The sequence below is a fragment of the Chiloscyllium punctatum genome, chromosome 27, assembly GCF_047496795.1.
Source record: "Chiloscyllium punctatum isolate Juve2018m chromosome 27, sChiPun1.3, whole genome shotgun sequence".
Taxonomy (NCBI): Eukaryota; Metazoa; Chordata; class Chondrichthyes; order Orectolobiformes; family Hemiscylliidae; genus Chiloscyllium; species Chiloscyllium punctatum.
This window is the reverse complement of record NC_092765.1, coordinates 18,173,492-18,317,670: the sequence shown is the minus strand read 5'-3', so window position 1 is coordinate 18,317,670 and position 144,179 is coordinate 18,173,492. Positions and strand designations below refer to the sequence as shown.

The window sequence follows — 144,179 nt, the reverse complement described above, 5'->3', positions numbered from 1 at the left end:
ATATGCAGGTTAGGTGAATTAGCCATGCTAAATTACCCATAGTGTTAGGTGAAGTGGTAAATGTAGAGGAATGGGTCTGGGTGGGTTGCGCTTCGATGATCAGTGTGGACTTGTTGGGCTAAAGGGCGTGTTTCCACACTGTAAATAATCTAATCTAATCTAAAACTCCATTAATTAGGAAAGCTAAAAGAATGTTATTGTTTATTGCAAGGGAAATTAGATTCAAAAGTTAAAAGCTTATACTTCAGTTCATTCACACCTGGAATACAAGAGCTATAATGTGAGGAAAGGTTGGACCGGTTAGTCTGGTATCTGCTGATGTTTTGAAGGATGGGGTAGCATAGTTACTCAGTGGTTAGCACTGCTGCCTCTCAGGGACCTGGATTCGATTCCACTCTTGGGTGAATGTCTATGTGGAGTTTGCACCTTCTCCCTGTGTCTACTTTGGTAACCTCCCACAGTCCAAAGATGTGCCGGTTAGGTGGATTGTTCATGCTATATTGCCCATAGTATCCAGGGATATTCAGGCAAGATGGACTAGCCATGGGAAATACGGGATTACAGGGATAAGGCAGAGCGTGGGTTTGGGTGGGATGCTCTTCGGAGGATCGGTGTGGAATCAATGGAATAAATGACCTGCTTCCACATTGTAGGGATTCTATGATGAGAGGTGGCATAATTGAGACATTTAAGCTGGGTAGATGTAGAGAAGACATTTCCTCTGATTGACCCTTAGTTATAAATTATCCAATGTTAACAAGGGATTGCCCAAGTAAAATCGCGATGAGGTGAAAGTCTTTTTCTCACAGAATATTGTGAGTCGTTGGAACTTTTCCTGATAAATGTGATGGAAGCAAATCTTTAAATATTTTGAAGGCAAATGTGGATAGATTCATGGTAAGTGAGAGGGTGTAAGGCTGTTGTGAATAGATTGAAATGTGGATTTGAGATTACAGTCAGATAAGACGTGATATTATTAAATGGCAGAGTAGACTTGAAAGGTCAATTGGTCTACTCCTGGTACTTGCTTGTACATTTGTGTGCCCTGCATGTAGCACTGATTCTAAATACCAGCCTTCCATTTAGTAGTCTGGATGCAAATGGGTGAATGGGTTCTCTGGAAACAAGGATTATTGAGGATTAATGTGGCCAGAGTTAGCATTCTGAGGATAAGTCCACACTAAGCAATCACATCTAGTTCAAAGAAAGAAACACCATGTGTTTGTACAGCACTGTTTCAAGGCCTCAGGCTGTCTGAGATTTCTTGGAAGCATACATTCTGAAATGTACTTACTATTGAAATGTGGAGAACATGGGCACCAAATTGAATACACAAAAATCCCACAAACAACAAGATGATTAAATGCAACATTCTCTGTTATTTGAATAATAAATAGTAGATACTGAATTCCTCTGTTCTTCATTAAATGTGGGTTATATTGTGGGCCCAACATCTCAATCAAATAACATTTCTTCACCGGTATTGTGAAAGGCACCATAGCCCCAGAAACTGCTCCCTCACTGGAGAGGGATGACAGCTGGTGAGTTTAATCTGGGAATCACCATGCCTCAGGTGAGGGGTGAAGTTGAGATGACAGAATTTTCATCATGACCTCAACAGGAATGGGGATAGAAGCCTCACTATTGACATCTCCCTGCATTACAAACCCATCATCCAGAGAACGGAGTTAACAAAACTTCAGAATGTAACACTTCCTTTCTACTCCTCTTGTGAAGGTTCGCTCAGGTAATTGTACTCATCTGTCTGGACTTGGTTTTTTGATTGCAATGTAATTGACAATATCTTTACCAATATATTTTCTGACTACCAGGATGGTAAGAGGTGAACTAGCTGGATAATACAGTAAAAGGTAAGGATCTCCTACAACAATTGTATCAAATCTTGCTGAGACCACACCTGGATTATTGGGAACAAGGTTTGGTCCCATTCCCTCAGGAAGAATATCCTTTCCAAAGCAGATGTACAGCAAATGTTCAGCAGACTATTGTACTGGGCTTGTACTATCTATAAGTTAGAAAAGTGAGAGGTACTTTCATTGAAACTAATGAAACTAATAAAACTCCACGAGCTAAAAGCAGCGGGCATGTTCCCCTGATCTGAGGTGTCCTTACCTCAGAATGAGGATCCATGACGTGGAGTGCTGGTGTTGGACTGGGGTGAACAAAGTCATAAATCATATGGCAGCAGGTTATAGTTCAACAGGTTTATTTGAAATCACAAGCTTTCGGAGTGCTGCTCCTTCATCTGGAGGAGCAGCGCTCCAAAAGCTTGTGATTTCAAATAAACCTGTTGAACTATAATTTGGTGTCATGTGACTTCTGACTGAATGAGGATCAAGCATTTTAGCACTGAGATAAAGTAGTACCTCCTCACTTAGAAAGTTACAATTGGTGGAGGAACTGAAGAACTGTGAAGCTTTGGAATTCTCAAGCCTGGTGGGCTATCGAAAGTCAGTTATCGAGTATGCTTGAGACAAGAGTGATGATGAGATACTAATGAGATTAAGGGATACAGCATTATGTAGGAAAATGATGTTGAGGCTATGATCTAGGATAACAGACCTGGATCATGGGCGGACTGAACTACTCTTGCCCCTAGGTTCAGATATTTTCCCTTCTACAATTCCCACCTTCTTCATTGATGTACCATCACAATCTCTTCTGCACATCAGACCCAACTTGTACATATTCCTGAAGCAACCTGAGATCAGACTTTATTCCTTTGTAGGAGTTTTTAAAAAAATGTCTATGCATCTATTTATTTCTGATTTCCTACACCAAAGCAAAAGAACCAGTTCTCTCAGCGCACCAGGTGAAGGAGGCATGCCGTAGGATTAAATAGATTTGTCTCACAAACTCAAACAGCTTGCCAGAATGAATAAGAAGAAGCACACACTTTGGCAGTTAATAATAAACCACTTTTCTATCACTGCACTAACTTTACAAAGAAGCAAAAGGTTGCTTCCTCTATTGTTATCCTGTCTCTGATTCTTTGTGCTGGAAGGTGCAGCCCACTGTTAACTGTGCAGCATTCCTGCTGGCAGTGCACAAGTTAACAGCAGATTCACAGGGCAAGCTTGAGTTTATTTACTAATAATCCCACGTGGCCTGAGGTGGTGATGGGGAGTCTTTTGAAGCACTGAAACAGAGGGGTTTTAAACACCAGTTTGGATAAGAATGTGGAGTAACAATAGCCCAGACTGGGTAGCAGCTTCCCCTTACTACAACATATGAGTGAGCCCATTGGGGTTTGAAAATATTTTGGGTTTTGATTTTAACAACAGGAATGGGAGGCAGACAGCATGCAATTTCTCCAGCAGGCTAGTTCCCCTGATCAATACCTGTCACTTGGTCACTTCCCCAAAGGAAGGACTGGGGTGCTGGGCAGCAGCGCTACCTGCCTACAAGCTGCAGCTTGCTATTTTAATTGCTTACTATTAAAGGTCCAGTTAGGGCTGGGCCATTAAGGTTATAGCAAAACATGTTGTAGAGCTGTACAGCACAGAAACACACCCGTCGGTCAAACTTGTCCATGCCTACCAGATATCCTGAACTGATCTAGTCCCATTTAACAATATTTGGCTCCTATCCCTCTAACTCTTTCCTACTCGTATACCCATCCAGATGCCTTTTAAATGTTGTACCAGTTGCCACCATCTCATCTGGAAGCTCATTCCACACACGCACCATCTTCTGCAGCAAAAGGTTGTCCTTTAGGTCCCTTTTCAATCTTTCTCCTCTCACCTTAAACCTATGCCTTCAAGTTTGGGACTCCCCGAACCTGGCGAAAAGACCTTGACTATTCACCCTGTCCATGTTCCACATAATTTTATAAACTTCTACAAAGGTCACCTGTCAGCCGCCAACGCTCCAGGCAAAAGAGCCCCAGCCTATTCAGCCTCTCCCTATAGCTCAAACCCTCCAACGCTAGCACAATCCTTGTAAATCATTTCTGAATCCGTTCAGGTTTTACAACATTATGTATATTATGAAGGATATTCAAAGCTGGGAATCTGGGAATTAAGCGATGGGGGAGATGTCAGGAAAGTGAAGTGGAGAATATATGGATCAGCCATGATCTGACTAAATGGTGCAACCATCTCATGGACCAAATGGCCTACATCTACTCCTACTTCTTATGGCTTGACTATCATTTTCAGATTCCAGATCCTTGTGTAATACTTGATTGCTCCATTGTTCCATGTTAGAATGTGTGGACTGGATTTTACAGAGAACATGTTCCCCCCTCAAACTGCCCAACAAAAAAGTTGAGTTGGAGCCCGTCCATAAGAAAGCTGCTGTGTGGCAGCCCCTTTACACTGAAAGGGCAATAACTGGCTCAAGCCAAAACTTCTGCCACTCACCTGGGCAAGAAGATTCATCTTTGGAGCTGGGAGTCGGTGAGTGCAAGAATCTTAAGTGATTTTTTTTTGTCAGAAGTTGTTTATCCTTCAGTTTAGCAATTAACTAAATGTTACATTTTAAATGAATGTTTTGCTGCAGTCTTAATTCAGGAGTTTACTAGCTCCAAGAGATGGAGTAGTTAGTTAGTGAGTGGCTCACTTTAACCCTTTACTTGAAGCTTGAGTCAGTAGTTTTCAGTAAAAGTATAAACAGAGGCTGATCATTACTACTGTCTTGTCTGCACTGATCGCTGCTTTGGTTGTACAGAGTGTAAAGTGGGATTTTGTTGAGCATTAAAGAGTTTAGTAAGAGGGAAGAGGAGGTGCTCATTTTTATTCTATGGTTTTCAGCCAACTATAGTTGACTCTTACTTTGATATGGGGAAGAATAATTGAGTGTTGGTGAGTGAATGTACTATTCTTATATTATTTCTGGATTAGTGGTGCTGGAATATATTATGTCTTGCAGATGTGTGATATACCTTTAAGCAACAGGCTCAAATTGTCAGCAAGTAGGTCTGTGACCTAATGATATAAAGCTCTCAGACTGCATCTTACGGTGTTCTTTCCTCTTAGAGCATGACAAGCTGAAGGAAGCTTCCGAGAATACACTGAATTTCTTAGCTTGAGTCCAGACATGCAACTACTTATGATAGTACTTGCATATGCAAGTACAAGGAACGGTTTTTAAAAACGTTTGAACTATTTAGTATGATTTAGTATGATGAACTAAATAGTATGATGTGTAGGAGCTAATAAAAATATAACAGTTCGATAAATGAAGATCAACAACTATCATGCCATGATTATCATGGAAATTCTCATTGTAAGCAGTAGGTTTTAAAGCTACAGGATGGTAGGTCAGTTTGGCGAAATGAAGTGCACATCTTGCAATGTATGTGAAATCATGGAGGTGTCATATGTCCCAGGTAAATCTATCTAAAGGAAGTGTCAATGGCTACACAATCTTGAGGTCCATATTCAGAACTTGAGTGACAGCAACCTTCATGATTGTTTATTCAAGAAGCAGATGATTACATTGATGGCAAGTTTAGGAAGCTGGTCACACCACAGTTAACAACTGTGCAGGCGGCAAGGGAATGGGTGACTGCAAGCAATTTAAGAGAAGTAGGCAGTCAATGAGGGAGTCTCCTGAGTCTATAATGCTTGCTAATTGGCATTCTACTTTGCATAGTGGTAAGAGCGACAATTCCTCAGGAGCATGCAGCCAGAGCCAAGTCATATGGCATCACTGGTGGCTCAGCACTATGGGATGAAGATGAAGAAGAATGGAATCAGGCAGGCATTTCTGCAGCAGTCTGTGTGACTCAAGATGGCAGGTTTCCTCCCCAGTGCCAGGGTAAAGGAAGATACAAAGTGACTGCAGGACATTCTTCTGGCGGACTGTGACGGGCCAGAGGTCGTGGGCCACTTGGTTCCAATGAAGAAGTAGGAATGGGCATGAAGTCCTTGAAAGTCAGAATCTCGAAAGAAGTTTTTATAAATACATTAAGGACAAAAGGGCAACTAGGAAGAGAATAAGGCCCCTTAAAGCTCAGCAAGGGCAGCCTTTGTGTGGAGCCACAGGAGATGGAAGAGATACTAAATGAGTATTTTGCATCAGTGTTTACTGTGGAGAAGGAAATGGAAGATATAGAATGTGGAGAAATAGATGGTGACCTCTTGAGAAATATCCATATTACAGTGGAGGTGGTGGTAGATGTCTTGAAATGCATAAAGGTGGATAAATCCGCAGGACCTGATTAGGTGTACCCGAGAACTCTATGGGAAGCTAGGGAAATGATTGCTGGGCCTCTTGCTGAGATATTTGGATCATCGATAGTCACAGGTGAGATGCCAAAAGATTGGAGATTGGCGAACGTGGTACTTCTAGAAGAAAGGTGGTAAGGACAAGCCAGGGAACTATAGACCAGTGATCTATAGACCAGTGAGCCTGACATCACAGGAGGGCAAGGTGTTGGAGGGAATCCTGAGGGACAGGATTTACATATATTTAGTAAGACAAAGACTGATTAGGGATAGTCAACATGGCTTTGTGCGTGGGAAATAGTGTCTCATAAACTTGATTGAGTCTTTTGAAGGAGTAACCAAGAGGATTGATGAAGGCAGAGTGGTGGACATGATCTATATGGACTTCAGTAAGGCGTTCAACAAGGTTCCCACTGGGAGACTGATTAGTAAGATTAAATCTCATGGAATACAAGGAGAACTAGCCATTTGGATACTGAACTGGCTCAAAGATAGAAGACTGGTGGTGGTGGCTGAAGACCTGTGACTAGTGGAGTGCCACAAGGATCGGTGCTGCGTCCTCTACTTTTCATAATTTATTTAAATGATTTGGATGGGAACATAGGAGGTATAGTTAGTAAGTTTGCAGATGACACCAAAATTGGAGGTGTAGTGGACAGCGAAGAAGGTTACCTCAGATTACAACAAGATCTTGACCAGATGGGTTAATGGGCTGAAGAGTGGCAGATGGAGTTTAATTTAGATAAATACCTGGTGATGCATTTTGGGAAAGCAAATCTTAGCAGGATTTATAAACTTAATGGTAAGATCCTAGCGAGTGTTGCTGAACAAAGAGCCCTTGGAGTGCAGGTTCATAGATACTTGAAAGTAGATAGGATAGTGAAGAAGGCATTTGATATGCTTTCCTTTGTTGGTCAGAATATTGAGTATTGGAGTTGGGAGGTCATGTTGCGTACAAGACGTTGGTCAGGCCACTGTTGGAATATTGCGTGCAATTCTGGTCTCCTTCCTATTGGAAGGATGTTGTGAAACTTGAAAGTGATCAGAAAAGATTTACAAGGATGTTGCCAGGGTTGGAGGATTTGAGCTATAGGGAGAGGCTGAACAGGCTGGGGCTGTTTTCCTTGGAGCGTCGGAGGCTGAGGGGTGATCTTATAGAGGTTTACAAAACCATGAGAGGCCTGGATAGGATAAACAGACAAAGTCTTTTCCCTGGGATGGGGGAGTTCAGAACTAGAGGGCATAGGTTTAGAGTGAGAGGGGAAAGATATAAAAGGAAACCTAAGGGGCAACATTTTCACACAGAGGGTGGTACATGTATGGAATGAGCTGCCAGAGGAAGTAGTGGAGGCTGGTACAATTGCAACATTTAAAAGACATCTGGATGGGTTTATGATTAGGAAGGGTTTGGAGAGATACGGGTCAAGTGCTTGCAAAAGGAACTAGATTAGGTTGGGATATCTAGTCGGCATGGAGTACATCTCTATGACTCTAAGTGTTCTCAGAATTGCTCCCAGTCCCATGTGTGAGCGAATATCAAATTAGGCAAATTGAGTAATTCAATTCATATCTGGAAAGCTGGTGTAAGAGGTTGACCGTCATATTTCTGGAGCATTGGGACTCTGTTTGGGAGGAGGTTGGAACAGTCCACACATGAATGGGACTCGGATACATATCCTTGCAGGAAGATTTGTTTGTGCTTCTGGGAAAGGCTGAAACAAAATTGATAGGGAATAGGAACCTGACATCAAATTGCAGGGCAGGAAATTGGGGGCAAAAACTTTGCAAGCAACTCAGAAAGATAGAGGAAGCTGAGGTTAAAACTATGTACAGCTCAGAAAAAAGGCAATATTTTAAAAAGTATATATGTCAATGGAAGTAGTATCGTTAATAAAGCCGATGAGTTTACGGAATAGATAGACACATGGCAGGAAGATGTCATTGCCATTACAGGAACTGACTTAAAGAAGGGGAAGAATGGCAGCTGAACATTCTGATATAGTTTTCAAGTGGAATAGAGAAGGGGATCAAAAGGTGGTCACTTCGCATAAAAGTACAACTCATAGTTGTGAGGAGGAGTGATAAATTTAATTCAGCATCAAATGAGGACATATGGTTTAAAGCAAGAACAAAAGATGTATAACCACAATCATACATGTATCACAACCCCCCCCCCTCCCCCAAATAGTGGGAATAGTTGCAGAAGAAAACATTTAGGGGATTTCTAAGTCCGAAGACAATAGCCCAATTATAGTTGAGGATTTTAACTCCCCAAATATCAACTGGGATGCGACCATTGTGAAGGGCTCTGAGGGCACCACTTTATTGAATTGAATTCAACAGAACCATTTTTAGCCAGCATGTAACAAACTCAATAAGAGAGGATATAATCCTAAATTTATTCTTAGGAAATTAGAAAGGGCAGGTGGATCACCAGTCTGGAGGCAATATCATAATTCAGTTAGACTTAGCATCATTGTGGAAAAGGATTAAGGCAGAACAGGAGGAAAAGTTCTATACTGAGGGAAGACAAACTTTACTAAGCTAAGGGATAGTCTGACAAAGATAAACTGGTTACAGTTACTTAAAGGAGTGTCAGTCAGAGGCATTCAAAAGCAAGATTCTATGGGCACAGTGTAGACACATTCTCGCAAACAAATGTGGTGGCATTGTCAAATTAAAGTTGCCTGTTTATCCCATAGGATATTGTGTAAGTTAAAACAAAAGTAAAATCTTGTAACAACCTCAAAAATAAAACCCAGGAAGTTTAGAGGAGTATAGAAAGTACAGAGGTGAAGTGAGGAAGGAAATTAGAAAGCAAAGAAAAACATGAAAAATATTGGTCAGTAAAATAAAAGGAAAATTCAAAGATGTTTTTCAGTGCATTAAAAGCAAGAGGATAGTTAAAAGGGTTGGAGCGATCAGAGATGCGGGTTGTAACTTGTGCATGGATGTGGGCAGGCTCCTAAGTGCGTATTTTGTCTTTGATACAGTAATATCTGGCTATGTTACTGTGGGGAAGCAGTGACCCAGCTACAAAAGATTGCTTCTCTATTTCAAAATTTGAAAAAACTGCAGAGAAGGCACTTTCATTTTGGGCCACCCTCTACCTCTATTTCCTTAAATGACATCCCGCTGCTACTTCAATATTGGTGGATCGCCCCTTGGCCCTCAAGCTTTATGAGCAGCACATCACCCTTAAATGAATGGTTACCCTCAGCCTAACCCTCTGACTCCTAATTCATCAATTGTGGGAAAATGCACACAGTCCTAACCTCTCACCCCCATTTGAACCAGAGAATGGGATTCAGAAGCTCGTGGTGAAAATCCTGCATGTGGCCACTTTTATTTACATCACCTTCCAAGTTTATTATAAACTGAATTCAAATCCACAGGATGCAGTATTAGCTTTTGAACTCCTGTCTGTGATTAGGCCACTGTAGCCTGATAACATGGGTCGAGAGTGTGGTGCAGGAAAAGCACAGCAGGTCAGGCAGCATCCAAGGAGCAGGAGAATCAATGTTTTGGGCATAAGCCCTTCATCAGGAATGACATCAAGACTCATTCCTGATGAAGGGCTTATGCCTGAAATGTCGATTCTCCTGCTCCTCGGATGCTGCCTGACCTGTTGTGCTTTTCCAGCACCACTCTCATCTAGACTCTGGATTCCAGCATCTGCAGTCCTTGTTTTTACCTGCAAAACAATCCTGTTCTTCACACTGATGCAGGCAGAGTGAGAATCCTGAAGACTTGCTTGAACTAGAGAGTAAAAGCATCAGCAGCTGTTGATGGACCAAGAGGATTGCTGCACCAACATTGGACTTGATTCATGCAAAGGATGCCTGGATGATCATATTTTCTATGCACATTTTCTAAATTAGCTTCCCTAAGCATCACCAGCTGGTCCTCAGCTAGTATTAATGTTTATTCATTGTGAAAGTCTTGCATTATTAAATTCAAATTCATGTACATCACCCCAGGTCCCAACAGAAATTGCTGGAATAACTCAGCATGTCTGTCCACTTCTGAGGAAAGGCCACTGGACCCAAAATATTAACTCTGATTTCTCTCTACAGATGCTGCCAGAGTTTTTTTCTAGCTATTTCTGTTTTGTTTCTGTTTTCAGGCTTCCACAGTTCTTTTGATTTTTCCTTTCTGGAATTTCTCTGTTGTGACAAGGGATTTTGTCACTGTACACCCCTGAACTTCTAGTTTCCAAACTTGTTCCCTGGCCAACATATCTGTCTCAGGCTTGCTGCACTGCTCCAGCGAAGCTCAGCATAACATGGAAGAACAGCATCTCAATTTCTGCCTGCGAACTCTCCAGCCTTCTGAACTCTATATCAAGATCAACACCCTTAGGGCTTGAGGTATCTTCCCCCATGCCCTTATCCCAGCCCCCATACACCCGTCTTGTTATCACATGGTCTGCTATTACACACCACCCATCATTAGCCACTAATAGTCCCCATTACTAGCTATTCATTCTCCTCGGCTGTCTGTTATCTACTCCTTTGTCTGTCCAACTCTCTCGGAGCTCTATTTCCACCTATCGTTTACTCCTTACACCCTCCCCCTACCCAAGCTTCTCCAAAAGAACAACATTTTCCTGGAATATTGCGTGCAATTCTGGTCTCCTTCCTGTCGGAATGATGTTGTGAAACTTGAAAAGATTCAGAAAAGATTTACAAGGATGTTGCCAGGGTTGGAGGATTTGAGCTATAGGGAGAGGTTGAATAGGCTGGGGCTGTTTTCCCTAGAGCATTGTAGGCTGAGGGGTGATATTATAGAGGTTTATAAAATCATGAGGAGCATGGATAGGATAAGTAGACAAAGTCTTTTCCCTGAGGTGGGAGAGTCCAGAACTAGAGGGCATAGGATTAGGGTGAGAGGGGAAAGATGTAAAAGCGACTTAAGGGGTAACCTTTTCACTCAGAGGGTGGTATGTGTATAGAATGAACTGCCAGAGGAACTGGTGGAGGCTGGTACAATTGCAACATTTAAAAGACATTTGGATGGGTATATGAATAGGAAGGATTTGGAGGGATATGGGCCAGGTGCTGGCAGGTGGGACTAGATTGGGTTGGGATATCTGGTCAGCATGGACAAGTTGGACCGAAGGGTCTGTGTCCGTGCTGTATATCTCGATGACTCTACCATCAGTTCTGAGGAATGGCTACTGGACCAAAACGTTAACTCTGATTTCTGTCCACCAATGCTGCCAGACCTGCTGAGCTTTTTCAGCATTTTGTTTTTGTTTCTCTCCTATTGTGTTTCTATTTTGTTGTCTTCATATGAGGCATATAATCTTCTCCTAGTCATCTCTAAGAGGCTGAGGGGTAACAAGGAAATGTCAGTTTTTAAACTTTCACTGACTACCTCTCCCAGCTTCTTAGGTTCGTGAGTTCCAGATTATTTCTGTGTAAAGAAATAGTTCTTGACATTTAGGCCGAACCAGCCCAGTTCTAAATTTAAAGTTTTACCACTAAATTACAACAGAACATGAAACATTAACTCTGCCTTCTCTGCCCATATGATGCCAGACCTGCTGAGTTTCTCCAACAATATCTGTTTTTGTTTGCCAAAGTTTTGCTTTTTTGTCTTCAGCATTCCTACCACAGAGAATCACCCTCTTTATCTCACCTATCAATTTCTTTAATCATGTTAAACACCTTGGTAAAATTACCCTTTAACCTTCTATATTTGAGGGAAACATAAATTAGCCTATGCATCCAATCCTCAATTCAATCCACCAATCCCTGGTTTCAAATGAGGGGAATGGATCTATTGGGGGGAAAAAAAAACACTACCAGGGCTTAGATAAAGAATGAAAATTAGCTTCACCTACAACACATTAGCTTCCAGCGTGGTCATTTCCATAATCCATGACTGGCCAGAGGCATCTCTCTCCCCATTGGGGAAATTGGTTATCAAATATTCAGCAGATATCCATAAACTATCATAAGCATTTCACAGATTGAACCCATGCTGTTGCTGGCAAAATTCTGCACCACATTGTGTTAATTAATCCATGACATTTCAATTTGAAAATTTTTGACCCGGTTTTCAAATCTCTCGATCACCTCACCCCTGCCCTACCTCTGTAACCTTCACCAGTCCAACCACACACATTTTTGTGGTCCACCAGTTTTGCCCTCCTGCGCAACCCAATTTTAATCACTCCATGATCGTTTCGTGTTTTCAGCTGCCTGGGCCTTAAATCTTTGGAGTTCGCCAACAGTCCCTGATTGAAACTCAGATCGCCCAAAAGTAAAACCCAAAACAGCAAGTGGAAGGGAGAGTTAAAACATTGACAAAGATTAGCAAGTCATCCCAATGCAAGGTGTGTCTGGAATTACCCCTTGGAATGTTTTTCAAATGTCAGAAATCTGCAGATCTAATTGCAGTAACTGGGTAGGGATCTGTTTTTACAAATACAAATTTACTCCCGTAGCAACTGGATAACTTTCAGTATTCCCTGGGTATGACAGGGTATCTCCAAATCTATAATGGTGTCAAGACTTAGCATGTTTCCTATTATGGTTGTTGTCTGGCAAATAATCTGTGTAATTCTGTTGGTAATTTTCTTGTCAAATGCCATAAAATGCTTTATCACATCAGAAGTGCTATATAAATAAAAGTAGTTGTTGTTCTTGTACTACATTCAGCGAGAAGAAGTGACAAAAGAGGGAAAATAAAACAACGGCAGCTGTTTTAATTCCAGGAGTGGTGTTAGTTGGAAGGATAGAGATGTGATTTGGAAACTCACTCACTATCTCGGAGTTAGAGGAAAGGAGGAGGGTTTGGAGACCAGCAGTGATGGAGCAGTTGGCGGTCATAGGGTAGGGCTTGAAGAGAATGGGGGTGAAATTAAGTTGGAGATGACTCAGTCAAATCCCATTGACAGCTGTATTATACCAGAGTTAATAGTTAAATGCTAATAGCTAGACTCCCTCAGTGGTGTTTGATCACATGGTAAGGGGAGATGTTGGAAGGATATTGGATTGAATCCATTCCCTCTCATTTCTCATACAGCAGTGGGTTCCTCTGAGGTCCATATACAATAGCGGCTTCTGAAGCTGGAGCTCAATGTGTCCACATGCCGCTTGGCCTGGGCCAAGATCTTCAAAAGGCTGTACAGCTTAGAGAGAACATTACTGGAATGCATTGGCGGAGCTTAATGATTAATTGCTCATCTATTACTCATCAAAAGATGGAAAATTATAGGCCAATCAGCTTAACCTCGGTTGTTGGTAAAATTCTAGAATCCATCATTAAGGATGAGGTTTCTAAATTCTTGGAAGAGCAGAGTCTGATTAGAACAAGTCAACATGGATTTAGTAAAGGGAGGTCATGCCTGACAAACCTGTTGGAATTTTTTGAAGAGGTAACAAGTAGGTTAGACCAGGGGAACCCAGTGGATGTGGTCTATCTGGACTTTCAAAAGGCCTTTGATAAGGTGCCACACGGGAGACTGCTGAGCAAGGTGAGGGCCCATGGTGTTCGAGGTGAGCTGCTGGGATGGATTGAGGATTGGCTATCTAACAGAAGGCAGAGAGTTGGGATAAAAGGTTCTTTTTCAGAATGGCAGCCGGTGACGAGCGGTGTCCCGCAGGGTTCGGTGCTGGGGCCACAGCTGTTCGCATTATATATTAATGATTTGGATGAGGGAACCGGGGGCATTCTAGCGAAGTTTGCCAATGATACAAAGTTAGGTAGACAGGCAGGTAGTACTGAGGAAGTGGGGAGGCTACAGAAGGATCTAGACAGGTTGGGAGAGTGGTCCAGGAAATGGCTGATGGAATTTAACGTGAGCACGTGCGAGGTCTTGCACTTTGGCAAAAAGAATATAGGAATGGACTACTTTCTAAATGGTGAGAAACTTAATAAAGCCAAAGCACAAAGGGATCTGGGAGTGCTAGTCGAGGATTCTCTAAAGGTAAACATGCAGGTTGAGTCTGTGATTAAGAAAGCGAATGCAATGTTGTCTCTTATCTCAAGAGGGTTGGAATATAAAAGCAGAGATGTACTACTAAGACTTTATAAAGCTCTGGTTAGGCCCCATTTGGAGTACTGTGTCCAGTTTTGGTCCCCACACCTCAGGAAGGACATACTGGCACTGGAACGTGTCCAGCGGAGATTCACACGGATGATCCCTGGAATGACAGGTCTAGCATATGAGGAACGGCTGAGGATACTGGGATTGTATTCGTAGGAGTTTAGAAGATTAAGGGGAGATCTAATAGAGACGTACAAAATAATACATGGCTTTGAAAAGGTGGATGCTAGAAAATTGTTTCTGTTAGGCGAGGAGACTAGGACCCGTGGACACAGCCTTAGAATTAGAGGGGGTCATTTCAGAACGGAAATGCGGAGACATTTCTTCAGCCAGAGAGTGGTGGGCCTGTGGAATTCATTGCCACGGAGTGCAGTGGAAGCCGGGACGCTAAATGTCTTCAAGGCCGAGATTGATAGGTTCTTGTTGTCTAGAGGAATTAAGGGCTACGGGGAGAACGCTGGCAAGTGGAGCTGAAATGCGCATCAGCCATGATTGAATGGCGGAGTGGACTCGATGGGCCGAATGGCCTTACTTCCACTCCTATGTCTTATGGTCTTATGGTCTTATCTATATGCATGATGTCCTGTCTGTCTGAGGGTCCCAAATCTTTCCTTAATATTTCCATAAAATGAGGTTGATGGGTGATTGGGGGGAATATCTCGCTTGCTGATTACAGTGGAACATTGGGTTAAGACTGGGGAGTGGCCTCACCATCAGCTGGTGAGAGTGGAAGTGGGGGATTCACAGCAGGAAGAACCCACTCTTATGAGGTGTGGTGGAGCCCTCCTCAGTTTCCTTTGTATCTCACAGGGAAAATAAGTAATAATTTAAAAATGGATCCTTCAAGATCTCTCCTTGTACCAACTCACTCCCTCATCGGGTCTCGCTTCACCAAGTTGTTAACACCTTCAGGGCTCAACTTAAACAAGTTATAAATAACCCACTTGACTCTGCAACAAAAAAAGCAATCAATCAGCTCCAAGATCCGTCAACCTGGGGTTGCATTCCCAAAACCAGATTTGGCTAGAATCCATCCCAATATTTTTTCATGGTGTGAGAAGGAAATGCAAAAGCCTGACAGTTTGGCATTGAATGATTTCAAAGAGAATCCAGCATATCTGATTATATTACAATAATACTGCAGCAATAGTGTTAGTATCAACAAGCCAAAATCTAAGGCAAGCACTGGGGAGTTAATGTCTTAATGCATGTGTTTCTACAGCCCAGGTTTGGTCAACTGGCTAGCATTACACCCAGAAGTTGTGAGTTCAAGTGCAGTTACAAAGACAAAATGAAACCTGTGGTGTCATTCGAAGAAAAGCAATGGATTTCTCAGGTATCTTGCTCAAGCTTTGTCCCTCAATCAACTTCTCAAATACTGGATAAATTGTCTGGTCATTATCTTCTTGCTGTTTGTGGGATCATGCTGTGCAATTTAGCTGCCATAGGGGCTACTAGTCAAAAGCATTCTATTCGCTGTGGAATCTAAGAGTTGCCTTCAGGATGTGAGAGCTACTACAGAAATGGATGGTCTTTTTCAAGATTGTTATACTCCTCAGTCACAGGCTGTGTTTGCAAATGACAGATTTACACTTTGACAAGAATGTTACAAATACTTTAATTGAAACCAAATGTTGCACTTAAAGGGATGATTTTGTTATTTTAAAGGGGCAATGTCCCTGTAATAAAACTGATGGCAGCACAACCAAGGCTTTGCACCACTCATGGGGAAACCCCACAATCTGGAAATGAAAGTCATAGTTGTGAATCTTATACAAACTTATATCAGCATTATAATTGTCCGTTGCTAACCCTTGTGATTCCCTATTGCCCAACGCAGTACGGCCACTGCTCACTCTAGTCACAATCACTGCCCAACACAATGTCACTCATTCACAGACAGTGATGGTTACTACCTACCTCCACGATCATGACTGCCTGACATAATGATTCTCTACTGCTCACCTCATTGATGACCAACTGATTAACACAAGCGAGTGTGCGTGTGACAATATGAGTGTCAACATGACTGAATGTATGTGTGTGTCTGTCTGTGTGTGTGTATATTGTAAAGGATGTTATTCTTGTGAAATTGTCTATTGTGTGTCTTTAATGTTTCTATACTTTAGTAACTGCCTTAAAGTCTTTTTACAAATTTACAGTGAGTGATGTGGAGATGTTGATGTTGGACTAGAGTGGACAAAGTCAAAAGTCAGAATTCCTGATGAAGGGCTTTTGCCTGAAACGTCGATTTTCCTGCTCCTCGGATGCTGCCTGATCTGTTGTGCTTTTCCAGCCCCACTCTAATTTTGACTCTAAAATCAGAAGTCACTTGACCAGGTTATAGTCCAACTGGTTTATTTGAAATCACAAGTGTTTGGAGTGCTGCTGCTTTGTCAGGTAAAATCCACTTTAAAGAAACCTGCTGGAATATAGCCTGGTGTTGTGTGTCTTCTGACAAATGTACAGAACGAGTTCACCACATTAAATTCATTGTTTTCTGTATGACTCTGAATTATAGGGGAAAAAACTGGTCTATATCACACCCTTTTTCACCTGGAACAATGTTGTGAGCTGTATTTTTTACTTGAAGACCTTGGACAATGTCTGCACATCCTTTGAGTCAGACTGAAACAGGTGTGAGGCTTCTGGTCATTCAGGTAGTTCAGAGGGTGATTCTGGACAGGAAGGTGTGTAATCTCAGAAACAGTTGGTGAGGGCAATATAACCCAAGAAACATCTGGAGATAAATGATGTGAACCCACAAGCAGCACACCACTGCAAAAGGAATGAGATGCACAGAGGACATGAGTGGGTGGATTTATGATACACAGAAAAATGATGGTTTCTACATGAAATTCCCTCAAAGCCCCAACAGAATAAATTTCTGTGGAAAAATCTGCTGATCTCATGAGCAAGCAAAGTATATTTCATCACTGCCAGGAAGAGTGCTGTGACATACTTTGTTTGATATCCTTCCTGGTTCCCATCCAGGAGAAGAAGAAGAAACTCTTATCAGGAACACTGCACCAAAATTGCTTCATGGCCTCTCCCTCTAGCCACACAACTGAAACTGAGCAAGGGTGTGGGGAGAACCGACAGTGTGTGGTATGTTGAACCCTGAGTTCAAGAGAAATGTTTTATTTTGGATACAACTCCTGAGGCCAGCAGGACTGAGTCACAAACAATGGGGAAATAATTAATACCTAACGTGCGGTTGATTAGTTGAGTGGAAATGATCTTTTCTTTCAAAAGCCTTTTTATTTCAGAAGTCTATTTTTATGTTAAAATATCAGGACTATGAAGCAATTGATGAAATCATTCAGCCAGAACATTTTTTAATCTCAGTTTGTTTTAGGCACATTGAGAGTTGGAACAACACTCATTAAATTCACAGTATTACTACAAATGAAAATAAGCTGGGAAATATTTAAATGATGACCACAGCCTTGCACCATTTCCATACTCCTGTTTAACCACCACTCCTTGTTCTTATTAGCCTATAACTCTTTCTTGCCTAGCAAGACATCAGATATAAAATTCTTATAATTTTTGGCATTGTGAAACTCCTCCCAGGTCTTGTCCCTCATGGTCCCTCCAAACTCCTTCAACCCAACAATCCTTTGAAATCTCTGCATTCTTTCAATTCTGATCTCTTGCCACATACAATGTTAATACTACAACATTGGTGGCCATACCTTCAATTGCCAAGACCCCAGAATTCCTATTTGAAACATCTCTGCCTTTCTCCTCCTCCAAGACTGATATAACTGCATAAGGGCCACTATCCAGTCACCAAATCACCCTTCATTTACTTGTGCACAGTACACTAGCTGTGGATGACCAGCTATCCAAACTGAGATGTTATTCTCCTGGGTATATAATACACAGTTTACAAAACAATTAACATTAACAGCTGTATAGAGAGGAGCAGCATAGCCAGCCCCAAACCCTCCTGTTCAACTAGTTCTCATGGGTATTTTGGTAGCTAGGGCTTTCCTGATTGGCCCAGGTTAACAACTCCAATCAACTACCTTATAGTCAACAAGGTTAACCTGGTTCCAATCACTGCAAAGACCTTTGTTAGAACCTAACTCCTTGACTAAGAGTTTAGCTGCATATCCTAAACTCTTTATGTGACTCGTGGTCAAATTGATGCTTGATAACACTCTTGCAAAGCAGCCTAAAGTACTTTACATAATTAAGGGAATTGCAAATTGGTTCACCTTTCATCTCTTGAGGTCTCCAAAAATGATTAAGCACTTTCCTCCAGTCAAAACCATCACCCATGGAATAGATAATTATGGGCATAGCAACAATGCTCGTGATGTTTTCATCCTGAGATCCTGATTTCCATGTTATAAGCAGCCTCATGCTCACATCAAGAAGGCACACTGGATGCCATTTGGACTCTTTCAAAATGGCTACAGCTCCTGATCCACTAATACTTTACTCATTAATTCACTAGGTGATGGACAATCAAGATACATCTCAATGACTTTTTACTCCTAACTATGGCACTTGTTAATTCTAGTTTAATGCATTTCTGGAGATTTGATCATTTGATAATTGATCACATTGTATTATTTAGGCCTATAGCCTATGATTACTAATTTTTACAATTTTATTTCTTTTCCATTTTACTTCTGTTGTGCTCTTGATTTTAAAAGAAACTGTATTGATTATTTTTATTCCACTTTGTAAACGTGGAATAATCAATCCATTACATAGTCACTAATGATATTATTAACTGTGGGTCTTCAGCATCCTCAGACCTTGGTTTTATCATTCACTGTGGACATTTTTAACCAAGGGCAATTGTACTTACTGTATTCAATGACCCTTGAATTACAAGCCAGAACAATGAATAATCTTGCACACATAGTGACCAGCCATGGTGTGGTGTCAGAAGGTGGAATCTGACTAGATGAAGAGTCATCCAGACTCAAGACATTAGCTTGCTTTCTGAGCATGGATTTTGTTTGACCCACTGTGATCTCCAGCACTTCTTTTGTTTTCAGATAGAATTTGACTGACAGACTTTTAAACTCGAAAGATGAAGATGGGAACCATCATCAAAAAGATTCAGGAACAGCCTGAGCTCTATGGAGTCTGAACGCCTCACAGTGCCTAGGAAAAGAATTTGGTAAAGACTCATGGTTTTCAGACTGTTGTTTTGAGAAAGGCTGGGTGAGGGACGTGAAAGGCTGGAGTGTAGGCAGGAATCAGGACTGAAAGAGAGGTTTCCCCCAGCATTCACTGCTGCAACTGAAGTGCACTCATCAACCACTGAAGATCACAGAGGAAAGAATGTCAACAATGACTAACCAAAGAGTCCACTCCCATGTTAGATTATTCAGAGACTTGGTGAAGTGTGAACCAAGAAGAAATACACCACTTTAGAGAGGTCTCATGAACACACTAATTTGAAATTACCATTTGTGTTATAATCCTTACTTCCTATATATAGAATTTTTAATCTTCCTTTCTTTGTCTTAGATAGAGCCACCTGGCTTTCTTACTCTTTTCATCATTTGCAATTGTTTCACAATTAAAATAATTGTTTGAACACATTTGTTGATACTGAGCAACTAATTCTTATTACATCTAAATTACAGCTATAAATCTAAGTGAAGACTCCACAGGAGACCCTCACACTCAGGAGTGTAAAGAATTTATTTTATCCCATGTAACAGGCTTCCACTTTCTGATGACACATTGGATAAAATAAATACTTCCCAGGCTATTGATTAGCTGAAAATTTTTGTCACTGAGATACTCATTCTGTAAAACATCTGATTAACTACTATTAAAAAAAATTCCTGAAAATGAGCACATTAACCGCAGACGTTACAAGTGATTAGTTGACAGTCCTGATTTTAAAAAATTGTTATTACAATGGAGGAAGTGAAACGATGAATAAGGCTTTGTTCAGACGTGTGACCTGTTCACTTGAAAGTCAATTTATTTCATAAAAGGGAGAGACAAAATGGTGAATGGAAAAGAAATTATCAACCAGAATAAGTTTGATTTATGCAACATACAACACCATTCTCCTCCTTTCAGAAACTGCCCTTAAGGTTCAAATAAGTTATTTTGAATGGCAATAATTCATCTTTCATTTGCAAATCTAGCAGAAGAGAGAGTAAACCACCACAGAAAGACTCAAACACAAAAATAGGCCCTTTAGCCCAACTGGTCAATGTCAGTGCTTAGACTCCAAATAAACCTTCTCCCATATTCCTTCAGCTAATCGAAACAGCACTGTAGTTTAAGAAGAACATAAATGCAGGAGTAGGCAATTCAGCCCCCAAGACTCCTCCACTGATTAGTATGCGATTAATTAAATCATGAAGATGTAACTGATGTTCTGACGCTGCCATCAATAAGAGAGAAGACACCAAAGTAGAATGTGAAGTGTGAGGTCTTAGACATTACACTAGAGAGCTGTATTTAAGGATGTGAAGAAAGGAGTGCTGCATTGCATAATAAATTGAAGAGAGTTACTTGGAGATAAGGAGCCAGCAGTCACAGAGACAGTGCGCAGAAATACTCCAGACTAGCATCTGAATCTGCAATACAGGTTTCATTTTATTTCTCTCCTATGTGCCTATCTAGCTCCCCCTTCCATTAGTATTACTCACTTTAGCTATTCCACATATTAGCAAGTTGCACATTATAACCACTCTCTAAGTAAAATAGTTGCTCCTCTATTCTATATGGAGTTAGTAATTTTATATTTTCAACCCCCTCATAAGTGAAAACATCACCTCGATAATTCTCTTTATATATATCCATGGTTTTAATGACCTCTGTCATAGAGCTCTTAAAGATAGTGGAGTCAAGGGTTATGGAGATAAGGCTGGAACAGGATACTGATTGGGAATGATCAGCCATGATCATATTGAATGGCGGTGCAGGCTCGAAGGGCTGAATGGCCTACTCCTGCATCTATTGTCTATTGTCCATTGTCTGTCAGGATACTTCTCAGTAATCACTCTTTGAAACACTCTCAATCACCCTCTCCTGATAGGCATATTCTGTCAGATTCAGTGGCTTTATTGTGAATCCTTTTCAACGCTGCCCCGAAATCCTTTCTCATCATAGTAGACCAGAACTGCACACATTACTCCAAATGTAATTTGACAAATGCTGTACTTATGTTTTACACAACTTCTCTGACTTTCAATTCCTTCCCTTCAGAAATGCATTACAATGCTTTATTGTGTTTTTAACGGCCTTACTAATTTGCAACACTACATTGAGTCATCCATTCATATATACGTCATATCTCTGGAAATATGGATCATCCTCTAAATGTTTGTGACCTGCAATTTAAATGCAAAGGAAAATTTTGAAAGAATATATGAAATGAGTGGGACCAATAGGCTGAACTTTCCCCACCTGGAGGTGTAGTGGGTAAACTAGGAGGGAGCAAGATAGTTCCCCAATGAATTCTGCCATTGCATAATCTTCCCCAAATCATATTAAGAATTGAATCAACTGCCTGAGCCATGGAGGCAGGAAGCCAATTAACATCGAGGCAGTTATGTGGCCATCTCAGCATTTGCCAGTGATGGAACAATCTACAACCCGCCTACTATGTTCATCAGCCACAAAAAGGCCATCTAAAAGGACAAGAGCACACATAAATGGGAACACCACCTTCAAGTTTACCTTCAAGTCACTCACCATCCTGATTTGGAAATATATTGCGATACTTTTATTGTCGCTGGGTCGAAATCCAGAAATTCTCTCCATAATGGCATTGTGGATCAACCCACAGCACATGGACTGTAGCAGTTCAAGAAGGCAGCTCACCCCCACCTTCCCAAAGGCAACTAGGGGGACAGGCAATTAATGCTGGCCGGCCAGTGGCACCCATATCCCACAAATGAATTTTAAAAAGCTCAATGATTGAGGCCTGGCTGAAAAAGGCTCAAGGCCTATCAGGTAGGTAAAAACAATGACTGCAGATGCTGGAAATCAGATTCTGGATTAGTGGTGCTGGAAGAGCACAGCAGTTCAGGCAGCATCCAAGTAGCTTCGAAATCGATGTTTCGGGCAAAAGCCCTTCATCAGGAATAAAGGCAGTGAGCCTGAAGGGTGGAGAGATAAGCTAGAGGAGGGTGGGGGTGGGGAGAAAGTAGCATAGAGTACAATGGGTGAGTGGGGGAGGGGATGAAGGTGATAGGTCAGGGAGGAGAGGGTGGAGTGGATAGGTGGAAAAGGAGATAGGCAGGTAGGACAAGTCCGGACAAGTCATGGGGACAGTGCCGAGCTGGACGTTTAGAACTAGGGTGAGGTGGGGGAAGGCGAAATGAGGAAACTGTTGAAGTCCACATTGATGCCCTGGGGTTGAAGTGTTCCGAGGCGGAAGATGAGGCGTTCTTCCTCCAGGCGTCTGGTGGTGAGGGAGCGGCAGTGAAGGAGGCCCAGGACCTCTATGTCCCCGGCAGAGTGGGAGGGGGAGTTGAAATGTTCGGCCACGGGGCGGTGTGGTTGATTGGTGCGGGTGTCCCGGAGATGCTCCCTAAAGCGCTCTGCTAGGAGGCGCTCAGTCTCCCCAATGTAGAGGAGACCGCATCGGGAGCAATGGATACAATAAATGATATTAGTGGATGTGCAAGTAACCTCCTCCCTCACCTTTATCCAAGGCCCTAAAGGAGCCTTCCACATCCATCAAAGTTTTACTTGCACATCCACTAATATCATTTATTGTATCCATTGCTCCCGATGCAGTCTCCTCTACATTGGGGAGACTGGGCGCCTCCTAGCAGAGCGCTTTAGGGAACATCTCCGGGACCCCCGCACCAATCAACCACACCGCCCCATGGCCCAACATTTCAACTCCCCCTCCCACTCTGCCGGGGACATAGAGGTCCTGGGCCTCCTTCACCGCCGCTCCCTCACCACCAGACGCCTGGAGGAAGAACGCCTCATCTTCCGCCTCGGAACACTTCAACCCCAGGGCATCAATGTGGACTTCAACAGTTTCCTCATTTCGCCTTCCCCCACCTCACCCTAGTTCTAAACTTCCAGCTCAGTAACTGTCCCCATGACTTGTCCGGACTTGTCCTACCTGCCTATCTCCTTTTCCACCTATCCACTCCATCCTCTCCTCCCTGACCTATCACCTTCATCCCCTCCCCCACTCATCCATTGTACTCTATGCTACTTTCTCCCCACCCCCACCCTCCTCTAGCTTATCTCTCCACGCTTCAGGCTCACTGCCTTTATTCCTGATGAAGGGCTTTTGCCCGAAACGTCGATTTCGAAGCTACTTGGATGCTGCCTGAACTGCTGTGCTCTTCCAGCACTACTAATCCAGAATCAAGGCCTATCAGGGCCAGACACTACATAACCTATCAGCAAGGCCTCAGTAGTGAAAGATTTTCCTTCCATCCTGATGGACATGTCATCTTTTATGTTGTGCTTTTCCGTACTGCTGTATACAGGCCAGAGCTGGCTCCAAGTGAGGCACCCTCGCAGTCCCATCCTGCCCTAGCCGTGCTGATGCTCCTGACCTGCCAGCCCCACTAACTGGGCCGACAGCACCAACATCCTGTCATCAGACAGCTCATTAGCCTGCTCCCCCACTGAGTGCCTCATTGCAGTGACATGTCAGTTCAGGACCTCCAATCAGACCCAGTGTGTTTGCAAAGTGCACCAGGAAATCCGGTCCAGTGAGCATAATGGTAATACTTTGCCATGACGAATTATCAGCACGGATAACATTATCCTCCAAGTGGAAAATAGTCGCCTGGTGGGGGATGAACATCAGTGCATATACCATCCAGCACACCCAACGCTCTGAGGTAGGTCACAGTCAAGACACATCAATGCCCCAGGCACATTGCACGACAATCTGCATTAACAGCTGTTGGATTGCTCCCAAAATGCCCTACAACGCATTTCAAAGCCTTGGATGTTCTCAACTGGAATATAATCTTTGCACAATTGATTAAGTACACTGTGTCCCAACAGTGAGAGTTTCTGCATCAGCTAAACTCAAACCTTGTATGGATTTCTCAATCAATTATTTGAAGCCATTATTTAACACCCTACACAGGAGTCATTATTGTGAATGCTGTGAACCCTAAATGCTGTTGAGAATGTAGTTGACTTTACAATAGCATTTCATGCATTGAAGCAATATATCTGAAGTGATCAAGGGACATGTCTGTTGCAATATCCCACAACCTGAATCCAATATCCAGTGGTGATGCAGGGTTAATGAAATTTGTTATCTAATGCAGAGTTTGTATGTTTTGCTTCAAATATCAATGCCTGACTAACATGAACTACTATGGATGCCTCATACACCAATGTTACCTATATGGAGGGGTAGTACTTTACCTTGATTGCTGATTAAATGAACTTCATTTAAATGACCATCATTTATTTACCCAGTGAGCAATTAAGAGTCAACCATATTGCTGTAGGCCTAGAGTTACAAGTAGGCTAGGCCAGGTAACTACAGCAGTTTCCTTCCCTAAAATGTATCAGTGAACCAGATGGGTTTTTCCCCAGTAATCATTCATGGTCATCATTAGGCTCTTAATTCCAGATTTTTAGGAAATGCAAATTTCACTATCCATCAGGGCAGGATTGTCAACCCAGGTGCCCAGAACATTGTGTGGATGTCTGAGTTAATAGTTTAGCACTAGTAGCAATAGGTCACCACCTCCCCCTCTATGATGGGGTGACTGAGGTGTCAATGGGGGAGCACTTTGGGCCCTGTGACCATACTTCTGTTAGTTTCAAAATAGTGATGGAAAAGGATAGACCAGAACCAACAGTTGAAGTTCTAAATTGGAAGAAGGCTAATTTTGATGGTATTAGGCAGAATCTTTCAAAAGCTGATTAGGTGCAGATGTTTGCAGGTAAAGGGACGGCTGGAAAATGGGAAGCGCTCAGAAATGAGATAACGAGAGTCCAGAGACGGTATATTCTTGTTAGGGTGAAAGGAAAGGCTGATAGGTGTAGGGAATGCTGGATGACTAGAGAAATTGAGGGTTTGGTTAAGAAAAAGAGGGAAGCATTTGTCAAGAGAGATTGAGTGAATCCTTAGAAGAGTATCAAGACAGTAGGAGTACACTTAAGGGGGAAGTCAGGATGGCAAAAAGGGGACATGAGATAGCTTTGGCAAATAGGTTTAAGGAGAATCCAAAGGGTTTTTACAAATACATTAAGGACAGAAAGGTAACTGGGAGTGAATAGGGCCCCTCAAAAATCAGCAAGACAGCCTTTGTGTGGAGCCGCAATAAATGGGGGAGATACTAAACTAATATTTTGCATCAGTGTTTACTATGGAGAAGGACATGAAAGATATAGAATGTGAGGAAATAGATGGGAAATAGATCTTGAAAAATGTCCATATTACAGAGGAGGAAGTGCTGAATGTCTTGAAACACATAAAGGTAGATAAATCCCCAGGACCTGATCAGGTGTACCCTAGAACTCTATGGGAAGCTAAGGGAGTGATTGCTGGGCCCCTTGCTGAGATATTTGTATCATCGATAGTCACAGGTGAGGTGCCAGAAGACTGGAGATTGGCTAGCGCAGTGCCATTATTTAAGAAAGGTGGTAATGACAAGCCAGGGAACTATAGACCAGTGAGCCTGACGTCAGTGATGGGCCAGTTGTTGGAGGGAATCCTGAGGGACAGGAGTTACACGTATTTGGAAAGGCTAGGACTGATTAGGGATAGTCAACATGGTTTTGTGCATGGGAAATCATGTCTCATGAACTTGATTGAGTTTTTTGAAAAAGTAACAAAGAAGATTGATGAGGACACAACGGTGGACATGATCTATATGGACTTCAGTAAGGCGTTCGACAAGGTTCCTCGTGGGAGACTGGTTAGCAAGTTTACATAGAGTCATAGAGATGTACAGCATGGAAACAGACCCTTCAGTCCAACCCGTCCATGCCGACCAGCTATCCCAACCCAATCTAGTCCCACCTGCCAGCGCCCAGCCCATATCTTTCCAAACCCTTCCTATTCATATACCCATCTAAATGCCTCTTAAATGTTGCAATTGTACCAGCCTCTACCACATCCTCTGGCAGCTCATTCCATACACGTTCCACCCTCTGCGTGAACAACATCTTTCCGATAGGAAGGAGACCAGAATTGCATGCAATATTCCAACAGTGGCCTAACCAATGTCCTGTACAGCCGCAACATGACCTCCCAACTCCTGTACTCAATACTCTGACCAATAAAGGAAAGCATACCAAACGCTTTCTTCACTATCCTATCTACCTGCGACTCCACTTTCAAGGAGCTATGAACCTGCACTCTAAGGTCTCTTTGTCCAGCAACACTCCTTAGGACCTTAACATTAAGTGTATAAATCCTGCTAAGATTTGCTTTCCCAAAATGCAGCACCTCACATTTATCTGAATTAAACTCCATCTGCCACTTCTCAGCCCATTGGCCCATCTGGTCAAGATCCTGTTGTAATCTGAGGTAACCCTCTTCACTGTCCACATCTCATGGAATACAGGGAGAACTATCCATTTGAATACAGAACTGACTCAAAGGTAGAAGACAGAGGGTGATGGTGGAGGGTTGTTTTTCAGACTGGAGGCCTTTGACCAGTGGAATGCCGCAAGGATTGGTGCTGGGTCCACTACTTTTCGTCATTTATATAAATGATTTGGACGTGAACGTAAGAGATACAGTTACTAAGTTTGCAGATGACACCAAAATTGGAGGTGCAGTGGACAGCGAAGAATATTACCTTGGATTACAGAGGTATTTTGATCAGATGGGCCAATGGGCTGAAGAGTGGCTGATGGAGTTTAATTTAGATAAATGTGAGGTGCTGCATTTTGGAAAAACAAATCAGAGCAGGACTTATACACTTAATGGTTAGGTCTGAGGGAGTGTTGCTGAACAAAGAGACCTTGGAGCGCAAGTTCATATTTCCTTGAAAGTAGAGTCTAAGGCAGTTAGGATAGTGAAGAAGGCATTTGGTATGCTTTCCTTTATTGGTCAGAGCATTGAGTATAGGAGTTGGGAGGTCATGTTGCGGCTGTACCAGATGTTGGTTAGGCCACTGTTGGAATATTGCATGCAATTCTGATCATCCTATTGGAAGGATGTTGTGAAGCTTGAAAGGATTCAGAAAAGATTTACAAGGATGTTGCCAGGGTTGGAGGACTTGAGCTATAGGGAGAGGCTGAATAGGCTGGGGCTGTTTTCCCTGGAGCATTGAAGGCTGAGGGGTGACCTCATAGAGATTTATAAAATCATGAGGGACATGGATAGGGTAAATAGACAAAGTATTTTCCCTGGGGCGTGGGAGTCCAGAACTGGAGGGCATTCATTTAAGGTGAGAGAGGAAAGATATAAAAAGAACCTAAGGAGCAACTTTTTCATGCAGAGGGTGGTGCGTGTGTGGAATGAGCTGCCAGAGGTAGTGGTGGAGACTGGTCCAGTTGCAACATTTAAGAGGCATCTGGATGGGTTCATGATTAGGTAGGGTTCAGAGGGAACTGGGCCAAGTGCTGGCAAATGGGACTAGATTAAGTTGGGATATCTGGTTGGCATGGATGATTTGGACTGAAGGGTCTGCTCCTGTGCTGTACATCTCTCAGACTCTATGACTCTATGACTTTGTGAGGTAGCATTTAAACTTGTTATGACCAGCTTCTGAGTGGCTTTCTAATTTGTTATGTTAAACTGCTGATTGAGGAAGAATGAAGTGGTCGCACGCGCACGCGCACACACACACACACACACACACACATAAACACATGCACACAAACACACATACACATGCACACAAAAACACACACATACTCACACATGCACCCGATTAATTTAGAAATGAGGATGCCTCTCTCCCAAACCCAAATGACCTTTTGTAAAAGGAGTCATTTTTACCATGCTTTTTGGAATTAATGAAGATTTGAGTTTATAAATAAACTACTAGATATGAAAAAATTAGTATCTCAACATCCATACAGATAAGAAATAAGAAGTCAGTCCAAAAAGATAAAAGTAAGAAAAGTAAGAGGTAAGAAGAAAAATAAGAAACAAGAAATTATTGGTTGGCGTTGATGTTGGCAGTTGAGCAATTGATTTGAAGATTCTTTCTTATGAGGGTTGGCAGAAATGTTGTTGTTCTGATTCTTTTCAGCAATGCCTGCATTCCAAAATTCAGAGACTTTAGCTTAGTTTAACGTTCAGTATCTAGGTGTCTCAAATGGTTGTTCTCAAAGCTTTAGCTGTCATGTTATTCTAGTCCATATGCCAGGACATCTGGCCAATGATGCACAGTAGTGTTAGAGTCAGTTTTTAACGCCTTCCTTTTACAGGCAGTTCCTGGGATGTGAATCAGTTATATTCTACAGTCTGTTCGCAAATCAATTTGTACACAAGTTGGAAAATAATGCAAGACAATATAAAGGTGCCATTCATAAGTACAGGAAGTGTTGGGTCTTCAAAGTTACGCCCCTGTATGAGATCGCATTTTAGAAGTACAAACGTTCGTAATCGGATGTGCAGAAATCGGGGACCCCTGTATTTTCCTGCAGGGTAAAACAAGTAAATATGCAAGAGGAGACTTGCTGCTGAAAGGAGGATGACCCCCTTTGGTCATCTCTTTTCATTAAGTCTATCTCTGTATCTTTCCTTGACACTTTACAGCTGTGACATTGCATGGCCGTCATGGCATGAGGACGTATTCAAAACCATAGATTTTCTTCCAATAACAATCCACTTTTTAAAAAAAATGCATATTTTGAAATAAAAGTAAGAAGTTCATAAATACTTTGGGGTTATGATTTTTCATTTTGGCACTTTAAACGGAATGTTATCCACAGACTAGCAAGCTGACATGCAGGGAGGCAGGATTTTATTACTTACAGGAAAGGTGGGAATTACAAGGGAGAAAAAGGCAAGCTTTATTTATCTGAGACCTTGTATTTCTATCATCTGTAAATTCATTTCCTTCAGGCTGACGATTTAACATTATAGAGAGATGATTTAATTTCCTTTCTAGCCAACTTGCTCGCTTGCATGTTTGTTTGTCACCTCAGGCCAAGTGTGCAGGTCTCCATATGGAGTTATTAATAACTTGATATTTCTCACCTAGTTGACGATTGTCATCTTGCTTTAAGGCTGCAAATGTAATTCTGCTCACGAGTCTAAGAAGAGCATATCACATTCTCTGGGCAAAGTGTTTCATATTCAATTCAGGTTTGGACACTATTGTTTTGCAGGCAAGCAGTTTCTGCACAGGAAGACCCAAATGAGTGGTCATCTGACTTTAACGGAATATAATTCAGGAAGTAACAGGGATCCTTTGGCTTGTTCCCTCCAGATTGTTAAATATCAAGGCTGTGTTTCTGGATGGTGAAGTGCGTAAGCTGATTTCCAGCATTATAAATCCAGTTGCTGCTCATTTGATGGTGCTCGTCAGAAAACTTGACGACATGAAGTCAAGTGTGAGCATTGCAACACTTGCCACCCACAACTGAGATGCTATCAGCAACAAAGCCAATAAGGTTTAAGTTTCGCACTCTTAAAAGGCATGGTGCAGAAGATGCAACCAGCTCTCTGTCCCCCTTGCCTCTGAGCTTACAGAGCTAGTGGTTAGTGACAGCTTTCACAGAACCTTGCTATCTGTGTGAAATCATCACAAACTAAGTCAATGAAAGACTTTTCATTCCCTGTTGGATTTCTGGCGAGCACTCTCCCAATTCTGTGCCTTTCTATTTGGGGACATTGTGTTGTTGAGTTGACAGGAACAGCATTGTAACTGGATTGGTTAAACTCTCACAGTCCAATAGTACAGAATCGAAATTCATACATTCCTTAAAATGTGGTAACAGGCCATTTGGCCCATTAAGTCAACACCGATCCTGCAAAGACCATCCCACCCAAACCCCACCCCAAATTTCCCAATAACCCACATTTCCCCACATATCCCACTAATCCACCTAAGCTAAACACCTTTGGATACTATGGGCAATTTAGCATGACTTAATCTTTGGACTGTAAGAGGAAACTGGAGCACCAGGAGGAAAGCCGCACAGACACGGGGAGAATGTGCAAACTCCACACAGACAGTCGCCCGAAGCTGGAACCAGGTTCCTGCTGCTGTGAGGCAGCAGTGCAAACCACTGAACTACCATGCCAACTTCTGCGGGTTGCGGGGGAGGAGTTCGACTTAACTAATTGTGTTTAGCCTAACCTTCCCTTTTCTTATACTAACCAGGTCCCTCAGGGAGGTAAAAACAATGACTGCAGATGCTGGAAACCAGATTCTGGATTAGTGGTGCTGGAAGAGCACAGCAGTTCAGGCAGCATCCAAGTAGCTTCCAAGGAGGAGAGGGTGGAGTGGATAGGTGGAAAAGAAGATAGGCAGGTAGGACAAGTCCGGACAAGTCAAGGGAACAGTTAAGCACAGAGTCTATCAATTGATTGGAACAGGCCTCCTGGATCACCATTAAATGGAAGAATTTTACTTGTTTGCCTCCAGGATCAATTGGGACACAATGAAAGCAAAGAAAAATATCGGTAATACTCTATTTGCTATTGAACATAAACTACCATTTGTTCATAGTCACTGTATCAAAATCCCTAATAGCTCCCTCTAGAGGAGTAGCTGTGCCATATAAACTGCAGTAGCTCAAGAAAGTTCCCAACACCTTCTTAACAGCTATTACTATGACATTAAATACTCGCATCATCAGCAATATTGAAATCCTGCGAAATCATTTTTAAAATGTTGACACCTTGGAGGTAATGTTAAGTCCAAGCTGTGTCAGTGTGCTGCAGTTTGTTTCCCCCCACATTCCTGACTGCTGTATGACCGCAGTGTAAAGAGAGGAAAATGTTATTTCCATTGTTCAGTATATTGACAATAACCAGATGGCATTAAAATTAACAATTTAAAGGAACAAAACAAAAACTTATATTTATGTAGCACTTTCACAATCAATGGATACCTCACAGTATTTTATAGCCAATGAAGTGCAATGTAAAGTGTAGTCACTGTTATATAGGAAAGGCAACTTCTGTACAGCAAATTCACACAAATGGCAATATAATAGTAACCAGATCATCTCTGTTTCATAATGGTGGTTGGGGAAATGTGCACAGGCCTCTACGCTCTCCGAACTGGTTCATGGGAGATTTGTGTCCACCCAAACAGTCAGATGGGACTTAGTTTAACATTCCATCTAAATGTCACCCTTTTGATAGTGCAGCACTCCTTCTATACAGCACGAGACAGCCAACTTCGTATGTTATGTTCAAGTTGTAGAGAATTTAGGAGAATCTAATTCACACAGAAATTATTAGGAAGTGGAATCTCTTATATGGTGGAGACATAAAACCATTTTAGATAGATAATTTTAAAAAAAGAGGAGGAAAGGGATTGAAACAGTGTTAAGATCTTAAGCCTTAGGATGAATCAGCGTGAGGGTGATGGGCTGAGTGAAGGATCATCTTGAGCTATAAAATATTCCAGAAAAACAAGAGGGAAGAAGTTGGAGGGAAGGTAGATGGACCATCTCCCATTGAGAACAATCCAAGTTACACAAATTTCAATTGAGGTTCAAATATGGGATGCTGTGGAGTTGGGATACAGCAATTTGGAGGAGGGGCATTTATTTTGCTATATAACATACCCATCCATCATCCTTCCTTACTGACGTCTCTGTGCTGTGGTAGCTGGTACAGATACCGAACACTTCCTGCTGCACACTTAACTTTCATTAGCTGTTAGCTTTGTGGCTGTGAAAACAAAATTCAACTTCAAACAGCTTTAGCACATTGCCTGTGGCAGTGGCTTCGAGATATTAAAAGGAAATGTGTTGAGGGCTGGGTGGCCCAGAGAGCACAGTGGTTAGAAGATTCACTTTATGTCCTGTGGTTCGCTGGCCGGGTTCAATTATCTGATATATCAATTGTCCCCTGCTGCACCCACGCAGATTTTCGTGGGCCTGTGGGGCTGGATTAGAACGGGAAGCATTTCATTCCCTACAGACAGCTGCAGGGATGCAGTCAATATACATGCAAATCATTGGAAACCTGATTGTTTACTGGGCTGGTAGAGTCGCAGTGTTAGAGTGCTGAGCTTTGAATGTCTGAATCATTTGTGCTTGTTGCTGACCTTTCTCACCTCAGCTTAAATCATGACAATGTTATGGAGGTTTAAAAAAAAGGCCAGCAACCTTGTCTTAGATCAGTGAGAAGAGAGCTCAGTTAATTTGAATAAATTCATACTCCAATTATATAAGTAATTTCATATAAGCAAGAAACTCACCGAAGGGTCTGTTCCCATGCTGTACATTTCTATTACCCTATGGCTCTAATGCAACATCCCAAAAACATGGTTGTGTTTTACCTCTGCCAGCACTGAACACAATGGACAGCCTTGTGCTGGCACGGCAGCAGTTCCTGATGAATAAGAGTGGTCTCCAGAATGTTGGCCCCACTCTGAGCCCTGGTCAATAGTCAACCCTTGAGGATAAGGCATTGACAACAAGAAATTTGACCAAAGCAGAACCAACAAGAATTGCATCAACAACAAGTATGACAGCAACCGTACCAGCAACAACAATAGCATCACCAACAGAAATTGCAGTGCCAACAACTGTAGAGGAAGCTTTATTCTAGATTTAACCAGTATCCGATTTTTGTGGGGCAGTACAGAAGGAATTTTACCCTGTATTCAAATGCTGTACATGCCCTGAGAATGTTTATTGGGGCAGTGTAGAGGCAGTGCTACTGGTTGGAGTATCTAACTAGCACTTTTGATGAGTCGGTGCAGAAGGAGCATTAGCTTGAACCCAAACCACACTGTACCAGCCTGAGGAGTTTTGGTGGGGCAGTGTCTCGGGTGATTTACCTTGAAGCTCACCTGTAATATGAGGTAAAGTCTCCACAGTGCTACCAGACCACAGGGCTAGTCTCTCATCAGAGAGAGACAACTGGTGGCGGTTTAATCTGAAGGGCACCATTCTTCAGGTGAGAGGAGAATGGAAAAGGGAGGTTCTTCTTGGTAATCCCAAGTAGTGCAGAAGTTGAACCCATTCTGACATCATCACTCTACATAGCCAACTGAGCTAACTGTCTCCTGCTGTACCAACGCTGAGAGTGTTAGATTGGGTAATATAGTGGGAGCTGAAAATGTGTTGCTGGAAAAGCGCAGCAGGTCAGGCAGCATCCAAGGAGCAGGAGAATCGACGTTTCGGGCATGAGCCCTTCTTCAGAAATCCTGAAGAAGGGCTCGTGCCCGAAATGTCAATTTTCCTGCTCCTTGAATGCTGCCTGACCTGCTGCGCTTTTCCAGCAACACATTTTCAGCTCTGATCTCCAGCATCTGCAGTCCTCACTATCTCCTAATATAGTGGGAGCTTTACCCTGAATTTAACCTATATGATATCTCTACCCTGACAGTGTTAAATGGGCATGACCATGCATCTGACCAATAAGACCACTTTTGGAGTACTGCGTATAGTTCTGGTCACCCTATTACAGGAAGGACATTATTAAACTGGAAAGGGTGCAAAACAAATTTACAAGGATGTTACTGAGACTGGAGGTGTAGTTATAAGGAGAGGCTGGGTAGACTGAGACCCTTTTCCCCCTGGTGTGTAGGAGGCTAAGGGGTGAACTTATAGAGGATTATAAAATCATGAGGGGTATAGATAAGGTGAATGGCCAAGGTCTTTTTCCAGCACAGGGGAGTCCAAAACAGGTTTAAGCTGAGAGGAAAAATATCTAAAATAGACCTCAGGGCAACTTTCTCACACAGACGATGGTGGGTATATGGAACAGTATACCAGAGGAATTGATGGAGGAACGACAACATCTAAAAGAGATTTGGACAGGTCCATGAAAGGGAAAGGTTTAGAGAGACGTGGGACGCACAGGAAAATGGGATTAGTTCAGTTTAGAAAAACCAGTCGGAATGGACAAGTTGGACCAAAGGAGCTGTGTCTGTGCTGAATGAATCTATGATTCTACCCTGAGTTGTGTATCACTCCTGCCATTCAAAGTTGTAAAATTCATCAGATGGTCTTACTCCAGCACTCCCCAAACTTTTTTCTCTTTGATTCCATTTCAGGGCTTGAAAATTGTCATGACCTCATGGTAGGAACTGGAGAACTGAGAACATGAGGTGGTTCATCCATTGCTTCTTCTGAGCTTGTGACCCTAAGACATCAGCACATGACGTCTCATGGGGTCCTGATCCCTGCTGTGGGAAACCCCTACCCCTTCGAATACAGCTTCAGGAAAATTGATATTTCAAACCACACTCACACTACTTTGTGAACCAAAAGTATAACGTTCAGAGGTTAACTTATTTTAATTGTCCAAGTTTTCATTTCAAAACCAAACTGTTCCATATTATGCGATGACAGACGTAGATGACTTGATGATGGCATTGAGTACTGGATCAATTTACCAGGATTAGAGGCTGAACCTGCAAACTCAGCAACTCAATCTATTTTTGACTTCAAACCCATGACATGGCTTTGATGTCACCAGAATAATCTAGTTCCTGTTTATTGACAAATGGTGGGGGGAAGAGAAACAGGAAATCAGCACTGTATCTCACAACAGACAACTAATGTTAGTGAGAGGCCTCAAGAGTATGGATATCAAATTATACACATTTCAACACTAAACCAGAGTAGAAATGGAGACAAACAGCACAGAGACTGGGATAAAAACTAGGATCAGGATAGAAATAGGGATTCAGATAGTGACAGAAACTGGGATTAAAACAAGGATAAGATACAAAGAATGGGCTAATGATAGGGATTGAGATAGATTGTGGGTGCGATAGAAACAGGGATTGGGATGGAAACAAGGATTAGTTTTGAGAAGGGACTGTGTTAGAGAGAAGGATTGGGATCTCGACAGAAAGAGAAGAGGTTTAAGTAGAGGCAGATTTCACAACATGTGGGAAGTTAAAAGTCCAAATACTGACATCATACTGGGATCCTGACAGCTGCCCTGGTTTTCCCGAGAGCAGGTAAATATGAAAAGCCTAGTGGATCTGGGGGGAAACCAATTCAGGCAACTGAGCCTCTTTTTACCCTTGTCTTTTCACCCAGTTTGTCTATTTGTAAATAATACTCAATAAAACCTAATGGATGGATTTCAATAAAACCTGATGCTCACATTGGGTAACACCCAGGGGTTACTTTTGGCTAAGCTACAGATCTAGACGTTAAAAGGATTTATTCACATTGGGCAACTGGACTTTTTTAAGTGAGTTGTTTTAGAATGTGATGGATTGTCTCAGCTGCGTCAATGAAATTTGTTACAGCCGTGAAACGTGAGCAGAGTATTAGAGCAGGTTGTTAGATGTGGAAGGGACTGAAACCTCCTTGGTGAATTGAAATTGCTTAATGAAAAGTCTACTTGCTTTGTGCAATGTGCAGTGAGAGTTGAAGTTGTGCGTTACACAGAGCTCTCTTCACCCACCAATCTGTTCTTTCACAGCCTCGTGAATGAATTCTATGCTGTGTCTGCATCAGAGATCATGAGCATTTTTTCTGAAGGCTCCTCAGGGCTCTGTTAGTTTTATTTCCAGGGCTACCTTTTGATTTTTGGGGCTATTTTTCAATGCTACTTAACTAATTTGTTTGATAATAGACTCACATAGTAACAATACCTTCTCCATCTGAGGTAGACAAAGACTCATATTGATGTATTATCCAACTGAGGGCAACTCCACCAATGCAGCGGACATAAAGATCCCTTGGCATTATTTGAATAGAAACCTAGATCCCCCTAATGTCATGGCTATCACTTATCCCACAGGAGCAGTCATTTTCTGACCCTGACTGTGGAATCCTGAAGGAGGGGGAAAGGAAATTTTGTGAAAGCAAAGCAAGAATAAAGACAAAAAAAGTCACATCATGGAGATGTAGAAATGAACATGTTTAATTTAAGTCACAGCTACATAAGAAATTTAACATAAATAAAGTGTAAACCACACGTAAACATAATTTTACAAAAGGTTTTTCTGTACAAAACACTTCAGTTGATACACAAAGTATGTGAGGTTTGCAAAAAAGAACTACTCTGTAACTTTGGTGCAAATCTGTATGTCAATCTGTCCCTGTGATATTTTTGACCTGCTGTTTGATTTAAGTTAAAGGAAGTCAAACATCTCAACTAAGAACAGCCTGATTTCCATCTGTTGACCCCAGATACTTATTCAACAACATTTGGTTTTCTTGAGAGGAAGAGATAGAGGTGCAGTCACTCAGGGTAAACTTCCTTAATGTCTTTGGGCAGGAATTTGTTGATCAATTATTTTTAGATCTGTCACTGCTGTCCATATCCCTGCTGACAATTGTCATTTTATGTGGGGGAGTCTTAAATGTCCTTTAATCTAGAATGAAAACACCACTACTAATGTTTCTGCTGATGTAAGTACTATTGACTCTTTATAACTGCAAGTACGCTAACTGGGTACGTAGATCATAGAGAAGACGTTACCACCAGAACTACTGTCATCAATACCTTACATGTCTGATTATGTCTGTTGTTGCAATATTTAGTGGTAATCCAAATAGCAGTGAAATGTAATTTCTAACCATTTGACCACAAGCTAAAACTTTGTATGGAAGAGACTTTATACTTGTTCATGCTTCTCATCATGAGGCCTTTTTAACTTATTTGGGACTGAAGTGCTATAAAAATTAAACTGGTTTATGATGTAAAGGGATCCACAATTGATTGCCTAACACGGGTTGAATATTACCATTGTTTTTGCAGAGAACTATCCAATGTGGATTTTTTGCCTTGCTGCTCTGATCATGATTCTGGTCTCCTGACTAGTTTGGTTAGGTTCTTTACTCACTTTAAGCCAATGATTTCTTGAGTGATTGGACAATGCTATATAAGGAATTAAAGATATTTTATCTTTTAAAAGTTTGGTTTGTGACTGAATCTATCAAAGATGCTGTGAAAATAATTACAGAGCATTTGCCTGCAAGGGAAGCTGTGCATGAAGAGGAAGCAGTCACAGGAAATACTCCCCAAAGCAGACAGCAGATCGTTCTGACATCCCTTCAGCTTCTGTCCCAGTTGTACGTGTGCAAAGGGAGCCACTGGCTGCTGTGGAACATCAATCAGCAGATGAGAACAGTAGGGTAGACTTGGGCCTGCTCATACCAAACAAAATCATCTCCTTACTGTGGTTGGATGTCTCTTTAAAGATAAAGGTAAAATCACTATAGACCCACTCTCTCATTAGACAGTGATAACTCACAATGAGTTTAACCTGAGGGTCATCACTTTTCAGGTGAGGGAGGTCTTTGAGAAGACAGACCTTCATTGTAACCTCAGCTGGTGGAGGAATAACCCACATTGTTAACATCATCTGCATAACAAACCAGCCAATCAGCCAACTGAGCTAACCAACTTCCAACTTCTTAAAGATAACAGCTAACTCTAATAATATAAATTGACACTGAGCCCTATGAAAATTGGTAGCCCTCAGCTAGTTCTGTGAGAACACTGAAGAAATAAAGATAAAGGTGGAGGTAGATACTGATCAATCTGTTTAATCAGACAGATTTTTCTTTAAATCTTAAACCTGAGTCACATTTAGTCAAGGAAAAGCTGGAGAGCATTAATCATTGTTATTAATTTGGTGTGTGTGTGTGTGTGCGTGTGTGGCCTACTCCTGTTCCTTTATCACACGTACTCTGCGTGGAATAGCTGAAATCAAAGGTGTGGCACTTCACAAAACAGGCTTTTTAGACCATTGTACTATTTGGTCAAAATAATCCAATTGTTCACCCCTAACAATCTGAAGATATTTGAACCAAAGCCCCTATATTAAGATTCTATAAGATCCCTGATCTTTGCTCACTGAACCCAGAGCTGAATGGTTTGGAATCCCATACTGCAAAGGCCCAATGGCACTTTGTAAATATACAGTATGTTCTGTGTAAACCCATGTGGCAGCATATTTCACAGTTAATGGATCTTTGACCAAGAGTCAAGGAGGGTCATGAAGTATTTAAGTGAATTCACTGCACCTCTAGTAAACAAATGCATCAAAAAGGAATGCTTCAAGTGGACCCAGTTCGAAAACAGTACTGCTTTGGTTTACATATTGCCAGGGCTTTCATTTTGCCACAGAAACCACTGAAGCCATGGCTCTTTCAGAATTATGGATGCCACCCAACAAATCTTGTGGAATCATGGGATTCAGAGGAGCTATGGACATTACTTTTAAAACCTTGAGTAGTCATGAATACCACATGTTGACTCCTCTTAAATTGAAAAAAAATTACAGGATGCTTTTTAACCAGAGTAGACATATGGCCAATAGTAATCACTGATGCTATGAATCTATAAAGTCTATAAAAGTAAAGCGAGAAGACGTCTATGTTTTCTCGGCCTTTAGGGAATCAAAGATGAATTCAGGCACAACTATTCAATTGTAATGTCAATTGGATTTGATTTTCCCTCCGTATGTGCACAATAGCACTCCACATAGGCGACACTGGTGGTTTCCATGGCAATATCACTCAAAAATATTCAAATCTTTTCCAGTGTAAAAGACAAAATATAATTTCATGCTCTCAAAGCAAACAGTAAACTGAGAAATGAAATCTCTCCGTCAGACTACCACAGTCAGGTTGAAAGCACAGCGTATGACTATTGGGATTTTCTGTGAAATGTAGAAATTTTCTACATTTTTATTTACAAAAGCTAACTTCTAATTATCAAAAGTAGCAATTTTTTTACAGTCTTTATTTTCAAAAAGGATTTTGCCCTGAGCAACCTTTACTAGTTACCTACTCACAATAATTAGCAACATGTTTGAAGACGAATGCTCTACTTAACCATTCTAGGACTTGCTTAAACCACATTATTGCCAAGTCTTAGCCTCAAAGGTCTGTCTTTTTGGTACATGTACACTCATGTAAAAAATAATATATGTATTTTTAGTCTTGTTGCTTCTGAATCTATTTTGACTTTACATCATTCAGCCTACTATAAAGTACTCCAGAAAAATAGAGGAACTTTTGTTTCAGCAGCTTTTGGCTTTAAGAGGGTGGATGTTATGTCCCTTCTATCTGATACCTACTCAATTTGAGCAAAGTTAGCTCCAACACTAATGCAAAGCTCACAGCATTCTGTGTAAAAACACAGGCTGTGCCCCATAATATGCCCTGGTCTTAACAGCGATCTTATAAAGGTAAGGAATGCAATTCATTTTATTTTTCTAGTTTTAACAGTGACTGGCAGCTTACAGGTGCATAATGAGATGAAGCTCTGTCTCACACTCAGCCCCTGTAAAGACAGAGAAGTGCATCATATAATGGTGGGAGCAGAGCACTAGAAGATCAAAGGGACATAAAGGTTTAGAGTTGGAGTAATTTTGTGTTTCTATTGGTACGGACTTTTGTTTTGAAGATATTGTTAGAAGCCTGAATCATTCATTGCAGAATGGTCAGAATGTGAATGAATGAGCTGAATAGGAGGCAATTAACAAGAAAAAACACAAACAAGAAACTAATCCCCTGTGCAAGTATTGGAGGATAAAGGATTTACTATCAAAATGTTTTCCTCTTCCAACATCAATCTATCCTCACTACATTCTACACACACCACACCCTGTGAATTCTCCAGTCCAAAACCAAAGAGAACGTTCTTGATATTTGGTAGAAAAGGAATTATATAACAAAATCGCACCCTCCTTTTGAACTTCACCCTCACTACCAAAACAGCAAGAGTTCAATTGTTGAGACTTCATGCAATTTGCTGGCTGAATTCAGAAGGATCCAATCACTTCCATTCATAGAACCTTTGATCCTCTCAGCCCATGCAAGCTTGGCCAATAACACTGTGTTACACCTGATTGTCACTACGTTATCTCACACAAACATTAGACTGAGAGTAATCAGGACCGTTGGATAAACTCAATGACAGGTAGGGATATCAAGGCCTGAAAGACAATTTGTTCTTCTGATGCCAATTTTTCACATTGAATTTTGAAATAATTCAATTTTCTCATCAATATTATCACAGATATCAATCAATTATCCCACATTTTAGTCACTGTGAACTTTATTTAAAATAAAAACAATGCTTTATCTCTTAATAAATAAGATATAGACCTTAGAAGAATAAACTCATATCTGATTGTCTCTTAACTGATAAAAATATATACCATTTTTGGTTGCATAAATATATCTAATACACCCTGAGAAAGCATTGAAAGCACAAAAATTACAGCAGACGCTGAATCTGTGTCACCCAGACCCAGTAAGGGCTGCATGTTTGGGCATTTTGTTTTTGGTCTGACTGAATCAATAGGAACTCACAAGGACAAGAGAGTGGATTCTCAATTTACCAGGTCCTATAAAACAATTCAACTGAAACAAACACACATGCACATAGATACATATAAAACAGAGTCAGATAATTACTATTATTACTGGAAGTACTTAAATCACACAAAACAAGGCGGGGATTCAATTTCCTCACTGCCATGAATTTTCCTTCTAAGTTTCCCAAAACAGTCAGCTATGTCACATGAGCCCCAGTGGTTAACCCTGTTTGCTGAAGAATTCATCAAATTAGTCCTGGCACATAACTAATGTGCAATTATAAACTGGCTTCTTGTTTGACCCTGACAGGCGGTTGAGGTGGTGAAATATGATGGTATAACATTAGATTTTTGGTCCTCTCATGGAAACCAATGGATGGAGGGCTGTCTCCATTGCTCTTGTGACATGTTGTTTTGCATGGCTCCTCTTTGTGGCCGTTCTCTAGGCCAGCGGCTAGAAGCTGCTCAGTTACCACTTCCATCTCTGCTACCGTGGCACTCTCATCCAATCTTTCTGCATGCTCGCTCATGTCAAAGTTATCAATCACATCGTCAATCCTGAGGAGTTCCTCCTTGGACAAGCTGCTCACTGAGGCCAGGGGACAATTGCCTTTCAGGTGGATTTTCAGGCTGCACTGGTGGATGTAGCTCTTGGAGCAGAAGTGGCACTTGTGTTGCCGTTCCTTGTTGTGCAGGCGTCTGTGCAGCTTGAGGTGAACAAACTGGGTGAATTTTGCAGAACACTGCTTGCACTGATAGGGTTTTTCCCCAGAGTGGAGACGGAGGTGAGTCTTCAGGTTACTGGTGCTACTGAAACGTTTGTGACACACCTAGTACAGGGCAAGATGGAAAAGACAGTCAGGCCAACTGGACCAGAACAGACACGATAAACAAAACAAAGGAGTCAGACAATTCATTTCTTAAATTATCACATTCAGTGATTATCCTTGACACTTAAAATAATAATCAAGAGGTTTATTATGTGTAAAATCCTGAGATGACATCCTGCGTTATCCCCCCCAACCCATCAACACCCACCTCAGTTGACAAAGAAGGAGATAAACAGACGAACATCAGACAAAGTTGAACAACCCAAAGCTGCTCCATTCCCACAGACTGTGATAGGTCAAAAATAGAGGGGCGAAGATTTTAATGTTAAGTATTTTGTGTTCAACTCCTGCTTCAAGTTTCATGGTATTAATGTCCTACATTTTATGGACATTTATATTCTTACTTTTCTACCCTTTTCTGAAGCCACGGATCTGTGTTGTGTTTGTGAGATCCCCGGACACTAGCTATGTTCTGGCAATTCACTTAAATGAGAATTCTGACAATGTGGTGTAGAATCTGGTATGTGCTCAGGTGTACAATGGGCATAACACAGGCATAATATTGACAATTTAGCAATGCAGGTGGTCTGGGCCAACATCAGACACTGCTAAGTTTGTCCAGGCCATTTGATTACATGGCTAAACACTGCTCTATGCCCTGGACATATTCCTTCAGTTGTCCCCCAACTCCCCCCACCAAGTGTCCAGACAATGTTTAGCAATGGAGTGTATCACAGTTGTGCTCAGCTGTCACTTTGCACTCAGCAGTAAAACTATGGTCGCATTCATTCTTAGTCACTGAAAATTCCATTGCTTCAATCACCAACTATTTGTTCTTACCTGGCACTGGTGAGGCTTTTCTCCGGTGTGCACCAGGTAATGCTTCTGGAGATGAGCCAGCTGTGTAAACGTCTTATTGCAGGTGTGGCATGAGAAAGGTCTCTCTCCACTGTGGACCCTCAGGTGGACCTGCAAGAAACCGTCATGACTGAGTCCCATAGTCCATCAAAATTGCATCAGAGATGAGGTAGTCATCACCTTTATGAGACAGTGATTCATTCTTTCACAGTTTGCATACTGTCACAGGCTAAAGTCTTTATGCCATCATAGCTCCTCACCAAAAAAATGCTATTTGGCAAATTCACTTGAAGAAAGAGTGAGTTTGAATTTATTTAGCTCCTTTCAACTCCTCAGGACATTCCCAAGTGCTTTAGAGCCAAATAAAGTACTTCATTGTCAAATGAAAGAAACGCAACAGCTAGTCAGTGATGTTGCCTGAGAGACAAAGATTGTCCAAGACCGTGAGAAGAATTTATCACCTTGCTTTAATGTGGTTCTATGGGATCTTTTACATCCCCACTGAGAGTACAGACAGCTAACACCTCTGTGACACCTCTGACACTGCGGCACTCCCTTGCTTTTTTTTGTTGTAGTTTCAATCCTTCCACGATGAAATTATTTAATCAATGTACCTCTGACCCATAAGCAGAGTCCATGTGAGTCACTATGCAGGCTGAGATGAATTATAATAAACTTTTGAACTTCAGGCCATTTCAGTTGTATCATCTTAAGGAATGTGCCTTCTGCTTGATTATATATCAGATTATTCAAGACTTACTGTGTCAGAAATACTTTGCCAAGCAATTCTACTTTAAAAAGACAGAGCAACATGTTTTAAGTTCATCTGCAGGATGTGGGCATTGTTGCCAAAGCCAGCATTACTGCAAATTTCTAGTTCCAATTAGGCCATCTCAGAGGGTAGTCAAAGATCATTCTCGAGATCAATTGTTTCAGTGACATAACCATTGTCCAGATAAAATGCAGTTGCTGCTTTCTGTTGAACCCAATCAGTTCACTGCACTGGGGACAGTTTCATGTACAATTGTGACATTTCATAGACTCATAAGTCACAGACATAAGAGATTTAGCACATGAGTTTTAAAACAGAATTATATCAGATCTGAAACACTAACTTTTTTTTTCACTCCATAGATGATGCCTGATTTGCTCAGGTTATCCAGCATTTTCTACTTTCCTTTCAGATTTTCAGCATCTGCAGTATTTTGCTTTTAATTGGTTTGGCTCATTTTCTCTGTGCATTGAAAGAGCTAGTCAAATAAGCATTTTCCCCATAGCCCTGTAATTATTTTCCCCTTCAATTATATTTGGGCAATAAGTCAAATAATGCAGATGTAAACCACGGTATTGCACATTGTAACAAATCACAAGCCAGGACAGACAGACAGGCAGTTTCAGGTGAACATTAATCTCAATCTCTCATTGCTGAACCATTATCAGCGAATATTTAGACTGGTGAGACAGACAGGTTGCAGAGACAAAAGTATCCCAGAATATCTGAGCACAGCCCTAATGCTGAGCACAAGGATTGTGAACATTTCAATGAAACATGGTTTGTGCTTACAGATATGGACAAGGGTGGTGGGAATTAAGTGAGAATCATAGAATAGAATCCCTACAATGTGCAAACAGGCCCTTCGGCCCAACAAGTCCACACCGACCCTCCGAAGGTTATCCCACCCGGACCCATTCCCTTATTACCCTACATTTACCCCAACTACTAACCTAACCCACGCACCCCTGAACACTTTGGGCAATTTAGCATGGACAATTCACCCAACCTGTACATCTTTGGATTGTGGGAGAAAACTGGAGCACCCGGAAGAAACCTACGCAGACACTGGGAGAATGTGCAAACTCCACACAGACAGCCGCCCAAGGCTGGCGCTGTGAGACAGCAGTGCTAACCACTGAGCCACCGTACCACCCCTTGATTTGGTTAAAGAAATCAGGCCATCAACCAACATCACCAACAGGTGTTTGCCAAATCAGTTTTTGTTCAAGGTTTTCAAAGAACAAAGTTTCATTTTCATCTTCAAAGTGAAGTGTTACCATGAAAACTGCATTGACTATGAACACGGGATTAATCTAAACATCGAGTAACCCCAGCAGTGTATGAGTCTGAGTACTTTGTAACTCAGAGCATTACATTACTTCCCAATGTCATATTACTCCCAATGCTGATTTACTCCACTAATTGTGAAGCAAAACAATAGATCCTAACTTGATGGCTGCAACAATTTTTCTCAAATATTAGTCATTTATCTTTGGACTATACGGATTTTTACGGATTTAATTTTTCTCAGGAGAGGGAAGGAGCAAGTAATATACTTCAAAGGAGTTACATAGTCCTAGCTAATCCTACCAGTGCTAACACGGAAGGAACAAACTGAAGGTTCACTACTGCTAACTCCTAAGAGAAGTCAGAGCTTGAGGTCACTGTCTCTTTTGCAAATACATTGCAAAGAACACTTACTTTTAGGTTTGAGAGCTGGCCGAAGGTCTTTGAACACACGTTGCACTCATACTTGATCTTTCCATTCTGTTTCTTCAGTGGGTATGGAAGTGATTTATAACCAGGGGAATCTGCTAGAGAAATCTTTGGTTTGCTCAGATTTATCGCTTCCTCACTTGCCGGAGACCAGGAGGTAGCCTTTAGATGTACCTGCTCAGACGTTATTGAGGAGCCTGATGGTGGTGAATGGTCAAGAAGAGTTTCCTTCAGACCTGTAGGTGAGAAAGCACTGGTCGGAGCAGGGATAAGGAGGCGCCTTGGCTGCTCAGGAACATGGAGCCTTTGGCCTTCTTCATTTGACAGTGTGATGGGCAAAACAGGCTGGCTCATCATGGGATGAGGCAGATAGTCTCTGCTCACAAAATTGCCACAGACTGGGGCCATCCTGCTAAAGAGGCTAAGATTGTTCACATTGTTCAAGGTGCTTGGACTGTTCAGCGTGTGAATACTGTTGAAAGTAGGTGAATAGTTGGGCAATATTAATCTAGGGTAGTGAGGAGACAGAGTGCTATATGGATACATATACTGATGCTGGATGTGACTTGGAGGTGAGTACATCGGGTAAGAGACCAGGCCCTCAGCATGGCTGTGACATCCATTCAAATGGAGAGAGAGTTCTTTCTGAGATGAGGTAGTTGAATTGAGAGACAAAATCTGAGGGTACTGTTCAACAACAGGACTTTTTGATCTTTGGTTTGGACTGGTTCTGGAAAAAGGGCTGGTTCTCTCCAATGGCTTTTCTTTGTCATTAACATCATTTATCTTCGAGCTATTTTCTTCTGGTTGATGTCTGGTCTCTACACTTGGATAAAGCTTTTTACTGAAATCCACAATTTGGTCATCGGGAGTGATGGGTGGTGTATCTCTGTCAATTATCTCCACATCCATTTTTTCTTCCTCATTCTTTGTGTCATTAGCATACTGTTTTTGGCCTTCGTGTATGTCTTCTTGGTTCTGAGGTAGCTGGCCAGTGAATTCAGACACCAGATCCTTGTATCCCTTGAGATTATGTTCTAGAAAGAAAATCCATATGGTTAACCTTGGGAAGAGTGAGCAGAATTATTACTGACAGGGGAAGGGAGATGGGAAGAAACAAAGAACACAGTGGAAGGTACACCAAAGGTGAAACTGGACATTGAGGAGAGAAGTTGCTCAAGAAGTTATAATTAAGTGAAACCACGTGAATGTTCTAAAAGACACGCAAGTTTCAGTTGTAACTCCCTCACCTGTGTCAGTAGGTTCTGGCTTCAAATTCTACTCCAAAGACTCAAACCCATAGTTTAGGGCAATGCTTTACCACAGTTGTAAGGGAATGCTGCACTGTCATAGGTGAGAACTGTCAGATCAGATGATAAACAAAGGGCCTGACTGCTTTCCCAGCTGGACTTAAAAGACTCCTTGGCTTTAATGAAAGAGGAACAGAAGTGTTCTCCCTAGAGTCCCAACCAAACATTCATCCCCTCAACCAGTATCAGAAGAACAAATAATCTGATCATTGTCACATTGTTACTGGTAGGATCTTGCTGTGCATAAATAGATGACTGCACCTGCTATGAGGAAAGCCGACTGCACTTTCAGAGGGCAGTAACATAATCTGAGATGTTTGCAGAGCAAAGTTGAAGTATTTAACAAGTTGTGGTTATTTTCAACCTTGATGTGGTCCTGCATTGTAGAATTTACAGTATGTTTTGATATTATTTCCAGTGATTAAAGAGAGCAAAATTGGTGGCGAAAAATCAGAAACTCGTGGTTTCAATGCAAACACACCAGGGAAATAGTTTTTAAAAATATTATCCTATGTCATTAAAAACTCATCTTTGCACAGATGAGCTTGATGGGAACAATTTCTCTTCCATTTAATATGTTTTGCCATCCTAGTTCACATGATATTACTCTTGCTGCTGGGGCTGGAGGCTCAAACTCCAATCCCCAGTTATGTTAGCACTGGGGTTGACAGAGCTAAGTGAGTTGGAATATCTTTCCAAAACTTAATGTCCAGAATCACAGATGAATGACAAAATCAGAAGCACATCTAGAAATCAGCTTATCAGGTGGGGTGCAGTGGGATCGGGGAAGGCCAGTTAGGAATTCAAAGATCTTCAGTCACTTCACCCAGAAAGTGAAATTTGACCAAACATCTCGAGTCATATGTAGACAAGATGGTTAAGATGGTATTCAGCATGGTTGCCTTTGAGTATAGGAGTTGGGACATCATGTTGAGGTTGTACAGGATGTTGATGAGGCATCTTCTGGAGTACTGTGTGCAGTTCTGGTCACCCTGCCATAGGACGGATGTTATTAAGCTGTAGAAGGTTCAGAAAAGATTTACCAGGATGCTGCCAGGAATGGAGGGTTTGAGTTGTAAGGAGAGGCTGGATAGGCTGGGATTCTTTTTACTGGAGCATAGGAGGTTGAGGGGTGACCTTATAAAGGTTTATAACATCATGAGGGGTATTGATTAGATAAATGGCAAGTGCCTATTCCCTAGGATTGTGCATTTCAAGACTAGAGGGCATATTTTTAAAGTGCAAGGTGAAAGATTTAAAAAAGACATGGGGGCAACTTTTTTTTTACACAAAGACGGTTCCTGTGTTGAATGAACTTCCAGAGGAAGTGGTGGACGTGGGTATAGTTACAACATTTGGATAAGTACATGAATAAGAAATGTTTGGAGGGATATGGGCCAAACACAGGAGGGGAGACTAGTTTAGTTTGGGATAATAACCGGCATGGACTGGTTGGGCCAAACAGTCTGCTTCTGGGCTAAAAGTGTCTGGGCTATGACTCTAAAAGCATTTCTGCTTCTACTTTGCACCAAAAAGAGAGATTAACCGCACTTTGATCTGTGACCAAAGATGAGCCTCCAGATAGGAGACAAGTTGAGGCAAAGACACAGTGAACCAGAGCTTCCTCTTTCACTGGCCGAATCATTTCTGAAGAGCTTCAGGTGGGTGGGGTCTTGGTGTAGGGGGCTGACTAACTGGAGAGATCACAGTCATTCTGAATTTTGCTGAATCATATATTGCAACTGCGTGGAATTCAGTGACTGAAGGCAGTGAGCTGATGCCTTAAAAAAACACTGACACAGATAGTTTTAACACAGAAACAAGAGAGAAGTGAGAAAGCAACCAATTATACTGAGTCATTAAATCTCAATCCCCCGCACTCTCAACCGACAGTGTGACAGCTACAACTTTTATTCAGTTTAAAAAATTTGGTGTGTACAAGTTCAGTGAAATAATTTAAACATGGAGTTGATCTACCTCAGATAATTATCAAGGTGGTAAAAACAATGACTGCAGATGCTGGAAACCAGATTCTGGATTAGTGGTGCTGGAAGAGCACAGCAGTTCAGGCAGCATCCAAGTAGCTTCGAAATCGACGTTTCGGGCAAAAGCCCTTCATCAGGAATAAAGGCAGTGAGCCTGAAGCGTGGAGAGATAAGCTAGAGGAGGGTGGGGGTGGGGAGAAAGTAGCATAGAGTACAATGGGTGAGTGGGAGAGGGGATGAAGGTGATAGGTCAAGGAGCAGAGGGTGGAGTGGATAGGTGGAAAAGAGATAGGCAGGTAGGACAAGTCCGGACAAGTCATGGGGACAGTGCTGAGCTGGAAGTTTAGAACTAGGGTGAGGTGGGGGAAGGGAAAATGAGGAAACTGTTGAAGTCCACATTGATGCCCTGGGGTTGAAGTGTTCCGAGGCGGAAGATGAGGCGTTCTTTCTCCAGGCGTCTGGTGGTGAGGGAGCGGCGGTGAAGGAGGCCCAGGATCTCCATGTCCTTGGCAGAGTGGGAGGGGGAGTTGAAATGTTGGGCCACAGGGCGGTGTGGTTGATTGGTGCGGGTGTCCCGGAGATGTTCCCTAAAGCGCTCTGCTAGGAGGCGCCCAGTCTCCCCAATGTAGAGGAGACCGCATCGGGAGCAACGGATACAATAAATGATATTAGTGGATATGCAAGTAAAACTTTGATGGATGTGGAAGGCTCCTTTAGGGCCTTGGATAGAGGTGAGGGAGGAGGTGTGGGCACAGGTTTTACAGTTCCTGCGGTGGCAGGGGAAAGTGCCAGGATTGGAGGGTGGGTTGTTTGGGGGCGTGGACCTGACCAGGTAGTTGCGGAGGGAACGATCTTTGCGGAAGGCGGAAAGGGGTGGGGAGGGAAATATATCCCTGGTGGTGGGGTCTTTTTGGAGGTGGTAGAAATGTCGGCGGGTGATTTGGTTTATGCGAAGGTTGGTAGGGTGGAAGGTGAGCACCAGGGGTGTTCTGTCCTTGTTATGGTTGGAGAGGTATGTTATGGTTAACCTGTATGGCCAAGTCCCAGTATATTGCTTCCAAATCTGTGCAACAGTATCAGGGCAAACTTCCTCTGCAGGATTGAATGGGCCACGTGAGTGGAGGTTCTTGAATCTAAATCTTTTGTAATATTTAAGCAAGCCAGTGCCTATGTCTGAATCAGCTGAGTTTCTACACGCTGCTCTGGCAGGATATTCATTCTTTCCAAAGTTTGAAAAACCAGGAATGATGTAGCTGTGTTGGCTAATGGAAGAGCATGACTGTTGTCACCCATTGTGGATGGTGACCTTATTGATGGGATCATTGAGAATAGGAGAATAGCAATCTGCAAAGCTGAGCTTATGGAGAATGATGGGATCATACAGCAAATGGAGCTATTCAGTCCTTTGTGCCTGTGGAACTGTCCAGTTTGACCCAGTCCCTCAGACATTTCTCTCGGACTCTGATACTTTCTCTCCTTCAAGTATTTATGCATTTTCCATTTCTAAAAGATATTTGGTGTGTTTCCACTACCCTTTCAGGCAGTGCCTCTTAAGTCAAAGAGCGTGGTGTTGGAGCCGGTCAGGCAGCATCTAAGGAGCTTGGCAAATGGTGGAATTTAAACTAACTTCTCCCAAAGATAGTGTTATGGCAATTGCATTGGACTAGTAACCCAGAGAACATGGGTTCAAATCCCTCCTTGGCAGATGATGGAATTTAACTCAGTTCCTTGGATGTTGCCTGACCGGCTGTGCTTTTCCAGCACCACACTCTTCAATTCTGATCTCTGGTATCTGCAGTCCTCACTTTCTCCTAGTGCAGCTTAACTCACAGCTTAACTCATTTGCTCCCTTTTATTCTTTTGCCACAATGATCGTAAATCTGTGTCCTCTAATGATTGAATTTTCTGTCAGTGGAAACTACTTGTTATTTACTCTATCAAAAACCTTTCAGCATTTTAAATTGTAAGTATCAGAAACGTCAGTCAGTGAGACTGTTGCTGTGTAATGAAATAGGTTTCTAGCTGTTTGGGTAGCCTTTCCATTACTACACTGCTTTTTCTTTTACACACAATTAATTTTTCCATGAAAGCTTCTTGATTGTGGATAAGCAACCACTGATACCTCAGTGAGACTCTGATCCTCTGCACAGAACGCTGCAGCAACCCTACAGCAGAGCCTTTGAATAACAATGGGACGAAGTGCCTGTGTCTGAATCAGCTGAGTTTCTACACGCTGCCCTGGCACGATATTCATTCTTTCCAAAGTTTGAAAAACCAGGAATGATGTAAGCAGATCAGTCATTACAAGGCAATCAACTCTGGGCTGAAGTTCAGTTGAGATTGGAATGCCACATAACCACAGCTGTAGTTCCAAAAACATTCCTTCAGCACTGGAGAGACCGCAGTATGTTTAAAAAGTCTATCACACCCACTCATAGGTTATACAACTGTGTATCCTAATTTGACCCGCGTTCCATTCATTTATTTCCACATGTTTCCCACATGACTTCTCATTCAGAAATGCTTCGATATGAAAATTCTCCTCCTAATCTTCAAAACCTTCAATGACCTTCCTCTCTCCCTGCCTCAGGAACCTTCTCCAGTGCTATGATTCCACCAATTTGCAAATACCTAATTTTCAACACTCCACTGCTGGTGCCTGTACCTTCAGCTGCCTTGGCCCTCAGATGTGGAGTCCTCTTCCAAAGCTTTTTCTACCTCTCCACTGCATTTAAAGGTGCTCCTTGAAACCTACCTCCTTGACCAAACTTTTTGTCACCTGTTCTATTATTTCCTTGTTTGGTTCAAATGTCAGACCTCATCAGAACATAGCCCAAAGAAGCACATTCAGATGATCTACTACATTAAAGATGCTGTATAAATAGATATTGCTGCGTCAGTCAATATGCGGGATTATTTTCAACTTGCCACGTTCACCTTAAACATGAGTCACTGTTTTCTCAAAGTGAGAGTCAATTTTGTATGTTCTTTGCTACTTTTGAACTCTCAGTAGCTGCCTGCTGTTTCAGAATTAATTAATTTCTATCTTGTTTTACGAAGATAATGTTGAAGGTAATGTTTTTATTGAAAACAAATTAAACAAAATATGAAATGAAGCAGGCATGTGTGTAATTTTAATGCTTGGCATCAAATCTGACTCAGATTCCTGAATTAAACTTCTCCTGTCTGATGTCTATAAGGATTCTATAAAATATTTTTGACAAAACATTAAATAAAGGCCCCATGTGCCAGCCCAGATGGACATAAAATACGCTCTCTTTCAAACAGCAGTTAGCAGGGTCCCTCTAGTTACAGGGTAACATTTACACACCGAACAACATGACAAAAAAACAAGTTCTCTGAACATTTACTTCAGTGCTGCTGTAGCACCTTGCCGTGCATAGGTTGATCTCAGCATTTCCTACAATGGGTGTCCACACTTCAGAAATACTTCATTGGCTCTAAAATGCTTTTAGTGTCCTGAGGCAGTGAAAGGTGCTCCATTCATGCAAGTTTTTTGCATGTTGAGTTGAGGGTGGAATGGGAGCAGGCAGTGATTAGCAGTTCAAAATAAGAACTCGCATGTTGCATAAAAGTGACCATGAATTGAGAACCTCTTCTAGTGATCACATTGGTATAATTGGTGGAGGAACTGAAGAAATTTTACGCCGATGTAGTTTGGCACAGTGCTCAGTCACACAGATTGGGGATAAGGAATGAATTTAAAATTTGGCTCTTTTTTTCTTCAGAAAAAGGTCAACTCACTTTGGCACACCTCTGCCCTGTGTTAATATCTGAACAACAGTCGTCACAAATAGTTTAATCAACTGACACCAACTCCAGAAACACAAGCCCACATGCAATCGAGGTCATCCTGGGTTCAGGCCTTTCGAGCCAACTTTAGCACTGATTTCCCTCATTGAGATATTCTGCCGTTAAATAACTGAAGGCGATATTTGAGTCAATTAAAACCTCAAATTGTTTTTGGATTCTGCAGTGATGTGGACTGACTAGCTGACATTCAGTGCTGCTTTCTGTTTCACTTTGAATGTAGTGAAACTGGGGACAGCGGCAGGAGGCTATATTACTGGAAAGGATCAATACTGCAGCTTTCTGCACTGAAAACACTGTATTTTGAGATTCACCTCCTCGGAATATGAACAGAGTCCCCTTTTTCTTCCAGCACTTTGTTTATTTATCCTCTCCTTTGATTGGAATTGAATGTTACTGAAGTAAAGGAACGGTGGGCGGCACGGTGGCACAGTGGTTAGCACTGCTGCCTCACAGCGCCAGAGACCTGGGTTCAATTCCCGCCTCAGGTGACTGACTGTGTGGAGTTTGCACGTTCTCCCTGGGTCTGTACGGGTTTCCTCCGGGTGCTCCGGTTTCCTCCCACAGTCCAAAGATGTGCAGGTTAGGTGAATTGGCCATGCTAAATTGCCCGTAGTGTTAGGTAAAGTGTAGATGTAGATGTAGGGGTATGGGTGGGTATGCTTCGGCGGGGCGGTGTGGACTTGTTGGGCCGAAGGGCCTGTTTCCACACTGTAAGTAATCTAATCTAAAGAATATATTGGTACAAGTGCACATGTGCACTGAAGCATTCAACATTTCAACATTTCATTCAATTGAATATCATTGTCGTGACAGTCTGGACAACAACTAGATTTACATAGCAACTTAACAAAGCAAAACATCCAAAAAAGCTTCAGATTTTAGTTATCAACCATAATTGATATTGAGCCACATAAGCAGACATTGAAAGAAGATACCAAAATTGGTTAATCAAGTATATACTAAGAATTGTCTTAAGGGATGAGGGTAAAGATACAGAAAGGGTGGGGAGGAAATTTCAGAGATTAAGGGTCAGGCAACTAAAGGCACAACCACCAACAGTGGAGTGAAGGATGCAGAAGACCCAAACTCGCAAGAATGTGGAGGTCTCAGAAGCTGGTTAAACTGGAAGAGGTCTGCAGGTAAGTGTGGGCTATGAGTCTTGGACAAACTTTCAAATACGAATTAGAATGATTAACTTGTGCTACTAATGCACCAGGAGCCAATGTAGGTTGATGAATACAAAGTCATAGATGAGCAGAACTTGTTGAGAGGCAGAATATGGCTAGCAAAAATAAGAACACTCAATGCTAATATATCATTAGAGCTTTAGTAGGTGGAGGTATATACTGGAGGACAATTCCCCACAATCTTCCCTCCCATACCCCACTACCAACATCTACATGTGTATGCTGACAATGATTTCAAACAGGCATCTTATTTGATTTCTCTCTCTCTAAACAACTGCAAGCTGTAGTGACAAAGCCAAACTGCCCATTGTGCAAAAGGAACTGAGTCAATTTGTGATGACTAATAAAAGAGTAAATTACTGAGAGAGGGAGCTCGGACTTACTAACACCCCAGGGTAGGGAGAGTGGGGAGTGTGAGGACAAATTAACTTTTCAATTTGTGGCTGCAACATGTAATAGAAACCTGTTTAGCAGGGCAAACACTTGTCAAACCACATTTCAAGACAAAAGAGAATTGTTGCTTGTTACTCAACCAGCAACAGTAAGGCGCCAGCTCAAAAACAGATATCATAAAAAAGAAGACTGCATGGGATGGAGTCACCGAAGTGTAATAGATTGATGACCACAGGGTGAGGTGTAACCAGGTAAATTAAAAACTGGAAGAAGCTAAGCAATATGTTAACCATGAAACATTTCAAGTATATGGTGGACACACACACACACACTAATGCATACTAACAGCAAAACACACACAACTAATACACAGCTAACCTTCATTCTTGTAGTATAAATCATACACACCTTTCCCCACTCTCAGTCACTCAGCCTTACTCACCCTTTCCCTCAGTACTGTCACACTCACTCTCACTCTCTCTGAACATGTTTGAACTTGATTGCTTTGGGATTGAAGTTTCTGCTCACAAGTTTCAGAAGTGTTACTTTTTGTAGCTAAATATCAAAAGGGTAGAGGAAGGCATGAGAACAAGTAGTCCTGCATCTAACAGTTTTAAAAACAGGTTCTGTTAAAATGCTGTTATGTGAACTGTCCTAGAATGACAGGAGTTCAATGCGTCCCCAAACTCTCCAGTATATCAATTAGTGATAGAGTTAACCAAAGCACAGTACTGAGACCTGCTGAATATGTTGCCCTTTGTTCAGTGATAGTAAACTAAAGGGAATCAGGTTAATTCTCTCCAAAAAAAAAACCTGACAAGTGGGAGGGATAAAAGGAAACAAAGTCAGGGAGGAACACAAACTGGTCTTGCTAAGAAAAATATGAAACAATAGAAAGGGGGAAGAAAACATTGATGAGCATTGCTCCAGGAATGAGGAACTTCAATTCCACATACAGATTGGAGACTTTGGAGCTCTTTCGTTTAGAGAAGATCAAAATGAGATTTTCAGAGAGAGTGGAATTAATGAGGGGTCTGGACAAACTGCAAACTGTTCCTATTGGTGGATGTATCAAAAAGCAGGAGGCCGAGTGAGTAGTTTACATTTGGAGTCTGGGAGATTATTTCAGATGGCATTAGATGATTATTTACATAAAAACAAGGTGCAGGGTTAGGAGGTAAAAGGCACTAAGTTCAAATACTCAAAGAGCCAGGTGTGAGGCAATGGGTTGAATGGCATCTTGTACACCTAAGACTTCCATGACTCTGGCGCAAGAAACAACGGTGAGATGTGGAAAAGTGCAGCAAGTCATAAGGACTGTGAATGTACTGCCTGAGAGTATAAAGAGGATGGTTCAGTCGAGGTAATCAAGAGGAAGTTAGATTGGTATCTGAAAAGGAAGAGAATGTGGCAACTCCACCGGGAGGAGGTGAGAAAGTGGGAGAAGGTGGGAAAGTGGGAGAAGGTGGGAAAATGACACTTTCTCCTTCAGAGAACCAGCACAAGAACCACAGGCTGAAAAGCTTCATTCTCTTCTGTGACCACTCTCTAATCCTGTTCTGTAATTTTCAGAAGTGTCCCAGAACTCTGGACCCCTTCTGATCACAGAAGAAAATGATGCCTTGCCCCTTATAAAGCCTTTAAAGCATTTTTTAAAGGGATGAATCTGTCAACAGATGAAAGTTCAAGGTGAAAACTGTTCAAACATGTATGTAATTTCTTTAAAAGAGCTTATCTCCACCAATCATACCTCAAGTTAAAAGGAAAAATTATCAAGCAGTCAAATCTCCTTCTTGCATCCTGCACTGAGTGATTACTAGAATCAGGTTACAACAAAAGCTTCAAATCCCATTCTCTCCCTGTGAAATCTCCACTTCATATTTTAGTTCCAAGTATTTGGAGAACAAACCAACAGGAGAATGAGCAGACCTTCCTGTGGGCTGTCTGCATCAACAATGAACAGATAAATCTAACCCTAGCCAATCTCGTTACTCTGACTTCAGAGAGTGTTTACATTAGAATCCTGATGGAGGGCTTTTGCCCGAAACATCGATTCTCCTGCACCTGGGATGCTGCCTAACCGGCTGTGCTTTTCCAGCACCACTCTAATCTAAACTCTGATTTCCAGCATCTGTAGTCCTCACTTTTGCCTTCAGAGAGTGTCTGACAGTCGGACAGTACTTGAGGAGGGTGCCCCTGCCCAGGTACCATTGCTGGCAATGTGCACTCTCGCTCTTAATGGAAGGGGTTGCGGGGGATTGGAGGTCGGTGAATTGGAGCCAGCCATGTGTATCCCAAATGACAGTGGCGTGGGTTCCATTCCCAGCTCCCATCCTTCAGCACTTGTTGACGATCAGAGCTCAATGCCTGGCACGGATTCTGAAAGGGGGCTGCTGTATTTGACCCAATGAAGAGCAATACGAATGGAACGGATTCACGCACACAATCCCAAATGGTTAGGAATGCTCACTGTAAACTGGTCAAGAAAATCAGCCCATCGCTCATTTTCAACAGCGCATCCCTACAAGTGCCCCCTTCCCCGGACACTTGTTACAATCTCAGCAGACTTGCTGTGTGTATAGTTGACTGAAAATATTGCAGCGTGCTGTTATTAAAGCGAAGTTCAGGCTGGAGATACTGATTTGAACCAGGAGCGGGCGGGGAATTTAAAACAAAAGCCACAACTAAGAACGAAGAGGTGGGGAGAAGAGAGAGGCAGCAACGCATTCAATTGGAGAGAGGGAGAGAGAGAGAGGAGCACTTAACCCCAGGAGTGTACCTCACCATTCCCGTTCAGCGCTCCTCTGCCGGGGTGTTTTTGGGAAGGTGAGGATTGCATTATCTGGGAAAGGTGGGCGTGGGGTGGGCTTGAGGGTGGGAGGGCGCAGGTCTTGCATTCCATTGACCACAGTAAACTAGAAATGTTATATCGCCATCATGTTAGCGGTGCGTGGGCAAATCTTTCAGGTCGAAATCGTGTCCGGGTGGGCACTTTGCATTGTTACAGAACGTGGGGAGGTTCAACTGCACACAGACAATCGATCAACTTCGGGGAGGGGGGAAAAAAAGAAGGAACTCTTCCAACTCCCCCCCCCACCCCCCAATCCCTGCAAAGGATAAAAGGAAAAAGACTCACTGAGTTTTAACATCACCAGGTCCCGGGTCGGAGGGTAGTTTAATCGCTCAGCGAATTCCCGGCTGTACCAGACCAGAAGCTCATTGCTGGGAGGGATTGGTTTCACCGTGTAGAAATAAATATCGGTGCCATTCTGACAGGCGACCAGGTTCTGATCTTCCGCCGACTGTGCGGGATTCACGTACCGCATCCAGTTACTTTTACACACATTATACCCGTCCAGAAAATGACTGAGACTCCCGGAGGAATACACCTAGCGACAGAAATCAGACTCAGTTACAATTTAACAAGAACTTGTTGTGTTGTGTTCCCCCCGACCCCCGAGAAAGACATCGCTTGCAATTGTGATTCATGCTAAAAATAAAATGTTGATGTTTGATCGGTAAATTAACCTGCTCCATGTAAAAACCCAGCAGCAGCAGCAGCACAGCCTCCTCGCTTCAGTCAGTATCTAAGAAATGCTGCCCTCCCTGTTGCCAGTCAGTAATAGTTTGCAGACTGTAATGAAGCTAACACAAAGTCATGATAACTGAGCTATTTATGACAGCTGTCACATGGTAACAGTGAGCTCATTTAGTGACATCATGTTTCTGAGGGTTGGATCTTCCTGTGCGAGTGTGACTGGCTATTTCGCTCTCGCTCCCTCTCTCACCTCGAGTTTTCACAAACCTTTCCCCAGCCTCAGGCATTTCATTTTCACAACAAGATCCAGTTCTTGTTCATATCGTCAGAGAAAGTACAAGCTTTCCAGAGCCGGAAGTAACAGTCACATTAGAAATGCTGCTGTAATTTGTGTCTGTTTTGGAATTGCTGGATGGCACTAAGCCAGGGGGTTTTGGCGGAGATAGGAATCACTGCACAAATACCGATGGGATCTGTCTGAGCCCTGCGCCTTTTTCCAGCTGCACTCGGAAATGGGAAAATTTGCAGGAGAGACTCACACTGGAACAACCCCCTCACTCTCCCACACACGGATCTTTGCTGGGTTTTTTTCCCGAAATTATTCTATCAGTTGCAGGGAGCTGTGCAGCAAGATGTTCCGGATCACAGACCAGGGGGAAAACTCATAGCTGTCTTAGAGTACTCGGAATGTTTCCGAGATTGGAGTAGCACCCAGCTCATTCCCTTCATCTTCAATGAAGGCGGCGGCGAGTCGGAACTCCAAAACTGGTGCCTCTTCCGCTTCCAGGTTTTCCTTCTCCCAAGCCCACAGTGGCACGCTCACCTGGACACCAGTTCCCGCAGACACTGACCCTCCTCTGGGTACAGTTCCACAGACACTGACCCTCCCCTGGGTACAGTACCACAGACACTGACCCTCCCCTGGGTACAGTTCCACAGACACTGACCCTCCCCTGGGTACAGTTCCACAGACACTGACCCTCCCCTGGGTACAGTTCCACAGACACTCACTCTCACTGGGGTACACTTAGACACTGACCCTCCCCTGGGTACAGTTCCACAGATACTGACCCTCCCCTGGGTACAGTTCTACAGACACTGACCCTTCCCTGGGTACAGTTCCACAGACACTGACCCTCCCCTGGGTACAGTTCCACAGACACTGACCCTCCCCTGGGTACAGTTCCACAGACACTGACCCTCCCCTGGGTACAGTTCCACAGACACTGACCCTCCCCTGGGTACAGTTCCACAGACACTGACCCTCCCCTGGGTACAGTTCCACAGACACTGATCCTCCCCTGGGTACAATTCCACAGACACTGACCCTCCCCTGGGTACAATTCCACAGACGCTGACTTTCACTGGGATATAATGATTGTCCCACACTGTCGTGACTTTCCATGTGGAAATAGGGCCTTGTGGGTGACCGATTGACGTCCAATCCATAACCCTCCTTCGCCCACCCACAGACAATGGCCTACGAGACCCTTTGGAACACTGACTGGGACAAGAATCACCCTAACATACCTCAGACAATGAACCAAAGTCTTTAGCCATGGCCTCCTGGATGACTCCATGTTACATAATGCACATCCACTATCTACAAAACATGTGTAAAGATTAAAAGGTGCATGTGTCAGATCCAGCTAGTACAGTGCTCACTATTGGACTCATAAAGCATCCTGCAAAGCTTCCCAGAGCCTCAAAGAGTGAACACAGGGGGCTGGATCTGAAATACTGCAGGATGAGCTGTTCAACCCATCTCGTGCCTGTCTTCCACCTGAGGCGCCTGGCCTCAGGTCTGTGGAATTGTACCCAGGGAAGGGTCAGTGTCTGTAGAACAGTACCCAGGGGAGGATCAGTGTCTGTGGAATTGTACCCAGTGAAGGGTCAGTGTCTGTAGAACAGTACCCAGGGGAGGATCAGTGTCTGTGGAATTGTACCCAGGGGAGGGTCAGCTTCCTGAGTCAGGAAGACATCTTTTGGATCAAAATACAGAAAGTCACCAACAAGTTCCTCTGACAAACCCATCTCTCAAATGACATGCTATGAACTAACCAATGATTGCAAATTGCACCACCAGGGCCTCGCTATAAACCTGTTCAGGAGTAAGGCACCAAGTGTGCTACACATCACTGAGGACGTCTCTCCCCTCCAGATCTAAGGGAAATGGACCTTGTGGTAGTGTAGTTCCAGTTTCAAGTCCCACCTGCCCCCAAGTGTGTACATACAGACTGATTTAAATGACTGCAGTTCCCAATAATGATGATCAATGGACCTGACTGTGTGACATACATTCTCAAAGGGAGGGGAAGATGCAGGAATTACCCCTAACAGTATCTGTTTGGAAAATGAGGAACATCAACAATTGCAAAGAACAACAAGAGAAATGCAAAGCTCAGAAGCCGAGGGAACGCCACACTTTGTGAGATATTGGAATCTGTCGGTCCCGTGATACCCAGTGAGTCAGCATTGAGGCCAGAACAGGACCTATCCCAATTATACCGTCCTCCTCACAGCAAAACCAATCCAAACTGATTGTTATTATTATTGCGTTGAAGTTTCATATTGTCGAACCAAAACCATAACTTGCTTCCCTCAATGACAAGGTAGCAATTTCGAGATTATTCCTGGCACAGACGTCACCAGAATTTTTTTTTTGTAAATGGACTGTACTGCACGGGGTCCATTCCGAAAACTGCAGCTAAACATGTGAGAATATTCCCTCGGGGGTCACGGTGCTTCCGCTCAGTTCCTGTGGAATATGACAGGATGCTGTTGGCCGCTGAGGCTTTATTTCTCTCACGTACCTGCTTTACACCACGGTGAGGATATGATCGGGACTTATGAATGTGAAGCCTCCTGCAGTCAAATAGCTTGCCAGCACTCACCATAGTGACGCAGCCAATGTGTGACTTGGCAGATAGGATTACAGGGACTGCACAACAGAAGGGCGCGGGGTGGGGGGAGTGAAGGGCAAGAAGTGAAAGGGAGAGAATTTGGGATAAAATGAGGAACGGAAACTGCAGCACAACGAGAGGTGAAGTTTCTCAGCGCCTGAATCCTAACTCTGTGGATCAATAGTAAAACCGTCAGTCACGTTATTGTACAAACCCTGAACGGGCCCGTATGGATTTTCCTCAGTGATGCTCTCAGCAGCGCAAGAGACATGCAGCAACATTTCCGTTAGGGTGGAGAGAAATTGGATGCGAGCGGTGTACATTAACCAGGGCCAGACATTTCTAACAGCGTGGGGTTAAACATTTACTGTGTGTTTGAGGGGGGGGGGGGGGGGCAGCTCTTTATATTGGGATCCCCTTTCCAATCAGATCCCGCATTCAGGTGGCATGGAAGGCAACACCAGAGCAACAAGTTACGAGGGAATAAGTAATGTTCACAGGGCAATTTTTGAAAAGCAGCATAAAACACTCAAAACACAACGGGAAATGTCCAGAACACAAGAGAAAAGAATGATAGAACGCATTTCTAGAAATCTCGTTGAGAAAACAGAGCGATAAATGAGCACAGGAGGAAAGAAGGATGTGGTAACAGGGTGGGATAAGGGCGGTCAAAGATGGAAGATAAAACCCCGAGGTTTGTGGAACACGTTTCTAACAATGAAATACAGGAGAGAAACTAGATTGACAGATAAAGAAAGATCGGGAATGTGGCGCTGGAAAAACACAGCAGTTGAAGCAGCATCCGAGGAGCAGGAGAATCGACCTTACGGGCAAAATCCCTTCATCAGAAACGTCGATTCTCCTGCTCCTCGGATACTGCTTCAACTGCTGTGCTTTTCCAGCACCACACTCTCGACTCTGATCTCCAGCATCTGCAGCCCTCACTTTTCGCCTGGATAAAGAATGGTGCCTTTCACGATAATCCCCAGTGTATCCACCAGAGGGCAGTGAGACCGATGTCTGAATGAGTTGGATCATAGTCACCTCAGAATTAGGATCTTACAGCAGAGAGGAGGCCATTCGCCACGTTGGCAGTTACTGGCCCTTTAAATGAGTTTACCAATGAACTGCCACAGCCCAGCGTTGTCCCCTACCGCCGCCTCCCCCAGTAACTCTTATCAACAATATTAATCTTTTCCTGCATATGCCCAGCCAACTTTTGAAAGTTCTTGTATAAATTCTACCTTAGTTTGTTAAAAATTTCATGCATGAAGACACCTCTCCTCATGTCTCCTCGATTTTGCCGATTGTTTTAAAGGTGTGACCTCTGTTCGCCAAACCACTTGCCACACAACCAGTTGTTCCCCACCTGCTCTATCCTAACCCTCTATCATTTTGAATACATTTGGTAGATCTCCCCCTAACACGCTCTATTCTAAAAAAAATTGCAACTTTCCCAGTCTCCATAGAAAACGAGGATCTCGGCAAGATCAGTAATCGTTGCCCATTCCGAATTGTCTGCAAGAAGGGCATGTCTTGCTGAAGAGGAACAGACACAAATTCGAAGTAAAACTGAGTCAGACATGAGAGGCACCCAGTGAGTGTGTGTATACGTCTGTGCATCTTCCTATCCTCCAGGATGCTGAAGGTGCAGTGGGTGCGAATTGTACTGTTCTCAACCTCTCAAGCTTAATGTAGTGAAACTTGAAAAAGTCCCTCTTCCCCCTCCCCCAACCAGCCTGCTTTCAGTTTGTTGATCTCATTAGGGCGCTGCCTTGCAATCCATCACAATTCCAAACTGCGATGATGAGCTGCGTAAAGATCTGCACGAAATCCAGTTCCATGGGATATTCCTACAAAAAGGGGGAGAGGGACGCCTGCAATCTGTCGATGCTCAGAACTCACAGTCTATCACATTTCTCTTGTTGCCTCACGCTCATTATCCACAGATTTCCGAGGGAGGTCGAGAGGCTAATCAAGAAGGAATGCCAACCTTCCGGGTCTCCAGGAATTTAAGATCCATCTCTAGGACATTGCTGCATGTAACCTTCGAAAATATTTACAGGGGCATCTTCTTTGAACGTTTCCCTTTTCCAGATTTAAAACGTTGACTGACAGACAAGTATCAACAGTTTGCTTTTCAATTGGCATTAGAAGGCAGTGTTGACTTATTAGTGGCTAGAAGCAAGTCAGGTGATGACACCTCAAATAATTTAATTAATCACAGTCAGACCCCATCAGATTAATCCCACCCTCCTCCCCCATTCTCGCTGCATCTCTTGCTCCTTCATCCCACCCTGTTAATCCGTCCTATTTTCCCGTTAAAGCTTTAAGGTGACTGCTGGGGGCCACCACCAGAGAGATTTTCCAGGATCCACCAGAGGACTAAAATTGAAACCCAATTTGTCAGGGAACTCATGTCAAATGTAGCCAGAGGCCCAATATTTGATTGTCCATCATTTATTCCTGTCAATATTGGCAACCACTTTTCTCTATATATCCATGTGCCATTACTAATATCAGTGAGTTATTGAAGGACTGCAGATTGATGTACTACTGCTCAGCTGAGTTGATGCCCAATGTAAACAGATAAAGCCATGACCAACCAAGGGCAATTATCATGGAGCAAGAGTGGACGGAAGTTGTCAGGCTCCTTGTCTATTGACTTGAGCTATAATGCCTGGGAAGAAGTCTCAGATAGCCTGATGCACCTCCAGCAAAAAGGAAAAGGACATAATCCCTACAATTGTGTAAGGCTGATACCTACCTGACCCAGTGACTGTTTATAAGGAGCACTGGAGCTTGGTGCTGAACAATTATATTCAGGGTCCAGTTGGAAAATGCCAGCCCAGCCTGCAATGTCTGCTTTGCCTTTGGCATACGTTTGAATCCACCATCTCTGAGATGACAATGTCTGACCCACTCTGCTCTTCTTACCAAATCCCCCCTGATCCATTCTCTCACCAGGAGCAGATCCACTCATATTTACACTGAATGTCCTTCCCTGATAATTAATTCCACAATTCACTTTGAATGAAAATTTTCCTCTCGCTTTCTTTCTTATTTCTAACTTCCTCATTTTTAAGCAGTAACCCCAAGATTTGAACTTTTGCCACACTGTAAAATCTGCCCAGATCAGCCTCGTCAGAATCCTCCAGAACCACAAAAACCTCAAACAGCTCATCTCACCTTCTTGCCAAAGACAGTAATCTCAATTTCCTGAAAAACTCAGAACTGAAAATGACTGATCCTAGGAATCATCTTCAATGCTTCCCTCTTGATTCTTTCAGAACTAATAGTATTTGTTTAAGAGCTCAAAACTGATCACCATGAACAGTACCTCATCCAGGGGCAATATATCACGTGTTCTGCCAGTAACTCATTTGCCTAAAGAATATGCTGTCAGTTTTTTTGGATTAATCTGTAACAGCATTATTATATCATAGTCCATTGCTTCTGAATCAGAACACCATGGATCTCAAATCAACTCCAGGGCTTTGGGCACCTAATCCAAGCTCACAGCCCAGTACCTGTCTGGAGGGTGTGCTGCGATGTCAGATGTGCTGTATTTGGCATGAGATGTTAAACCGAGAGTCTGTCTGTTCTCCCTCAAGTGAAGGAACAGATTTCACAGAACTGTTATGAAGAGGCAGAGAGCTCTGCCTGGTTGCTGCCTCATATTTAAACAACAAAACCAGGCTGATTATCCAACCACCATCACATTCCTGTTGTGGGAACAAAGGTAAATTGGGCCTTCAGCTTCAGTCATGGGCCTTAACTTACCCTCCAGAAATATTTTCGGCTTATGTTCTTTGGGACATTGTCTTTGGTGTAGATATCCCCAACCAATGGCCCGAAACGTGTCCCTTGGGGGATGTATTCCCTGCTAATTACTCCAATCACCTACAAGTCGGAAGGAAAAGGCACTGGTTAGAAATATCATGCTCACCCAATTCTCTAAGACCCTTAATGTACTCACCCTACAGTCTTACAGTCAGACTATCAAAAGAACACAAAAAGGAAACCATAGGTTATTCAGCAGCTGAAAGGAAAAACGTAAGCAAGCATGTTAAATGTTGGAGGTGTTCATTGGCTAGCACTTTCATCTCAGACTCATTTGAGCAGAGAAAAATCTAATTGACTTTACTGGTGCAGAACTGAGGGAGCTGAATGGACTCAAACTCTTAACATTTGCCTGTACCTGTGTTTTTTTTATATTTCAAAAATATACTTTATTCATAAAATAATTTGATGGTCTGTACATTTGGTTATGCCATACATATGTCAACATTTACATACACAGATCAGAATTTATCATTGTTATGTACAGGTCTGTGCATTTCTCAATCATATGCCTATATATTTAGCTGAGGCCTCAGCAGAGCCCAAACGACTGTATGGGCCCCCCGTTCTTCTTTAGGCAGGCAGATGTTACATGGTGGTCTTTCCCCAAAGCGCCTTGGCGGCAGCTGCCCCAAGCTTCAGCACGTCCCTCAACACGTAGTCCTGGACCTTGGAATGTGCCAGTCTGCAACACTCAGTCAGGGTCAACTCCTTCAGCTGGAAGATCAACAGGTTTCGGACCGCCCAGAGAGTGTCCTTCACCGAGTTGATGATCCTCCAGGCGCAGTTGATGTTCGTCTCGGTGTGAGTCCCGGGGAACAGGCCGTAGAGCACAGAGTCCCGCGTCACGGCGCTGCTCGGGACGAACCTCGACAAACACCACTGCATTCCTCTCCAGACTTCCTCTGCATAGGCACATTCCAGAAGGAGGTGTGTGACAGCCTCGTCCCCCCCAGGATCCGCTTCGAGGGCAGCGTGCGGTGCGGCAGAGAGTCCGGGCGTGCATGAAGGATCTCACCGGCAGAGCCCTTCTCACCACCAGCCAAGCCATGTCTTGGTGCTTGTTGGAAAGTTCTGGTAATGAGGCATTCTGCCAAATGGCTTTGACAGTCTGCTCAGGGAACCGCTCGACAGGATCCGCCCTCTCCTTTTCCCAAAGGGTCTCAAGGACACTACGTGCTGACCACTTCCTGATGGACTTGTGGTCAAAGGTATTTTTCCTCATAAATTTCTCCACGAAGGACAGGTGATACGGAACGGTCCAACTACACAGAGCGTTCTGTGGCAGCGAGGCCAGGCCCATCCTTCGCAACACCGGGGACAGGTAGAACCTCAGTACGTAGCGACACTTGGTGTTTGCGTACCGGGGATCCATGCACAGCTTGATGCAGCCACACACAAAGGTGGCCATCAGGGTGAGGGTGGCATTGGGCGTGTTTTTCCCCCATTGCACCGGTCTTTGTACATTGTGTCTCTATGGACCTGGTCCATCTTTGATCTCCACATGAAGTGGAAGATGGCCCGGGTGACTGCGGTGGCACAGGTTCTGGGAAAGCAATACTGAGAGTACCTCACACCTGATGACCAGGTTTTTTCCTGCGATGGAGAGTGACCGTTGCTCCCAACTGCCTAGTTTCTGTCTCATCTTCTTGATCCGCTCCTCCCAGGTCTTGGCGCACGTCCCAGCCCCCCCGAACCAAATACCCAGCACCTTCAAGGTGGTCAGTCCTGACGGTGAAAGGGGATAGAGGATTGGTCGGCCCAGTTCCCGAAGAGCATGGCCTCGCTCTTGCCTCGGTTTACTTTGGCCCCCGAGGCCCGTTCGAACTGGTCACAGATGCACATGAGTCTGTGCACGGACAGCGGATCCGAGCAGAAAACGGCAACGTCATCCATATACAGGGAGGCCTTAACCTGCAGGCCCCCGCTGCCAGGAATAGTCACCCCTCAGGCTCACATCCTTCCTGATGGATTTGGTAAATGGCTCTATGCAACACACAAACAAGGTGGGTGAGAGGGGGCATCCCTGCCTGACTCCAGATCTTACAGGGAAGCTATCTGATTCCCACTCATTGATTGAGACTGCACTGAATGTTGGTGTAGAGCAGTCTGATCCAATTTCCGATTCCCTCCCCAAAGCCCATTTTGGAGAGGATGTCCCTCATATATGTATGCGATATCCTGTCAAAGGCTTTCTCCTGGTCCAGGCTGATGAGGCAGGTGTCCACCCCCCTGTCCTGCACTTAGGCAATTGTATCTCTGAGGAGTGCAAGACTCTCAGAGATCTTCCTGCCCGGTGCAGCACAGGTTTGGTCAGGGTGGATCACCGATCCCAGAGCAGACCTGACCCGGTTGGCAATGACCTTGTACCTGTGTTTTTGTTTTTGCTGCTGTTTACCGATTATTTACTAATCTATGCTACTTAACTCTGTGATCTGCCTGTATTGCTCGCAAGACAAAGCTTTTCACTGTGCCTCAGTACACGTGACAATAAATTCAATACAATTCAATTCAATTTAACACCAAAGCATCAATCTTCCCCTATGATTATATCTTCAAAAAGTATTTCATTGGCTTGAAAGCACTTTGGAATATACTAAGATCATGACAGTTACTTTACAAATGCGAGCTTTTATTTGAACCAACACTCACTCTGCATTAACACCGTCTCAGGCTTTGTGATAGGAGCTACATGTAGACAGTGTCAGAAGCTTTTGGAGCGCTGCTCTTTCATTGGATGGTGTGAACAAAGGCAGCACTTGCTTGCATTTCCAGTCTTCCACGATCCTTTTGTTGAAGCAGTTGTGATAGGCATGGTTGGGAAACTTGCAGACAACATAAAACTGGCTGGGTAGCTGTTAGTGAAGAGAGTAGCAGTCAACTGCAGGAAGATATCAATGATTTATTTAATTGGGCAGAAAAGTGGCAAAGAAAATTCAATCTAGGTGTATGGAATGAGTTGCCAGAGGAAGTGATGGAGGCTGATACAATTACAACATTTAAAAGGCATCTGTATCGATATATGATTAGGTGGGGTTTAGAGGGATACAGGCCAAGTGCTGGCAAATGCGACTAGATTAATTTAGGATATCTGGTCAGCATGGACAAGTTGGACCAAAGGGTTTACATGCTGTATATCTCCATGACTCTAGTGTTGTTTACCTTAGAACAGAGGGGGCCAAGAGGGGAGTTAATTGAGGAGGACAAAGTAATTGGGGCTTGGATCAAGTTGACAGGGAAGATCTGTTCCCCCTAACAGATCAATTACTAGGAGGTTCAAATTTAGCCAATTGATAGAAGGATTAGAGGAGACAGGAGGAAAATCCTGTTCTTCTCGGGAATGGTAGGTGTCTGGGGATGGTAGGTGTCTCGGGGATGGTAGGTGTCTCTGGGATGGTAGGTGTCTGGGATGCGCTGCCCACTTTAGTGGTTGTGGCTGAAAACCCTCAAGTCATTTAAAAGGAGCCTGAATCTGTACCTGAAGTGTTGTAACCTGCAAGATCAGAATCAAGTCCTGGAAAGTGGAATGAGAATGATCAGCTGGTTTATTCAGCCAACACAGATACAGATGGGCTGAATGGTCTGCTTTTGCACCATAACCTCACAGTGGTTTGAAATGCTCCCTGATGTCACATCTGAATGGCTGAACTCTAATTTTATGATAATGCCCCACCCTCAACCTGCTCAGCTCCAGGGAATACAAGCCATGTTCATTGATGTAAGTTTGGTTAAGTCCAATGTGTTCATGGCATTTAGGCTTTTCAGCATCTGAGCCACCTACTTTGCACCTCTCTCCAGATCCAGCAGGCCACCAGGATCTACTTATATCTCATTCTGGATAAATTTGCCAGCCCCGTGCTTAGTCTGTTGTGAGAAAACCCAGGAGGAGGAGCCCAGTCAGTTGCCCTCTACCCATGAAAGACAATCAGGAAGGAGCTTCAATCATGGATAAATATGGGCTTCACAGGGTGACCGATAGAACCAGGGCTGACAGTGCTGTCCCGAAGATGCAGGGGCCTGGGAGGACTCTGAAGTGGATGATGTTTAGCAGAGAATAAACACTCCCAGCAGCACCGAACAAATGCTAATCAGGTGCTGAAACCTCTTTTTCCAATCGACCAGCAAAGACAGCGCCATCTATCTGAAGCTGAGAGGCAGGCACCTGCTTGGGTGTGAGTAAACTTTCAGAAACAGGCACATTCGAGGAACAATTGTAATTACAGAAATGTTTCCAGACTGAAAGGATAGCAAAGCGATAACAGCGAGTAATTGCTTTTGTGCTTAGTGGGAAGCTGCCAGGAGGTATTTTTCCCATTGATTAGGGATACAATTTGGTCGCTGAAGAAAGGCTACTTTAGCCTTTTTATAGAAGTATTGAGGTGAAAGCAAATAAGTTATGCTAAACCTTTGTAGGTCACTGGATAGGCCTTTGCATGAGCAGTCTGTTCAATCATGGGCAGCACACTTTAGGAAGAGGGTGTAAGGGAGATGTAGCAGAATAGCACCAGGAATCTGGAGATTCCGGTATACGCAGAGACTAGAGAAGCTGAAATTGTCATCCATGGAAGTAAAGTTAAAGGAAGATTTAATAAAGGTAACCAACATCATGAGGAATTTTGAGAAGGTAAATTAGGACAAACTGCTACAATTGGCTGAAGGATCAGGAGTAAAGCAGCACAAATTTACCAGGGGTGACTTTGATAGAATTGTGGCTGATTCTGTGGTCCCAATGTCTGAGGCAGCTGAAGAGAAATCTTCTAGTTATGATCTGGAATGCATTGCCTTAAACGCCATTGGAAGCAGATTTAGAAATAACTTTTGGAAGGGGACCACATTAGTATGTGAAAAGAGAGGAAGAAATAAAAGGCTAGCAGGTACTGTAGGGGTGATTGAATAGTTGTATAAAAGAGCAGGTGCCAGAATGATGGGCTGAATAGCCTCTTTCTATGCTGTGCCATTTTATAATTTGTTTTAATCAATAAGTGAGATCTTAACCGATTCAAAACCCAAGCACATAGATCAATTCAGAATCAGGCCCAAGATGTCATCAAGTAATAGTTAACATTCTAGCTTACAAATCAGGCCATTCAGCCCTTTGATCCCCCTTCACCACTGATCATGGCTGATCTGATTGTAACCTCAAATCCACATTCTCACCTACCCTGATATGTTTATAGCCCCTTGCTTAACAAGAATCCGTCTACCTCTGGCTTAAAATATTCCAAAACTCTTCTTTCACTGTGTTTTCAGGAAGAGAGTTTTAAAGATTCACAATCCTCAACAGCATACATTACAGTTCAGCAAAACAGTAGTGGGCGGCACGGTGGCACAGTGGTTAGCACTGCTGCCTCACAGCGTCAGAGATCCGGGTTCAATTCCCGCCTCAGGCGACTCTCTGTGTGGAGTTTGCACGTTCTCCCCGTGTCTGCGTGGGTTTCCTCCAGGTGCTCCAGTTTCCTCCTACACTCCAAAGATGTGCAGGTTAGGTGAATTGGCCATGCTAAATTGCCCGTAGTGTTAGGTTAGGGGTATGGGTGGGTTGCGCTTCGGCGGGTGCGGTGTGGACTTGTTAGGCCGAAGGGCCTGTTTCCACACTAATCTAATCTAAAAATAAATATCTGTGCTTTGATTTATCCTAAACCCTTCTTTTGTTCATCATTTCTTTCACTATTTTTCTGCACTCAACATTCTGTCTCCTTCTCAAGAGAATCAGGATCTCAGAACTTGGAATTTGCATCCATTTGACAGGCTTAAAATGGCCACCTAATATGGTGACTGGCACGTATGTAGGCATTCCATGCCGAAACACTGTCCTCCATATTACTAAAGGCTGAAGTAAAGGTGTCCAGCAACTGTATTTGATATAGTCTTTAGGCGAACAGAAGTTGTGCAGCTTTGGTCAATATCTCCAACCCTAATCCTAGGACTTCTGAAGTTACCTTTCCTCCATCTTCCACAAAATTATACATAATTCTTGATGCAGAAAATGGGATTTTCTGCTTTATTTAGTTCTACACTCTGGGCTAGCAATTTTCCAGAATTATCTTGGACACTCAAAGGAAGGAAGATAAAAGAGTCCAGCTTACCACTGAAATCAAACAGGGGGAAGACTCATAATTGCATTAAAAATATTGAAAACTTTGGTTGATTCATCAAAATAAATATTTCAACAGACAGGCAAGAATCATTCAATCAATTTCATTCTCGAAAGTAATAGGATCATAAGATGTTGGAGTTGAAGTAGGCCATTCAGCCCCTCAGGTGCTCTGCTATTCTAGGAGAACATGGCTCAACTTTATTTTCCTGCCTTTACCCTGTAACCCTTGACTCATTGACTAATTAAAAATCTCAGCCATGAATATCCTTAATGATCCACCTTCAACAGCCCTCAGAGAAGAAATTCCCCCTCCTCTCTGTTTTAAAATGGGTGACCCCTTATTCTGAAGTACACCCTTGAGTCCTAGACTCTTCTACAAGGGGAAACAGCCATTTTTTTGTCAAAACACAAACACTATTTTCTACTGTTTTGCTGAAGTATAATTTATTGGCCTGAAGGCCATGAGTCTCTGGAACTCTCTGCCCAAGGCAGAAATAGACACATTCTTGTTAGTGGTTCTGAAGGGTTAATGTTGGTGTTCCACTGACTCCATCCATTCTATTGATGTTGCATACAGTCTGTACGTGGAGGCAGGGAATTCTGCTCCAGCTTTTAGAGGGAACAGATGTATCTGTATCAGCTCTCTAATGTAATTATGACTAACCAAATGAGTTGTCATGCAATAAACTTGCTTGTTATTTCAGAACAGCGACTCTTCTGGAGATACTCTGTGATGTATTTTGTTTTAGCTGCAAAAAATATACTTTGATTTCTAAAAGTAGTGACTTGCAAAGATGGTCAGGGTGAGGATGGTGTTGGGTATGTTCTCCTTCCCCCTAATGTTATATCATCTACCAGTCATTATATACATCCATAGTCACTAATGTAGTTTGGTTCTGTACAGTAGCATATGAAGAAACAAAGGTTGGAGTTTGAATCCAGCCAGTAAACATAGCAAAGGCATCCCTTACTTGTCCAAGACTATATGTACATGCATGTGAGGTTCGAAGTGTCTGATAACAGAACAGACTCCAGAGGGTGGCATGACGGCTCAGTGGTTAGCACTGCTGCCTCACAGCACCAGGGTCCCAGATTTGATTCCAACCTCGAGCGACTGTCTGTGTGGAGTTTGCACATTCTCCCAGTGTCTGCGTGGGCTTCCGCCGGGTGCTCTGGTTTCCTCCCATGGTCACAAAGATGTGCAGGTCAGGTGAATTGGCCATGCTAAATTGCCCATAGTGTTAGGTGCATTAGTCGGAGGGAAATGGGTCTGGGTGGGTTAATCTTCGGAGGGTCGGTGTGGACTGGTTGGGCCGAAGGGCCTGTTTCCACACTGTAGGGAATCTAATCTAATCTTAACTTTGGCAGAAAGACCTTAGACAGTGGTCTTTCCCCACTGTGCCTTGGCAGCAGCTGCCCCAAGCTTTACTGCGTCCCTCAGCAAGTAGTCCTGGACCTTGGAATGTGCCAGTCTGCAACACTTAGTCAAGGTCAACTCCTTACTCTGGGAGACCAACAGGTTTTGGACAGACCAAAGAGTTTCTCTCACCAAGTGGACAGTTCTCCAGGCGCAGTTGACGTCTGTCTCAGTGTGCATCCCGGGGAATAGCCCATTGAGTTCAGAGCCTCACGTCACAGAGCTGCTCAGGATGAAGCTCGACAAGAAGCACTACAACTTTCTCCAGACTTCTTTTGCAAAGGTACATTCCAGTAGGAGGTGTGTGACTGTCTCAACAACCCACATCTCCACTCCCTTCCCCCCGCAATCACTTCGAGGGCAGAGCGCCGTGGTGCAGAGAGTCTGGGTGTACGTAATAGATCTCACAGATAGTGCTCTTCTCACCACCCAGCCGAGTGATACCTTGGTGCTTGTTAGAAAGTTCTGGTGATGAGGCTTTCTCAGAGAAGAACTCGATAGGATCCACTGTCTCCTTTCCCTCAGAGTCTTGAGAACACTATGTGCTGGCCACTTCCTGATGGAGTGGTGGTCAAAGATATGTTTGTTTGCAAATTTCTCCATGAAGAACAGGTGATACAGAATGGTTCAACTACTTGGAGCATTCCACAACAACGAAACCATCACACCCTTTGCAACACCAGGGAGAGGTAGAACCTCAGTATGTAGTGACACTTGGCGTTTGCATACCGAGCATCTACATACATCTTGATGTAGTGACTTGCAAAGATGGTCATCAGGATGAGGATGGTGTAGGGTATGTTCTCCTTCCCCCTAATGTTGTACAATCTACCAGTCATCATTAGACAAGGCAAAAACAAAGGAGGATTTGTGGCACCGAACTACTTCAAACATCTCTTATTTGTATCCCATACTGGTAGAGGTAGTAAACATCACAAGATATTAGAAATAATGATCTGGAAAAATATTGCAGTGCTTGCTTTCGGATTAGTCAGATGAAGATGAGATGCCATTGAGGTGGCCAGGTCAGTCAGTGAATGGTGGGGGATGTGGGTCAGTGAGTTTGAGGGAGGAGTCAAAAAATGTGATGCTGAAAAAGCACAGCAGGACAGGCAGCATCCGAGGAGCTGGAAAGTCGACATTACAGGCATAAGCCCTTCCCAGGAATGTGGGGGAGGAGACCAGGTAATGAAAACACAGTGAGTCTGTTCAGACAAACTTGACAGATCTAAATACGCCAGACAGCGGAATCAACATTTCAGGGATTCTCTTAGTAATGGAATAGACACAGGAAAAGAGCTGATTCATCCTGGTGTAATTGTGTAAGAGACAATCTGACTTTGCGTAAACCTTTTCCCTTTAATAAGTGACTCATTAATTGGGAACTCAGAATAGAGTACCATTGGCAGAATCCAGAGTTCAGTTTCATTTTTAATCATTTTTAGACTTTGTGGTGTAAAGTTTTCAATTTAACAGTAGTCATGTATTATTTTAATCGACACAGACTGGGCAAACCACATTAGCCATAAAACTAAAGGATGTGATAACGCTGCACTTAGAATCAAAAATTGGGTTATACAAATTCTTTATGGATTTATGATTGGGAAATCATGCTTGATAAAACTTCTGGAATTTTTTGAATACGTAACTACGAGAATAGGTAAAGGAGAATAAGTGTTGTATTTGAATTTTCAGAAGACTTTAGAAAAGGTTCCACCTTAGGGTTAGTGGTCAAAATCAAAGCACATGGGATTGGAGTAACATATTGGAATGGATTTAGAATTAGTTAGTAGACAAGAAACAATGAACAAGAATAAATAAGTCATTTTCAGAGCGGAAGGCAGTGACTGGAGAGGTAACACATGGATCAAAGCTTAGATTCTAGCTACTCACAGGAAATATCAACGATTTGGATGAGGAAATCATAGATAATATTCTTAAAGTTTGTTATGCACAAAAAGAGATGAGCTTGTGAGTGGTAAGGAGGATGTAAAGAGGCTTCAAAGTAATTAGACTGGTTGAGTGTGTGGGCAAGTACATGGAAGATGGAGTAAAACATGTATAAGTGTGAAACTATCAGTTTTGGTGGGAAAGACAAAATAGCGGAGTATTATTTACATGGTGATAGATGAGAAATAATGGTGGACAAGGGGACATTCTGTCTTTGTTTATCAAAACAAGCTTGTGGATGCAACAAGTGGTTTGGAAGGCAAATGATATGTTGCCCTTCATTGCAATTGGTGGAAAGTATATTAAGCAGATAATGCAAGACGACTGACAATGTATTTCTGCCCAAATTGAATTTTTACTTCAACGCTGGGACTGTACACAAGCATTGTAACTTTCACACTCCAGTGACAGCCATGTGGGTCTTGGCAAAATAAAAGGTTTCACTGATCAAAGACTTTCAGGTGAAGTTGAACAAATAAAAGCCAAAGGTAAGAGACTGAAATCAAACATTTATTATTGCTTCTGCTGATGAGATGAGTTGCTTTATAAATAGTGCTCTTATTAAATTTCACTGGTTGTGACTGCTTGGCTTATATATCTATAGCACTGCATCCATTTTCAGTAGAAAATGGGTTTCCCAGGCTTAACTATCTTCAGCTGCTTCATCAATGACCTTCCCACCATCATAAGGTCAGAATGGGAGATGTTCACAATATTCAACACCATTCATCACTCCTCAAATATTGAAACAGTCCATGCCAAAATGCAGCAAGACCTGGATAATATCAGGCTTCTGCTGAAAGAGAGAAGTAACATTCATGTCACAGAAGTGCATCAGCAGCAAGAGAGAGAATATAATCATCCTCCCTTGACATTCAATGGTATTGTCATCACTGAATACTCCACTATCAAAATTCTGGGGGGTTACCATTGTCCAGAAACTGAACTGGTCTTTGTTTATAAATGCAGTGGCTACAAGAGCAGGTCAGAGGCTAGGAATCCTGCCGCAAATAACTCACCTCCTGACTCCCCAAAGCCTGTCCTCAATCTACAAGGCACAAGTTAGGAGTGTGATGGAATATTGCCCATATAGCTGGATAGATGCAGCTCCAAAAACACTCAAGGATAAAGTAGACCTTTTGACTGGCACCACATTTATAAACATCCATTCCCTCCACCACCAGTGCTCAATAGTACCACGAGTACTGTCTACAAGATGGACTACAGAAATTCATGAAATATCCTTTGACAGCAACTGCCAAGCCCATGACCACTTCCATCTAGAAGGATGTAGGCAGCAGTTACATGGGGACACCTGCAAATTCCCTTCCAGCCAGTCACCATCCTGATTTGGAAATATATTGCCATTCATTCAGTGTTGCTGGAATTCTCTCCCTCAGAGCATTGTGGGTCTACTTATAGCACTGCAGCAGTTCAAGAAGGAGCTCACCACCACCTTGGTAAGGGCAAATACAGATGGGCAGTAAATCCTGGCCTGGCCAGCGATGCCCACATTCCATGAGTGAATAAAAAAGGTACCTACTGGATGAGACATGCTTACATAGATAGTGGATGAATGCTGCCCACCATATTGCTGAAGCCAGAAAAAAAAATTGTTAAGTGTAGCAGGAAGCCAAAAGTCAGACACTCCCAGCTGGCTGGCATTGAGTCATACACCACAAACACACCCTTCCCTCCAACCTGTCCATACTAAACATAATCCCAAACTAAACTAATCCCATTTGCCTGCTCCTGGTCCATTTCCCTCCAAACTTTCCTGTTCATGTATCTATCCAGAAGTTTTTTAAAAATATTATAATTGTAGCCACATCCACCATTTCCTTAGGAGGCTCATTCCACGTGAACCATGCTCAGTGTAAAAAATTTGCCTCTCATATCTTTTTAAAATCTCTCTCCTCACACCTCAAAAATGTGCTCCTTAATTTGAAATCCCCCAATCCTAGAGAAAAGACAACTACCATTAACCCTATCTATACCTCTCATTATTTTATAAAGTTCTATCAGGTTGCATCTCCTACGCTCCAACAAACCTTGCTGGTTTCCCTATCGTCCACCCTCCATAAATTCAAACAAACTCTGCTGCCTGTGAACTTGCTCAAATAACCATCTTCATCTAGTGCTCACTTGCCAACATGACTCCCAACTGGCATATATATAGTTCCCATCCTTATTTTCAATTTTCTCAATTCTCTTTGCTACTTTCTTCTTTTGAAGTTTTCTCCAGCCACCAAGGATCTCTGTGATACTCCAGCTCTGACTTCCAATTATAATTGTCCATGCCTTTAGCTACAAGGGCCATAGCTCTGGAATTCCTTCTCTCAACCCTTCCTCCTCTCCTTTCTTTTTTGAGATGTCCCTGAACACCTATCTCTTTAACCAACAAGTCCTAACATTTGGTTCTGGAGCTCAGTGACAAGGAGTGTGCTGTCAGTTTCACAAACTTGTACAATTGCATTCTGAAGTGCCTGCAGATATTTCTACTATGTTGAAGAAGTTGGATAAAGTTATTTGCAGGATATGGTATGGACGAATTGAAATAAAATCCAAAACCATTGGAGTGTGGTCAGGGAAGGCATTAGACACACAATCAATTGAGATTATAAATTATTTTTTAGTCAGCCTGTGCAGCCATTTTATGATGCATCTCTGGGTATAGGTAAGGTTTGAACCCACGCTTCCTGATCCAGAGAATAGGAGGCTGCTACTCAGATCTGTCGTTGTAAAGTAAAACGGAGCTTTGGTGCATTCCTCTGACATTTTACACATTGCTAAGAAGGCCAGGAAACTACACGTTATCACAGGTTACACCAAGCTACATTTCAAATGTAATTTTGTAATAGAATTGACTGGGAGAACATAGATCATTATGCTATTAAAACGACTTTCAAATTTGACCCTGTTGACAGTTAATTGGGAGCAGGACATTGATTTGCCAATGTTTTTGCCAACATAATCTCTTGAGCACTTGACCACTTTTTTTCTAACAAAAGTCATTAAAAAGGGCGATTAGACTCCTGTAAGAACATCTTCTGAATTGTAGAAATTTAAAAAAATTCCAGTCAGTCCTTCAGGATGACTAATTGTTGCTTTTCATAAGAAAACGTATCTTTCACGGTACTGAGATCTACCCTCTTTTATGCTTTGGGCTATGGCTTAGCTATAGGCTTTATTCTTAACAATAAATTATTTTGTGGGCTTTCTGTTGCTGGTTACATAAATCATGAGCAATCATTCATCTGCTGTTTAACCAATGACGTAAAAATGAAACGTCAACCTGAATTTCCCTGTTTGAATAGTGTGACTTTGCACACACCGTCACATCAGCTTGCTCAGCCCCGACATCTAGTTTGTTGTAAAGTCTGAAATTTTGGAAGTATGTGGAATAGCTTTTATAAGGTATGGTTATACCAGTGGTTGATACACCTGGTTAACTTCAAAAAAGCCATCAGTTCACAATCTTATAACTATAGATTATGAAACTTGGTTCAAATAGATTTGCACTTAATGCAACAAAAATAGGAGGAGAAAGCTTGAAAGCCATCAGCTGGTTCACTAATGTCTTACAGTGTGCAAAATGGTGGCTCACAGCGCCAGGGACCCAGGTTCGATTCCAGCCTCGGGCGACTGTGTGGATTTTGCATATTCTCCCTATGTCTGCGTGGGTTTCCTCTGGGTGCTCCGGTTTCTTCCCACAATCCAAAGATATGCAGGTTAGGTAAATTGGCCATGCTAAATTGCCCACATATGTAGGTTAGATGCATTACTTATGGGAAATGTAGAGTAATATGGTAGGGGAATGGGTCTGGGTGGGATACTCCTCGGAGGGTTGGTGTGGACTTGTTGGGCCAAATGGCCTGTTTCCACACAGTACAAATTCTAATTCTATTTCTTCTAGTTCTAAAAACAGACTTTGCAATCCTTGACTGCTCTGATTTACTTGTGACTCCAGTGCCCCAGCATGTAATTTCCTCTGATTTAGATCATTGAAGGGTAGATTTCCAATTGTTCCCTGGTCTGGTGCAGCACAAATTATATCCAGAAAAAAAATTCTCTACATTTTGCCTCTAATGATTCAAGGTGCTTCACATAGACAGAACCAAAATTGGAAGATTTTTTTCCTGTGCATGGATTTCATCCAGTGTAAGAGATACACGAGTAAGAGTGTGAGATACAGGAAAATGCCACATACATATATATAGTTGCAAAATTTCAGACTTTACAACAGATTAGATGTCAGGGTTGCGCAAGCTGATGTGAAGGTGTGCAAAGTCACACTATTTGTACGGGGAAACTCATGTCAAAGATTGTGAGATGCTGATAATGACTACCATAATACATAAAAATGTATCAGTGACACTAGAGAAACAGGTCATTCAACCAAATCAGTTGGTAACAGCATTTCCCCTCTACACAAGAATCTAATCACAATTACTTCTACTAGTGTTAATCTACCTATTTTACTGAATCTTGAATGTTGACAGAGCTCCTGCCTCAATTCCTAATCTTGAAAAAGAATCCCACAGTGTCATAACTGTGTAAAAACAAGTTTCTTCTGCCTCGGTTCTAAAATGCTAATGTTTAATTTTCTGTCTAGGTGTTCTTGTTCTAGATTCCTTAACTACAAGTAACCTGCACTCTCTTTGCCTGGCCCACCCTTCCATGATTCTAAACACTTTATCATATCATCCTATAATCTGGGACAAACAAAAAGAAGGCTCAATTTTTCAAACTTTTATGTGTGAGAGGTTGTCTCATAATAAAACTGCACTGTACATGTTGTAAAGTCACAACATCTTCCTATTGAGGCCAACACCATATTTAGTACTCCAAGACAAGTGTTTTTGTATTAGTTGGTGGGATAAGGGTGTTGCTGGCTGGGCCAACATTTACTTCCCCTGAGAAGGTGGTGTCTTGGTGAATTGTTGCAGACTGTTTTCTGTAAATAGACCCACAATGCTATTCGGAAGAGGATTCCAGGATGTTGGCCTAGCAACACTGAAAAAACAGTGGGATATTTCCAAGTCAAAATAGCCATGATATGGAGGTGCCGGTGTTGGACTGGGGTAGACAAGGTTAAAAGTCACAACACCAGGTTATACTCCAACAGGTTTATTTGGAAGTGCTAGCTTTCAGAGTGCTGCTCCTTCATCAGATTGCTAGTGAGGAAGGATCATAGGACACAGAATTTATAGCAAAGATCACAGTGTCATACAACTCATGCAATATAGTTAACAAACCTGGACTGCTGTTAAGTCTTTCATCTTTTTGAATGTTTCAGTTCATTAATATGTAAATCCAGAACTTCTTTCAAGCTACGTTCCCGAGATAACTTAAGGTTCTATAAAAGAAGGTGACAACTCAGCTCAGACAATGTATTAAAAGTGTGAGGTTAGAGTCTGTCTGTATTCCAATCTTGAGTCTGACTTGTTCTATTTCTAAAGTAGGATTTTAAAAAATGTTATATGGATTGACTGCCTACAAACTGTGTGCTTTTTGTTCAATTCTGCAAATGCAGATTCACCCCACAGTCTTGTGTGTGTGTGTGCATGCATATGAGGCACAGAGAAAGCGAGAGTGTGAGTGTGTGGGGAGAGATGGAGAGAGTGTGAGTATGTGTCTGTGTGTGCACGTGTGCGTATGCGTGTGCGTGTGCTTGATATAATGAACAAGAGTGTGACAGTATATGCCTGTAAGAGGGCGTGCACGTAAGTGTGAATGTGGGGATGTGTGTGTGTCTGAGAGAGAGCGTATGTGTGAGAGAGGGTCTGTGTGAGTGAGAGAGGGTCTGTGTGAGTGAGAGAGGGTCTGTGTGAGTGAGAGAGTGAGTGAGTGAGTGTATTGTATTGTATGTTGGGGTCACCTGTAGTGTGACTTGAGCCCAAGGTCTTGGCTGAGGCCATCTTCATGGATACTGAACTTGGCTATCAGCCTCTGCTCAGCCACTCTGCGTTGTTGCGTATCCCGAAGTCCATCTTGGAGGATGGTCACCCGAAAATCCAAGATCAAATGTCCCTGACTACTGGGATTTACATATTAATGAATCAAAACCTGCAACCCATCCTAAAAGATGAAAGACTTAAAAGCAAGCTAGGTTTGTTCATTATATCACATCAGTTGTTTACTATAAATTCTGTGTTCTATGATCTTGCCCCACTAGCTACCTGACAAAGCAACAGTGCTCCAAAAGCTTATACTTCCAAATAAACCTGTTGGACTATAACCTGGTGTTTGTGTGATTTTTAACCAAGTCAGGATAGTGAGAGGTTTGGAGGGAAACTTGCGGGTGGTGGTGTTCCCCTGTATCTGCTGCCCTTGTACTTCTAGGTAGATGTGATTATTCATTTAGAAAGTGCTGATCGTGACCTTTGGCAAACTTCTGCAGCGCATCTTGTCGATAGTACACACTGCTGCTACTGAGTGTCCCCATAGAATACACTGCTGCTACTGAGTGTCGATAGTATACACTGCTGCAACTGAGCGTCCATAGTAGAGTGATTGAATGTTTGTGGATGTGTGCCAATCAAGTCAGCTGTTTTGTCCTAGACGGTGCCGAGCTTCTTGAGTGCTGTTGGAGCTGTACTCATCCAGGCAATTAGAGAGTATTCTCTCACACCCTGACTTGTGCCTTTTAGATGGTGGACAGGCTTTAGGGAGTCAGGTGAGTCACTCACTGCAGTATTCCTAGTCTTTGACTTGCTCTTGTGGACACTATTGATATGGCAAGTCAAGTTCAATGGTGGTTCTGATCAATGGTGAACACCAGGATGTTAATAGTGAGGGATTCAGTGATGATACCATAATTGAATATCAAGAAACAGTAGTTATATTGACTGTTAATGGGAATAATCATTGCCTGGTATTTATGTGACACAAATGTAACTTGCCACTTTTCAACCCAAGCCTGGATATTGTCCAGGTCTTATTGCATTTGGACACAAAGATGAGGATAATTTAACTGAGGACACTACCCTGAGGAACTCTTACAAAGATATTCTGCAGCTGAGATGTCTGACCTCTAACAACCACAACCATCTTTGCAAGTGCCAGGTTTGACTCCAACTAGCGGAGAGTTTGCCCCCAATTCCAATTAACACCAGTTTTGCCTGAGGCCGCTTCATGGCACATTATGTGAAAAAAATAACACCGAGGGTGGCTAGAATGTGGAATATTCAGTCACAAAATATGGTGAGACCATAAATTTTTTTTCAAAAGGTTTTCAATAATTGCTTGAAACAGAGGAACATCTGATGGTTAGGGGAGCAGCAGGAAAGCGACATTTCACATGTTTTGGGAGAAGCAAATTGCAGGCATTGACTGGATGGGAGATGAAGAGTTAGTAAGATTGCAGATTTAGAGTTGAAAGTAATTTGTCGTGTCTGAGGTAAAGTTACACAATAAGTGAATGTACTCGAAGAAAATGATAATACTCAAATATTTCAGCACCTCTGGGTCTTTTCCCCAGGATTTCTTCAGATTGCTCTTCAGATTTCCGGAGACTGTCAGATAATATTGGAAAGCTAGGAATGCTGGTCTGAAGCTGTGTCTGGCTAAATATTATGTGGAATATGTTAAAATTCAAAGGAGAGGAGAACTTTAGTCTGATGTGAGCGGTTTCCCAGAGAAACACATTCTCACTTCCACGTCAGAAGGCCATGGGGTCAGGACCCACTCCAGAAACTACAATGGAAGATCCAGGCCAACACTTCCAGGACCATAAGGATTCAAAGATTGCTGCTCTGCTTTAGGTGCCCTTTTCAGTTATGACTTGAAACCCAGGTACTGCCTACCTGCTCCAATGGATGCTAAAGATCGCAGGGTGACAACAGGCAAATCTCCAGAATGTCCTGGCCAGTATTACTGCTCAATCAATATCACTAAAACAAAACTATGTTGTGCTCTTTATCTGATATTGCTGTGCAGAAATTGGTTGCTGTATTTTTGCAAAACACAGCAGTGACCATCCTTCAAACTCGCTTTGTTTTCTGTGAAGCGCTTTGGGATGTCTTAAGATTGCATTTCTATAGCATCTATACAAAGTTATTTCGTTTTGCTTTCCTGTGGTTCGCAGCCCATGCATTGAACCTATGTGGATCTGCGAATAGGAAACACTGGGGGATTGTGAGTGCTTCAGTGCCAGTAACCCAACAGCAGCTACTAGTGCAGTGTAGGAAATCCCCACGCACAGCAACAAACAGAAAAACTGACAGGCCATAGTAACTATATTAGTTGAGCAAATTCAAAGGAACAAGCAGCTTCCTGTTTACGCTCCAACTGACTGGAGCTTTCTATTTTATGATACAATTGGACTTCTGAGAACTTCAAGCCTGTCACAATCTTTGAACATTGTTTACAACCTCTTCTGGCACCTAGGGTTTCTCATCTAGACCAGAGTCCAATTTCAATTTCAAATGTCCTGCTACATGTTAGAAATATATTATGCACCCTCCATGGAATATAAAATCATAACAGTGCAGCACAGAAAGAATTGACTTTATCATGGTTCTTTCAAAGAACAATCCAGTAGTCCCACTTTCCCCCTCTCGCAGTAAGTATTCTTTTCCATTTTGAAAGCTACTAAATCTATTACTACAACCCTATCAGCCACAACCATTTGTCATGTAAAAATGCTTTTCCTTACATTGGCAAAAAACAAGGGACAATCATCTGAAATCTCTCCCCTCTGGTTACTGACCCTTCAGCCACTGAACAGGTTATTTTTACTATAGCTAATCCTTCATGATTTAAAACACTTATGTTTCCTCTTAGCCTTCTCTGCTCCAAGGAAAACAACTTCAGCTCTTTCAGTCTATGCATGCAATTGTACCTCTGTATTGCCAGCAATAATTTTGTGATTCTCTGCTACGCCTTCTTCACACCTTTCCTCAAGCCTCATGGCTCAAATTGAACTCAATACTCCAGTTGGTGCTGGACGAATGTTTTCTTTAAAAAAGCATGTTCAGTATAACTTCAAGAGTTTTGTATTCAATCATATCAGACTCAATACGTTAACTATGCCCCTTTCTCCACAACAACACTCAGGAAGTTTGATACCTACCAGGACAAAGCAGCCTGCTTGATTGGCACCACATCCACAAAAGACTCAGTCACTCCAACACCAATGCTCAGTAGTAGCAGTATGTATCATCTGCAAGGTGCACTGCAGAGATTCACTAAATCTCCTTGGATGACACTTCCAAGCCTATGACCACTGACATCTATTAGAACAAGGCAGCAGATGCATAAGAATACCACCAACTAAATGTTCCCGCCAAGCTACACACCATCCTGACTTGGAAATATATCGTTGTTCCTTCACTGTTGTTGAATCAAAATCCTGGAATTTCCCTCCCGAATGGCACTGCGGTCTACCCACACGGAATATATTGCAGCGGTTCAAGATGGAAGCTCACTCTACCATCTTCTCAAAGGCAGCCAGGGGCAGGCTATAAATCCTGGCCCTGTCAGCCACACCCAAACTCCAAAACTGAATTTTAAAAAATGATGCTACCAGATTTGCTGAGATTCTCCAACATTTCCTCTTCTTATTTTAGAGCCAATGCCTTTGTTTATTAAGCTCAGGGTCTCATGTGCTTTGTAAGTTGCATTGTTAACCTGTTTTGATCAAAGATTTTTGTACAAATACCTGCCAACCAGAAACCCTTCTACCTGTATTCTGTCTTTAATGTGGTGCTGGTGAGCTCCGTACTCACCAATACTCATTGTTTCTGAGGCCAAAAATAAATCCATGTTAAATTCTCTTCCTTGTTGACAATTCCCTCCATGTCCTCACCCATTCCTATCTCTGTAACTTTTCCGAGTCCTACAAACCTCCAAGATCTTTTGGCTGCTATGATTCTCGCTTCATGGATTCCCTCAATTTAAGATTGGCTTTCAGCTGCTAAAGTTTGGAATTTCTTGCCCAAACCAAACCATTCTGCCTCCCAAGTTCCCTCTCCTTACTTAAGACAATATTTAACACCCACTTAAGGAGCTCAGTCTCAAATTTCATCTTGTAACTTTTCAGTGAAGTACCTTGGGACATTTTATTACGTTAAGAGGTACTATATAAATGCAAGCTGTTGCAATTTTATTAGCTTTACCTTGTATCTGACATATGCTGTACCAGGCCTGTGAGTGTTTGATGGGAAAATATAAAGGTTGTTTCACTTTTATGTCTAACCTGTGCCTTAAAACATTCAATGGCCTACAAAGTGGGATGTTTCATTTAAAATGCCAGGAGAAAAATCACTCACTCATTATCTGAAATGCAGAGATAAATTTCTCTTTATATATTATCCGTTCCACCTAGGCCGCAGGGTAGGCCAGACTGTAATCAACAGGCAGGGCTATGTCACAAACTGACTGTCACTCCAAAATGCATTGTTGGTCTCACTTTTACTTATGAAAAGGTGAGTGCTGCTCTCTTTGCTTTATTCAGGTGGTATCCACCACCATGACAGCCTGTCTTGATGACTCCACTAGTTGCTCACCAATGACACTCTGGGGAACATTCTACATATTATATTGCCAATGGGAAGAATCTCTTTTTATGCTGTTTTTTTCAATTTGCATGAACGTCCATCAGACAACTCAGTGTACACACCCTTGGGTGTAGTAAACCATGAGTAAGTGTTGCTATAATCATAAGGATTTTCAAAACCAAAACATTGTGCTATTCATCTTACACCTCGAAGGAAATATAATGCATCTCAAATAATGGCCAATAGTTAATTCAATTTTCTTTTTCTCTGAAAAGTTCAGCTCGAATCTTTCTGTGACTAACCTACTGGAACACAACTGATGCTTGCCATAGCCTCTTCCAGACCCTCACCTTGGTCAGAACCCTTGTGAATTGAGTTACATGTAAGGGAGCAGATATTTTTCCTTTTTGGACTATAAACTGAAATGATTGCTGAAATACCTGGGGGGGGGGGGGGAGGTTCCTGCATTTTGGAAAAATCAAGTGGTACGTGGTTTTAACTGAACACACAATGTTGCCTTTTAAAATCAATGAGATTATTGCTTTGAGGCAGAGTGATGCAGCAAGTCTTTGAGTTAAGTATGGATAAGGTGAGGGTCTTTTCCATAAGGTGGGGGGAGTTAAAACTTTAAGTAGAGAGGAGAAAGTTTTTTTAAAGACATGAGGGCCAACTTCTTTACAGAGAGAGTAGTTTGGAATGAACTGCCAGAGGGAGTTGTGGATGCAGGTACAGTTACAACATTTAAAAGACGTTTGGTTAAGTACAGGAATAGAAAAGGTTTGGAGGGATATGTGTCAAATGCAGGCAGGTGGGACTAGTTTAGGTTGGGAACATAGTCAGCATGGAGTGGTTGGACCGAAGGGTCTGTTTCTGTGCTGCATGATTCATTGATTTTGTAAAGTCTGCCTGACAAGAGTCCACTGATTGGTTCAGGGACAAGCAGTTTGTTAAAAAGCTGAGAGTGCAGGCTAGACAGGGATCTCCAGAGGTGTCAAACAGAAAACATCTCTCTTCCTCTCTCTCCATGTGGGTGAAAAGACAATGGTGAATGATCATTTCTCAAATAAAAAGGAATTGGAAGACAACTTAACTCCCCTTTGATAGATGGACTTTTAATTTTCAGAATTTTGCTTTCACTGTTTACAATTTTTTTCCCACCTAAAGTGTGTCAAATGGTTTGCTTTGGTGTACCGTAGTCATGAATGAGTGTGTGTGAATTTGAGTTTTTAAAACAGGTTGTATAATTTAAGTTGTATAATAGTAGATTTGGAACCCTTTCTTTTCACTGTCACTTGTTAACATTAAGTGTATGACAATAAAGAAGGTTGTTTTCTGTTAAAGATGAAATCCACTGTGAATCGCTTTTGTCCTGAATAGCAGCCAGTCAGGCAAATTGGTCACCTTGGCAATCTCAGTGGGATTACGTAACATCTTGTGGGAGAGTGGGGCATGGTTATCAGGGGGTTCTTCCCAATTATGTTTCACCAGAGACCTATTTTAGTTAGCTCTGTACTGCTCTGTCCAGCTGAATCTCAATGACAGTGCAGGTCTCTTATTCTTTAACTCAAACGCTGATGAAATTCCCTCAGCCATCTCATATCAGCCTTGGCAGTTAGTGAGAGGAAACCCTGGCGACTGATGGGGTACTGCATCACTGGATGGGGCAGCTCAGGTGGATATAAAAGACCCCACCGCAATATTCAAAGAAGAGCAGCAAGGTTTTCCTGATGTTCTGGTGAGCATTTACTCCTCATTCACCAGAATATGTGGTCATTTGTCACACTGCTCCTCATGGGAACTTTGTTGTATTATCTGCATTTTCATAGGATGTTCTGAAGCATTTTACAACCAGAGATCCTGAAGGCATTAAAAGATTCTTTATTTGGTAGTTCTTCATTTTATCAGCCACAGTCATAGCAAACAAAAACAAAATCAGTTAGCCTTTCAGTTGATGGAAATTATTTCTCTCTCAGACTTTCGATGCAAGCCGAGCACACAAAGCCAATAGGCGCTAGTTAATCAAAGGCCTTGGATATAACTTACCAACCTGCTTTGAGGATCATTCTCAGCAATTAATTGAAGCAGCTTTGATTGTTTCTGTTGTGTTGCACAGAGTTCTTTCTGCACTGAAATTTTGTATATTTTCGGTGTGCCTTGGTTGGATCATTGGTTTCACATACAACTCAAGGGCATAATGCACCACTCATTATGAACGTCACCAGAAAATTACTCATTGACATTCACTCTGCTGGCAAGGAAACTCCACAGCCAGACATACATGGTTCACAAGCAACCAGTTTCCGACACCCTTCCATTCCTCACTCTTAACTGGGAATTTCATAAATGTTTACTGTTGAGGCAGTCACACACGGACTGTTGAGGACAGAAATCCCCATAAGAAGCGTGCTCACTCTTTCAAACTCACCTATTAGTCTGGCTACTTCATGACATACAGGATTTCTATTTGGATTTGAAACTGTTGCTAGCACAGATCTGAGAATCTGTCTGTTACAGTTTACCTTGTTTCACGGTTTGTTAGCTCAGTTGACTGGGTAGCTGGTTTGTGATGCAGCGTGATTCCAACAATGTGGGTCAATTCCTGCAGTGACTGAGGTTACCATGAAGGTCCCACCTTCTTGACCTTGCCACCTGCTTCAGGTGTGGTGACTCTCAGATTAAACCACCAGCAGTCATCTCTCCCTATTGAGAGAGACTGGGACTATGGTGACTTTACATTTACCTTTATTAGGAACCATCAACGTGTTGATGCGTTACACAGTAACACACATTTGTATACAAAGGCACGGCTGCTCTCAATGCAATCTGAGGGATTTCACTCAGGGAATAGAACTTTCTCACATTGTATTTCTCAGCTTCTGCACCAAACTCTCCAAATATCGCAGGTTACATAGAGTTGAACTCCCTCTACGCTGTCCATTTAACATATCAACAAGGCTCAGTCTCTCACGACCCAGTTTGAGACACAACCACTGAAACAAATTTCCATTTCCAAACTCCAATCCTCCCTCTCTCCAAGTCTCCCTGTGATAGATTGCTTCCTTGGTGCATGTTTTCACTTGAAACATAAGAATTTGGAGAGAGCCATTTCAGCCCCTTAGGCCAGCTTTATTATTAAATTATATCATGTCTGATCTACAGCTTCAACCAATTTGCCTGCCTTAGTTCCATATCCCTGGATAACTCCCCGATAAAAATCTACCAGCCTCATGGCCCCGGAGATCCAAATCTCCAGTACTGTTTGTGTAAAGAAATACAAGGTTCGAGGGTTAACTCTTATCTGCTGGCATACAATTCAACCCAGCCTAATAACCATTGGTCCTAGTTGGTTACTTTTCATTACAGCCCTTTATAAATATAGTTTGCACACGACCCTTTGTGTTCTCATTCAGAAAAATTTCAGTTTTCCTAATTTTCAACTTGCTAATTTCAGTCCTTTATGGCCTAGCTCAAAATCTAAAATAAAGTCATATTATTATAGAGCATGGAAACAGACTTATCCATACCAATCAGGTTTCTCAAACTGCGTTAGGCCCATACCCTCTAGACATTTACTATTCCTGTACTTGTCCAAAAGTCTTTTAAGTCTTGCAATTATATCTGCATCTACCATTTCCTCTGTTGGTTTATTCCATATCCACGCCACCACTGTGTGAAAAAGTTGCCCTTCAGGTCCCTTTTAAACCTTTCCTCTTAAAATTATGCCTCTAGCTTTGAACTTCCCCACCCTGGCAAAAAGATCTTTGCTATTCACAGTATCAATGCTCCTCATGATTTTATGAACCTCTATAAAGGTCACCCCTCAACCTCTTACCCTCCAGTGAAAACAAGTCCCAATTCTTCCAGCTTCTCCTTCTGACTCTAGTCTCATAATATCCTTGTAAATCTTTTCTGTACCCTTTCCAATTTAACAATATCCTTCCTATAGCAAGGTGACCAGAATTGTGTTCAGTGTTTCAAAAGTGGCCTCACTAATGTCCTATACAGCCTCAATATGACGTTCCAACTCAAATGTTCTGACCAATGAAGGGAAGTTTGCCAAACACCTTCTTCACCACCCTGTCTAACTGTGAAGTGACTTTGAAGGAACTATGTACCTGAACCCCTAGGTCTTTCTGTTCGACAACACTCCCCAGGGCCCTACCATTAACTTTGTAAGTCCTGCCCTAGTTTGTCTCACAAGCCAAATTTTTTCTCCATATCTGGAGATAACTGACTCCTCCCCAAGTTATTTTGTCAGATCAGCCCTCAGTCATCTAAACTCAAGGGAATATGTCAAGCCATGTTTGTTTACCTTTATGATAGAGGGTTTGGCTCCACTTTAGGATTTCAGCACATTATCTATGCCAATGCTCCTTAATGAGTGCTGACATTGACCACTCAAATTAGGTATTTATACTGAGCCACCATGAGACTCTCATAACTTTATTGTAAGAAAAGCAGGCAATGTTTCTCAATAGGAAAACAAAGGGTGGTTACGTAAACTATCTTCGTAATGAGCTTTGGGCAAGTACCCAAAAGGAATCTAATTAGAACTAGTTTGGGTTAAATTGCTTGCCAGCAGATAAAAGCTAACCCTTGACTCTTGTATTACGCACCGGAGACAGTGTGTACACACACATGAACGTACTTCAACCTAGAGACAATTCAGCTGGATATGGAGCTCAGCTCCCTGTGACACAGACATACCAATTGCGTGTCAATTCAGAGACTACTCTGTTAAGATAATCGTCACAAATGTAGGTAGAACAACAGAGTAGCCTGCTATTGGCAGTGCACACTGTCTGGCAGCTAGATGACTTGTCATACTCACATTGCAGTTATTTTGGTGAAACTTTAAATATTCCATTAAGTGCAGTGAAATCACCCAAGCCAAAATCCCCTCAAGAGCTGTTGTCAGTTTGTGGCTGTGTATGTGAGCCTTTTCCTGTCTTGCACTCATCTGATACGTGTGCAATGATTGTCCCTCACCTCTTGGGGTGAGGGGTTTTCAACCACCAAAAAAGTGGCAAGGTGGTGGAAGGATTGGGCAGAGTTGGTTTACCGAGGAGTCTCAGCAAAATCTGGGATCTCCACCTGCAAGAGCCCAGAGAAATAGAACCGCTGATATCCCGTCCCCACCTACTGGGTTTTCCACCTTCACACATCTGCTGTGATCCAGGAGCAAGGTGTAAAAGTCAGGAAATGCCAAAGGATTTTGACTATTCTTGGGCCTTGTCCATCCAAGACCAACCTGATGCTAGTTTCAATTTTGATATGTTATTTAACATCTATCAATCAAAAGATAACCAATTTAATCATAAGCAGTATTTGCATTTCCATGGTACCTCTTCCAATCACATTACAGAATATTCCACAGCTTTTTACAGGCACTGGAGTATATCCAAACTGTGGTCAATGCTACATCATTGGAAACAAAGCAGTGGCTTCGTGCACAGCAACGAAATAATGATGAGATAATCTATCCAGGTGCTGACTGAGAGGTGGATATCGGCCGTGTGAAATGAGGGAAAGCTCCCCTGTTCGGTTTTCAAATTGTGTCATTAGATCTGTTATGTCCACCCAAGATAGAAGGCTGACACAATTTCAGCATTCCCTCCATACTGCAAACATTTGAGGGGAGGTGGTGTGATGATGATATTCCTAGCAATCCTGAATCACAGAATCCCTACAGTGTAAGCAGCCATTCAGCCCATTGAGTCCACACTGCCCCTCTGAAGAGCATCCCACCACCTACCCTATAACCCTGCATTTCCCATGGCTAATCCATCTAACCTGCACACCATTGGATTGTGGGAGGAAACCGGAGCACCCAGAGGAAACCCACACAGACAGGGAGAATGTGCAAACTCCACACAGACAGACAGTCACCCAAGGCTGGAATCAAACTTGGGTCTCTGCCGTAATGAGGCTGAAGTGTCAACCACTGGGCCGTCCTGCCACTCCTTATGCCCATGCAAATGCTTTTGAGCCATAGGTTCATAGCACAATATGGCAGCTGATGGAATTTAAAATCTACTAAAAGTTAATTAATTGAAGCAATTTGGAGTTGAAAACTGGTCTCAGGAAACTCAGTTATTGTCATAAAATCCCAGCTGGTTCACAAATGTCCTTGAGGAAGGGAAACCTGCTGTCCTTACTGGGCGTAAATCTGACTTGATCCAGACTCACTGCAACACGGCTGGCTCGTAATTGCTCCCAAGAAATCAGGGGTGTACAACTGCAGGCTGGTCAGTGAAGTTCCAGAACTTACAAATGGATACAACTATAGATTTCAGAGTTCAGTCTCAGGAGTGGAACGTAAACCTACAACTTTTGGACTCAAAATGCATAAATGTTGCAGCTATCATTTCCAGTTACCTTCCTAGCAAAAAGCATATCCTGCTTGTTATGCCAAACACTAAGTAGTCTAATCAGCAGTCCCTTTATTTCTGTTGGGGCTAGGGGTTTGCAGTGGTGTCTCTCCCAGACCCACAGGGAAATGACACCAGCTTGCATGTGAGTGGGCTTTGCCTGCTCCTGCCTACCTATGATACCACCCATTTCCCTGAAATCTGGCAGAACGTCTGGGCAATGTACCAATACAAATGTGGCCAGTCTGGAAATGTACAGCAATCATATAGCACAGGATGAGATCATTCAGCCCATCATGCTTCTGTTGGATGTTTGAAATAGTTATCCAATCAGTTCCACTTCCCTTACTTTTTAAACCATAAAACATAAATGCTTCCTTCTCAGGTATTTCTTTAATTCGCTTTGGAAAACTTGGTTCAATGTGTTTCTCCTGTCCAGACAGACAGTAGATTTCTGATCACAACAATCCACTGCAGAAATTTTATGTTCATCCTGTCTCCAGTTCCATTGCTTTCACTTCAGTCTACAATACCTGTCTGTAGATCATGCTTTGGACATCACACTGCTTCGAATGAAAGTACAAAGTGATCCTTTCTGTAATAGCTTTGACATTGGACCATCAAGAGAAAAGCAATGCATACTGATCTGTCAGTGACCAATCCCAAGAATAACAATGAACAAGTCCTTGCAAGCAGAAATTGACAGTGTGACATATTTATATGAATTTGAATTTATTTTTGCAATATACACTTGACATTACTGTGTGTTGCTCAGAGATATTAGGTCAGTTGGGCTCAGAGGGACTTACCTCATTGGTAGCTGCGTACTTAAAGATAAGGTTTCGGGGTATGGAAGCTCTGGCCAGAGGGATCTCAGCATATTTTACTGGGTCTGCAGGTTGGTCATTTACAATGTAGGTGCACTTCTCTTCCAAATCCACCTCTGTCCACTGGCTCATATCTGAGATCTCAGCTTTCATCTTCCTACCTTCTCAGTGTCTCACTCACTCCAAGGTGACAGGACCAATAACATCGGAAAACCTGCAAATTGAAAAGCATGGGATATATATTTTAAAAAAGGAATGAAATTGTGTTTCTATAGCACCTTTCGCAACATCAGGATGTCTCAAAAGGCTTCACAGCCAATGATGTCCTTTCTGAAGTCTAGCCACTGAGGCAACATAGGAAACATGACAGCCAATTTGCACACAACAAGCTCCAAGAAACAGTTGTGCGATAAATGACCTCCCTTAGTGAGTTAGGGTGAGGGAAATGTATTGTCCCCAAGCTACCAGCGAGCACTCCCATGCTCTTCTTCCAAGTAACATTCTGCAAGCTTTTACAACCTCCTGAGAGGGCACATGTGGTTTAATGACTCATTGAAAGGAATACATCTTCAACAGCATAGTAGCTCTACACTACTGTACCGGAAGTTTCATTAGATGCTCAAATACTTGGATCTTCTGACTCAGGCAAGAGAATGATGTCCATGGCTAACAGTTAGTTATTATTACTGTTGAATGCATGATGCAACGTCACACTGGCAGTTGTGCAAAATTCAATATCTTCCATGCAGGAGGAAAGCAAGAGAAAGATAAGCGGTGCTACGAGATGTTGTGAAAGGTGACGTGTCCCCAGCAACTTTATCAAGACTGCACATGGCTGCCTACCCTAAGGAAGGTAAAGAAGTAAAATACCTGACCAGATCCTACCTCAACATCTTTCCACAGTTTATGCAACTCCACAACAAGGAAAGGGAGCAAAGAGTTGTAAGGCCAGGGGTGGACAATTAGGGGATGGGGCCGGGGCTAGGAATCAGAGCTGTAGATAGTTGCCAAAGAAAAGTAAGTGAAGTGTAGCAATGCCAACCCCGCTGCACCCCCCTCACCATGTTATTGTAGACAGCAGTAGACATCCGTTTGATGTATTTTTTCAACCCATTTCAAAGAGGTGCCCTCTTGCCCAGAGGTGGCTTCCCTTTGGTTTAGAGATAGAACAGTTGGACGACCTATTTATTAAAATAAAAATCGCTCACCTCCACCCTAAATTAATTTCTAATTTTGCTTCACTGACCAGCCAAGATTTGGAAATAGAGCATTTGATTGGGTACTATTTGTATCTACTGGCAAATACCGGAGACCATAGGTCCTCAAAATTCAGCAGCTGCCACCATGATTTTTCAACAATCAATTCTCTCCGCAACAGATGAGAGGAAAGCATGGGACAACTACAGGTGTAAGTTAACCCCAGTCTTTTTACTCCTATTTGCGCAGTTCTTTGTTGAGTAAGGATATCTAGCGATCTCAGTCTGGGGATGACTTTTAACCAAAAATGGTTTTTTCCATGGAGTTTCATGGAGACTCTCTCTTCCTGAGCTCCAGCAAGTTACCTCAAACAGTACTCTGCTACTCCACTCACTGAGTGTGTGCCATGTTTCCATGTCATCATTCTTATGCTACTGTGCACTCTGTACCATTAAACCTTCTGACATTTATGCCATGGGCACTTTATTTAAACATCAGCTACACACTACGTCAGACACTGCCAGCTTGGTCTGAAGTTGCCAGTTGAATCAACACAGTGTCCATAGACTGGAGGACCACCCAGCAACACTGCAAAAAAAGGTTTTCAGAGTCACTGGATTCAAAACATTAACACTGCTTTCTTCCCACAGATGCTACTAGACCTGCTGAGTTTGTACAGTAATTTCAGCAATATAAGGTGTCAGGTGAGCTCCAAAGTACAGTAGTATAAGTTGAGCCCCAAATATGCCAGGATGATGAGATGCTTTGTCAATGACAACCTACATGAATAAAGGTATTGGTGGTTACTATGCATGGAGTGGGCACTGAGGTGTCGGAGAATGTTGGCCAAGATACACACCCTGAGAAGAGCCAGCGAGTTGCAGCTGCCTGTGCAAGCTCTCGTGTTGGGAATTGTTGCTGTCTAGTTTCTCTCCTGTGGGAAAATGGTAAATTGCGTGTAAGTGAAGGAAAATTAGATAATAATGAAATGTTAATGCATGCAGATAGGCTTCTCACCGTTTCTTAGTGAGATTGCCATCTTGCAGTTGAAGGCTTGAGAGTAAAATTTGATTTTGTTTCCTGAAGCATTGAAAATCTCCTTTTCCACAGCTGTCATACTTTGCTGACTGATGCTGGCAAATAGGACTAGGTCAGATTGGGATGTCTGGTCAGCACGGATGAGTTTGACCGAAGGGTCTGCTTCCATGCTGAATGACCCTATGACTTGCCATGTCCATATTATGGAGAGTCTGGAAAGAATCTGCCCTTTAAAACGGTGATTGTACCACTTCCTGATTTCACTTATGTTCTAATGTTATGGTTGTCCCAATTTGGTCACTGGCTTTCACTGGAAGTAGTGTCTCTGAATCTATCCTATTGCAAGTTATAATTTTAAACAACTCAACAGAATTACTATTATATGTGCTACATAGCGAACGCAACAAGTTGCTTTTACATAACACCTTTAACGTACAACAAATTCCCAAGGTGCTTCACAAATGGATTAACAAACTGAATTTCAAATCAATTCACCTAAAGAGGTGTTACCTCACCTGGCTGATAACCTGGGTGCAGGTTTTGAAGATTGTCTTCAAAGCAAGGAGATTGAGAAAGGAAATTTCATAGCAAAAGGCGGAGGCAGCTGAGTCAGCAGCAATGAAGATCTTCAAATCCAAATTGTGCAAGAGGCCATAATAGGAAAAGCGCAGAAATTTCAGAGGGTTATGGGCTGGACACAGGGAAAGGTGAGGGATTTGAAAACGAGGATGAGAATTTTTAACTTGACACATTGGTTAACCTGAAACCAAGGTAAGGGGGAGAACAAAGGGTGAACTGAGTCAGAAATGGACAAAGTTGGGTGATTCAAGTCAATATGAGCTAGACATCCTTGGAGGTGCCTGCCTTATTATACTGTGCTCCACCCAATGATGCATCAGTGAGGAACATTCTGATGAAGGATTCCCATCCAAGGTGTTATCAGTCAGTTCTCTCGACACGTACAGCCAGACCCACTCAGCACAAGGACAATGTCTCTCCAAAGCGGATGGAAAGTAACGATCAGGTGAGATTTTCTGTAAGACGCTTTAATGTTCAATCCAACAGGTAAATGCAGTGACTGATCTGGATTTAACGAGGATTGGCTACTTGATCCGGTTCCAGCTTTCCGCTCCAAGCCCTTATGGGATTTCTCAACTCGGATAAGTATTTTGTTAAACAGAGTACAGCTCCAATAACTTTCTAAATAAATCCAATCCTACTTACTGAAACAAAGCAGGTATCATTTTAACCTGAGTGCCCAGTGGGTGACCAATTGGATTTACTTTCCACCAAGAACAACTTACATTTCTCTGGCACCTTTGATAGCACCACAATTCTTCACAGCAGTGAACAGGTAGAATTTGTTGCCAAAACATACAAGAAACTATTAGGATAGGCCACCAAAAGCATAATCAAAGAAGTAGCTTTTAAAGAACATCTGAGGTGCAGTGAGGGTTAGAGAGATGGAGAGATTTAAGTAGGGAATTCCAGACCACTCCAAGTTACATACACACACACGCACATGTGCACATACGTCAAACTGGGGACTGGACGCAAGATGTTCCTGTTATCCATTGCTCAATATCAACAGCAGGCAGTGTCCATTAGCTTATCCATTTATCCATATTCATCCATCAAAGCAGTGTTCAATTCTCCTTTAAAGAGGGCAACACTCTGGAAGGATCCTCTGTGCCATCAGCTATTGTTAAACATTACTCACTCATGTCAGATCACAGAACAGTTCAGCACAATGTCTGAGGTCTTATTTCTGAAAATATATTTTGCATTAAAACTTGACAGTAAGCACTGACATGTACCGAGGAGTTGCTCCTGCGATGATGTTTTGGCTGATTAGGCCTCAGGAAGATAGCAATTGTTCAGTATTATGGCGAAGGGCGAGGGTGTGGGGTGCGTACTCTTCACTCTGGCTGCATTACATCACCTCTAGCCTCTTACCATCCCACCCCATAGTGCTACCATTGACTGCTCATCATGCCCACCCTCACTATGCTCATCTTCCCATAGTCAATGAGAAGATAAACAGTCACTTCATTACCTGACGGATAAGTTAACGAACTCCCTTTCTCCTTATCTCCAATATTAGGAATAATTATTTAAAAATTCAAACTCTGATGCAGAGACTACAGTTCAAGAAGACAGCTCACCATCACCTTCTCAAGAGCATCTCAAGGTGGACAATAACTGTTGGCCCAGCCAGTGATACCCATGTTCTTTTTTTAAAAAATAAACAGCGCTATCCCTACATTTGTTGCAGCACTTTCACTGGATTTATGCACCAGCTTCTCTCAGGGGGTCATCAGTCTTTTGAATTCCTATCTTCAAAAAGTGGTGGAAGCAGACTTTTTGAATATTTTTAAGGCAACAGTGGATAAGCAAAGGAGAAAGGTTATGGAGGAAAGGCAGGAATGTGGAGTTCATGTTACATCGGCCATGACCTTATCAAAATGGTGGAGTTAGTTCAAGAGGGCAAATGGACTACTCCTACCCCTAACTTGTAGGTTTATTTGCAATTATTCATTTTATTTTGAAACTATTCTTAATAATTTTCTTCCCCACCAGTTTAACAAATGAATTGCTCTCTCACCATGATTCCCAATATAGCATGCACTGTGATCAAGTCAGAAGGTCATGCTCCATGCCTCTCATTCTGTCCTATAATATACACAGAGAAGGCACTGGAAAAATAGGTCAGATTACCAGCACCTAAAATCAAGAACAATAGATATTTCAGGTGGGGAAATGTTTCAGTTCTGTTACAGGTGTCACCTGCAGTAATATTATCATCTATCCTATCTCTTTCAGGCTCTGATCCAGTTTGTGAATTTTTCAGCACTTGTGAAATTTCCTTCCATCTCAGGACAGTCAGGGACTTCGTTAATTGGCTGAAGCAAAATACACTCACAGGTAGTTATACAATTGCATAAAGGAAATATAGAAGTGTTGAAATGGAGAACTAATTTACTATGGTTAGTTTCACATTGCACATTTGAGAAAGAAAGTCCTGTCACTCAAAATGTATTAGAACTGATAATCTGACATCTATTCTCGGAAGTCCTTTTAGAACTTTTTTACTGAGGGAGCCTCAATACCAGAAACCTATCTCACCAGAACTGTATCTTTGGAAACATCGAGGCTGCATTAGTTGGGTCTGATCTCCAACTCTTCCATGTCCATAGCTCATCCATAATTTGAACACAACAGAACAGTGACCCGAAGAGAATTTTATTAATGTTGTGGGTCTACCTACAACAAAGAGACTGCAGTTCAAGAAGGCAGCTCACCATCACCTTCTCAAGACCATCTCAGGATGCACAATAACTGCTGGCCCAGCCAGTGATACCCATGTTCTTTTTTACAAATATAACATTGCTGTCCCTATGTTTGATACAGCACTGGCACTGGATTTATGCACCAGGTATACTCTGAACAAGTACATCATAGTCACTGTATTAATTACCCTGGGCTAATAATTTGCACACATCAGTTTAAATACAACCAAAGGACAATGTGATTTGGAATTCAGTTAATTAATTATATCTAGAATGAAAAAAGGTACCAGTAATTGTCAGCATGAAATGGACTGGATTGTTGAAAATCTAGTTCATTAACATCCTTCAGGGAAATTAATCTGCTGTCCTTCCACAATATGGCCTATCCGTGATGCCATATCCATAGTATCATTTTACTGCCTTCTAGTTGATCCAGCAAGTCACTCAGTTGTATCAAACCATTTACAAAGAAATCACTGTGGCTGTACATTCAAAGGTGGTTCACCCCAGCTTCTCAATGGCACTTAGAGATGGTCAATAAATACAGTTCTTTTGGCAATATTCACATTCCACTGATTAAAATAATGGTGGTGGCAGATCTGTAGAATGACAATGGATAACAGGATACAGGATACTGATCCACAATAATTACACATACAAACATGACAGGATGACAGGGACAAGAATAGCATTAACCAGATTAACAACTCCCAAGTTAGTGCTCTATGGCATAAAGTGCTGGTAAAGTCAAGGGCTGTGAATTGGTGTTTTCACAGAAAATGTACAGAACCATAGCATTGCAAAATTTCCACCAATTCCTTAATCCTCCTACAATAACAAGAAATAGAGATTTTGTTTAGGTTTCTTAAGTCATGAAGCAGTATTTATAAAGTGCCTCAAGTGCAGTTTATCACAAATGTTAAAGAAGTTCAGCTGTTGGTCAGCCAGTTATTAAAATGCAATTTTATTATCACAGTATATTCTGCCATGGGTGTGCCTTTTGTACAAGACTCTGATTGCTTATTTCGCAGGTTAATATTTAAATTGGTGGAGCATATGGGGCAGATAGCTCACCTCCCTGAGTCCCCCAACCTCCCAGCCCCAATGGAAAGTCAGTAATGAGCTAACAGATGAAGAACAAGCCTGTCCCACTGTCTTAAAGCACTGCTGGTGGGCTAACTGAGTGCTGAGAGTGACCTCTGCCCCTCATTGAGGGGAAGCTCAGCTTTGAGAGCTGTTGGCAGAAACCAGCAGCACCAGAGCTTCGTAGTGGACACTGCTGGAACTGCAGGCAATATCCCAGTTATAGCATGGATCAAGACTAGCCAGGGGCGTTGGGCAGGGGATATTTACCACTTAAGGGAGGGAGCAAAGAGGTTGGATCACTGTTTGAAATTGAAAGACCATGTGGGTAAGTCGGAAGAGAAGGTACCAAATTCTGAGAGGGGAGGGGAAGTGCCAAGGATTGGGCCAACTGCACTTTTAATAAGATGTATGGACTCTCAGCTATTTATTTACACAAGGGGGGATGAGCTGCTCGTTTAGCTGTCCACCCACCCTCTATATTATAGGACTGAGCTTGGATTGGGAGGTGGGGGTGGAGAGCAGTGAAGGTGGTACCCTGGTCACCTGATGGTCAGACATATTTTACGTGCACCTTCACTCTCCTGCAACCTCTCGCCAATGGGGTTATGTAATGTGCAATGGTGGGAATTTCAAACTACCCCCATTAGCAGAATATTTGTCACGAATGTGCCTCATTGCAACCACTGTGTCAATGATCTTGAGTAACGTAATTAAAGGAGTTATATGGTAACTCGTCCACTGTATGGAGAAGCCAACACCATTATAAAGTCAGGCAGCAACAGCAATGGAAACTGAAACATTCAACTTATTATAAGAAGAGAAATGTAATCAGGCTCGATCACACTAACAGCAGACACAGATAACGTGTATAATCACTGGCCTTGAAGTGATCTCACTGCACCAAGTTGATAGGAAGGGATGATCACAAATCAGAACAATGGCCTTGAGAAAAGCATGACTCAGCAATTTGCCTGTGAAACCCACTAAATGCACTGAAAATTCCACCAACAAACATCATCTTTTACACAGTGGTTAACTCTTTGGCCTCTGAGTTAGAAAGCTATGCAGTCAAGTCCAACTCCATGACGCTGATCACATAGCCCAGACTGACAGTCACAGCACAGTAGAGTCAGAGTCATAGAGATGTACAGCATGGAAACAGACCCTTCGGGTCAACATGTCCATGCTGACCAGATACCTTAACCTAATCTAGTCCCATTTGCCAACTGTTGGCCTCTACACTCTTCCTATCCATCCAGATGTCTTTTAAATGCTGCAATTGTACCAGCCTCCACCACTTCCTCTGGCAGCTCATTCCTTAAGCACACCACCTTCTGCATGAAAAGTTGCCCCTTAGGTCCCTTTTATATCTTTCCTCTCTCACCCTAAACCTATGCCCTCTATTTCTGGACTCCCCCACCCCAGTGAAAAGACTTTGCCTATTTATCCTATTCATGCCCTTCATGATTTTATAAGCCTCCATAAGGTCACCTCTCAGCCTCCAAAACTCCAGGGAAAACAGCCCCAACCTATTCAGCCTCTCCCTATTGCTCAAATCCTCCAAGCCTGGCAACATTCTTGTAAATCTTTTCTGAACACTTTCAAGTTTTACAACATCCTTCCGATAGTAGTACTAAGACAATACTGCATTGCTGGAGAGGCCTTCTTTGAGAAGACATTCAAACTTGGCCATGTTAACTTCTCGGTGGATATAAAAGATGCCATTTTGAAAACAAGCAGGGTATTTATGTTGGTGTTCTGGCCATAACTATCCATAAAAAAACATTGCTCAAACTGCTCATCTGGTTATTATCACCTTGCGGTTTTGGGAGCTTGCTGGGTAGATGTTACATTCCTGTATATTATAACAGTAACTACATTGCACAAAGTACTTTGTTAACTGTACAACCTTTTGGCGTGTTCTTATATCAAGAAGCATGCCATACTAATATGAATGATTTCTTTTATGATGTTAAACAATTCCATAGAAAGTGCAATTGTACCCCATACATGAAAGTCCCCACAGTCACAATGGAGGGAAAAAATACATAGGCCACTGTGCACTGACTAAATCTCAGGCACACATGGGTTTGTCTGATCAATGAGGAGTCCACACAGCACCTAGGACACAGTAATAAAGGAATGCATGTTGTCTTTGTACTCAATGTAATGATACACAAGCCAGGGAAATCCTTTCAATACAATATAGGAAATTATTCCAATCTTGATTTCAAATCTTGCAACTTTAGCTTTGAAGCTAAAAATGATCAATAGGTATGGCTGTCGCCTGAAGGGGTCATGTCTGTGTGAGGGGATGGTGGAGTTAACGGGTTAAGTGTCCAGCAATAGTTTTATTATTTCAAGAGAATGAATAGCAGCAAAATGTAAGTGGCACTTTGTTTGTGATTCAATGCCCGTTTACATCATTGTCTTTTGTGGCTGTGGGAAAAGAAACTTAAGTTTTTTCAAAGCTGGTAGGCCATTATAAAAGCTACATTCATTTCTTGTTATTAGTTATTCAACCAATCAGCTGAGATTTGACAGGGAATTAATTACAGCTTGTCAGATAGCCTCAAATTCTGTATCAGCCTTGTTTGACTTGAGCAAGGGGCAAAAGTGGTTGTTGAATGCAGACCAACTAAAGGTGATTTCAGACTTGCCAATTCTTTACGTCTTGATTTGTGAAGAGTGCACGTTTTTAAATTCCAAATCACTACTATTCCACCCTCTGCTGTCCTGCTCTCTGGCATTTCACCCTGTACCTAAACTCCTCATTCAAACAGACATTGTCCACTTGTGCCAGACATAAGCCACAATGACTACATACACTACAACACAAGTTCTGCAATATCTCTAAATAATATTGTCAATGAATGTCCTTGTTTCAGATAAAAAGTACTTACATGCCAAACTTTGCCTCTACATTGCCGTCATCAACCTCCCTTCCATACCCCGCTCCCTGCTCGAACAATTTAAATCCTCATCCTTCCTTCGTGTTTGGAGTCCTCTCAAAATCACCCTCGCAGTCCTGGGCTCCCAAAACTTTAGGCAGCACAGGGACAGTCTCCTGATTCACTCATTGGGCTAGAGTCACCCAATCAAATGGGACCCAAGACGACTCTATCGACATTCAGTTTTGTTATAGGCTGCCAAGGATCCCAACAATCAACAGATTATTTCAGATTATCCAATCAAGTGGGCATTAATGATTTAGTCAAAGGAAGCTGTTCCTTTCTCTCTGCTCCCCCAAAAACTAGAACAAAGAGCAGAAGCAAATGTAGCACTTGGACAGTGTTAAGTCTGATTGATGCTGTCAGCGACCTTGTTTCACTCAATCAGGCAATGATCTTAACCCATTAAGTACAAAGTGCCCAGAACAAACCAGCAAGCGGGAGCTGACCTACATTCAAAAACAATCAAAACACAATCAATTATCATATTTAATAATCTTGGATTATTATCCCTCAGTCAAGGATGTATACACACAAAAACACAGCATGGTGCTGCTCAGCTCTGGATGCCAGCAACCATCTGGAGGCTAATGAGGGGCCTGTGGGTTTGTTATTTTTCTGTTCTTTTCTCCAGTGTTGTCAGTTACTGTTTCTGTCTTATTTCTCCTCCATCACAATTGTCGCCCCTCTCCTCCTGTTAGCACAGGTGTCAGTCACTATCCTGTACCTTACCCCAGCACAAGACAGCTAGTCAGTTAACTATTTAATCACTGGGTGCCACACCACAGCTAGATCCTGTCCTTATTCCTGGTATCTATCCCAAGCTTGGTGATCCCTGTGTAATAATCACTCGCAAGTGTCCTGCTGAAACTTCCCTTTTGGAGCCAAGAGAATCGCAATTGCTGCTCAAAAGTTGCAACCAGCAAGCTCACAACTCAGTTTTTGGTTCTGTTGCAGCATACACACTTACTGACGATGGGAGTGGAGACAGGTTTTGGCTATTGTAGAATGAGCCTTTGTTGCAAGCAGACACATTCTGAATCAGCTCTTTTACACTGAGTCCAAATCAATTGTAACAATTTTTTTTTAAAATCAACCTGTCTGAACAGATCACTACACATGTCTGCGGCAGGTGGGATTTGAACCTAGACTTTCTGACTTACAGGACACTACCATTGTACTATAGGAGGCAACAGTCATAACAGTATGCATAAGCTCCTCCTCAATTCCTTTCATTAGATCTCAATTTATAATTTACTCCAGCTATCTGTTACCCTATATATAGAGTAGATTCTATCCTGTAGCTCTCTTTCTGCTGGGCTCAGATTTTTGGAGCTATGAGTAAAATCTCGAACAAGCTAGACACAATCCCCATCCTTTGACACTCTAATGTGTACTCTATCACAGACTGTGGATGATTGTTTCTGTAGCTCATGCGCTGGAAGCTGTTGCTCATGAGGTTGGGCTTTCCTGTCTCACTGTTTACTGTTGAGGCACTCCCTCATAACCACACACATTTCCCATCAGTTGAATTATCCCTCTCTCCTGAAACTGCACAGATTTTCAAACCACAAACTTCACTGCATCACAGTTACGTTTTCCTGTGGCACACATATATCTTTTATGTCCTGCCTGTGTTGAATCTTTTAAGTAATATTATTTCTTCACCTCTGTCACACAGTCTGGCTTCTCACTGGGGAGACACCTCGCTACAATTCTTAATATTTCAAGGGCAAGGTGAAGACAGAATGAGGGGATTCATGGGGAGGGGGTGGTCAGAGGTGCTGGCTGTTGCACAAGCGATGACTGTATGAGACCTGAGGAAGACAGTTACTAACTGGGCATGTGGTAGCATATGGACATTAGCAGATGTTCTTGAAACTGGAAAGCTGTGGTAACTGGGAAAGGGTTAGGAGACAATTGGACCATTCAATCACCGGTGGCAGAAGAAGACTACAGTGAAAAGATCAAAGGTTGCTATCCAGAATATTTTTTCATTTGATTGAGTTATTATCATCAGGTGTATCTAGGTACAGTGAAAAGTTTTGTTTTGCATGCAGCACAGACAGGCCATAGCATACAAAGTGCATTAGGGTAATAGAACATAGTGAGAAATACAATGCTACGGCTGCAGAGGAGGCTCACAAAGAGATCAACATTAAATTTAAGGTTTGAGAGGTCCATTCAGAAATGTAATAACAGCAGGGAAGAACCTGTTGATACGTGTGTTAGCTTTTATACCTTCTGCCTAACATAAAAGGTTGGAAGAGATCAGTACAGGAATAGGCAAATAGCTTTGAAATCACATACGTGAAGGCTAAGATATTAAATTTAATGCACTGGCACAACATCACCAAATATCACCAAAGGAAAAGGGATGAGGATGGTAAGTACACAGAATTCAGCAGCAATAGTAACAGGTCCATTAATGCAAGAAGATCACTGCACTGTTTATTGGCTGTTGCCCCAGAACACCATAGCAACATGTCAAGCAAGATCTAACCTTGACACTACAGGCCAAGTGTCAGTCAAGGCCAATTGAGAACATTCTTACCTTGAAGTGAGAAAATTGTCAGTTTAAAGCAAGAGATTGGAGAAAGTAGGAAAGGCTGACCCACCCTCCCATTACAATACTGAGGAGTGCTGCATTGTTGCAGGTACAGTCCTTAAGATGTAACATTAAACTAAAGCTGTACCTGACCTCACAAGTGGATAGAAAAAGAGCAGGTAAGATATCCTGGTGCGAAGGAAAATATACATCCCACAAACAACATCAAAATCAAACTGTCTGATCATTTTTGGGAGCTGACAAACTGATTTCTATGTTTCGATCAGAGTGGTGCTGGAAAAGCACAACAGGTCAGGCAGCATCCAAGGAGCAGAAAAATCAACGTTTCGGGCAAAAGCCCTTCATCAGGAATACAATCAAACTCATTGTATATGTTGAAGCCCAATAGTGGCACACTGGTGATTTCTATGTTTCTCTACCTTACAGCTGTGACTCAATTTCAAAAGCACTTTAAATACCTGCTGTGTTGTTTTACAATGGAAATGGAAATATCCTTGCGCCTTGTTCCAAGGACATCTATGTGAACCAACTTACAGACAGTCAGAGTTTCATTCATCTGACCATGTTTCCAGATAAAAACAGCACCACTTGTAGATTTCTGCTGCCCAAAGAGTGGGGTATCTTTGTAGGGAACTATTTCAAAAATTCGGTAAACTGAGACATCCCCATTCAGTGTTCCATCCTTCTTTGTATATGCAGCAGGGGCAGTGGTTGACTGGGAACCAAGCCTTGCAATATAATATGCAATGATAGAGGGCAGGAAGGCTGCTAGATTTAACAGAGGGGCTCTGCGACTTACAAACATCTGTCAAAGAGTAACCTTGGGGATTGAATCATGAGGCAGGTACAGATATCCCCCACTTTTCGAACATTCGCTTTACGCAATTTCACTTTTATGAAAGACCAACATTAGTACCTGTTTTCGCCCATCCAAAGAGGATTTTCAGTTTTGTGACAAATGGCGGTACTTTTTCCCATATAAATCATGCACCTTCATCTTACATCATTTCAGCATACAAATGGGTTCCTGGGAATGCTCTACTTTCGGATAGCAGGAGCTATCAGTACTAGATTTAATCACCAGGGAGTGAGTAAACCTGACACAGACAATTGAGTTTAGCACGAAGAACACCAAGGTGCCTGGTGCTGCTACAAGTTCCCAATCAAACCCATTGTATGTTGAAGACACACTGCACAAACTTGGTTTGAATTCCCTTTGGGTTTAGAAGGCTGTGAGTTATCAAACTAAAACATTCAGTATAATAAAGGACTTCTATAGGACCGATAAGGAGAACCTGTAGCCTCTGTTGTGCAGATGTAAAGGCAAGGAGAATCCTCAACAAGGGGAAGCAAACTTCAATTTATAGTGAGATTAGATTACCTACAGTATCGAAACTGGCCCTTCGGCCCAACAAGTCCACACTGACCCTCTGAAGAGTATCCCACCTAGACCCGTACCCCTACCCTATTTCTCTACATTTACCCCTGCCTAATGCACCTAATCTACACATCCCTGAATCCCAGGTATTGAGATTCTGCCAAACTCGACAGATAATCTTGCAAACTAATGCTCCTATGGGCCGATTGGTCCTAGCCAGACACACAGTGGAAAACGCAGGAGTGGGTCATGCTTTGGTAAACAATGCAGGTCTATTTATTGCAGCGTTTTGATCCAAATGGGGAACAATGAGCCTTCATTCTGTCTTTCTGTACCATGCTCTCTCTGCTGAAATAAATGAAATGTCTCAATACAGAAGCAGTAAGTGAGAGACAGGCAGTGAAAGAGAGAATTTATTTGTTCATTGAATTAGATTTTAAGCATGATGATCGATTTACAAATTGGCTGACACAAAAAAAGGGAAAGACTGAATATAAATATCTTAGCAAGATAGCACCAATACAGTTCAGGAGATATGGATCCGCTGTGGACGGTCAACAGTACATTCTGTTTGAATCATTGCCCGAGGATTTCTTATCCTACTTACAAATCTGATCGCTCAACCTACTCTGTTTAAGATTAAATTATTATATCATTATGTAAACAGACTTCTACATTGCCCAATTTAAAACTGACACCATGGATTCATTCTATTATTTCCCTTCAGGGCACTATTCCTGAAAGTGCTACATTTAGTGGGACATTATATAAAAAACCTTGCATTTATATAGCGACCTGCATGCCCTCAGGAAGTTCTAAAGCATTTCACAGTCAACAGAGAGCACTGTGTTGTCAAACAAACTGGTAGGAAGTGTGGTTGACTCATTATGCAGCTTACAGCTTTTCCTCTTCCATCGATCCTGCAAAGTTATGGACTGAGAGCCAGAAAGTCAGCTTTAAACTTGATGGGCCCTTGTTGGCTGACACATGCAATATAAATGGTCTCCTGGTTTGATGTGTAATTCCAAATGTTTGTTTCTATAACCCTTGCTCCTCTGGTAAGGCCAGTCATCCTGGAAACTATCAGAACCATCAACTTCACCCCCTTGTTTAGTCTGAGGCAGTTTTCCTAAATGGACAGCAAAGAGTATAGAAATAGTGTATTTGGTGCCTTGGATCTATCCTGATAGTTATACTTTGTGTAAGCCTCCTCCTTATTTAATGAGCGGTTCCCTTACACTGCGATGATGGTAGTACAGTGGTAATGTCCCTAGACTGGTATACTAAAAGTCCAGGTTTAAGCTCTGGTAACAGGGGTTCAACTCACACCCAGCATGTGGCGACATTAACATTCAGTTAGTAACTCTGGAATTGAAAGCTATTCTCCTGAAGGTGACCACTAAGCTGTCATTGACTGCCTTAAAAACTCAATGCCCCACACTGGTAGCAGGATTTCAAATTGCAGATTCAGGACTGAGAGCAATGTAGTTTACTTTTAACTGTCCTTTGAACTGGAGTAACAAGTTCAAGGATGGGCACAGATTCTGCCCTTACAAGTGACACCAAAATCCCATGAAAGAATAACTAAAGATTAATAAGATCCCTCAAATTCCTACCCTTCACCCCCACCCCCAGGTACACTCAATGCTTCACCCTCAGTGCTTCAATCATTTAATAGAGCAGCAAACTCCACAATCCTGCAACTCTCTGTGTAAAGAAATTCTGTTGAAATCCTTTATTTGATCTGTTAGTGACCAAATTTTGATACCCCCACACTGTTTTTATCCACAGGTGAAAATGTTATTTCCACATTCTTCCTATTAAAACCCTTCATAATTTGGAAAATCTTTATCAGTTCTCCTTTAAGCCTTCTATTTTCTGGGGATAAGAACAAGTGGTTAAGCAGTTCGGGCACTCACTGCTCAACAGTGTGATCAACACAATCCACATATAGAACAAGAGCTATTTTAGTCTATCCTGTTGCTGATTGATGAAGACTTCAATATCCTCATGCACGTAACAGGCCCAGTTCTGAGCAATAAATCAGGCAAGATGATTGTTTAAATCTCCTGGGCGAGAAACATACAAAGTCATTGTGGTGTAAAAAAAAGCTGAAGGTGTTACACTCAGGACTACACTTAAATACATTTACATACCATCATTAATGAATTAGATAGAAATTACATGACAGAAACAGGTCAGTTGGTTCATTCATTCTGCAATGTTATCTATTCTCCACGTGGTCATCAACCTCAGTCCCTTCTGCTCACTTTGCACCGAGAGTTGCTTTTGTAATGAAGAAAACTGTTAGCATCGTCATATTGGAAACTTGGCAACAATTTGTCCACAGTAAACACTCACAAACAGCAATTGGACAATAACCAGATAGTCTGGGTGTTTTTTTGTGTGAAGTTCAATGAAAGATAAACAGAGCTGGGACACAGGACAAACTCTTCTGCTCAATTTTGAAAATCCTGCGAAATCTTTTCCATCCACCTAATTTGGCAGACATCTCATTCTGAGTGATGGCACTCCTAATAATACACTACTCCCTCAATACCCCACAGAGAATGACAGTCAGGGTAAGTGACATGGAGTTGAAAACCACAATCCTCTGACCCCAACGTATATTACCTGAGTAGAATGAATTATGCTTCCCAGCCAAGAGAGAATCCTTCACATTAATGTCCAGCCAATCAAAACATAAACAGCACAGAAGAATTGCCCAAGCTTTGAAGTCCATTCAATTCACAACTAGCAGTTTAAGGAATGGCTTAATAAAAACTGCCATTTACAATGAGGGACCAGAGGAAGTTCATTGAGTAATGATATTCAAGTCCACTGATGTAACAGTTATTTTACCCTTCCATTCGAAACATCATTCCAGCTCCCTTCAGCATTTTCTGTTCTCTTCATCTGAGAGTGACATGAAACTGGACATTTCTTAGTCAGACATTGCTGTTGTATGGGACTTGGAAACAAGGAGTTCTGAAGCTCTGTACCTAGATGGGGTAGAACTCCAGTTAATGCAGGCAGATAGTGGCAGATGTGCCTCAGTGGATACTCTCACCGGAGTCAGTGTGTCTGAGTTCAAGTCCCACCCCAGATACTTCAATACATGACCCAGCCAGATACTTGCAAAGTCCAGCACGTTGAAAAGAGCCCCATAGTCACTTAAGTACATTTCAAGTGTAGACACTGTTCTAATGTGGGAAAGGCAACCAATTTATACACATCAAAGACCCACAAACAACCACATGATACTGATCTGTTTTAGTAATATTGGTTGAGGGTTACATAGTGACCTGAGGACATAGAAGAGAACACCACTGCTCTTCTTCAAATAGAACAATAAGACCTTTTATTTCCAACCGACAAGCAGATGGGACTCCAGTTTATCTGTTTTTCAAAAGTCAGTGCCCCTGGTACTACAGTGCAGTGTTCTCTCAGTCTGCTCAAGAGTGTCAACCTGGATCATGTCTCTGTGACCTCCACTAGCCCTACAACCCTCTGACTTCATTTTACTATTACTTTGTGCTAATTGAGCATCGCAGCACTTGTTGCCAGACTTACTTGCACTCAAAAGATGATGCTGAGGCACAGTCTTGATCTGTTGTAGTCCACTGCATGTATTCTCACAATGCTGTTTGGAAAAAAAGCACAGTATTTTGTCCAGAGAGAGTGAAGGAACACTGCTTCAGGTCATGATGGTATATGACAAGAGGGGAACTTGTACTTGGGGCCTCTTACATATTCCTGACTTGCAGCACCCCACCACTGGCAGTGTACTTTCAGCTACCCTGACCCTAAGCATTAGAATTCCCTCGTTACCTCTCCTCCTTAAATAGGCATCTGGAAACATACTCTCTTTGATCTGACCTGCCCCAATCTCTCTGTATTTTGCTTGGTGACAAATTCTACCTGATAACACTCCTAGAAAGCACATGTTACACCGTCAAAAGTGCTTCATAAGTTTAAGCTTTTTGGGGGCATTTAACAAATCGATGAAAGTGAAGTTGAGATAGTAAATCAGCATGATCACATTAAATGGTAGAGGCTCGAACACCACCTGACCTTCTCCTGGTCTGATTTCTTCAGTTTGATATTGCAATTGGTCTTGTGGTGACAGCAAAGAACTAGTAGATGGCAATAATGGGTGGCTTTTGCCAACAGGCTGGCATCTCAGCCACACATTCAAAAATGTGATGAGATGTGCTATTTCTTTTCAAAGATACTTTGCTGAAGCCCTCATACTAGATTAATGGTACATTCAGCATAGCTCAGCAAGGCAATCATCTCGATCGGACTACTTTCATGTATATGTGTCCCACCGTTAGATTCATTGACATTCACTAATATAGTCATCAATTACCCATTCAGTGTAACTGCTCTATTAGCTCTATACTCTTTCTACCATTACTCCTCACTGCCATGAAGCTGGCCCCGAAAGCATCTGATTAGTTACTAGCAATGAAAACATTCCACCCAGAGTCCTGTACAGAGGATATGTATCCAATTCCTGCTCCAGCGCTACATCCAGGAAAAAAAGGAAGTGTTGCAATTATGGACCACTTTTCACAATCTCAAATTACTTTCCAATCAATGAAGTTTTACTTTTTATAACATCTCAGGGTAGGCTGGAACTCAGAGAATACTGGATTAGTGGTGCTGGAAGAGCACAGCAGTTCAGGCAGCATCCAAGGAGCAGCGAAATCGACGTTTCGGGCAAAAGTCCTTGGATGCTGCCTGAACTGCTGTGCTCTTCCAGCACCACTAATCCAGTATTTGGTTTTCAGCATCTGCAGTTATTGTTTTTACCTGGAACTCAGAGAAGTTCTACATGTCCGAAATGCTGTAATTCAGATGAGCTGTACAAAAAAATTGGAGGTGTAGCGGATAGTGCCTTTGTAAACCTGAGGATGTGCGGGTGTATTTTACAGCCAAGGAATACACCTTGAACTGCAATATATTACAATGTGGAAAACACTGCAGCCCATGTGCGCACAGCTAACACTCAGAATTAGCCATGTTTCATAGTGATGTTCATTGAGGGATAATCATTAGCCAGAAAGACAGGGAGGACTCTACTCCACTCTCTTCCTCTAATTATGCTGTGACAACTTTTACATCCAACCAAGGGTGAAAACAGGGTCAAGGGTAACTGCCTCCTCTGAAAAGCAGCTCCTTCAGCAATGCAACACTTCCTCAGTACTGCACTGGAATGTTAGTCTAATTTCTTACATTCAAATCTCCAAGATAATTGAAAGATAGGTGTTAGCTATTTTTGAGAAGATTTGCAGCTCAGGTTGATGATAAGTACGTAAGTTTGGTTACTGAGCTTGAAGGTTTGTTTTCAGACATTTCGTCACCATGACGAGGTAACATCGTCAGTGAAAGTCTCCAGTGAAACGTTGGTGGTATGTCCTGCCTCTCTGTTTATAGGTCTTGGATTCTTAAGGTGGGTGCTGTCATTTCCAGTTCTTTCTTTCAAGAGAAGGTACATAGGGTCTAAATCGATGCGTTTATTGATGGAGTTCTGGTTAGAATGCCATGTCTCTAAGAATTCTCGTGCGTGTCTTTCTTTCACCTGTTCTAGGATGTGTGTGTGTTTCCCAGTCAAAGTGGTGTCATTCTTTGTTACCTTTTAAGGAACCTTGAATTAAAGCCTGTTCATTGATTTGTTGCGGTTTCTGTGGGCTGTGGCTCTTACTCCATTGACGCTCATGGTCCACCATCTCACCGAAGCAGTTATTCATTTTGTGTGAACCAAAAGAGTGAGTTACTACTCTCTCCTGATGCCCAGACACCACAGCAGATTTCTTTGGATGCTGACAATAGTAACATTAGAGTCATAGAGTCAAAGAGATGTACAGCACAGAAACAGACCTTTCGGTTCAACTCATCCAGGCTGACCAGATATCCCAACTCAATCTAGTCCCACCTGCCGGCACCCAGCCTGTATCCCTCCAAACCCTTCCTATTCATATACCCATCCAGATGCCTTTTAAATGTTGTAATTGTATTAGCCTCTACCACTTCCTCTGGCAGCTCAATCCACACACGCACAACCCTCTGCATAAAAAAGTTTCCCCTTAGGTCTCTTTTATATCTTTCCCCTCTCACCGTAAATGTATGCCCTCTAGTTCTGGACTCCCCTTCCCCAGGGAAAAGACCTTGTCTGTTTACTCTATCCATGTCCCTAATGATTTTATAGCCTTCTGTAAGGTCACCCCTCAACCTCAGGGAAAACAGCCCCAGCCTATTCAACCTCTCCCTATCGCTCAAATCCTCCAACCTTGGCAACATCCTTGTAAATCTTTTCTGAACGCATTCAGGTTTCACAACATCCTCCAGAAAGGAAGGAGACCACAAGTGCACACAATATTCCAAAAGTGGCCTAACCACTGTCCTGTACAGTCACAACAGGACCTCCCATCTCCTGTACTCAGTACTCTGACCAATAAAAGAAAGCATACCAAACGCCTTCTTCACTATCCTATCTACCTGCGACTCCACTTTCAATGAGCTATGAACCTGTACTCTAAGGTCTCTTGGTTCAGCAACACTCCCGAGGACCTTACCATTAAGTGTATAAATCCTGCTAAGATTTGCTTTCCCAAAATGCAGCACCTCACATTTATGTAAATTAAACTCCATCTGCTACTTCTCAGCCCATTGGCCCATCTGATCAAGATTCTGTTGTAATCAGAGTAACCTTCTTCGCTGTCCACTACAGCTCCAATTTTGGTGTCGTCTGCAAATTTACTAACCATACCTCTTATGCTGACATTCAAATCATTTATATAAATGGTAAAACGTAGTGGAACCAGCACCAATCCTTGTGGCACTCCACTGGTCACAGGCCTCCAGTCTGAAATACAACCCTCCACCACCACCCTCTGTCTTCTCCCCTTGAGCCAGTTCTGTATCCAAATGGATAGTTCTCCCTGTATTCCATGAGATCTAACCTTGCTAACCAGTCTTCCATGGGGAACCTTGTCCAACGCATTACTGAAGTCCATATAGATCACATCTACAGCTCTGCCCTCATCAATCCTCTTTGTTACTTCTTCAAAAAACTCAATCAAGTTTGTGAGACATGATTTCCCACACACAAATCCATGCTGACTATCCCTAATCAGTCCTTGCCTTTCCAAATGCATGTACATCCTGTCCCTCAGGATTCCCTCCAACAACTTGCCCACCACCAAGGTCAGGCGCACTGATCTGTGGTTCCCTGGCTTGTCCTTACCACCTTTCTTAAACAGTGGCACCACGTTAGCCAAACCTCCAGTCTTCTGGCACCTCACCTGTGATTATCGATGATACAAATATCTCAGCAAGAGACCCAGCAATCACTTCTCTAGCTTCCCACAGAGTTCTCGGGTACACCTGATTAGGTCCTGGGGATTTATCCACTTTTATCCATTTCAAAACATCCAGCAATTCCTCTTCTGTAAATGGGCATTTTGAAAGATGTCACCATCTATTTCCCTACAGTCTATATCTTCCATGTCCCTTTCCACAGTAAACTCTGATGCAAAATACTCATTTAGTATCTCTTCCATCTCTTGTGGCTTCACACAAATGCTGCCTTGCTGATCTTTAAGGGGCCCTATTCTCTCCCTAGTTACCCTTTTGTCCTTAATGGGATTCTCCTTAATTCTATTTGCCAAAGCTATCTCATGTCCCCGTTTTGCCCTCCTGATTTCCCTCTTAATTATACTCCTACTGCCTTTATACTCTTACAAGGATTCACTTGATCTATCCTGAGTATACCTGACATTTGCTTCCTTTCTTTTCTTAACCAAACCCTCAATTTCTCTTGTCATCCAGCATTCCCTATACCTACCAGCCTTTCCTTTCACCCTAACAGGAATATATTTTCTCTGGGTTCTCATGATCAAATTTCTGAAGGCTTCCCATTTTCCAGCCATCCCTTTATCTGCAAACATCTGCCCCCAGTCAGCTTTAGAAAGTTCTTGCCTAACGCTGTCAAAATTGGCCTTTCTTCAATTAAGAACTTCAACTTTTAGATCTGGTCTATACTTTTCCATCAGTATTTTAAAGCTAATAGAAATATGGATCTTCTTTCATGTGAAAGCAAAATTGATAATTTGTGCCTAAGCTAATTCTGTAGCCAAGATCAGCTAAATTGGCAAAGCCAGGCTTCAAATCTCCTTTTGGTCTCTCCGGCTCACAGGATAAAGATATTATAGGCAAGGTGCCTGTGGATTGGCACCGTCTCCTTCACTCTTGCAGCAATTATCACAATGGCAGCACACGTGCCTTTGAGTAGCGAACTGCTCTAATGTGTGTGTCAAACTTAAAAGGAGCTGCAGACTTCCTTTTCTTTCTAGACATTAACAAACTAGTTTGCTGTTTGTGATTTTTTTCCGTTACCAGTTTCATAGAGTTCCATTTCAAATTGGGATTTGAATTCTTGGCCTTTGGATTACAAGCTTGCTTTTACACAGGGTTGGAGGATTTGAGCTATAGGGAGAGGCTGAATAGGCTGGGGCTATTTTTCCCTGGAGCATCGAAGGCTGAGGGGTGACCTTATAGAGGTTTATAAAATCATGAGGAACAAGGATAAGGTAAATAGACAAAGTTGGGGAGTCCAGAACTAGAGGGCATAGGTTTAGGGTGAGAGGGGAAAGATATAAAAGAGATCTAAGGGGCAACTTTATCACACAGAGGGTGGTACACGTATGGAATGACTGCCAGAGGAAGTGATGGAGGCTGGTACAATTGCAACATTTAAAAGGCATCTGGATGGGTATATGAATAGGAAGGGTTTAGAAAGATATGGGCTAAGTGCTGGCAAATGGGACTAGTTTAGGTTCGGATATCTGGTCAGCATTGACGAACTGAACCAATAGGTCTGTTTCTGTGCTGTACATCTCTATGACTCTATAACATCCAGACACTGGGTCACACTCATTGGACATTTGGATCACTTACTGTCCACATTTAACAGTGAAATTACCTACAATACTTCCTACCAGGCAATATATTTATGAAATACTCCTTCTAGACTCAGTCCTAGTGGCTCTTTGCTGTCAATTTCCTTATCAAAGACATTCTAGGTAGGAGAGGCTAATTTTAGTGGCTTTACTCTTTATTCAACCTCTAATTTATTTCAAGAGCTGATCTCTTGGATTATCAGTTCCTTGTTTTTTTTGTTTCTGCTTTCCCAGAAATTTATTTTACATTAAGAGGAAATCGGAGCTTCATGATGTAATGCAGGAAGTGCGATTCAGAATGCTGGAAATTACAAGTTTGAACCCGTACCCAATATGGAACGGGTGCATTACCTATTACATCACAAAGCTCATATGTAATGTCTGCTATGCCACCTGAAGACAATTATCATTTGCAGTATCTGGACATGCTCCCTATTACACATTTCCTTGATGTTGTTTCCATTGCATATCACTGGCATGGAACTTTCTCGGGGGTGGCTCTGCCTGGAGGACTGCAGCATTGCCAGACTTCCAGACTCAGAGATTTCCACTTCACCACCTTTCTGACACGCTGCTCATGAGAAGCTATCATTAAGCCTCCCCAGCGTGTGGTGATAATTGTCCTTTGATCCAGGAAGTTCCTGGTGGTTCGAACCCAATTTGCTTTCCAATGCACAAGCACAGTACCATGAGGCTAGAACCCAGATGGATAACCAAACTATTCAAAAAAGGATGGTGGTAAGCATATTCAATCATAACTTCCAAAGACAGATTTGGGTGAATACTTGACTTACACATCCATGAGGAAAGGGAAAAGGAGGTGGTACAAATTAGATAGCTCTTGTCACAAGTTGACACAGGAATCATGGGCCAATGGTGTTCTTCCATGATTCTGCCACAGCATAGTATAGCTCAACCAGGATTTGAGCAGTAAAGAATCTATATTTCCCTCATGCAGTCTTTGATACAACAAACTTGACTGAGTTTTTAAAAAGTAACAAAGAGGATTGATGAGGGCAGAATGGTGGATGTGATCTATATGGACTCCAGTAAGGCATTCAACAAGGTTCCCCATGGGAGACTGATTAGCAAGGTTAGAACTCATGGAATACAGGGAGAACTAGCCATTTGGACATAGAACTGGCTCAAAGGTAGAAGATAGAGGGTGGTGGTGGAGGGTTGCTTTTCAGACTGGAGGCCTGTGACCTGTAGAGTGCCACAAGGATCGGTGCTGGGTCCTCTACTTTTTGTCATTTATGCTCACATCCAAATCATTTATGTAAGAGGTACAGTTAGTAAGTTTGCAGATGACACCAGAATTGATGGTGCAGTGGACAGTGAAGAGGGTTACCTCCGATTATAACGGGATCTTGATCAGATGGGCCAAAGGGCTGAGAGGTGGCAGATGGAGTTTAATTTAGATAAATGTGAGGTGTTGCATTTTGGGAAAGCAAATCTTAGCAGGACTTATACACTTAATGGTAAGGTCATCTGGAATGTTGCTGAACAAAGAGACCTCGGAGTGCAGGTTCATAGCTCCTTGAAAGTGGAGTCACAGGTAGATAGGATAGTGAAGGCAGCTTTTGGTCTGCTTTCCTTTATTGGTCAGAGTAATGAGTATAGGACTTGGGAGGTCATCTTGCGGCTGTACAGGACATTGCTTGGACCACTGTTGGAATATTGCATACAATTCTGGTCTCCTTCCTATCGGAAAGATGTTGTGAAACTTGAAAGGGCTCAGAAAAGATTTACAAGGATGCTGTCAGGGTTGGAGGATTTGTGCTATCATGGGAGGTTGAATAGGCTGGGGCTGTTTTCCCTGGAGCGTCGGATGCTGAGGGGTGACCTTATGGAGGTTTATAAAATCATGAGGACCATGGATAGGATAAATAGACAAGGTCTTTCCCCTGGTTTGGGGGAGTCCAGAACTAGAGGGCATAGGTTTAGGGTGAGAGGGGAAAGATATAAAAGAGATTTAAGGGGCAACTTTTTCATGCAGAGGGTGGTACGTGTATGGAATGAGTTGACAGAGGAAGTGGTGTAAGCTGGTACAATTGCTACATTTAAAAGGTCTATGGATGAGTATATGAATAGGAAGGGTTTGGAGGGATATGGGCCGGGTGCTGGCAAGTGGGACTAGATTGGGTTGGGATACCTGGTCGGCATGGACGGGTTGGACCGAAGGGTCTGTTTCCATGCTGTACATCTCTATGACTCTAGGACTCAAATTGAATTCATTTTAATGTCATGTTATCTTGTTCCACTTTCCCCAGACGAGTTCTCCCTCACCTCCAGGTTAATAGCTTCCAACGACCTTAATCCATAGAAAACTCCATGGCCCACTTCTTATATTTAAGCTGCTTCTTGATAATCAAAGCTTAATCTAATGCCTTCTATCTCCATCTGGAGATCTCCGCACTGTAAGCAGAAGCTGCCTGCTCACAGAGAGTGCACTGATCCTACACAGACTGGCGAGCCAATGTAGACAAAACCTCCTTGTTAAAGCTAATCAGTCTATGCTTTCGCAAAGCAATATTTCATTCTGCAACACAGTGACTTCACTTAATCATTAGAGCTATACCTCATTAATCCCAGTTAACAGCTCTCCTGCCAGACTGCTTCCAAAGCCAATCAGAACAAACGGATAAAATAAGACAAAGAACAGCGGGTGCTGGAGGTCTGAAACAGAAACAGTAATTGCTGGAGAAACTCAGCAGGTCTGACAGCATCTGTGTAGCGAAAGCAGAGTTAACACTTTGAGTCCAATTACCATGCTTCAGAATGTGCTTGCTGAGTTTGTCCAGAAATTTATGTGTTTGTTTCACAACAGACAGGTGCTTGATAAGCAGAACACTCCAGGACCAGGCAGGAAAATGACAGTTTGCACTATAACAGCACTAAAAATCACACAACACCAGGTTGTAGTCCAACACGTCACAGCAATAAGGAAAGGGAATGGGAAGGCCATTAAGTACCAGAGTCAGCTTACAATCAAGGTGACTGTGTGGGTAGCACTCTCACTCAGTCAGAAAACTACAAGACCTGAAACATTAACGCTAATGCGGAGTTAGGCTGTCTGAGGTGCTGTCTCCCAGATGAGTCATTAAACAAAGGCCCTACCTGCCCTTGTATGCGGCCACAGTAGATCCAATAGTACTAGTTGAAGAAGAGCAGACAGATTCTCTCCTGTATCCAGACCTACGCTTATACCTCAGTCAATGTCATTAAAACAGGTAATCTGATGATTACAACATACCTGCTTGTGGAAGCTTGCTGTGCACTGTTAATATTGGTTCATTCAACTACAAAGCAAATAGATTTATTTCAGAAAACGATATTTTGGATTGCAGCATACACTTACTTTGGAACATTATGTATTGCAAGTGCAACGTGTGCTAGCAAGAAACAGGTGACCTTGAATTTATGTTTCCAAAGCTCTCTGGCATTGAGACCAAAAACCATGGTTGGTCAATTTTTAAAATTCTTTCATGGGATGTGGGTGCTGCCGGCTAGGCCAGTATTTATTGCCCATCCCTAATTGCCCAGAGAGCATCTAAGTGTCAACCACATTGATGTCGGTCACATGTAGTCCAGACCAGGTAAGAATGGCAGTTTTCTTCCCTCAAGGGCATTAGTGAACCAGATGGGTTTTTCCCAACAATCTACAATGCATTCTTGGTCATTGTCAGCTCCTTAATTCCAGATTTCCTTTTCTATTGAATTCAAATTCCACCATTTGCTATTGTGGGATTCGAACCAGAGTCCCCAGAAAATTACCTGGGTCTCTGGATTAACAGTGATAATACTACAACGCCATCACATCCCCAGTTGTTCCATCACTGCAGTATAATGTACCAGGTATGGTGAAAGGATCTTAGTCCTTTCTAAAGCATAGTAATTCCTAAGTTCTTGATGACTACCACTATCAGTGCATGTTGCTTTTAACAATATCTACAATCATTACAAAAGAAGTGTACTTGCTAGGAACGTATGTGGAACATTATTGTCTTAATCCTTATATCATTAGCCCATCTCCTGCTCTAACTCAAACCTGAGAAACTACTTACCTCCTCAATCTACTCTCTCTTAGCTAATGGAGATGTTTCTTGACAATGGCACTTATGGGTGGAGTGTCAAACTGGCTATGTAACCAACCTCACCCTACCATATTTGTTTCATTACATGTCTTTGAAGATGTGGAAAAAAAACAAGAGCTGTTTACTGCTATGAAAAGACACAAGAGAATTTTTGAGTTCAAGGCATGGGCACTAAGAAGCATGTGGGCTTTGTGCACTAGCCAATTGCTGGCTAGTTTACATTTGAATATTCCATTCAACGCTCAATATGTTAAAGCAGGAGGAAAAAAAAATACAACAAAATAAAACAATCATCAGAGCTGAGAAAGCCTCTAATTCTGAAGCCAGACAAAGACTGGACTGTGAGAGGGAACTTTGCGCCAGCTGTTAGCTCTATCGTGAGATCAGAAAATCTCCTCCTTTGGGCTGGGACTGGTGAAATGGCATCTTCACTCACACCAACTTTCACCTCTGGCACTCACTGCGATATATCCTAATCTGGAGTTGGCTTCAACCCAGGTCAGACCCATTTGGGTCATAGAGATAAATCCCAGGGCACGAAGCCAAGCTGACTGCAGGAAGTTTGATGTTTTCGGAAAGCAGCCCTGCTCTGGTTTATAAACATATTGATCCACTTGGGTTTTGGCAGAGCCGCGGAGTTATAATCTTTTTTGAGACAGATGAGTCTGAAAGATTTAAATCACCTGGTGGTGGTGAAATTGGCATGGGTAGAAGTGCAAACTGGGTGAATCCCAAAGGCTTGGCTTAAGATGAACAGCCAATTGCCTATTTTTCAATAATGCCCAAGAATAATTTCATCCTACTGAGATTCAGTGAAGGAGTCTTCCTTCCCCACTGTCTTAATTCATCCAAACTCCTGTTCTGAAGGTGTTGACTATCATTGGGAGATGATTTCCAGATGGTGGGGACCTCGCGAACTTCAGACACATCATCAATCAGGATGCTTCCACCTGAGCATTGGAACATTGACATATTTCCCAGGAGGAAGCATCAAAGTCTTGACCCACAATAAGTCTTCTTAGAACTAAACCAAATTTCACTAGGTCCAAAAGTTCACATCACAAACTGCTGACATAATTCATCACCAAATGATAACCTCACTTGAAAGATACCAATGACTAACTAGTGCAGAGTCCGGAAACAACACCATCCTAGTGCCCTTCCAAGGTTGGCTGGAATATTCACTGAAGGACAAAGTAAATCTTCGTCTAACTATTCCTTACCTGGCAGCACATGCTATACGAACAGAGAGTGGCAACATCAGAAATCATCCCATTCTTTGTAAAGGGACATAGAATATCCTCAATGAACATGAAATTTCAAGGAGAAACATAGTTAACTGTATCTGAAGATGGCTATTTTATTTTATTATTGCCAATTATATGCACAGTATTAACAAGCTTCATTTATGTAGTGCCTTTAACTTGCTAAAACATCCCAAGGTACTTCATAGTAGTGTTATCAAACAAAATTTGACACCAAACTCCATAAGGATATATTAGGTCAAGTGATTAAAAGCTCAATCAAAGGTTTATGTTTTAAGTCTTACAGGAAGACGGACAACTAAAGCGGTTAAAGGAGGGAATGTCAGAGTTCTGCGTTCTAACACATTAAGTTAAAATCTTCTCAATAGTCACTAAGTGTGCAGCATTTGTTCACCAGTGAGGAATAGTATTCAGAAAACCAAGCAAGAGAAGTTTCATTACTTTCATTACAATGCATGAACAAGGAACAAAAGCAAGAGCTGTAATAAACAGCATAGGAGCTGGCTGTGGCAACACTGCAGTACTACAAGCTCAATAAACCTCATCATGCCATCAAAATAAACAGCCACTTCCACTCTCTAAATGGATACCCACTGAGAAAAAGCAGTTTACAATTCACCAAATTCTTCAAGGTTTAAGCCTCCTCATCAAGCCAGATGCTGCATTGTATGTTGACCACCAGAAACCTGTTGATTTTGACCGTGGGCAGAAAACTAGTGGCCCAAATTAGTAGCCAGATACTTTAACGTTTTCAGAAAAGGCCTGCAGAGCTCAGATTTAAACCCTTATTTTAACTTACTTTTCCACACTCACTATGACTGCACACTGGGTTGCTGCACAGGCCACAAGTTAAATTTATAACTAATTGCCACACAACAGAGATCTGAGAAACAGCAACAAGTTGAATGCCCAAATAATCTGTTTGAATGATGGCCAAGGGATAAAAAATGATAATCCCGCACTTTTCTTTGAAAGTTGCCATGGGATCTTTATGTTCACCCCAGAAAGAAAATGAAATCTCATTCTAACACCTCATCCTAAAGACACCATCCTCTGACAGTGCTGCATCTCCTCAGAGCTGGACAGGAACTTGAGAGCTGGATTTTACATTGAAGTCAATGAGCATAGCCTGGGATGTAGGGATGAGAATGCTATCCACTGAGACAAAGTTTGCCAAGAAAACAGATGGCTCTCTCTCTCTCTGACTACCATTATGATTATCATTTTTAGCTGTATTGCTGGACTCTAGGCTTACAGTAGATGGGAATTTTGATTTTCCTGAACGAAACCTTATTTATTTTGCCATGTGAAACAAAATATGGGAAAGTGGGGCCTAGAATTTAATTCAGCGCATTAAGGTACACTGGGAGAGAAAATGAGCTAGATCAGCACATTCAGAGAAGAAATTGAAGGAGAAATTAAGTGCAGTGTATAGGTATACAGGTACATATAAATGCATGTAAATGGGAGGGATGTTTGTAACTGTATATGTGTGTACATATGTGTGCACATGTGCATTTGTATGTTGAGAAGGTAATTACAGATCACTGCCTTGGCTGACAGCTCACTCGGTCGCATGCATGTATCATTAATTTGCTCCGTGCCTGCATTGTCATTTGTTCTATTGACCAGAAGCTGCAGGCAGACAGCTGCCACCAGTTGCTATCTTTAATTAGTCTGGCCTGGCTGCCCACTGACATGGTGCATCGTGGCAGACAGGAATTATTACAAGCAACACAGATTAGCACCTCTGGCCAGTGATGAATTGAAGCACTGACAGTTATGACAAGTGATTAAGTCTTTCTACAGACTTACACACGAGTCAAGGATAATACAAAGCCCTGTGTTCCTTCCCTGGATTAGAGAATTAAATGTCAAAATGAGTATTTAGTACATGACATTCTCCTTAAATATCATATTTTTTTCACAAATATATATAGGGCAGACACTCAAATTAGAGCATTAACACCATCACAAAAATCTCTGCTTTGAAGATGCTTAAGGCTTGTCGTTTATCTCACAGACTCTTTCCTTCCGCGCTCTCGATAGTGGCACACGTCTGTTCAGGATTCTAATCCTGTTCCCTTATCTGGGCAGATTGTTCTAGCCTCTCTCATAGTCCTCAAGTAGCTTTGAGGGAAGCCTGGTTTTCTGGTTGACAATCCTCCTCACACTCTGCTTTATCAATGCCATGACCAGTGCTGTTTCTGATTTTTTTTTTGCCTGGTGGCCTTGCCAAAGCCTTCATGGTGACGATGTGGCTCTATCACTAAACTGCTGCTCTGTCTGTGTCGCTGCTCCTCTGACACCTTCTCCTCCTCTAAGTATCGCACATTGTTCCACTCCATTCACTTCTCAATTAAACCATAATTCTCAACCAGTTCCCTGAGCATGGTACCAAGTTCCTCACTGACTTATCTTCAGGGCTGCCCTTCCTCATGCTCTCCACTGAGTTTGCCAGTATGAACTCCCTTTTGTATAAACTCTCCAGTACATGTTCATGGCTACTCCTGGATCTTGCCATCTCACATGGTCTTGCTACTAATATTATTTATAGAATATTATGGAATCCCTACAGTGTGGCAACAGGCTCTTCGAACTAGCAAGTCCAAACCGACCCTCCGAAGAGTAACCCACCCTGACTCATTCCCCTATCCTGTCATCCTATATTTACACCTGACTAATGCAACTAACTTACACATCCCTGAGCACTCTGGGCAATTTAGCATAGCCAATTCACCTAACCTGCACATCTTTGTATTATGGGAGGAAACCGCAGCAAACAGAGGAAACCCACACTGACAGTCACCCGAGGCTGGAATTGAATCTGGATCCCTGGCGCTGAGCCACCAGGTCACCCATTTTTTTTCTTCATGGCAACATGAAAGAAAAACTACCATAAACTCCCAGTTAAGGCCATTTCTGATCATTTCCTTGTATTGCTCTCCACTCATCTCTTCCTTCCCCACCATCTCCTTCTGTATTGACTCCTTTTCTTCCCAATGTAGAGGAGACCGCATCGGGAGCAACGGATACAATAAATGATATTAGTGGATATGTAAGTAAAGCTTTGATGGATGTGGAAGGCTCCTTTAGGGCCTTGGATAGAGGTGAGGGAGGAGGTGTGGGCGCAGGTTTTACAGTTCCTGCAGTGGCAGGGGAAAGTGCCAGGATTGGAGGGTGGGTTGTAGGGGGGGCGTGAACCTGACCAGGTAGTCACGGAGGGAATGGTCTTTGCGGAAGGCGGAAAGGGGTGGGGAGGGAAATATATCCCTGGTGGTGGGGTCTGTTTGGAGGTGGCGGAAATGTCAGCGGATGATTTGGTTTATGCGAAGGTTGGTAGGGTGGAAGGTGAGCACCGGGGCGTTCAGTCCTTGTTACGGTTGGAGTGGTGGGGTCTGTGGGATGTAGACGAGATGCGTTGGAGGGCATCTTTAACCACGTGGGAAGGGAAATTGCGGTCTCTAAAGAAGGAGGCCGTCTGGTGTGTTCTGTGGTGGAACTGGTCCTCCTGGGAGCAGATCCGGTGGAGGCGGAGGAATTGGGAATACGGGATGGCATTTTTGCAAGAGGTAGGGTGGGAAGAGGTGTAATCCAGGTAGCTGTGGGAGTCGATGGGTTTGTAAAAAATGTCAGTGTCAAGTCGGTCGTCATTACTGGAGATGGAGAGGTCCAGGAAGGGAAGGGAGGTGTCAGAGATGGTCCAGGGTAAATTTACCTGGATGTGGACTTCAACAGTTTCCTCATTTCCCCTTCCCCCACCTCACCCTAGTTCTAAACTTCCAGCTCAGTAACTGTCCCCATGACTTGTCCGGACTTGTCCTACCTGCCTATCTCCTTTTTCACCTATCCACTCCACCCTCTCCTCCCTGACCTATCACCTTCATCCCCTCCCCCACTCACCCATTGTACTCTATGCTACTTTCTCCCCACCCCCATCCTCCTCTAACTTATCTCTCCACGCTTCAGGCTCACCGCCTTTATTCCTGATGAAGGGCTTTTGCCCGAAATGTCAATTTCGAAGCTCCTTGGATGCTGCCTGAACTGCTGTGCTCTTCCAGCACCACTAATCCAGAATCTGGTTTCCAGCATCTGCAGTCATTGTTTTTACCTCCTTTTCTTCCCAATTAACTCAATACTGCACTTTCAAAATCTAGCCTTTCAAAATCCAATTGCCTAGTCACCGACTCTCCATTCACCACAACATTTCTGCAGCCACTGATCTGTTTAACCACACACTCAACTCCACCTTTGCTGCTCCAGATCCTATTAAAACCATTACTCTCAAACCCTGGTTATTCCCCTTGACATGGTAAAGTCACCAGACTATAGGGCTGCTCTCTTATTAGAGAGACAGACTTTGATGCCTGGTGCTGAGGGTGCTTAACCTGAGGGTCACCGCACCTTAGTCAAGGGGAGAGGTGGAGAAGGTAGGATCTTCAATGTAACGTCAGCTGCTGCGGGAATTGAACCTGTCTTGTTGACATCACATCTCAAACCAGTCGTTCAAGCTAACTGACTTCCACCCATGGTTTGACCCTCACCTCTGCTCCCTTAAGGCCGAGGGATGCAGACTTGGACAGTTATGACAAACATTTGGTTTAGTGTCTCATTGCCAGATATCATTGCATCATCAAGTCTTACTCTATTCCATGAAAACAATCACTTTTCAAGAACTATCAGAAAAAAAATACATAGCATCCTTTTTCTGCTGCAAACTGTCATCTCAAAATCCTCTTTCCTGCCTCCTCCCCACAGCCCAACAAGGGTTACTAATTATCTCCTCAAAAAACATCCTGATACTTCTGCAAATTAGCATCGATTGCCAATGCCCCTCTCCTCTCCAAATTCCTTGAACAAGCTGTTGCCTCCCACAAAAATGCTCAGCTTTCCTAAAACCTCACGCTTGGATCTCTCTAATTCAGCTTCTGCCCCTGCCTCAGATCAACTGCTCTGATCAAAGTAGCAATAAATCCTATATGAGTGTGACAAAGTCAAACTATTTCTTCTCATCCTTTTCAACCTGTTTGCAGCCTTTGTAGACCATACACTCCTCCTCCAACACCTTCCACTACCATTCACTCATACTCATCTAGTTCCATTCTTATCCATCTAATCCCAATAAAGCTTGCTAACAATGGCTCCTCTCCCCACTCTGCACCATTATTTCTGGTATTTCCCAAGAATCCATCTGTACATTCACTAAAATTCAGCTGCCCATCTTTTAACTTACATCAAGTTGCATTCATGTACCAACAATCTGCTGTGGGCACATGCTGGCTCCAGCAGTGTTTTGATTTTATAATTCTAACTGTACTTTTCAAAACCCTCCACAGTGTTGCTCCTACCTGTCTATTTAATGCCCTCTAGCCTTACAACACTCTTATGATTTCAACACCCTGGGCTCCCGTGTGTCCCTGGTTTTAACTGCTGCACTCCACTTGCAGTCATGCAGAACTCCCCTTGACACTGTCTGCCTTTCTATTTCCTTGTTCTCTTTTAGGGCACGTCCTTAAACCCACCTCTTTGACCAAGCTTTTGGTCGACTTCCCCTGAGGTGAGATGGAGAGTTGCAAGGAAATTCTTAAGGGATATAAATATAATAACACCATCCAACAGGATCATGGCTGATCTGCTCCACATGTCAACTCCTCTTTCATACCAGCTCATTATATCCCTCAACTACCTAATATATCAAAAAAATTACCTCCTCACTTTCATACTTCCAGTGAGCTTGAGAATTCTAGAAATTCGAGGAGAAAGTGAGGACTGCAGATGTTGGAGTATCAGAGCTGAAAATGTGTTGCTGGAAAAGCGCAGCAGGTCTGGCAGCATCCAAGGAACAGGAGAAGCCTTCAGGATTCCTGAAGAAGGGCTTATGCCCGAAACATCGATTCTCCTGTTCCTTGGATGCTGCCTGACCTGCTGTGCTTTTCCAGCAACACATTTTCAATTCTAGAAATTCACCCTGTTGCATTTCAGTTTTAAATGAGTTCTGCAACTCTGCCCCCTAGTTTGAGATTCCCCACCAATGGAAACATCTTCTCAACATTCATCCTGTCAAGCACCCTCAGCATCTTGTATCTTTCAAAAGCACGCTCCTTATCCTTCTAAACTTTAATGAATAACGGCTTAACGTGTTTATCCTTTCTTCAAGAAGGGATCAAAAACTGTACACAGTGCTACAGATGTGGTATCACCAACACCCTGTCCAGTTGTAACAACATTTCCCTATTTTTAAACGCCAAGCCTTTAGAAATAAAGGCCTAAATGCCACTTGCTGCAGCTACATGCTACATTTTGTGCTTCTTGACCAAGAACACCCAGATCCCTCTGCACTGAACATTTTTGCAGACTGTCTTTTGATTCTTCCTAACAAAGTGCATGACTTAACACTTACATAATTTAAACTCCAAACTCAAACATTTTGTTGATTTATTTGACCTATCTATATTGCTTTATAATCACATCACAAAATGCCAATTCCCCTACTTTTGTATCATCAAAAAATTTGGATATAATACACTCTTCCCTCTAAGTCATTCATATAGATTACAAATAAGTGAGACCCTAAAACTAATCCTCGTGGTATTTCACTAGTTATATACTTTTAATCTGAAAAAGATCCATTAGTCCCAACTTTTTGTCTTCCTTATTTTAATCAATCCACAATCAATGTTAATACATTACCACCAATATTATGAGCTCCTATCTTGTGTAATAACTGTTTTTGTGGCTCCTTATTGAATACCTTTGGGTAATCCATAAACAATATATCAATAATTCCCTCAATCAATTCTACTTATTATTGTTTTGATTGTAATGGGGTCGGCCAGGTGGACTTCATAGAATATGAGTTCCCCAATTAGGACTGTTAACCTTATCCATTAGGGACCTCTGGCTGAAAGATAAGAACAGGAGCATCAGACTTCCTTAAAAAATCACACAACACCAGGTTATAGTCCAACAGGTTTATTTGGAAGTACTAGCTTTTGGAGCGCTGCTCCTTTATCAGGTGGTTGTGGAGTTATAAGATCATATGATACAGAATTTATAGCAAATGTTTACAGTGTGACTCCAAGTCAGACATCCTGTTTAGTTTGAGAGCTGGCTCTGAGGAAACCAGGCAAAAGTGAGGTCTACAGATGTTGGAGATCAGAGTCGAGAGTGTGTTGCTGGAAAAGCACAGCAGGTCAAGCAGCATCGGAGGAGCAGGAGAATTGACGTTTCAGACCAGAGCCAAACGGCTCTGAGGAAAACAGACTAGTGTCAAGTACTATGTACACGTAAATAAAAGGTGACTTGGTGATGTGATTCTGGCCTCTGTGGTGTTATTTCAGTTATAATCTCAAAGAACTTTAACAAATTTGACAAACATGAATTCCCTTTTACAAAACCATGTTGACTCTGATTGCATTGTCCTTCTATTTCCTTCTGAATAATGGACTCCAGCATTTTCCCAAAATAGGTGTTAGTCTAATTACAGTTTCCTGCTTTCTGTCTCCCACTCTGTTGAACAGAGGTGTTACATTAACAATTTTTCCATCCACTGAAACCCTCCTAAGATTCAGTGAGTGCTGGAATATTTGGACCAATGCCTACACTTTCTCTGCAGCCACTTGCTGGTGACCTGTCTGCTTGCAGCCCCATTAGCTTGTCAAATACTTTATCCCAGGTGATAGAGAATGTTACAAGATCTTTCCTGCAATTAGCACTTTGCCTATCAGATATCCTTTGGGTGTTTATAATGATCTCCAGTGAAAACTGATGCAAAATATCGATTTAATTTAGCTGCCAATTCCCTATATTAATTCCTCCAAGCGCGAACTTCAATGACTAGTTCTATTCAACTTATGCTTTCCACATAAATTCTATCAAAAGGCCTCTGCAGGCCAGAATGTGACACATCATCTTATTAAGTAAATATGTTCTTAACTGAAAGGCACAGCACAAAGAATTAATCAAGAATTGCAATTAACTAAGAAGCAGCCACTTGGTTACCCAACACGTTGAGGCTTGGTCAGATTTCTGGCTTGTTATGCAATCAGGCACTGCTTCGAAAACAAATGTCGCAGATTAATTCGACTGGGCCTTTGTGGTTTCTTTTTAATTTGGAATGCTGACAAATCCTTAATGGGTTTTGAGTGAATGAGCTACTGAGCACATGATATCAGGGTAAGACAAACCTGCAGCAATTAAAGAGCTGTGACAATAATTAGCAGTCAGCGCCAGACATGCTCACACGTGCGCGCACGCACACACACACACACGCACACACACACACACACACACACGTGCGCATGCACAAACACATTCACTGAAGGACAGGCATAGACTCATGCACACACCCACTGAGGCACAAATACACACAAGACCACACACTCATACTCACTAAGACACACATACACAATCAAACACTCACAGACACACACTCTGTGAAATACATGCACACAATAACATACTCACCGAGTCACACAGGCATGCAATGACACACGCAATCACACATCTATGATGACCCAACTACTGAGACACACAGATAAACACATTCACTGACATACATGCACATCCTTACTCATGCACACATTTACATACACCCTGGCAGATATGCACATATTTATAAATTACACTCAATGAAAGATTCATATACATGTCACACTGATTTATGTGCTCATAGGCACACTTACAGACATTATTAGTGAGACTGGTAAGCATGCAGACACACACATACACTCACAGACACTGATAGGCAAACACACACATAAACAGATACACACGTGATCATTTTACATTAATCAACCTAGCAACTACCTGACTGGATCGGATTGCCACTACCCTCCAGTTTATACCATCTACTTCCAATTTACATCCATTTTCAATTTACACCCTCCTAGGTCATCTTGTGGACAAAAGACCTGAGTTCAAGCCCCACTTATGCCAGAGGTGTGTAATGACATCTCTGAATAGGTTGATTAGAAAAATCGGCTAAATTTTTTTAAAAATTACACCCTCCTCCAATTTCTATGGCCAATTTTACTGCCCAGTCAAGTTAATTCTGTACTGAAGTCAATGGGTGGGGAGTAAACTGTTCTGATTTCTTCAGTTTCTCACTGAGCGAGTTAGATTAAAATTACCCACCCGCACCAAAATCAGCCCTGCACTCACTGACATTCATATCCACCACAAAAAATCTTGTATACTGTCTTGCACACAATCACAACTGCATATCCACTGTACTCACGCATCATGAAGGGAGTGCATTTTGCCCTATAATTACAGTCCTGGCCAACACCAGTAGATGGAGTTAGGAATGTGATCAGCTATGTCTAATTTCAATCATTTTGACCTAAGTGAAAGGTTGAATGGTCTCAGGGAGCTGACTCACCTCCTCCTGCTCACATGTAGCCTGCCACAAGCAACAAATTAATCACTCATTCATTTCTTGTTTAGCAGCTAGTTTTTGCCAAGCACAGTAAGTCATTGGATGATGTCTGCAAGTTATTATTATTGCACCGCAAAAATAAAAGGCTTCTTTTTCCTCTCCCACTGCAAATCATAAACAGATCATTAATAGGATTGGCACAATTATCTTCACTGCACAAATTAGGATTAGTAATGTATCAGCAGTGCCAACTACAGTGGACACTTACTTCTGCATTGGCATCATAGACTAATATCCTTATTCAGTCAACAATGCTTTGTTCTGAATGTGAGGATGACTAGATTGTTGTTTCTTGTGATGGTGGTTGAGCTATTCCAAAGGACACTGGGTTAACCCAACTGCTCTTCTACAAATAGTGATATGGGATATAAGCAGCTGGCGCCTCGGTTTAGTATCTCAGCTGCAAGACAGCACCTCTGTCAGTGGAGTGATCACCCAGCACTACAATGAATTACCAACCTTGTGTTTTTATAAGTGCTCAATCCCTAGAGTGATACTTGAACCCAGGGACCTAATGGTGCTGCTGCTACAAGCTGAGCTGACACACATAGGCCTGCGCACCAGAAAGATGCAGCTTGGAAGAAAATGCACTTTTGAAAGGGTCACAAAATGAAAGACACAAACTTAAGATGAATAGCAAAAGAACCAAGGGTCACAAGGAACAATATTTTGATCTGGCATGCACTGCCTGAGAATGTGTTTGAGGCAAATTCATTCTCAGCTTTCCAAGAAAAGTTGGATTATGATCTGAAAAGAAACAATTTCCAGTGGAACAAGGAAAGGGTGGGAGAAGCAACAGGTCAAATGGCCTCTTTCTGTATCCTGACTACTGTATACTGTTATTCTATGATTCTTTTGCAGGATTTCAAGATGAAGAAAATTGTGACCTTCAGGGCTTTCTCTCCCATTGCAGTTTATAGAAACTCAAACTTAACGTCACCAGAGCCTCACGTTCACATTCCTCTTCTCTCTTTGAAGGTGCTGTGTCTCCTGCAATTCAGCCCTTTGCGTTCCTTGAACAAAACAAACACCAAGAATTCTTGTTGGCTTAAAAACAAATAAGGGCAATGCAGCAATGAGCTGAACATTTGGACTAAAATGGTTTCAACCAAGGCTTCAGTGGTTAGCACTCTCACACTTGGGTCACAAAGACCTGAGTACATACTGCAGGCTGACACTGCCTTTCAACAGTTCTGTGCTGGTAAGACATTAACCCAACACCCCAACTACCTCTCTGGTGAATATTTTAAAAAGTACTATGGCATTACTAGCCCCCTGTCCAATATTTAATGCTCAAGAAACATTCAGTTTAACCGATTATTTGGTCAATATTACCCTGCTGTTTGTGGGAGCATGTTGCATCTAAATTGACTGAAGCATTGCCTATATTGCAACAGGGACTATTTCAAAAAGTATTTGATTAAATGTAAAGTGTTTGGTAGTGTACTTGGATTGTGAAAGGTGCTACAGAAATGTAAATTTATCCTGTTACTTCCTCTTACAGTCCAGCTCTGTTCTCACACTAACACAGTTTCTGGAAGGGGACACTGAGGAGAAATGAGGGGCAAAGGTTTCCCACCTTCCCATCTAAAAGCAGAGACCCTGAGGCCAATAGCACAGGGCAAGGCCACCTTACTCACCACAGCCAGAGGAAAAAGAAGACAAGTGTGTGAAGTGTGCTTTAAGCATCACCAACTATGATGTTGCCATATGGGCCTAGGAGCAAACAGCTTTGTATCTTAAGGGAGTTAGACTAACCATTTGTGTCTTCCTCAAAGTTTCTGTAAAAATGTGAACACGTCAGTGTAATTTATAACTGATTGCAATCACATAATAAACTGCATCTTATTGAAGTCAGGAGTCTCTTCTCACTGGTCTACCATGTGGTTTTCCTCTGCCACACTCAGCCAAGCAACCTCCCAGGAATGAGGATGGAGGCAGCAAATCTACTCTATTGTGTGCAATAGTACAGAGAGTTCATACAACCGTGTGACTTAATCATTGTCTCATAATAATTTCCCATACATGTGTGGCATCCTGCTTAATATGGTATTGATATCTTGTTACTTTTGTAATCTGTGTCCCTAACTAAAATAAGTAACTGGTCTTTTTATACCTGCACTTGTTGCCCTGCTTGAGCTTACTTAACTCAATGAGTGCTGGGGCCTGTTCGATTCTACACAAATGGCAGTGGACATTGAAAACACTTCCTTTCATAAAATCAATAGCAATAGGGATCAATAGCAAATCTCAAAGCTGAGATTAGTAGTTTTTTTAAGCAAAGATATTTAGGGTTGGAGAACCAGTGGCAGGTAAAATGGACTGAAGATGATTTGCTGTCCTCTTAACATGAAATAGGTTTGAGGGGATGAGGGGCAACTCCAAAGTTCTTATGGTCTGAAACATTTCACATCACATTGGGTGGTGCTTTACACTCTGAGAGGACAAAAATCTAATGGAAATGGGTCAGGACAGGAGGAGGAAGGACTTGTTTGCGCATAACGGGACAGTCAAGGTCAAGCTCACTTCTGCAGCTTGGTTGTTGGGATCCCTTACTCTACTGCACACATTGAGAAGATGCAGCAGGTCCTGATATTCAGCAAGTTTCACCAGACGATTCCTTTAGAAATGAAACTATCTGTTGTCCAGCAAGGAGAAAAATATTGTAGGGAGAAGAAAGAACTCATGACAACTTGTTTTGATGACGTGAAACTGAAGGTGCAGTGGGAGTGCACTCTTGAGTTCTGCCGATCGGTTTTACAATGAGTGAAATCCACACTAAAAGCCGAGTGGCTTGGACAGCATTTTGTAAACAATGCTCCTCTGCCTGCATGAATCATAGAATTGTAGGGTTGGATTTTCCACATCCCGTGGAGACTGGTTTTGGTGAAGGCAAAAGAGAACATCCAGAAAGAGACTTGCGAGGAAGTCAGAGGAACTCTTTACTGAAGCTTGCCACACTTCTGGACTCACACACTTTGTGACTGCTACAGCTAAAAAAAAACTAGACAGCCTGAACTGGGAGAACTGGCTGCTCCCCTTCCATTGTTAATTGTTAAAACCCCTAGACTCTTCAACATCTCTGCTTTTACAACCTCTCTTCAAAAAAAAACAAGGACAAAATAACTTTTTTTTAAAGTGGCAGCATCGTCACATTCTTTAGCCCAGTTTTACAGCATTGTCCAATCTGAACCAGAATGCCCTGATACAATTCTCTGCTCCAATTGCTGAGCGGAGATCAGACTCTGAATGATGTCTAGTGGAATACCTGCACCCAGTGGCCATGAATGGCTCACGGTGGCTCAGTGGTTAGCACTGCTGCCTCACAGCGCCAGGGTCCCAGGTTCAATTCAATGGAATTTGCACATTGTCTCCATGGGTCCCCTCTGGGTGCTACGGTTTCCTCCCATCATCTAAAGGTGTGCAGGCCAGGTGAATTGGCTATGCTAAATTGTCCATTATGTTAGGTGTATTCATCAGAGGGTGGGTAGATTACTCTTCGGAGGGTTGGTGTGGACTGGTTGGGCTGAAAGGCCTGTTTCCACACTGTAGGGAATCTAATCTAATCTACCTCAGTTTAGGGGCTAATGGACCCCTTGAAAGTTCACTCCTCACATCCATGGGACTAATGCCTCCCTTTTGACTGATTTAAAGATGGTTCTGGAAAAGCACAGGAATCCTGATGAAGGGCTTATGCCCAAAACGTTGATTTTCCAGCACCACACTCTTGACTCTGATCTCCAGCATCTCCAGTCCTCACTTCCTACTATGTGATACAAAGATGGACACAGAATACTTGTGTTCATCACAGCCTGCCAACTTGAGTATCCTTTTCTCAGTTTCGCGTTACTCTCCAAGGGAAGAGTGTGAAGATATGAAGTGAAGATTTTCACAGTATCGTGTGATGTTGAGAGTCCATTTACAGATAAGCAGTAAACGCCCTTCCCCTTCCAGTCTCCAGTCAGCACCTCGCAGAAACGCGAAACCCAATCACTCCTATAACATATAAAAAGGTGTGAAAGTAATAGGCACAATACCCAAATCCTCTCCTTACCTCCATCAAGGCCAAATAAACTGTGCAGTGCATGAGTTCTCATGTTGCTGATAAACTGAAAGGACTGTGGTTATTTTTAGCTATTTTCTTACAAACAATCCAAGAAGCTGTCACCATCAGTCAAAGCCTGATACCAACAGTTCTTGTGTTCAGCACCATGTCTGACCTGTTCATTACGTGAGAAATTATTGATCAGATTGCTTACAGAGGCCAAGTGATCAGGTTGCCACCAAAGTGAGTCATCTTGGACTCACCAATCTTGCACTGTCACCAGCTCTGACACACGAGAACGACTGATCTGTTCCTAAACAATGAGTCTCGAGCCCACTGACAATAATGCCGAGCGTCTGGTGTCAGAAGCTGAGGTTACCTGTCACTCTGCGTCTTTTCTCTTGGAACACGAAAGCTAATCTATCAGTGTATGGAAAGTTCGATCAGATGGACTAACAGGAGCCTCTCCATTTTACAGCTGTCCCACTTTAGCCTGACAGTCCATCCACTACGGTTGAAAGAAAGAGCCAAAATCTCTCACACCCTTCAGAACCTCTGCATGCCCCAAAGCATTCCTGAATGTTTGCCATTGCAGCAATTTGGGAAACACTGCAGCTAATTTACACATAGCTGGGCCTCACAAAAAGCAATGAGATCCATGGCTCGTTAATTTGTTTATAATGGAGGATGAAGCACCCCTCCCCCCCACCCCATCTACGAAATTATGTCTTGGGAGGCCAGATGAGACCTCAGTTTAACATCTCATTTGAGAGATGGCATCCCTCAGCGCTGCACTGGGTGTGTCAGTCTGGATTTTATGCCACTCCAGGGGGTGCATTCAGTTCTGATGCATGACCACCATCACCGAGGGTAGACATGGATCTTTACCCTGAAATGAAAACTTGCCTATGAGAATGTCCTTTGAAAATCAAAACAGATGGAAGTAACTGGAGACCACCCTTGCTACTTATTCCTTTGGAATGGATGCAAGATCCTCAGCTATGACTTGAGTTAGATCCTGCCTGGAGTACAAAAACACAACAACATCCATTTATATGGCTACTTTAATCTAAGAAAACACCCCAAGGTTCCACCCAGGAGCATCATTAGTCAAAAGTGACCACATGATGGGGTACTAGGACAGACGGCCAAAGTAGTAGGTTTAAAGGAGGATAGAAAGATAGAGATGTTTAGAAAGGGGATTCCAAAGCATTTCTTTTTAAATTCATACACAGGATGCAGGTGTCAATGGCAAGGTCAGCACTTATCATTCTCCACACTCTCCCTTGAGAAGCTGGTGATGAGCTTCCTCTCTGAATCACACTGCGATCTGTATGATGCAGTAACCCTGGCTGTACTTTTCAATTGGGAAATCCAGGATTTTAATGCTGTAATGATAAAAGAATGACAATATATTTCCAAGTCAGGAGGGTGCATGTCAGTAGAGAGGGAAGCTCGCATATAATAGTGTTCCAATGTGCTTTCTGCCTGTGTCTCTCTCTATGAACTAGGGCCAGGTCCACAGTCAGAGATACTTCCTCACACAGATTGCAATGGTTTGAGGAAGCAGCTCATCACCACCTTCTCGAGGGAAATTAAGGATGACAATAAATACCGATCTTGCCAGTGACATCTGCATCCTGTAAATGAGTAAAATAGCCAGATTATCACATACACTGAAGTGTAATCACTGCTGTAATGCAGAAAACACAGCAGCCAATTTGTGCGCAGCAAGTTCCCATAAACAGCAATAACAATCGGAATGTCTATTCCAGCAATGTTGCTTGAGGGATAAGTGAGGCCAACAGTGTGTGGGGTCCTTTCCGTTCACCTGAGAGGACAGACAAACACATTTCAGCCTCCAGCTATACGGCCCTCCCTGTGTAATGTACTGGGGGTGTAAAGCTAGATGATACGGTCAGGTTTCTGGAGTATGACTTTGATGCACAACTTTCTGGCTCAGAGCCAAACACTCGTTTTTTTTTCTCTAAAGAATTGATGCATCCTGTTTCAACACAGTTTGATGCTGAGAATTTCACATTCTAACCGTCGAATGCTGTGTGAAGGGCTTTTTAAATCATTACTTTGTTTTTGCAATTATCTTAATTTATTTTATTGTCTAATGGGTTGTGGATGTCTTGAGCAAGACCAACATTTGTTACCCATCTCTAATTGGCCTTGATAGATGTTAGTGAGCCACTACCTAACTGATGCAAGTAGTGCTGTTAGACAGGGAGCTCCAGAAAGCTACACTTCTTTCCTTGTGTCAGTGGCCAGTGCAATCATCTGTCACGAATCCATACTGCAGTAACTCTCATCAACCTTGAACACCTGGAATGAACCAACTCTTAGCTCTCACAGTCCTGTGAAAACAAACCTGGATTCTCAATGATCGACACAAGTGTAATTGAAGCTGAATTAGATTGAGGTAGAATAAGACTTGGCTAGATGGAGTTTTAATTTGAATTTTAATTGGGTAGGTTTTGATAAAAGGCCCCCATAACAGGTCTGTGTTGCTGCTCAGTGCTCAAATTGGCCTGTTACACATTTGCAGCACTTTCAGTTTGTTAATGAGTAATGCCTTTGTCAACAGAATTGCTTACCCACTGCAATAACTTTTGATGGTGTGGATTGTATTGACATTTCACTTGTGTGATACCTAGGATAATCAGATTTTTGTTGGTCAATAGTCCACATGACCACTTGCCTTCAGTTGCCCTGACCTCCTCAGCTGGTATTGATCATCCAACACACTCAACTCACAGTGCCCCACCTTCCCATGACCATGTGAGAAATGAATAGACTCCTCATTAACCAACTGGATTGTTCTCACTGTCAGAAAGTGAGCACTGCAGATGGTGGAGAATATCAGAGTCTAAGAGTGTGGTGCTGGAAAAGCACAGCTGGTCAGGCATCTGAGGAGCAGGAGAGTCAACGTTTCAAGCATAAGCTGCTTCCTGATGAAGAGCTTAAGCTTGAAACGTCGATTCTCCTGCTCCTCGAATGCTGCCTGACTGGCTGCGCTTTTCCAGCACCTCTTTAAGTCTGTTCTTCACTGTCAGTCAAGTGGCCTTCCCTTTCTTGTCTATAGTACCTTTATAACTGAAAAACAACGAAGTTTTGAAGAACATTTCAAAAATAATGATTTCTCTCCCATGCACATAAGTTTATTCTGTAATTCCTGGGATTTCCAGGGACAGTCCTGGAGAAATGACAACCTGCTATGATATGGTCAGAGCAAAATGAATATTTTCTGACTTCTCACTCGACAACAAACAAAACAAAAAGAGTTTGTGGAACATCTTGGAATAACACTGTGCACACACCACTCAACTGCAAGCCAGGTTCAGGTAGCTCAGTCACTTACATATCACTGAGAAGAATATAGTTGACTATCTCTCAATGGATGCACACTTTTTCTACACAAATTGACCACAATTGGGCAATCCAACAGCCTGTTGTCCTCTCGCAAGGTCATAGTTCAAAACCAACCTCTGAAGCAAAAAGGTTAAGTCAAACATTGCTTACTTTTTAACTCTCTACAGTATTTGAATCTGATGATGCTTATCTACTCAAAATATCTCAGTGACAGAGCAAGTCTTTTTTAACTTTTGTTGAGCTGAGTGTGAGCAGTGTTACATTTGAGACACCAGCTATCAGTATGAAGGAGAAACATAGAGCTCAGGTTAAATGAAGAATAAAGCTCCTTCTACATTTTCCAACCACTTCCGCAGCAGGTACAGCACAGATTACAAACAGAGTAAAACTTGTTCTGTGTTATTCCAACACCAACATTCCACCCTAAACATGTCTTTCCCCATGTCTGTCCCAGGTCAGATACTTTAGTTGTAATTATCAGTAAATTTACTTCCTAAAGCTGCCGTGCACCTGACAGTGTTAACTTCCAGAAAGAATGACTCAGATCTGCATGGCACTAGGCCAAAAGACAAAAAAACAGGTTACATTCAATAGATTACTCATACAAATTCTAAGGAACATGTACTGCCTCCGGCTGTAGATTAGATTGGAGCACAAATCCATCAAAGATAATGACGAAGTTTGATTGACAGCTAACAGGACTGCAATTATGTTACAGGAAACGCCTACTGCCTAACAACAGAGGGCTGCAGCACACGTGTTCAGTCTTAAAAAGGAATTTATTGTTCTTCAAATGTACAAGCAACTTAACAGACCACTAGACATTGCTGACAATACTTAGCTTGTACAGTCAGTTCTGCTATAACGTGCATTTCTTCAACATGAATTGGTGTAACATATTATTTGCGGAATGCGAACTTTTCCTCACCTATGTTGGCCACAGCGTCATTCTGGTCCCATTGGTTTAAATGGTGCTACTATTACACAATTTTCTTCTAATACTGGATCGTACAGAAATGGAACGATTGCATTATATCAGAACATACTATATTTAATCATAAGCAGTTTTACTCACTATTTCTAATATTGGCAAAAGCAAAACAATTTTGGTAGGGCAAGTGAGGTTACTGATTTACATGTTTTCTATTCTTTGAATTGAAGCCTAAAAGGACCTGCTCACTTCTTGAAGTTTCAATTTAATCACATTGATTGGTGATGTAGCAGTAATATTATTGAACCAGCAACTCAGAGGGCTGGCTTCAGCCCTGGGACATGGTTTAACTAACACCACTACAGCTGTTGGGATTTAAATTCAATTAAGATATTTTTAAAAACTTGGTCTTGAAAATTAGTCCTAACAATGCTGACCTCCATCATGTTGTGTGGCACTATCACCATACTAAATGGGGCAGATTTTAAACTAATCTATCAACTCAAAATTGGCCTCCAGGAGGTGCTGCATGCCATTAGCAGAATTCAGCCACAATCTGTCACCTCCAGGCACAGCCTACCTCCCATTCTACCATTATGACAATGATGGAGATTAGCATTGGTTTAATGAAAAGTGCATGTGGGCATGCCAAAGGAAGTGCCACATATATCTAAAAATGAGGTGGGAACCTGGTGAAGCTACTTGCACATCAAACAACAAGTAATAGACAGACTAAGTGATCCCACAGCCAACAGGTGAGATCCAAGTGCTGCAGACCAGTTGTGAATGGTGTGGACAATTGAACAATTAATAAAAGGCGCAGGCTTCATCAACATCCCCATACTTGACTATGGAAAACTTAGGCCATTATGGGGCGGCACGGTGGCACAGTGGGGCGGCACGGTGGCACAGTGGTTAGCACTGCTGCCTCACAGCGCCAGAGACCCGGGTTCAATTCCCGCCTCAGGCGACTCTCTGTGTGGAGTTTGCACATTCTCCCCGTGTCTGCGTGGGTTTCCTCCGGGTGCTCCGGTTTCCTCCCACAGTCCAAAAATGTGCAGGTCAGGTGAATTGGCCGTGCTAAATTGCCCATAGTGTTAGGTAAGGGGTAGATGTAGGGGTATGGGTGGGTTGCGCTTCGGCGGGGCGGTGTGGACTTGTTGGGCCGAAGGGCCTGTTTCCACACTGTAAGTAATCTAATCTAATCTAGTGTACAATACAAGGTTGAAGCCTTTGCATCCATCTTCAGCCAGAAATACCAAGTGGACGATCCATCTCAGCCTCCTCCTGAAACCTTCAGCATCACAGATGCCAGACTTCAACCAATTCAATTCACTCAATGCAATATCAAGAAGGTCCTGACAACATTCTAGCAATAACAATGAAGACTTGTCCTTCAGAACTAGCCAGGCCTTAGCCATACTGTTCTTGTATAGTTACAACACTGCCATTTGTCCAACAATATGGATAATTGCCTAGGTATGTCCTGTGAGCAACAAAAGGACAAATCCAACCCAGCCAATAACTGCCCCATGAGTCTACTCTCAATCATCAACAAAATGATGGAAGAGGATGTCATCAGAACTGGCAAGCAACACTTGCAAAGGAATAACATGCTCACTGGTGCCCAGTTTGGGTTCTGGCAGAATCATCCAGCTCCTGAGTGAAAGTAAGGACTGCAGATGCTGGAGATTAGAGTCAAGGTTAGAGTGGGGCTGGAAAAGCACAGCAGGTCAGGCAGCATCCGAGGAGCAGGAAAATCAATGTTTCGGGCAAAAACCCTTCATCAGGAAATGAAGGGTTTTTGCCCGAAACATCGAATTTCCTGCTCTTCGGATGCTGCCTGACCTGCTGTGCTTTATCAGCACCACTCTAATCTTGACTCTTCAGCTCCTGGCCTAACTGCACAGAATGTACAGCAGAGCTCAAGAAGTGAGATGGGAGTGGCTGCCCTAATCATCAAGGCAGCATTTGACCAAGTGTGACGTTGAAAATTCCGAGCTGATGTCAATGGGAATCTGGGAGAAAACTCTCCCTTGGTTGGAGGCATACCTGCAATAAAGGAAGATGGTTGTGGCTATCAGAAGTCAATCACTCAGGCCCATTGCCAGAGTTTGTCAACTGCTTCATCAGTGACCATTCTCCCATCATAGGGTCAGACGTGGGGATGTTCACTGATGATTTCACAAAGTTCAGCTTATTTAACCACTCTTTAGATAGTGAAACAGTCCATGTCCAAATGCAGCAAAACCTGGACAATATCCAAGATTAGGACAGTAAATGGTAACCCACATTCTCACCATTTACTTGTCAGGGAATGAAAAAAGAATCTAACCAACATCCTGTGACTTTAGTGGAATTCCCACTATTATCCTGGAGATTTTCATTAACCAGTAACTGAACTGAACTGGCAATAAACATACTGTGTTCTGGATTAGTGGTGCTGGAAGAGCACAGAAGTTCAGGCAGCATCCGAGGAACAGTAAAATCGACGTTTCAGGCAAAAGCCCTTCATCAGGAACATTCAACCCCAGGGCATCAATGTGGACTTCAACAGTTTCCTCATTTCCCCTTCCTCCACCTCACCCTAGTTCCAAACTTCCAGCTCAGCACTGTCCCCATGACTTGTCCTACCTGCCTATCTTCTTTTCCACCTATCCACTCCACCCCCCCCGCCCCCGACCTTATCACCTTCATCCCCTCTCCCACTCACCCATTGTCCTCTATGCTACTTTCTCCCCACTCCCACCCTTCTCTAGCTTATCTCTCCATGCTTCAGGCTCTCTGCCTTTATTCCTGATGAAGGGCTTTTGCCCGAAACGTCGATTTTGCTGCTCCTTGGATGCTGCCTGAACTGCTGTGCTCTTCCAGCACCACTAATCCAGAATCTGGTTTCCAGCATCAGCAGTCATTGTTTCTACCTAATAAACATACTGTGGCTACAAGAACAAGACAGATGTGAGTCCACTATTTACAAGGCACAAATTAGAAGCATGAAGAAATACTCTTCTTGGCTTGATGGGTGCAGCTCCAACACCACTCAAGAAATTCAACAACCTCGAGGTCAAAGCAATGCAATTGATTGTCACTCCATTCCCCCACCTTTAATATTCACTTATTTTACATCCAGTGCACAGTGGCGCAGTGTCATCCAAAATCTACAAAACACATTGCAGAAATTCACTATGGCTCCTTCAACTGCCCCTTCCAAACCCCTGACCTTCATCACCTAGAAGGATAGTAGATGCAAGTTCCCCTCCAATTCATACATCATTCTGATTTGCAAATATATTTTTTTTTTCTTCAGTGTTGCTGGGTCAAAATCCTGGAACTCCCTTCCTAATTGTACTATCATTGTTTGTACACCCCAGGGACTGTGGCAGTTCCAGAAGGTAGCTCACTACCATCTCCTCAAAGGGCAAGTAGTAATAGGCAATAAATGCCTGGCCAGTGATGCCCACTCCCATGCTTTTATATTAAAGAAAAGCATGGAACTATCAACAAATCCACCTGGTTTATTGACGACTTTTAGGAAAGGAAATTTGCCAACCTTGCCTGGTGTGGTCAATATGTGACTCCAGACCCACAGCAATATGGGTGATTCTTAACTGTCCTCTAAATGGGCCAGCAAGCCAGTCAATTGTACCAAACTGCAGGTGTCCCTGCATCAATTAAACTGTAGTTGTTTAAGGTGACAACTCATCCTACCTTCTCAAGGGCAATTAGGATGGCCAACAAATGTGTCCTCATCAGTAACAGTCACATCGTGGCAAATAATTTTTTCTCTCTCCTAATCGCATTGCCTCTGGAAGGTTGGGTTCCTGCTAACGTACTGTTAACTTCTGTAACCAAGACAGAGAGACACAGGAAGAGGACATTCAGCCTTTATAGCCTCTTTCACCATGAAATTAGATCATGGCGCATCCATTCCACATCTGTACTTAACATCTATGTTACATATTCTTTGATGTCCTTGCCCAACAGAAATCTACAAATACTGTCAAAGAAACTCCAGGTTCCTCTGAGAGTCCACAGAATTTTTGGAAGGGAGGGCTCCACTTTTCCACTACTCTTTGTGTGAAATCGCTGTGAATATTTTCACTAGTCCAGTGATAACTGTAGAGAAAGCTGATAGTACGCAATTGCGTAATTTGCAAACTACTTGAGAGTGAAAATGTAACAGATCACATCTTAGAGAATTGCTAAAGGATGCATCCACTGTGCAGACCCTGTGTTAAGTCTAAAAGTGTAAATCGTTCATAGAGTGATGAATTAACAGAAATCTTAAAAAGACCTGAGAATCCAGCAACCTCCCTTAAGCAATGTAGAGCATTCAAACCTCTTCCAAGACTATTGCTATAGTAACAAAATGACCATTCACTATTAGAAGGGAAGTCTCATGGCAGAGGCACCTGACTAGCTGCCACACTTCCAGACAAGTATCCTATAGGCTGCTCAACTGCAAGGTGCATCACACTAAGCTTAAACAGCCCCCAACTCAAGGGAAACCTAATTGGTATTTCCCACCCATTTAGTATTTCCTTATGTTGAAGTTATTTCCGTGTACTGGAATACTAAATTACTCACTGCACTAAGTGCTAATTTAAACCAATAGGTTCCCTACTTAGACAAAGAGGTCTTGTACGAATAAATTTCCCAGGAAGATCACATGGCAGTGAAGGTGATACACAGAAAGCTATCTTCAGATCTAGCCACCATCTCTCTGGAAGAATATACTATCCTGAGGGGATGCATTGCAAATTCAGTAGAATAACATCATGGCTAAAAGATATTAAACTATGACGAGATTTTGTGCAGACTTGGTCTGTATTCCATTGTATATGGAAGATCAAGACATGACCTAACAGAGTTGAAATAATTCCATACGGGCTGGTATCCCATCACCAAGTCTCCTTTTATTTACACGGAGAGAGTCCTTGACACTGATCCAGCTCCCTTCGTGCCAGCTCTCAGAGTGAACAGAACCTCTGACACTCCTGTTTATATCTGTCAGCCAGGGCTCCCTGATTGGACCAGAATAACAGCCCCAAACAGGGAACTCAAATTCCAAGACATACGCATGGCTGACCTTATTATAATCACTACAGATTCTACTGAATCGATGTTTGACCACCTTGCCTGAGCTACAGTGCTCAGAGCTGAACATGGAGGAGCAGTATATCCCATTCCACCCATGAGTTCCCATTAGGCTTCTTCAAATAGCATGGGTGAATTAAGCAATGAACATTTCAATATGTTTCACTAAGTTCCACCTAAAGCATCTTAAGCGAGATATTATAAATTTTCTTTTAATAATACCAATTACATTCCTCCCAACTCAAGGGAAACCTAATTGGTATTCCCCACCCATTTAGTATTTCCTTATGTTGAAGTTATTTCCGTGTACTGGAATACTAAATCACTCACTGCACAAAGTGCTAATTTAAACCAATAGGTTCCCTATTTAGACAAAGAGGTCATGAATAGATTGAAGAATCCAAATTAAGTGACCCTTTCTCCAAATATTCCTGTTTTGTGTTTTTTGAAATATAAGAAAACTATTTAATCAGAATTAAGCATTCTTATGTTATGCTTTGTACAGTAATGTTTTAAAGAATTTATTTATCACCAGTGTTGTTAGCCTATTGTGATCAACACACACATCACTCACTGGCATCTAAAACATGCAAGACTAAGTGGCTGTGAATGACCAACACCACCTCCTTACATTCATCAGCGGGAAAAATCACTGCCATCTTGTAACTCTAAATGAACTCCATCCCTTCTTTTTCTCAATCTGTTTTTGCATAATTTATATTAAATTGTTCACATTAGAACTTGGTTGTGAATATTCACATTTAAGTGTTGACACAATTACACCTCACTTCACAAAGAGGTTCAAGGCCCTCCTGCTCCAAAGATGTGTAACAATGTATCTGAACAGGTTGAGTAGAAAATGCCTGCACATGGAAACTAATCTTTCCTAAATCTGGATTTGTATTTACACAGCATTTTATAAAACCTAGGAGATTCCCAAAGCACATTACAGTCAATTAAGTGTTTTCTTTGGTTGTGTACTCACTATTATAATGTACAGAAAAGCAGCAATTTATGGGCAAAAATATCTCCCTACCAGGACTGTGATAAATGACCAGAAACTTCAATCTGAGTCAACACAGTGCAGGCTGTGTAGATGGATTGATCAGAGCTTTTGTTAGGGACATGCTCAAATCCAGACTTCCTCACACGCTACAATGCTTCAGCCCCACAGTGTGTTACATTTTACAGTATCCACACCTGAATTCAACTGAATTGACCGGTATGGCTTCCAGATATGTCAGGAGTCACTCCAGAGCAGACCCCAGCTGCTGGCAAATTACAAGCTGCTGCTAATGGAAAAGTTGGAGGACTGAGGTGGGGGGTGCCCATCGGGGAGGCAGTGGATGAAAAGGAGGGAGGGTCTGATGTGGGAACAAGCAAGGGGAGACAGAGGAAACACCTAGCTACTCCCTGTAGTTTTCTTTATCTCTCCCTTCAGTTGGAATTTTTCCACTTAGCTTGGGACAGATATCCAATCACAGTTAAACCTGCAAATCAGAAACTAATAGCAACACAAATGGCAACTACACAATTTGCAACCCACCTCTTGGGAATGGGTTGGCTGGGGTAGGTTTGAGATTTGACCTCTACCTACCTGTTATTGGTGAGTTTGTTCTGGTTATGTTTGGTTGAGGGACAAAACTTGAGAGTGCCTTTGCTCTTTTTTGAGTGCAGTGAGAATGTTTACATCTGCTCAAGAGCTTTCATATTGTATCCAAAAGGTACATCTCCAACCATGCAGCACTCCCAAAGTACTCCATTGGAAAGGTCAGCATGGATGACCAAGTAAGGTTTCTCAAGAGGCGTGCAAACCCACAAATCCTCGACTCAGAGGTGAGAATGCGATCCACTGAGTTAAGAACTGAAATATGTTACTGTGAATATTTTTACAGTAAGTTTTACTTCTAGTTGAGGCATCAAATTGACTGACCATTGAGGTGGATGTTATACCCAAGTGGAAAAATGCTGTGTTTGAAACTACAGAAGTATAAGGTCAAATGAGAGACTAGATCTTCTTCACCAACAGTTAACCAACCAAAAAAAAGCTTTGCTTCACAAACTTTGATTTTGATTTTGTTTAAGTTCTCACCAGTTTGAAGGACTTCTTACCCTGAACAGAATCAAAATGAGTTGCTTGCCCTCCAGCTGCTCAAACAGCTTTTTGTTGTTTTACAGTGGAGGCCTTAGCCCCTAACTTGCTAACAAACAGAAAAACCTGTTGAAAGTGTAGACTGCCAAGGTAAATTATCTACCATCCTGAGAAGGTCCAGAGGACAGAAATATATAGGGATTGGGGGAAAAATGTGCAGGCCATTATATCCTCAAATTAAAATAAAATCTGCATCATAGATGCTCTACTCAGCTCACCAAGGCTGATCAGAGATACAGAACCTCACATTTCCACTTTGGACAACATATAATACTTGAGACAAGATAAAGTCTGGCGCTCTTAGCTGTCCAAGTTACTAATAATGTTTCTGTTTTTTTAATTTCACTGTTAAGTCCATTGTTCCCA

General features: G+C 42.5%; 1 protein-coding gene across 3 annotated transcripts; it reads right to left on the bottom strand.

Moving 5' to 3' along the window:
- Window positions 1-36,168: 36,168 nt before the first annotated feature.
- On the bottom strand, window positions 36,169-100,572 carry LOC140453499 (PR domain zinc finger protein 1-like). Of its 3 annotated transcripts, XM_072548234.1 has the most exons (7): window positions 100,449-100,572; window positions 90,917-91,148; window positions 63,711-63,830; window positions 56,623-56,875; window positions 44,763-45,814; window positions 42,269-42,397; window positions 36,169-41,428 (listed from the first exon to the last, which is right to left on the bottom strand). In XM_072548234.1, exons 2-7 carry the CDS (start codon window positions 91,085-91,087, stop codon window positions 40,877-40,879), a joined length of 2,277 nt encoding a protein of 758 aa, XP_072404335.1. In that variant the 5' UTR covers window positions 91,088-91,148; window positions 100,449-100,572; the 3' UTR covers window positions 36,169-40,876. The 3 variants fall into 3 exon arrangements, with proteins under 3 accessions (XP_072404335.1, XP_072404337.1, XP_072404336.1); XM_072548236.1 differs by lacking the exon at window positions 90,917-91,148; XM_072548235.1 differs by lacking the exons at window positions 63,711-63,830; window positions 90,917-91,148; window positions 100,449-100,572 and adding an exon at window positions 57,015-57,117.
- Between the last annotated feature and the right edge of the window lie 43,607 nt (window positions 100,573-144,179).

What these genes read in the sequence shown, in the direction of transcription:
- LOC140453499 (XM_072548234.1), bottom strand. Translation starts at nt 91,087, where the DNA reads ATGAAAGCTGAGATCTCAGATATGAGCCAGTGGACAGAGGTGGATTTG. An exon ending in GCCGAAAATATTTCTGGAGG is followed by an intron (nt 56,876 to 63,710) that starts GTAAGTTAAGGC and finishes TTCTGTCGCTAG; the next exon opens with GTGTATTCCTCCGGGAGTCT. An exon ending in AAAAGCCTCACCAGTGCCAG is followed by an intron (nt 41,429 to 42,268) that starts GTAAGAACAAAT and finishes GCCCTGTACTAG; the next exon opens with GTGTGTCACAAACGTTTCAG.